The 144,179-nt window shown below is 43.3% G+C and overlaps 2 protein-coding genes across 2 annotated transcripts; both read left to right on the forward strand.

Moving 5' to 3' along the window:
* The first annotated feature begins 2,840 nt into the window (after positions 1 to 2,840).
* ankfn1b (ankyrin repeat and fibronectin type III domain containing 1b) lies at positions 2,841 to 117,099 on the forward strand. The gene is made up of 21 exons (XM_030078393.1): positions 2,841 to 2,953; positions 59,507 to 59,547; positions 80,833 to 80,955; positions 96,660 to 96,879; positions 97,276 to 97,483; positions 100,895 to 101,092; positions 102,047 to 102,160; positions 102,458 to 102,555; positions 104,493 to 104,583; positions 107,682 to 107,789; positions 110,277 to 110,376; positions 110,622 to 110,754; positions 111,221 to 111,340; positions 111,751 to 111,966; positions 113,408 to 113,574; positions 113,707 to 113,857; positions 114,509 to 114,677; positions 114,908 to 115,074; positions 115,850 to 116,057; positions 116,667 to 116,949; positions 117,066 to 117,099. The coding sequence occupies exons 4-21, from the start codon at positions 96,676 to 96,678 to the stop codon at positions 117,097 to 117,099; spliced, it is 2,769 nt and encodes a 922-aa protein (XP_029934253.1). The 5' UTR covers positions 2,841 to 2,953; positions 59,507 to 59,547; positions 80,833 to 80,955; positions 96,660 to 96,675.
* Positions 117,100 to 140,288: 23,189 nt separating this feature from the next.
* nog2 (noggin 2) lies at positions 140,289 to 141,529 on the forward strand. Its single transcript, XM_030078027.1, has one exon. It carries the CDS (start codon positions 140,440 to 140,442, stop codon positions 141,073 to 141,075), a length of 636 nt encoding a protein of 211 aa, XP_029933887.1. The 5' UTR covers positions 140,289 to 140,439; the 3' UTR covers positions 141,076 to 141,529.
* Positions 141,530 to 144,179: the final 2,650 nt, after the last annotated feature.

A 144,179-nucleotide genomic window follows, 5' to 3' on the forward strand; every position in this document is an offset into this window, starting at 1 on the left:
TTTTGTTTTCAGTGCTTAGAGTTTGTCTAAACTAAAGCCCGTCCTGTCTAATGGAAGCCAAATCCCATGGGTAAATTACTCTTTTTGTTTGGATTCAATTAATATGAAACACTTAATTGGGAGTCTCACATGATAAACTGCCATTTCCAAAACAGTACGCAGTGTGGCAAATCAAAGAAAAGAGGTGGAAGAAAGAAACATCAAAGAAGAATGCAGAATGAACCTATTTCTCTGCCCTATTTCTAAACCTTTTTCTCTACAACTCTATCTCTCTATGATGCACTATGAGAATTTTCTCCCCGATGAACCCACTTTGGTGGAAGAGCATCAAATCAGCGCCAACCCCCAGCACTCTATTCCAGTCATTTTTTACTGTCACTACTTCCATTGATCACTGACAAGACTGTGATTGGCTTGTGGAGTCCAAGTGCTTCCATTTTAAGCTCTCTCTCTCTCTCTCTCTCTCTCTCTCCCTCTGTCTCTGTCTCTCTCTCTCGCTCTGTCTCTCTCCCTTTCTCTCACTCTTTCTGTTTTCTCCCTTCCCCCGCTGCCGCTCTGTTGCCAATATCAAATTGAGAGAGACTCTGGTCTTGCGCTGCCCCTTGTTGCCTAGCAACCGCTGTCATCGACCATGGTGTCGACGTGCTTCCCTCTCTACAGTAGTATTTTTTATTTAAATTCAAGTTGTTTAATATCCCAGCTACGCGCCATTCAAGGTTTTATGCATCATCCTGTTTCAGTGACAGGTATGCCTTAGAACTGGCACTGGAGGTTGCTCTCCAGTCACTTCCTTGCAGTGGTATTTATCTGAGGCTGGAAGTCGGCTGTGTTTTGGCTTCCATTCAGACAGTGTAACTGATGCAGTAATAACACACACTCTGGCGATCATTCACAAGTACCTATAAAAGCACTCACTGAAAGCATATGTCTAAGGTCCTGCAGTTGAAGTCCTTTGATAAAATGTGTCATCACAAAGGAATTCTAAGAATGAATACAGATGTGTCTTAAGCTAGACAGTATCTTAAAAATGTGTATGATAAAAACAACACAAAACAAAGTTAGAAGCGTGCACTCAGTAGAGAGCAGATCTTCAACAGGAGCATCTCCCGTTTTCCAGCCTATAGGATACCCTATGTGCTGAGCAAAACTCAGCACATAGGGCTCAGCATTGTGTTCCCAAACGCTTTTCAAATTCCAAATTACTGTATGATTCCAGAATAATACAATATTGTACAGAAAATATACTGTAAAACTCCCCAAACCTCTCGAATTTTGCTGTTTCTTGTTCTCTCTGTATGTTTCACTGTATTACATACAGAATGGTGGTCACGAGCTTGTGTCTCATGAGCCATTTCTGGCTCTTTGCCAGAAGTCATATGGCTTTCACCGGAAACACACACTCACATACACAGATACACCACTCAGCAAAAGCCGTTTTACATTTTTTTACAATCATGAAGAATCAGGCTATTTAACTTATTTTACTCCCATTTCATTGGCAGATTACATCTAACTCTGACAGTTTTTACAGTGTTTTTGTCTTACATGTGTCTGCTCTGTGTTCTGTTGTGTCCCTTGTCAGCAGTGTGCCCCTAAAAACACAATGCACATCAGGGATTGTTTCGCCTGCAATCTGAATGCACGCTGCCACAGTAGGATAAAAAAAAAATAAATAAATACTAGACTGATCAGCCCAGCAGCATGCTAAGAGAGAGAGAGCAGGAAAGAACAGTGGTGGTCAGGTGAGCTGGACAGTGAATGAAGAGAGGGAACAGAAGTAGTTAGAACAAATGTTTTTGAACGTTTTGAATCACCACAACCACGAGAGAAAATTAAATAAAACATTTTAGGCCGATAGACCCAGTAGTTTGCAAGATGAGCTGTAGACAGACAGACACATGAAACCAAACACATTATCTCCTCCAGGCTGTTGCCTGGTAGAGATAACAATTAAAGAGACTAGCTGGTGTGGGAGTGGGAGTTAGGGGAGTGTGGAGTAGACAGTCACATCTTCTTCGCATATTCCACACTGAAAATCTTGACATTGTTTCTAAGCCTGTATTCTTTTGATGGTTTGACACACTGTTACATATCAAACCCACCATCATTTTGCACTGGGTCCTTTTGCTATCTTGGACTTGAATGTCAATGGCAACTTAGCCAGAATGCATCAGGTTCAGTGAGTAACTGAATGACCAAAAGACGCTGTCAGTCAGGCCATGGATGTTGACAAGATGTCTGATGAACAGCAGATTCAGGGCAGTGGAATTTGTCTGCGATTAGTGCGGCAAGCTACACCCTGACAGCACATATCCATCTGTGGTGTGTGACTGAAAGCCCAGCCATCGTGTCAGAGCTGGAGAAAACCTGTCTGTTTCTGTCTGCCTCTGGAAATTTGTTCCTTCCCTTTCATGTTACAGGAGCTGTCATTTTGATACATTATATGAAACCATAACCAAGTCATTACAAAGGCGGGCAGGGAATAATGTTTGGCTGTAAAATATGTGGCTTTAAAATGGAGCTTAAGAAATATGGAAGTGATAAGTGGATGATAATCTACAATTTGTGGACTGTATGAGGTTGCAAGAATTGTCTGTAATGTACATCACCTGCATGGTCTTGCTTCTGTCCTCATATATTTTCATACCTTTCTCTGTTGCTGCACCCTGCTGCCACCCTTTCTTTTTCTGTCCTTCCCTTCCATCCTCCTCCAGGTGAGCTGTGGCGTTTGGAAGATGACACGGAGGGCGAAGAAGAGCCCGGGCGTGGCGGGTGCGCCGAGGTCCGACCTCGCTCCCAGTCGCCTTTTTCCCACTTCCGGGCACGAGCCGCTTACCTCCGCAAGAGCCTCTCAGTGGATGACCATCTGGGCCTGGGCTCGGACTATGGCTCAGGGATAGCGGCCGAAAGCAAGGCAAGCCGGGGCAGCAAGGGCAAGCTGAAGAGGAAGTTTGTAAGTTTGATCTCACATCTCCTGTTTTCTTCTGCTAGGAAAAGAGAAACAAATAGAAAGTTGTTGTTTTTATAATCAAAGTCTACTTTCACACTGGTCAGCTGAATATTTCCTTTTGTTCTGTTCATTGTACAATTCAAACACTTTGGAGGAGCTGGAAGGTCACAGCCAGTTTTGTTTCACTTCTTTTTTCACGTTGCCTGCAACAAAAATTAGTCAATGACTGAGTTCCAGCACATAATTAAAAAACTGCCTCTGTGCTTCATTCACTATGTTTTTCTCAGTTAGATCAATGTAGTGGCCAAAGTGTGAGCCCTGCCGCCTCAGCCTTTCAGACTCTTGTTTCATTCATTTTCACAGTCAGAGTGTGTGTATCTGCACATATTCTATTTCTCTTCTCTAGTATTGACTTACTGCAGTGGCTTCCAGACAAGTTCTTTTTCAAGTGACACACATACACATACACACACACGCGCTCACACACACCCATGCAGACACGTGTACAGAGACTCTCATGTTCTATGCACTCAAATGCACAGTCTTACCGTTGGGCCTGGCATCGACAAAAGAGCTGCCTTGATTGAAGTTGAGCACTCAGAGGGCGCTACATATGGCCATTTAGTTAAAACCTGGCTCAAGTCTTCTTCCACACTGTGAGCATGTGCCAGTGATGCAGGCTGTCAAAGCAGCTCTCAAATCTAGGCAGCATGACTCTCACAACCTGCTCTAATGCTCTCTGTCGCTCTCTCTCTTGCTCTTTTTTCTGTTTCACATAACCCCCCCCCACACACACACTCTTTCAATCTCTGTTATCACCCATTCTCTATCTTTAAGCTATTTTTAATTTGGATTGGATTTAATCCGCTCTGTTTAAGCTCAGCGCCCACTATCTGACCCAGTGCGGTGACATTTACATGTAAAACCCCACTTGTCCTCCTGAATGAGTCTGACCCTCCTTAATCACTCCCAAGATATCAACATTGTGTTTAATAACTGCTCTGCCTTGTGCTGCAGTCACATGCCTTTTAAAGGAACCCTTGCCCGGAAAATACAAAATAAGATATTTTCTCATTTACCCCAAGTACAAACTATCCATATAAGTAGTGCCTGTGTGATTTGGTGAAGTGTTCAGTCTACTGTGATCTTCCTTGTGTCCTGACACCTCAGTGCAGTGGCTATATGGATATTGTTTTGTGGAGCTAAGACCATCAAAAATGAACATGTAAAAAAACTCAAGAGACCCTGATAGCCGGCATAATCCACTGTCCTTGGGGGTGACAAGTTTTGAGGCAGCAAAAAAACAAAAAACTGCGTCTGCCCACCCCAAAGAGCTTTTGCTTTTGAATTTATCACAAGTCTATTTTTGAAGGTTTAAGTCCCAAAAATGTGTACCTACTCATCCAAGGTGAATCATATATGTGGCTAGTGGCTATGTTTCCTATTACACCTTCACACTTCATCTCATTGTTGAAGTGATGCCTTGTGTGTCTGCTGCTCAAGTGTCTTTGAATTGAAATTGTGCTCATCAACTTTAAAACCCCGAGCACTCAATTCTCATTTGTGCCCTGGCACATGTACAGTTAGATTTATTCATGAATTTGGCTAAGTGTATGTTTCATGGGACGTGGGGGAGCTGTGAGGAAGAGTCGGGCAGAGGGCTTAGCCTGTGTTCATTAAAGATTGAAGGCCTCTGTATTGTGCCCTGGTCAGTGGATCAGGTAAGACGAGACCTCATTACCAGCCCAAGCTTTGTAATTGGTTCTCCAGTGTCTCAGGTGCAACGCAACACCAGCATAGGTAGGGGATATTCTTGGGGGGACCTTGTGGTGTCTATGTGTTTATACAGGGGTGTATGGTTCCTCTCAATAGCACACCATATTCTGATATGTGGATTTCTCCCAGTTTTTCTGGATGTCTAAAATCACCAAAAGGAGATTTTTCACTGATGACCTTTCTGCTCGCTAAGACCAGTGGGGAAATTATTTTTGCTCAGAGCATTTTGAGATCCTATCATCAGTCCCTGGCAGAAGGGCGAACCTCCTGGACTTCAAAGGGGATATTGTCAGAGCTCCAAAGGACTTTTCACGTTTCAGCGAGTTGCCTGTGACACGTCTTGCGGGCCTGTTAAATAGACTTGGCTGTTTGCAGTTGGAGCTCTTTGTGGGTGCGATCAAAGAACAAAGTCAAACCTGGTGATCTATTACTGATCTGAGGAACAGGAAACAAGCTAATCAGACAAACTTTTTATCACGGTTCACACAGTTTCACAAGCTTCAAAAGTCAACTGCGTCCGTTGACGTAATGGGGACAGCATTGGACCTGATGGCCTGCCGCCTGTGTTATGGGGTGAGATCTCTGGCATTCTTGGTTCTTGATGATAAATGCATCAGCAGTGGTGTGAAATGTTAAATATTTATGCATCATTCTACTGCTTAAGTATCTCAGTATAGCATCAAATGCAAGGTTTGTACTTGGGGGTCCATATTTGTTTTATGTCTGTAGGTATGTAAACTTTTATGTATTTCTCTGAAACTCATCAAAACTCCCTTTCCTGCAGTACATTCTTTCTCTTTTTCCTTACTTCCTCCAAAAAGCCAGTCATTGTTATGGATGCAAACACAATAAATCTAGAGGGGCATATTGTTCCTCATCACTTTAACATTCTTTGGTGCACCTCTTCAAAATGCCAACAGCAGTGACGACAACAGCAGCAGCTTGGTGCACTGGCTCACACAAACAGCAGTTCTGCTGCAATGTCTATGCATCAAGGCTTTTTACTCTGGAGAGACATAAGGCAGGCAGTGACACAGCAGATCAGCGATACCTCAATGTTAGGGCAATGATGCAGCTCCATGCTGTTTTGCACTGAGGAACTGTGTGTGTTTGTGTGGCTACATGTCTGTTGTTAGTGTGTGGGTAAGTGGATTTATGTGTGAGCGAGAGGAAGTGATCTAAGTGGAGAAAGAGCAGAGGGAGAGAGAGAATTATGTGTGTAGGTGTTTGTGTCGATGTGTATGTGAGTGAATGAGAGAGAACGGGAGAGGGTAAGGGTGAGAGGAGTGCGAGAGCATGTGAGACCTTTTTTCTAACTGCCAAACTGTGCATTACGGTGAAGGGTAATGATCTTAAAGTATCATTGTACCTCCAGCAAGCTTTCCCTGCACAGTATCACACTCCAAGTGCTGCATATCTTTCAAGTTAAAGTTCACACCTTTCAACTTCAATGACAAACAGCCCAGTCATGTCGTTTTTCTTTTACATCTTGAGTTACAATATGTAGCAAACATTCCCTGTATGTTCACAACAGCTAGAGACTTCACTCTGCTTTTCAACCTCTCCTTACACAGGGAAGCTTGCCTGAGTGGCCTTGCTCTTTTTCAACAACATCTGTCTGTTACAGTTACACTGAAACAAAGTTCCCCAGCTCAAGGGCAGTTAAGCAGCAGCAGCTTCATTTTCTCTGTTCATCCTGTAATTTTTAAACCCATGACAGTGCAGAGTGCAGCCAAAACAGCAAAACAAAACATTTCATTCTGCAAAGATGCATCAATTTCCCATCTTGGTTATGCAACTGCTGTTGCTAGCTGATAACATATGCGAATGAATGTAATCAGTGATGATTCCTCTAACCTTTTCCCCCACTAGCAGATGAAAAGATGCCTAAATAGACAGTTTGTGCTGTGACTGTCTGCCTTTGTGTGTGTGCTTAAACACAAACACTCAGTATTATTTAGCACAGCCATATTAGCTAGGAACTCCCCTTTTTTCCAATCCACAGACTCAAAAAGACGCAGGAAATATGCCACAGGCAACTCAGTCCATGCTGACCTAATAGTTTTACTTCATTTCTTCTTACTGCATTCTTGCTGCAAACAGCCAGTTCCACTTCAACCTCCAGTAAAGGTGATCAGTTGTGTTAGGCCTGATCTAAAGCCACTGTCACGTTCCTGGAACCATCCTGAGATGATGGCACATTATCCTGCTGGAAGCCCTCATCTGAAAAACACTAGCCTGTAGCCATGAATCGATGCAACTTTTCAGCAATTTTAGAGCCAAAAAATCCCAGGGAGGGCAGCCTGATGATGATGATGATGATACCTGTGTGGCTGACCCAAACAATAAAACCGCTCTCAAAGTCAATTGAATCATATCTTTCCCATTCAAATGTTTTGCAAAAAGTAATTGTATCTTTCATCCCAGTCTGCATGTGTTTTACTTACGCTTTATTTTTGCGAGACTCATTGTCTAGGAGAGTGAGCTGTTTTCCTCAGAGGTGGAACTAATAAAGTGTATTTGTGAGGAACATAGGGAAAATTAGTTTACTTTAGTGGACATCAGTGTGTGCGTGGTTGGGATTTTTTTTATGCACCACCATATGTAAATGTGTGTGAGTGTGTGATTACACTCATAGCGTAACAGCATCAGGCTAAGGGGCTGACTAACCATGTAATCAAAGGACATACCGTATCATTTCGATTGATTGAACGGCTGTAACTACATAATGCTTTGTTCGTGCCTGTAGTCTGCCATGCTCTGACTCAAGCTTCCTTATTAAATGATACAAGGGAGTTCATTTTCATTGTTAATTCATAAGCCAGGGGGATGTAGATTGTTGTTACTCATAGTTTCCTGGTTCAGTGATGACTGATGACTAAGATCAACCGGAAACGCCGCATGATACAATTCAAACAGACCACATACGTACACACACACACACACTGTGCAACTCGTGTTGCATTGGCAGGAAATCACAGTGGTGCCCCTCTTGTCCAATGAGGTGATTGATATTCATTGTCAAGGTCAAACGGCTCCTGGGCTGGCTGTGATTGTCTAAAAACATACATCCGTGTTTTCTACGGTAAACCCCCCTCTATGTTTGGAATCATTTGCGTGGTCAGGCAAGAATCGTGTGTGCTCGTGCATAATCATTCACAAACACGGATCGAGCCAAAGAACATCTTGATCACGCGCTGAGTCCAGATGTTGGAAATGTTGTTGGCTAATTTTTAATACAGAGCTTAGCGGGACTAACATGCAGTTAGTTCTGAGGGCTGTCGTCCATCCTGACGTGCTTGTAAATCAGCACTTCTCTTCCAGGGTCTGCTTATTCTTGGTGTAGTGTTGTAGTTTCATGATCCTCTCAAACAGAGAACATGAGGGAGGGACCGGGAGGGAGGGATTATTGATACATTTCCAGCAACAGAACCACTGCTATCAGCAAAACATCCCTTTAGATTCTGAAAAGCATGGAATCCACCCAGCCTGACCATCTGTTTGCAAAATACCGTAAGTGAGTCTCAGACGCAAGAATGGCAAGTCTGTAATTGCGTCCCCATGGAGAACGATCTTCCTAAGATGTGTTGGGAGACAAAACGAGCAACAGAGAAGCATCTTTACAGTTTGAGAGGAGCTGTGCTGCTTCACGTCACACGTGATCAGTTAATTAAGAGACACAGCTGTTCACTTTCTGATTTTATTCCACCATCTATGTGCTATAGAATATAGCGCTCTTATGAATGATGCATCAGTCTCACAGTTAATATCTAGGCTTCCCATTTATTCTCTTTGGCCAAGTCACCATCTGATGCATCATTACAATTGGCACATACATTTTCAGGATCTTAAAGGATAGGTTTGGTATTTTTCAGCTCAGGCCGTATTAATAAGAAATGAAGACTCACAAGCAGAGGAACCTCCGAATTTTCCTCCATTGGGAATTTCAAAGAAAAGACCATCCATTTTTTCTAAGTTGATGCCAGGGACACGATGTTGTCACGGGCCAGAAATTTACAAGACAGAAATTCTGAGTTGTGAGTTGAAGTGACGTCAGCATCAGTTAGCAGCAGAAATGTGAGGATGTACGCATGGAAATGTGTTATCTTAAATTTGAAATAAAACATGTCAGGAAGCGCTGTTTGCCATAATTTTTTGTGGTGGACAGTCTCAAGATAATTTCAGTTTCAGGCTGAGGACAATGCCCTGTTGGGCCGCGTAGGGAGAAACAGAGAGAAAAAGAGTCCGTTGATTGTGAGGAGCATAATTCTCATTGTTGTGCCATCTTATTGGACTTGATTAGCTAATTACCAATAATAATACGACCCAACAATCGTTCTTGTATTTCACCATCATGATATATATCAAGTTGCTGTTAAAATGAAGGTTAACGGCAATAAAGGTTAAAGGTTCTTTACCTCCCATCTTTACTTTAAATTTAAGCAACACTTGTCATAAACTACCATCCTAACCCAGCCATTATATTCAACTTAATCAATCTACTTTTTATTGCCTGAGGTAGTAAAATCTTAATGCTACTCTTTCTTCTACTACTGCTACTACTACTACTAATAATGATGATAAAACTAATAATATTCATGAAAATAATAATAAAATGAATATCTCTTCAGATAAATATCCCTGAAGAGTGTGTATTTGGTTTGGCACCGTGACATTGGTGGATAACGGAAGGGTAGTAGAGTGGAGGACTTTGGTGTGCATTGTGTTATGTTTTCATGCTGCAGAGCCACTTAATTCTCTGATTACAGTCATTAGAGGGTGAAGTGGTTGTCAGCAGCGACATATCAACATGATAATACCATTCAGAGCCACGGGAGAGAGTGGCGGCAGCAGGGGGCGAAGGTGAGGGAACGTTACTTGAAAGGCAAAATTTCCTATTGACCATTGGCATGAAATCACACACACACACACACACACACACACTTGCATATGAACATCACCTGAAAGGCCACAGATGACAGATCACGAGTGGCACATTGGCAGCAGCCTGAGAGCCCCGTCGCTTCCCAGCTTCCAGTGGCCTCAATTGAAACAGGATATAAGAGTGCAGCCTCCAGGTCTTAGCAGCATTAGCGCAGTAATTACGGGGGTAATTAGCTTGATGATGTGGCCCACGTGGAGCAAGGGGACCACAGGGTGATGGGAACCGCTCTGAGCTGTTTTCCTTCCTGCGCTGGCACCCTCACTTTGGTTTTGTCCTCCCTCTCCCTCTTTCTCTCTCTTTTCATCTGTTTTTCCGCCTCACTCATTCCGTCTGCCCACGTGTCTGCCTAACTGTCAGAATATACAATATGTCTGTCTTGTTGATTTACAGTATATTTCTTTCTTCCTTTCTCAGCAGAATGAGAAGTGGAGCTAGGGGTTTTTGTCAGTCAGGCGTTTTGTAATTTATTGGCTAATAACTCGCAATTTACTTGATGGACTTAACAGACTATATACTGTATGTGCCAGGGTACTTTAGCAAAGTGTGACTTGACTAATTGGTGTGTATCCCGAGTGATTTCCTTGTTGCCACAGTGATAATTTGATTTCCTCCGTTAGGCCAGCTGAATTACATTTGATCTCGAAAGGAAATTCTTCTCTAAGACAGAATTTATACGTGGTATTGCTATGAGTTTCATTTAACAATAATCAAGATTTACCACCATAAATGTTAGATGACTCAGTTGTTGTCCTTGCTTGAGCTTTTACATCCAATTTAACGTCATATTGGGATATAAACCATGAAATTTGCTCATGTTCCCATACAAACACTACACATTTGGACTCCCAGTCGCTGTTGATGGAGCAGTTCCAGGACTTTTGTTTTGGTGATACAATCAAATGCTCATTCCCTTGCTTTTTGCTTTGAGGAAGACTGAATCATGTTCACAAATCCAGACTCAGCTGGCCAAGATCAGCAGATGAGCTCTGGTTTAGTGTGGATTTTGTAATTTACATTTACATTTACATTTAGCTGAAACTCTTATCCTCTGCAACTTAGATCGAGTGCAGCAGGCGAATAAGCTCAAATCCCTTAATCGCTACCATCACTAACTACCAGCTGTAAGGACTGTGAGGATCATCAGAACCAAAGTACCCTGTAAATATATGGAGCATATACTGATAGAAAAATTCCTGGTGAGCAAACAGGAGCCAGATATAATATTTAGTTTGTGTTCTGTGTGTGTACTGTATCAACATACTCTTTCCACTACATCTCCTCCTTGTGCCACAACTCTGCATTGTCGGTATTTCTCTGCCAAGACCATGTTGTCAAAGCGAGATCTAACCAAGATTATGTGACCTCAAAATGTAACCATGACAGAGCACTCAGTCAAGATCCAGTGAGCAGGGTGCAATGTGTTCTTTTCTCCATCATACTGCTGTTAAATATAACAAGCAAAATGTGTCATTAGTGTTTATCTTAATTGTTGTCTCACCTTTAGTTTTATAGAACTACCCTTTAAGCTGTTTTGTGATGAATAGCCACTCTTTGATACTCAACCTTTCATCATATCCCAGAATGCATTTTAACAACCACTGGACCATGAGCTTGAGCTTGGTCCAGTCAGCTGGATGTGAAGGTGGAGAGAGCAATAGCATTAAAGTCGAAACACAATATCTTATGACTTGTTGTATTATGGGCTATGTAGACTAATTGATATGTCTGCGATGGATTTTCCCAGTTTGGTCATTAAACACCACTGGAAATTGATATATCTAGAAAGAATGCTCTTGCTCTCAGGGAGTGACACCAAAATCTTACCTCATTGTTTAAAGTTAAAGTATTTAATGTTTTAACTGTTTGAACTCCATTTTCCATTAAATTTCCCCTTCAAAGTTAGAAAAAAAGAAAAGTTCATACACATGTTCTGTATTTACAAATTTGCATCAAATAGAGAATATCTACATGTCTTGTACATCATTTTATACACATTTCCCTGTAATTCAGCAGGAGGTATTTGGTGCATTTGGTAACCTTGGGAATTTAAAATAAAGGTCTGTGGTTTTGAACAGAGCTTGCTTTTTTTTTTTTTTTTTTTTGATAAATGTTTTAGGGCGGATTTGTCCTCTAAGGTAATAGTCAGTTCTCACCACAATTCTCTTCTCAATAACAGTTATCCAAGGCTAGTATGAAGATTGCAAAAACCCACCAAGTTAATCTTTAGATGGCAGATTGCTCGTCTCAGAAGCTCTCTCAGTCGTTAAGAAACCTAGTAGCTTTGGAGAGCTTTATATGAATAATGAACACAGCTGTCATATCGATGTAGCGGCTTACACATCAGCACCATTCCCGCCGCTCTTCTTCCTGGGGCTCGATAATATGCACTGAGTGTGATCTGTCATTTACTTCTGCCTTTTAATGCCAAACTCCCATCGAGATGGTATCAGGATCAGCAGCCGGTTAGCACAGCATCCAGCCGGCATCAGGCAGGGAGGAACAGCGAGAGAGAGAGAGGGAGCGAGAGAGAGAGAGAGAGAGAGAGAGAGAGAGAGAGAGAGAGAGAGAGAGAGAGAGAGAGAGAGGCAACGACAAATAGCGTTACAGTAGGGATGGGATAATATGAAAAATGAAAGTCATGATTGACCAAAATGATCATGTTTCCAGTAGTATTGTTCAACAGTATTGATAAAGTGTGCTGAAATGCTCTGTAATTTCCAATATACATTAAAAGCATCTATGTTTTGTATGTTTTGTACTGAAAATCACAACTTGCTGTGTAAAGCAAACATTTCCTTGGGGACTATTTTTGATGGAGAGACCGTCTCACTCTGCCCAATGTCAAATCATCAAAACACAAGAATACTGCTGCTTTTAGGAAAACGGCGATAGAATGCTGGTGCGAAGAAAGTTTGAAGTCTCTCAAAGCTCATTTTCATGTCGTTGTGGAATTAATGGAAATCAATGGTTGAATAAAAGGTTTGAAAAATTATATCTAGAACCCAACTGCTTGCTTTGAGAATAGTTGAGCAGACTAAACATGCAAAGTCAAATAGCCAGCCCTGTGAACTGTTTGCATTATAATGATGACCCAACCATGACCTTTTAAAACATGTGCTTATCAGAAGTGTTTACCATAATTAAAACTTGAGATGGTATAGCTAAACATTTTATATTTTATCATCATTTATAGTAAAATTAGTAATGGTTCCATCCCCAGTAGACAGAAAGAGAAACAGAATTAGTGGTAGATATTTGAGCTTGATTGTAAACAGGCACTGAATAAATCTTTTCACACACTGTTCCTGTGCTCTGTATACAAGGCCCTGTCTTGTGTTACCATATTTTGTGAATGTCTCTGTGCCAGTTATCATGTGATTCTGACTCTTACAGATCCATCAAAAACAGAAGAGACTTGACCAGCTTGAGCTCACTGTCCCCACATTTACACTATTAACTTGATTTGGTCTAAGATAATTTTACAAAAGGAAACATGTATTTTTGAGGTGCTACAAGACTGACAATGGAGTTCTGTTGAATCTTTGTAGGATCACTTGTGATAGAATTGAACTAAATCAAACCAACCTTCATTCACATGGCACATTGTGTTCAGTTGAAGGCGATGCAGTGTACATTACAGTTAAACAAAACAGAACATTAAAGAGAATAAATGTGATTGTATTTCAGCATAGCATAGAAAGCTGTTTTGTGTTTGTGTCGTCGTTGTTGCCAGTGAAAAGGATGATTGCACTGTTGACTGCTTCTTAGTTGGTTTCTGCTGCCTTTGCTTGCCAGCTCTGTTATTTTGTTATTTCTAATACTGGCCACATGGTGGCAACATAATGCCACACAATAGAAGTCCTGTCCCATAGTCCCCTCATCATGCTCATCTCTGTGTGCTCTGTGTGTGTGCGAGTTTGTGTGTGTGTGTGAGTTTGTGTGTGTGGCTGAGCTGTTACCTGGGTGGTGTTAGAGGTTTTTTCTCTGGTGACTCATTCATCCTGAGATGACTAACACACAGACACCACAGTGGACAGTCTTAACTGCCATAGGAGCCAAGGTTTGGCTGTGGAAAGCCTCCTACCATTCATTCTCTATGAAGCCTTTTAATGGAATGTACAGCGGCGGGCGGAAAACAGTGCAGAGACGTCTGAGCCTCAGCTAGTTTGTGAAAATAAAACCATGTTTATTCATTTTTGTCGGTATTCCTGCGCTATCCCCCCACATTTTGTCAGTCTGTCACCCTATAATAAAGACAAAATGCTGTCAAAATGATTAAAACTTAAAACAGTCACACAAAATCAGTACCACTAATATGGGCTTCCTGTAAAGTTTCTGTGGGTGTGAGCTGATTCAACATAACCACATCCATTTTATCATCAGTGGCCAGTTTAACTTTAATTATATTTAATTAGGACAGTGAAGTCAGTGGTGAAACTTTGCTGTACGGTAGTTCAGAATTAGATTTATGCTCAGAAATATGCACAGCTCGGATGCGTTTGGATTGGAAAGCAGTGTCTTTTTCTGGTTAGGTTTTTGTACACACTTAATCACACATACACAAAACACCCACAAACACACATGTACTTTTCATCACAATTCGCTGCCCTCCTCCCCATCCTCTTCTGCCTCTGGGTCTCTGCAGGACGGCAGCACCAGTTTGATGGATGTGTGGGGACTTGGGCCAAAGAGGAGAACCACAATCTGGTTATTTTAGGTAAAAAAGAGAGGGAGAAAAATACTACTCATTTGTATGTGCTCATTCAGTCAAACTTCTCTCAAACACACACGCTGATGCACGCACGCACATGCACGCTCGCACAGAGCGGACCAAGAATGGCATGGGAATGTTTTCTGCAGCCACTTTGGTTGCCGATGGTAACCAGTGAAACGGTGTTCATTAACTATGTAGATTCAGACTTGCTCTGCTCCTCTGTCCCTCTCTCTTGCTCTCTATCTGACTCTCTCTCTTTTTTCCTCCCTCCCTTTGCTTCTTTCTCCACTTTTCACTTTTTCTTCTCCCTGCCGTCCGAGACGGGGTTTTGGTTTTATTGACACGAGAGCTCTTGGAGAGGATTATTGTGGCGGAATCAGTAGTTCGCTAATGAGGATGTATAATAATGCCCTCACCTCACCTCTCCCCTCCTCTCCTCCCCTCCCCCTGCCTCCCCTCTCGCTATCGCTCCTTGGCCTTGCTCATGTTTTCTCATAAAGTACATCTTTTGGCGAACTATTTTTTGCTTGTTTTGAGTTCTGTTTCTTTGTGTGGTTTGGTTTGGAGCTTCTATGAATTGTGTTTTGGAATTGCAAAAGGTCAGAAGGTAAAGGAATGTTAACTCGAAGCTGGATGGAAGCTTGCAAGTACAAAAAAGTGCCCACTCTTCTGTTCTGTTCTGTTCTGTTCTCTCTTCCCTTTCCTCCTTTTTTATATCATTAGTACATCTTTTACTTTCTCGTCTCTCCTCATCTCTCCTCTTTCAGTGTTTCAAATGGGAAAGCAGAGTCCATTGCCACAGGAGAAGCTCAGGGTAACAGAATTAGATGTTTTAATTAGCTTTGAATTTGCCCGTTCTTTATGCCTCCTGTTTTTTAAATTCTCTCTGCCTCCTATCGATCTCTCACTATCAGTCTCTCTTTGTCATTGGCACTCGCTTTCTCTTTCACTGTGTTTCCCTCCCTGGTCTGTCATTGCTTTTAAAAGCAAACTATTTCATTTTTTCTTGCTTACAAAGATTATCATTTTCATTTTATTTTACGATCTGCCCCCCCCACCCTCCGTTCCTCTGTACTTCTACTCTTTCTCCCCTCTTCCTTCTTTCCGCGAAGTGTTTATTTGCTTTTGTGCCCACTGTGTTTTTGAAGTAAGCCAGCACAAAACAAACACTATCGATTCCTCCTACTCTCCTCCTTCACCCCCTCCCACACAACCTCCCTTCCTCCTTCCCTTACAACATTGTCTCACCTCTGTTACCCCCCCCCCCCACACACACACACATCACCTCTCCCTCACTTCCTCTGTTCTTCCACCCTTTCCCCTTCTCTGTCTTATCCTTTCTATAACCTCTCCATCATCTTCCACTTCATCCTCCTTCCCTCACCTTCACCAGCCTCCTTAATCCGTCTGCTATCGCTGCACCTCTGGGATCCACCCAGCTGTCAAACACATCCCAATCCAACCGAGGCTAACCATGACTGGGACTGAGCCGGGGTCTTGACCAGTTCTCAGGGTCTTGAGGCCTCAGGCACAGAAGGAGGGCCAAAAGCATTTCTTTTCCACCGCCAAACCTTCTGTCTCCTCTCCTCCCTTTTCTCGAGCCTCCCTCCCTCCCCTCCACTCTCCCCCCACTCCTCCCACCCTCCTCCAGACTCTGTGTCTGCGCTGACACCGCCTTTAATAAGGGGGAGCGGGGTGCACTGTTTATTTGTGTGGTGCGAGGTTAAAAACTTCCCCCTTAATTGACATTCCGGTAACACTTTCCAATAATGGGGCGAGCAATTTCCTTGAAATTGATGTGTGTCCACCGCAAGGAATAACACCGCTTCTAGCTTTCACTCACCCGTGGATGACCTGCACTCACGCCACGTCTTTGTCTGCGCGCATGTGTGTCTATGTGCGTGTGTGCCTGAGTGTGCGCGTATGTGTCAGTGTGAGAAATTGCATGAGTGGGTGTTTCTTTTATAATAACAGGGTGTTTATATGTGTGTGCGTGTAAGTAGGCAAACATGCATGCACACTCATACTGTGTCAGTGCCCACAATATGTGTTTTTTGTGTCTTAATATAGCTTTATGTGTATTTATGCTCTGTATTTATGCACAATTATATAAGTGCATGTCTCATTCAGTTCATGGACACGTGTATGAATATGTACAGTACGTCCCATCTAATAAATTAACATATACCAGAGAAATGTTGTCATATATATGTTACACATATACTCACATATGGACCAAACGGGCTATACATAGCCCCCTCTGGATATGATGAGGAGCTTAGGAGGTAAAGCAGTTGCCGGGGTAATTGCAAAGTTCTTGGTTCGATCCCCTGCTCCTCCAGAGAGCGTGTTGAAGTGTCCTTGAGCAAGACGCTGAACCTCTAACCACTCCTGATGGGCAGCTTGGCACCTTGCATGGTACCCTTCGCCATCAGTGTGTGAATGTGTGTTTGAATGGGTGAATGTGAGGCAAACATTGTAAAACACTTTTAGTGCTTGGTAGACTAGAAAAGGAACTATAGAAATGCAGTCCATTCCATTTTACCACACATATGTGTAGCCCATTACATGTGTGCATAGAAAAAAACAATACAAAGGGGAGGATGCATGTATTTGCAACATATGTTGGACATATATATCCATGTATGAAAATGTGACACATCTCTTATTTGGAAATTTAACACAAATTTAACATGTGTCTGTGCTTGCTTGTTTGCCCGTGCTTGTGTCAGTGTGCCGCTATATGGTCTTTGCAAAGCGTAATTATTGTTTGTATTCCCTGCGTTTTTGGACATAAATAAATGATTCAAATATTTTTGTTTTTGTGTTGTCCTGCTCTGCGCTGAGTGACAGTTGCATCGTGTCAAAATGCTAAAGCAAATCCACAATGGAAAGCCTATTTTGCCCTTCGCTCTGTCTGTGTGTATCTGTGAGAAAGTATGCAAACATAAACATCTCTCTCTGCTGCAGACTGCATCCTTGGCCTGAACGGTGACCACTGGATAGGGCTTGTGGTGTAGTGACGGTTGGCGTTAAATATGTGTGTGTGTGTGTGAGAGGAAGAGAGAGAGAGAGAGAGACAGAGGGAGAGAGAATGCGTGTTAAGTGTGAGTGTCAGTGTGGCTGTGCATGCTTATGAATGTGTGTGTATGTGAAGTTAATTCTGTGTGTGTGTGTGTGTGTGTGTGTGTGTGTGTGTGTGTGTGTGTGTGTGTGTGGGGCTGCAGGCAGACGCTAGCTGGTTCCTGGCCTTGTCATTCTGTCTCCCACTCGGCCTCTGATGTGGTTTGGGACTATGGCTTTCACTGTGGTGGGGGATAGCCACCGCACACACACTCACACTGTTCTCACATGTCTGTGGAAACACACACCACGCGCTGGTATGCACTGACACACATAGAAAATGCATGCGCACGTACTCTACTGTACAAAGGCATGCGCGCGCACACACACACATGCACAAAGCTGAACCATTGACTATATAGCAGCACAACAGTGGCTTGCCAAAGTGACTAAATGGGCAATGAAGCACGCTCGTCGACTCTTTATCGCTCACAGACACACACGTGCGCACACACACTCACACTCATACACACACATACACACAGCCTTAGACGCCATCCATGGTGCTGGTGGGCTCCCACAATAAGCGGTTAGTTAAATAATATCAAAGACAGATGTTGGCCCTCGTTCCAACATACTGTGTGTGTGAGTGTGTTTGTGTGTGTGTGTGTGTGTGTGTGTGTGTGAGAGAGAGAGAGAGAGAGAGAGAGGGAACTGGAAAGATAATAGTGTGATACACATACCCTTGAGTATGCTGATTGTGTAACTTTGGATATTTTTATTTACACTATTGGAAGACTTTTTGCAAGAAAAATATGTTAAAACATAATTTATTCTTAAACACTATAGATAGTATAGTCTTGTTTTATAATAACTGGTTTAATTTTCATACAGCCTGACAGAAATAGTAGAAGACTTGACAGATTATACTTACAGTGATTTCCTTTACAATGTACAGAACAGAGTAGTGCCACAAGCTACAAATACATACAAATTCCCAATGAATAAGTTAATTCATAGATATTAAATTTGACGTAATTCATTCAGAAGTATTGAAATTCAAGCTGTACCCACAATTAAGTAAACAATAAAAAAAATCCTATACTCTAGATACTACCTGTGCTGTTGCCTTCGTGAAGTTTGACATTCATTCTTCATCCTTGCTTGTAAAATGCTAACACTTTTGACAATATCAATATTGAATGACGAATGACCAAATGACCAAATGAGTATTTCTGTTCAAAGTTGATATGTATGACAGGTTTGGTTTTGTTAATACTTTTCTGTTTACACTCATGTTTATGCATCATACATGCTTCACTTTATCCAGAAAGCATTTCGATCAGGAGAGACTAATTTGCTTGAATAACGGGAGACTTTGCTGAAGTAAATGAAACATTTATTAGTCAAGGAGAGATTCTGGGGAACCCTCTGGAGGCTTTACACTGGTGGTGCTGGGGAGGCAGAGGCAGCTGGAGCTGAAATGACAGCACAAACCAAAAATTAATGATGCATATACAACAAGTCACAAGTAGGTGAGTGGAAAAGCAGAGATTCTCTGGTTGATGGACACTGACAGGGAGATGAGCTCAAGGTAACAGAAGGGAGTGTTGTAGAAGGTGATAGAAGTAGAAAATTATGAATGAACCCAAGAAATAGGAAAGAGAGACAATTCTAAAGGGATCCATTTTTCCTGTGAAAAAATGGGGCAGCTTTTGGTAGGCTTACGTGGTAAAAGAAAAAGGAATGAGTGTGTCCTTGAAGTTGATGCAGGTAGTCTCCCTGACGGAATTTAGTGAAACTACAGTTCAACATTAGCAGAAAGCCTAAAAATAGGTTAGGATGATGTGTGTTGCCATCATGGCAGGGACTGACTGCATCTCTTTTGTATAACCTTCTCTGGCAATGATTATCATTAATGCTTAACACATCTGCACTACATTCAATTCATGAATTTGAAATAAATACATTTCTTCTTTGTTGCCTAGGGCAGGGAACATGCAAACCATGTATATTTAAAACACTGTATTTAAATCAGTTAGACCCCACATTTAGTTACGTGTAATTAACAGGACGTTACATTCTTTATTACATACATATAGGCTGCACTAAGGTTTACAGGAAAAAGTTATCAACCACATTCGTACACACACACATGCACACATACTCTGTCTTTCTCCCTCTTTTTATTTTTTTTTCTCGAACACACACACACACACACACAACAAATATACACACATTACCACACATAGTATATACAACATATGTCTACACGTTGCCAGTCAGCCTTTTGTCCCAGCTCAATGCAGACTCTCTAACTTAGTGCCCCCTGGTGGTTTCATGATGTATGACACACATTAGGCAGCACCAGTGTATGTTTACACTATAATCTCCAATAAACATTCCTCTAATGAGATGCCAGAGCCCAAATCCGTGACCAGTGAAATATGGTGTGTATCATGAAGAAGGACAGGAGAGGAGGAGGAGGAGGGGGAGGAGGAGGAGGAGGAGGGACGGAGGTATGGCAGAAAAGACTGGGCCTGTTTGATTTGACAGGCCTGTATACAAACAAACAGCACATTGAGTCTCTGCCAGCATTCCCCACTTCTTTTTACTATCCATCCATCCATCCCTAACTCCATCCATCCATCCAGCTATCCCTGCTTGCGTCGCACCATCAGCCCAAATATTGGGCCTTACACTCCCTTAAGGGCCGTGTCTGTCTGCGTTTGTGTGTATGTGACTGTTTTTCTGTCTGCCTCTCCTCATACTCCGTTTTGTTTAATGACATGTTTATGATAGATTGCAGATATGTCAGTGTGCTAAGAGTTAAAGTCGCTATGCTGCGCTCTTTAAGGTGGCTCAGCTCTGTCGGGCCTGACCTATTTAAGGTGGACTCTGGCTATTCACTGGCACCTCTCTTCACTCGATGTGACATCTGTGTCATTTTCTTGTCTCGGCATATTAGCAGCAAACTTTCTATTTCTAAAATCTGCTGGTTGTGAAGCGAAAACCCAAATCATTCGTTGAAGGGGCAACTTTCTTAGTCTTAGTTGGATTCTTCAGTTAACCCTTCACCTCAGATTCATATGGTGATTCTTGCCTATAAATATTTTAAAATTTCTCTTAAAGGGCTGCTGAAGGGGCCCGCCGTGCCTTATTTTCTGCACGTCTGTCTCTTTAAGGTGGTGTTTGTTTATGCCGAGGCTCAGCTCAGTGAGACCTGTACAGGCCCAGTGCTGGGCTCCTTTCATAGGGGCTCCATTTTGTTCTTAATAAAATGGCACTCAGTGGCCGGGGGACTGGCAGGCACCCAGCTCCCTGGGAAACCAAAGAATGCCGGCCTTCATTTAGCGACAAACAGCTACTGCCTGAGGAGGCTAGTGCTCCATTCCGCTCCTCAGTACTACTGCTGCTGAGGCCTGTGTGTGCGTGTATGTGAGTGAGTGAGTGAGTGTGTGTGTGTGTGTGTGTGTGTGTGTGTGTGTGTGTGTGTGTGTGTCACTCTGGAATGGGGCCACGGTTGAGGGAGTCAGGTATGGCGGCTCCTTACATAGCTCGCTTCTTGTTGACGTTTGCCTGCACTATTCTGTCTTTTCAACTCGCTGTGTCTCTGTCTGTCTCGCTGCCTTGGCTGCATACTCGAAAACATGAAGCACCACTCTCTCTCTCTCTCTCTCTCTCTCTCTCTCTCTCCCCCTCTCTGTGTCTGTCTCCATCATTTGGTGTGAATGGTGGGAACAGAGCAGCCATTAAGATGCATATTTAGAAGGGCTTACCCCTCCTCCTCCTCCCATCTCCCATACACTCTCATAACACACACATACACACACCTACTGTAAGTCACTAAGAGAGCCTGTCACCAGGGACACACGCATCATTACACACTCACACACACACACGCGCGCGCACACACATTCACACTGAGGAAGGCTTGTTGGAGAGCTCCTTGTTATTGGCTGTCTGTGCTCAGGCCTTTTGCCTATATACTTTGCCTTCCACTTCACCTCTCCATCTCTCTGTCTTTTAGTGATAGAGCAGCATGGGACTCCTTATTCCCCTTTATTGCAACAGTATCTGTGTTGACACGATGAGGGGAGCCCCAGGAGCCGGAGGGATTTGATCCCATGCCAGCAAGGATACTTGCAGCGGCAGTGTTTTAAACACGACACCGTCTACTCTGAAAGTTAAATGATGTGACAAAACAATGTGTTTTAGTGATCAGATTTTAGGCTTGATAACCCTGCTACCTAAGCCCCTTTATTAGCGACACAAGATTGAGCAGATACAGGACAAAGATCAATGTGCTGCCGAAACAGTAACTGTACACTGAGAAAGTGATACAGACTGACTACGAAAGAGAAGGTCTGAGAGAGAAAAAAGGACAGACTAGAGCACAGTGATGAGTACATTTAACAGATCTAGAGTGGACAGGAGCATAGAGTAACTTCACTTTTAGGATTAGAGAAAATGATCAGTTTGCTGATATATGAGGCAATATTTGCCTTTTTTGAATATTTGAATCAGGTATAAAATTGAGAGTAAGGGATTTTGATATTACACTTTGAATATTGTTTATTGCATGTTTTATGTCTTCAATTTGAAATAACCTATTCTCTAGCTCTTTTTGTTAAGATTTTTGACATTCATAGTATCTTATCTTTTAGTTTGCATTTGCACGATTCTCTTTGTTCATTTCATTAAAAAGAGATTTACTCTAGTAAGTCCAGTAAAACTCTAGTTTTCCTTTTTTTGCATATAGAAATTTTCAAATATGAAGGTACTGAATCTCGCCACATTATAAAATCGGCAGCTTCAGCTTAAAAAAAAAAAAAAAAAAAAAAAAAAAAAACTTGTCGGTCAAATCCTAGTTGCTTTGCATGTTTCCATATCAAATTCCTGTACAGAGCGACAAAGGAGAGAGAAAGCGTGAGAGAACAAAGGGTTCTAAGGAGGAGCCTGTCATGTAAGGATACAGAAAAGAAAGAGGGGAATATCGGTGAAAGGAAGAGAATAGAGGGGGGAATGACAAATGGGAACCCAAAGGGAAAGAGGGAGACGACAGGAAGGAAATGATGAGAGGGAACAGAAGATGAGGCCGAAGAGGAGAATGGTGAGGACGAGGGAGGGAGGAGAGACGAGTGCTGTTTTGTCTGTCATCTCCCCCTAATGCGACACATATGAGCGGCCATCGGAAACAATGAGTCACCGCAGAGTGGGACTGTCGCCACTATTGGGCCCAAGCAGGCTCTCAGCGCAGGATGGCTGTGCTGGTGCTCGTCACTTTGTCACTGACACTTTTCACTGTTTGCCCCCCTCTCTTCAGCGTGGCCCGGCGGGATGAGCGCCACTGCCCCGTGTTTGGTAAGATAAGTCAGCGCAGGGCTGTCGGTTTTGAAAGTGTGTGTCTCATGTGTGCATGTGGACATCCTTTCGCGCATTAAACACCCAGACACACACAGGTATGTACACCTGTCAAAAGCAAAACGTGTGTAAACATTTGCTGAGAGGGTGTGAATGTTGGGCTTAAAAGAGATTCAATTCAGTTTATGATTTATTTGTCAGCAATTTGACTTAGGAACTCTTTTTTTTTTCTATTTTGAATGATTCAATGCCGCTTGAGTTTGAAAATTCAAGTTGTGATTCATTTGATTCAAATTTTATACCTAGAAACATGCAAAAATGGCGACCATCGTTTTAAATTTGAAATGTGAAAAAAATGAGACAACAGAATTAAAATTACTTAAAAGTTCAATGCCACATCAGATCTTTTTTTTTAACCCTTGAGCTGTTTATTTGACACGGTCCACTAGAAATTTAAATAAATTTATTTACGTTTGAACAAAGCTTGATCAGACTTTATGAGTGATGCATCGATTTAATGAATGAAGTGGTACACTCCTAATATACAGTATATGCATATGCACTCATGCATATTTACAAGTGCATATACATACACAAGCACATTGAACTCTGTGGGTATTGTCACTGGGCAGGCTGCCCCATTCTTTGGCATTGCCACAGGAGACATACCAATGACATGACATCACCACATGGGACTGATGGGAGCTTGCCAGCAGTGTGTGTTTGTGTGTGTGTGTGCGTGTGTGTGCGTGTGTGAAGGAGGTGTGGAAAGGTGAAGCATGCTGCACTGACAGCCACTGATGTATAGGGTGGCAGGTGGGGGAAAGAGAGAGAGAGAGAAGATGCTTACAAATCCATTGTCTGTTCCTGTCTTCCTCTTCTTCAGCTGCTCTACTCTCATTATGCAGCACTTCAAAACAAAGCCTCTCACTCTTTTTTCTCGCTCTCGCACAGTCATTCTCTTTCAACTCTTCTCTCCTTGTCACCAAGAATGCGAGTGTTTCCATCCCTCGGACCGACTGACTGATTGACAGTGAAAGCCGTGTTTGTTGCTTTTTCATTTAAAGCTGACAAGCGTTGTTCCAGCAGCATAAAATAATCGCTCACTTTTAACCCTGTGTGCCAGCTTGTTAGCCGCGGCGAGCTGTCAGTGCGGTGATTGATTGGCAGGATTGGCAGCCAGTTCTGGGGGGAGGTAAAGCAATCAAGAGGCCAGTTGTAGTGCGCTGGCGGTGGCCTTTTCTGTGGGGCCAATTAGAGGGGAGATTTCCCAACAGATTGCTTTAGCTCTGTCTGTGTCTGGGGCTGCGCTTTGGTTTGATCCCAGGAAATTAGCCTGAAACAATAGGGCTAGGCCTACCATGATAGCCCTCCACTCTCCTCTCCAATCTGTCAATTCTCTCCCTCTGTCTTTCTCTCTCTCTCATTCTTTCTCGCTCACTCTTCATTGCTTACTTTCTTGCTCTCTTGCTTTCCTTTTTTAGCTTCTCCTGCACTGTATTCCATTTATCAGCTTCTCTCTCTCTCTCTATTTCCTTTCGTCACTCTCCACTCTCACTTCTCCTTTCCTCTCGTTCTCTATATCCCTTCTTTCACATCTTGCTTTTGCTCAGCATTTGCTTCATTGGGGTTGGTAGTTGAACTGTAAAGAACAGAGGAATAGGATAAAAAGATAGAGTTGAGAGGAATGTTTTTTAGTGAAGGTCACAGGGCTAAGGCCAGCTTTTGTCACCGTTAATTACGCTGAAGTGTAGCGCATGAGTGCACTGCTATGCACTCACAGTCTAAACTAACAGAGCAATACCTTTAGAGGATTAGCAAGCATAGAGATGTTTTTAGTTCAAAGTCATACTTTCAGATTTTCGGTGAGATCCGGGGTATTGAGATCCAAGATTGTGGAAGGTAAAAAAAATGCATAAGTTGGTACGTGTCCTTAACCACCCTTCATGTAGAACCTTCAAAATTCTTCACCCTCCTTCGACTCTCACCGCCTTCTTCCACCAAACTTCTTTATCACTCTTCTTTCTATCTCTCTACATGGAACAGTACATAATGGCAAGATATGTATATGTATATGCATGTGAGATATGACATCTCTGATCTGTTATGGAATCAAATGCAAAATACCAACTTAATTCAGATTTATGCTCAAGTTTCATAATTTCCTGCCAAAGCAGCAAGACACACTGCCTAAATCAATCCATCACAGACAAGGTTTTATCATAATTTCTATTACTGTGACAATATTGTGAGTCAGAAGCCAGTATTGTGTATTGTAGAAAATTGTAAACTAATTAATCTTATTGCATCCATATGTCTCTCCTCTCTCTGACTTGCATCTCATCCCTTTCCCGTTACCCGACTGTAGCACTGCCCGTCTCCCTTTTTCCATCTCAAACGCAGTCACAGGTCTGCGACAGTCTCATTTGTGCTCACGTTCACATTCACATTCATGTCTCCACAAAGCAGACATGCTGTGAGAGAAAGACGGACAAAAAGTGACAGACAGAACAACAAAACAGATATTCACCACTGGAGGGACAGACAGACAAACAGCACCATGGTGAAACCTCAGGCATTGTCTCCATTTGACATAAATTGCCTAAAAGACTTTGGGGGGTTGCTAGGCTATAGCTCATTCGGACTGGCAACTTGCAGGTCGAGAGGCCAGAGAGATGAGTGCGGTGAACAAGAGAGTAAAAGACAAGAAGGAGAGAGGGAGGAGAGTGGAAGAGAGAGGAAGAGGTTAGGATATCAAGGCCAGGCGAGAAGGAGAAGAGCAGGAGGATGAGGGAGGGATATGAAGAGGATAAAGAGGAGTAGAGAATGGGATTAAGGCTGTGAAATGAAAGAGGGGACTGAGGGTATCAGGGTGGTCTGAGGGAAAGAGTGAACGCTAAATGTGGAGAAAAACCATAAAACAGCAAGTTTGATGAGTTTTTATACTTTCATAAGTGGTTCTTTTCTTCTTGTGTCCTTCGCGTTGCTTTTGTGGGACACCAGACTCAATATTTCTTGTAATTTAATTTTTTTTTTTTTTTTTTTTTTTTTTTAGTATTTTGTAAAAATCACTTACTGGCGCCACTTGTATCTCAGTGTGCCTATGCAGCTCTGCAGAGGAAGGCTCAAAATTTCCTTTATATATGTCCCTTTTTCCCATTTTGCGGAGTGACGTGAGGGTGCCCAGTTTGGACATCTTATAGAGTACCTGTATATCTCAGCACGACTGAAAAAGTGCAGAAAGTAGTCGTGACTGAGCCCTCTTCTTCTAATGAATAGAAACCGTAAATCAAACCTTAGAAAGACAAGTCAACATTGAGCATGACGTCCCTGACGAATGGTGGAAGTCGCTCGGGAATCACATGTGACGGATGGACGACAGACCAACGGATGAAGGAACGGACAAAGAGGAAGGACTACAGGGAAGAAGAGAGAGAATAAATATGTGAAAGAAGGGTTAATATCTGCGGGCTTGGCCATGGACGGGAGACCCATGAGAACGGCATGACAACACTAGCAGTTGGTGATTACGACTTGAGCTGTTTTCGCCAGATAGACATTCCTTACCTTTTAAATTGTTATTATTGTGATACAATTTTATTGCAAAACCCTGAATATTCGCAGCCTTTAGACCTTCTCTAATATCCAATAAAGCAAATTATAGCCCACTATTCTGTTTGTTAATGCCTGCATCCAGGCGTGGTGAGGAGATGTTACTTAGTTTTGGAGGTTTGTGAGCCAAAAACGTTGAGAAACACTCATCTAGACGACTGATTGGCTGGTAAACTTAGTTCCCCCGATGACTCTGTGAGGTGTTGAATTCCTCCGCTTTATTGGAGAATTCAGCTGGATGCCAAGCCTTTAAAGCGGCACTAATGACCTAACACACACATGAACATATGCTAACTAACACACACACGCATTCAGACACCTGTACTCGCTTATGCATGTGCACATTTTCCACTGTCTCTTTTCTGTAAACACACAACCATGCGCCTACTCATTATATTTCCCTCACCCCAGTGCATAAACTACCCACTCAGACTCCCTTCCTCATCAAAGGAGTGCCTACATATAAACACACTAAGCACACTCACGCACGCACACTTACTCACTCTCTCTCACACATCCACCCAACAGACACACTACCCCTTTTACCCTACATGTATCCGCTGTTCTGTCTGTTACACTCCGCCTATCACAATCCTCTGCCCCCCTTACAAGTGTAAAACTCTCTCCCACTTTCCCCTTTTATGATCTTTGCCGTGGGCCTTATAGAAAAACAGCAGATACATGCATCCATTAGGGCTTTCCAGTCACTCAACAACAGTTTTGTGATATAGGAGAACAGGCAACGGGACACGCTTGTCCCTCAGTTGCATGCCTAGGGGAACACTGGTTCCTTCGTGACAGACATCTATTCTCTAATGTCTCCCAAGAGAGGATCCCTACCTCCGCGGTCCCTGAGATGGGAGATGAGAGGCTGAGGTGGCCCTGCCCATTCGAAACATTTGTGCAGTGATTACAATCATGCTGGGTTCATATATCTGCCTATAGGTGTGTGTGCCTGCATGTGCACATGTGTATACAGTGTGTATGTCCCTATCCATGATTTGCAGTCACTGTTGTGTTATTGCCACCATTATTGACTCCCAAAAAAACAACTTTTCTCACAGATGAAGTACATTTTGATAGTTAACCCACTCCAAAATGAATGAGCTTTTTTTGTACCCCTGAACGGTTTTGGACACAACAGATACAACATTAAAGGGCAAATCAGAGACAGATTTTACCAGTATCAGAGAGGTCAGCGACTCAAGTTGACATCCTTAAACCTCCATCATGTGATATTGCAGAACCTACTGGCAATGCTGAAACTAATGTGCACGCTTTGGAGACTTTTTAATCATATAAACCTATATTCTTGCAGGCCAAGCATGCTGCTGTTTTCAGCCCTTTTATCCTCTTCTCCAAACGTGTTGCCAAATTCTGTGCTGGACTCACGTTCCTCCCGCTGCTTCCACTGCTGTTTAAAAGAAATGTTGCCCCCTCCTATTCTTGAAAATTGACAAAAGCTTAATCCATGAAGCATAAGAGTGAGCACCACAACAAAGGCAAGAGATGGCACTACACCAAAAAGACCATGTTTACAGACCCAGAGAACACATGATAAGGAAGGGAGGAATGTATGACAAAACAGACTCATAAACTACAAGACTTATCCATCACTTCTTTCAGTGGTTAGTTTAGCGTATCTGTTATTCTGCAGATTCAGAGCTTAGGGGCATTTTCACATCTATATTCAATTCAATGTGGTTTGAAGCAGTGGAATAGTTTATTTTTTATTGCATTGATAATTTGGTTCGGTTTCATTTCACAAGGCAGGGGTGGGGGGGTCAGGAAAGGAGAGAGAGGAGTGAATTTTCCAATATATTTACATCCAAATGTGTTGCTTTCAATACCATCTACTGGTCAGACTACAGTACACATCGTACACATTTAAGTATTTTCCTTATACATTGGTCAGCCTAAAGGTCAGCATTTACAATCAGAGTGGCATATCTCAAAATCTATTCAATGCATCATCATGTTACCACATTCATGTTGCCTAGAGGATGACACCTGAAGATTTTGTTGATCTCACGACCTTCTAGCACCACCGGAAGTCCCAGTGGGGCACCTGCACTCCAAATAATGTGCTTGTAAAAATGCCTTTCTTTCTTTTTCTTCCAAAGTCAGGTGACAGGTCACTTGTTGTGTATTATAGTTTTGATGGAATGCTGCTTGGCAGTCAGTGTGGCAGCAGAAACAAAACATATCACTGACAGGTAGTATCACTGGCTGTCAGATGGATTCCTTACTTCACCTGACTCTCAAATTCTGAAAAACAGATGTGTTTCCTATCCACCATGGATTTTTTTATGTATTACAATGGTCTTTGAAGGTGTTTCCATGGTCACGTCATTCATCTTACCCAGCAGCACATTTAAGACTACATAAATTATGTGATAAATTCTAAAGGCGGAGTTTAAAAGGGTTCATGTGACAGTAGTGAGGGAGGAGAGATTGTGGAGAATCTTAAGTACGCAGCTCCACAGCTCCACAGCTCCACAGCTCCACAGCGCCACAGGGCAACACAAAACACCACAATGAGATTTCTCTGAGCAATTTAATCACAATACAAGAGGACACAACACCAATCTAAGGGAGCAGATCTGCAGCTGAAAGAAGATTCCCTGGCCCCGGCGCTCTAATTGGTTGGCTGACTGCAGAAAGACAACACTGTCTCTTTAATGTGGGAGGTCAAAGGTCACTGTATTGCATTTGTAAGGTCAGCGGTTGAGGTCGCGCTGCGCTCTGGGCCTTCCTGCTGCAGACAGCTGGGTCATGCCACCTACATAGAGCCCAATTATCCCTGCCAGCTAATAACTACTCAGTCCGTTCCATCAAACACACACACACACACACATACACACACACATACAGACATTGATTTACGCAAGCTTGAGCATACACACACAAATTCTGTTTCATTCAGTGAATGTTTTTTTTGTGCTCATGTCTCTCTCTTGAACAGGCACACACACGCATACCAGCAAGTGGCAAATTGACAAGACAGCCAGTGTTCCCAAGCGGAAAAAACAGCCAACAAAACAAACCAATTCAATTCAATTCAGAACAATTCGAATCGCCACAATAGATTTCATCACAATTCTTGACACCCCACCACAAGACAGAACAAAGCACCACAAGAAGATTTCACAGACCAATTTCCCTGCAAAACAACAGGAAACACCAAATTGTGATTTGCTGACAATAACCAGTGTCAGTCTTGTCACAAAGTCTGTTTTCATCAACAAAGGGCTATGACTAGAAAATATTCTGTCCCATAACAGAGATAGTACAGCAGACATTTCCCTACATTTTTACATTGTTCTGCTCATTCTATTATTTAGTGGTAATCCTGTTAAGCATTCTTCTCTCAGTATCTGTACTTGGATGAGTTTTCAGTTTCTGACTATTTTTAGCTGTAAGAGTATGGTCATGTTTTTTTTTTTTTTGTTTGTTTTTTACTGATATTTACACTTATGAATTTTAATGTAACATCAGTCAAGTCCTGACAGCAAACTTACAAAATATGAAAAACATAACAGTAGGGAAACATTAACAGTAAATGTCACAAAATGTACTCTCGCCTGCTCTAAGGTTGAGCTCTAACGTCCATTTCCAGCACAAGACTACCAAAAGGCCAATACTATGAATACATTTAAAAAAAAAAAATAAAAAAAAATCAGCTGTCATTCACATCTGATGCAATAGAGTCTGCAGCAACACATCCACTTTTGATGTAAGGTACACCATATCATAAAAAACACACCATGCTTTCAATGGGATAATACCATGCCTTCATGGCAGGCCTATGAACACATGTGCAGAAATACACCCATGGATAAGGCAGTGTATTATGTTGACTGTCCATTCTGGATTTTATGGAGCATTCCAATGAGGTTAGCTGCTCTATAGATCAAATGATCAAATCCACAACCTGGCCAGGACTCTAAGCTACGCTTTCCCTGTATATGTGCATTTATGTGGCAGAGATTGGCGTGTGACCTTCGCACTGTAGTGACCAAGGACACAAATACTGTTCTCCTGATTCTTGTTGCTAGCCGTCAATGTGGTCTTATTTTTCATAGACTTAGTTTGGATGCCCTTAACGCTGTCTCCTTTTTCTGTTTTTTAGAAAGTCTATACCTTTTCTGATTTATAAATCCTGCTATCACCCATCACACATATCAGCCCCTAGCCCAGCTACCTTTCCTGCCATCCACACATGTGCTGGAAACATAAAAAAAACACAACAACAAAAACCGGAATGCAAGAGCGACAGAGCAGGCCAGAGAGGGGAGATATTTTGAGGTGTATCCTGGCTGTCTGGCCCTGGCTAATGCCCTCTTCAGTGAGGTGGAATGGCACATAAGCTCCCATTAATACAGGAATGAGTTGAATTTAGCCCTGTCTGCCTGCATGGCTGGCCTGGCCAGCCCCCCTGGCTTTCCATGAAGTGTGGGGCACAACACTTACTGAAAAGCTCTGCGCCGCACTCCGGCACGCCACACCCTCCTGACACCCCCAGCGCTCTCCTTTGTTCTCTAACTATAGCCACAGCGGTGCCAAGGCCCCCCGACTTAAATATTCCACTATAAAACAAGTGATAATGAACATGAAAAGCACCCAGCGCTGGTAGTCGACTGAGCTGCTAAGCACACGCAGCCGTGTGCACACACACATACGCAATCAGTACATGTATGTGCACACACAGATACATTAAAGGTACGCTCACACGCACACACAACACAGGTGCACTCAACTACACAAGCACACAAATGTGCACACATATGCTCACAGACAACTCCCCCCTCCCTTCCCGCATATACACATATGTTGAATCAAAAAAAGAAAGTGTGGAGAGAGGGGATGAGAGGTGTAGAGACCTGGGAGTGGAAAATGATTGATCCGTTTTAAGGGTCCTATAAATCCACCAGCTGATGTGGGTATAAATGGGGGCACGCATGTCTTTCCTACCTGGCAACCCGGCTTACCATCACAACAGGGATATTTATACTACCCAGCCTTCCGTAAGACCTTGACAAACCCTTCACATGTTAGGAATGGCCGGCGGGAATTAACATACACCGGTGTTTTCTAAATTCTCATAGCCACACTCATGTTCAGAGCTTTTAGTGCTTTGTTAGTTGATGGTAAAGCATTCGTATGCATGTGTATGTTTAGGTTGTGTTTGTAGAATGAATGCGCTGATTCTTGGAAGTGATCTTGCACGTCGGGATTACTTTGTGTGTGTGTGTGTGTGTGTGTGCGCGCATGCAAGTGTACATCTTGCATATTTGTATGACTGTGTGTGTGTGTGTGTGTGTGTGTGTGTGTGTGTGTGGGTGTGGGTATTGATGAGTGGCAAGGGCTTTTACAGTACACTGTATGTAACTGACTGTGGAGCGTCTGTGCAGAGGGAGTCTCCATGTAAAGGATGCCTGTCTCCGGAGCTGCCCGGAGTGGCCAGGCAGCCAGGCACCTTTGACCAGGACGAGGCCCCCTCAGGCCTTCACGTACACACACACACACACACACACATACATACACACACACATATATACACACCCCTCTGCAGGCCCCCCACTCTCCCTGGGGTAAGATGGGCCCACCAAGGCCCCTCCTGGAGCTGTTCCCCCAGCAGCTCTGCATCTCCACCTCTTACCAACTGCTCCGCACAGACATGGCCAAAAGCCAGGGGACGCCACTGTCGGAGGGGGGTGGGGGGGTGGGGGTGCTGATGTGTGTGTGAGTGTGTGCGCTTGTGTGCATAAGTGTGCACGTGCCTGCATACGTGTGTGTATGTGTGTGCGAGAGTGCGTGCGTGCGCGCGCGTGTGTGTGTGTGTGTGTGTGTGTGTGTGTGTACGTGCAGAAGGGGGGTCTATCCCCAGACACAAGTTGCTCAGTTTTTTGGAAAGACTCCGGCCCACCCAAGAGGAAAGAGTAGGAGGAGGAGATGGTTGGGGGCGGAGGGGGGCCGAGGCCTTGGGGGAACAAAGCCTTATTTCAAACTTGCCGAAAAACAGGGGTCTTTATGCTGTGATGCTGGGGCCCCCTCCTATGTAGGGAGATGTTATCGCAAAGATGCAATATCCACCTCACCGTAGGGCCAGGGGGCGGCTGCATAGGCCTCCAGTGTTACACTAAGTACCCTGGGGCACTGACCTCACTAATGAAGTCTCCCTTGGCTGCCGCTACTCACTACTGTACCCTCCTTTGTCTTTCACACGGGGATCTCTCCCTCTCTATTTGTCTGTCTGCCTTTCTGTCAGTCTGACTGGCTGGCTTGTAGCAGCAGCTGTGTGTGTGTGACCGTTGGTCATATTTTGTCTACTCTGAGAGTTTGTTTATGTAGCTTATTGTTTGTATGTTTTGTCCTCATATGGTGATGTTTGTTTGTTTTTGTCTGCCGCCTTGATTTCCTGCACGATCTGGGTCTTTCAATCCGCATGGCTGTCTCCACAGTTTGCTTTGAAGTGTCTCCCTGATTTATTGTCCACCTGTGTCTTATAGTGCTCTTGACTTTGAAGCTTTCACTTATCTAACCGTCGAAGCTTCTTCTTTTAAGCTCACTATGAATTTGCTGTGACTTTTATATGTGGCCTTGAGTTGCATTTAAAGACATTACACCAAGCTCTACAGGGAATCCACAAGTGGGAAAAGGGAAATTTGATTTTGCGAGATGGGGAATGGGAGAAAAGCACAATTAAAGTGGACGCCCCACATTCCTGTGTGGAGCCAGTGGCCTGGGGATAGGATTTGCTCAGTTTTCCTGACAGCTTGGAAATCCCACCACTCCGTGGCTTGATCCGCGTCTCAGCTTGCGTCTTCCCTCCCAACCCAAAATTTAAAGGGGGAAAATTATATTCATTTAGGGGAGAGACAGAAGAGTGCTGTGAGGAATTTGGGTACGTTTTAGAAAATATGTGTGGAGTTTTAGGCTCTGTGATCAGTTGACAACTTGATTTTCAGTTGATAACAGCGTTACTATCTGTGAATCTGTCATGCAAAATCTGCCAACACACTCCAGCTATTGATAAAGCTCCAACAAGTCAGAGAAAACTTCTCAGTGTTAATTATCCGAGCTCTCTCTAAACACAGTGCCATGTAGAATTAGCATCTTGTGACACTGCCAATCTGTCACTGCTTTCTTAAACCACCAATCAGTGCAGGGGTGTGGCACCCCATCTTTGAGGCTCTGAATACACAGAGCAGGTCTCGCTACAATTCCACAATGCCCATCCCCTAGGGGGGCAATGTGGAAAGTTTGCTTTAGCACCCGCTGGGTCAGAAGATGAAAGAGCTTTGGGATGGACATCGGTCTATGGTTGGGGGACAGGAGGGGAGCACAGAGGGGGGCAGCGGGCTTATATCTCTTTATCCCGTCTGGCGTGCTGTGGCTGGGCCCGACGCACATCAGCTGTCCAACTCTTCCCCGGCTGCCAGTCGCCGCGCGGCCCAAAGCTGGCCTGTCTGCTGACGGATTACCTGGACAAGCGAGTGTACCCTTCATCCCCATTCCCTCTGAATATACAGATCCACCCTGCCCCTCCTCCCTGAAAGCCCTCACCTGAGCCCCCTTGCATGGCCCAGGGGTGCAGTTATAAAAAGATGAAGGGGTTCAGGGCCTCTCCAGGGTGGGGCTGAACTAGGGCAGGGGTAGTGATTTGTGGGGGGCTGCTGTGGCAGTTGCGGTGGTGTCTATGGGGGCTAGCCGGGATTAGCTGGCGGCTGGCAGTTATTGATTCAATTTGAGATGCTTTTTTATCTGCGAGCCGCCTAAGGCCAGCGCACATGCTAGCTTCCTCCACGGACCCTAATCCCTACTGGTTATAAAAGGAATATGCCTTTGGTGGCGGAGGAGATGCTCTGAATGCCTGCGCTGCAGCAGAGGAGGCATCTGTCATGTGTGTGTTTGGTTGAGCCGGCATTGGGATCAGGGGGGGCTCGGCGTGTTGGCTGCAGGTTTTAACTGGTGCTGAGAGCTAGAGTAGAGGAGAGTTTGGAGAGGAATGAGCCGGCCCACTGTTGGTATGCACTCACGGTTTGCACTGCTTGTGTGTATTTGTGTCCAGCATTAACACACTGCCATGTATGTGTACTGTAGTCCTACACACATATCATAGTTTGCATGTGTGGACCTCCTTGAGCCACATTTTTACTTCACCTTGACAAATTTGGTTAATAATTTGTCATTAACGTGGAAAGTGAACTAGGGATTTCAGCAACTGCATACACCGGAATGTGTAATTCCACAAAAATGTCAATCTTGTACATGTGAGGGGCTTACACTGATTACAAAAGCGCAACTGGACCTCATTAACTATATTTTGATCTACTATGAAAGAGGAGAGAACGACGGAAAAGAAAGAAAATGTGTGACAGGCACTAGAAGAGAGTGAGAGGCAGAGACCAGAGGTTAATAAGAGGACCGACAGAGGCTGATGGATGATGAAAGAGTGATTCAGCCCTTTTTCTCCTCCCCTCCCTCTCTCATGTTTATTCTGAGATTGTCATTTGTCATTGGTGGAGAGCCTCTCTCTCTTTCTCACCCGCTGTAGCCGGCTCCAAATCATGCACAGACAGATGGAGGGGCCAGCAGCTCAAATAGAGAGTGGATGGGGGAAAACCAAGGCCAGCATCCCACGTTTGATGTCTCTCCCCTGGGCCTCATCCGCCCTGTCGCCCCCCTGGTTGGTGCTGACAGATGGAACTTTGAGACACCAATCCATCGGGAACAGTGAAACAGGAATACGGGACAGGAGGAGGGACAAGTGTGAAAGATGAATGGCTTGATGAATTGAAGGCTATATATGAATCAGTGGGAATGTGGGTAGAAACTCACAAGTTGCAGCCTTCCATAATGCATGAGGCATGACTCAAATCTACTCAGCATTGTGTTAATAACTCTCACTTGCAGTGCAATCGATCAAGAAAGTTATCCTGGTCTTCAAGTACCACAGCCCTGTTGGTTTTCATTCTACCCAGCTAATCACAGACTGATTTAACCTGGAGTGTAAGGTGAAAAACCAGCAGGACTGGAATAATGAAGAGCCAGTATTGAGAATCTTGCCTCACTGTCAGTTGCAGACCCATTCAGCTATGCATTTGAATTGGGTTCATGTGCAACATACAATACATGTAACCTGTGGTAATTCAGTAGTTGGAAGCTGCAGTGCTGTATATCACTGTGTTGTCAATTGTTTTGTTGCTGTGAGCTGATATTGCCACAGATGACCACTAGAGGCTGACAAACTGCCATGACCAGCCACAGCCTGCCACTGACTGCAGTGCTGGTGTAGTGGCATACACACTCACACACACACACACACACACACACACACACACTGTCAAAAGCAATATAATATCACAGCATGAACACGTGTATACATGCTACACTGAGAGAATGCGATCACTTACTTAAAGCAGAATGCAATGTGGAAAACCTGAGATTTTTCATTTCCTCTGTGAAACAATCTTAGAGCTGTTTAGTGGCATGGTCTGTGTGTGGTTGACTCCTCTCGTCACAGCACGTCTCAAAGTTCAAATAAAAAGAACTTGGAGATCTAGCGAGGGAACAGTATTCCTATTCGCTTTGTTTGGAAGACAATGCACTTTTGGTTTAGCGAAAGTATCCTAGCAGTAATTTTTGGAAGTGATGTTTTTTCAATCTATCTTACTAGAACTAGTCTGCTCAGCATGATGAACAGGAATCCCTGGGTACATTAAAAAAGAGGATAACATGAGGTGATTGCAGTCACTAAAATCCTTTCAAATATAGTGGAGCAGAAAACAGCATCAAGAACAAGGACAGAGCTGATTGGAGAATGCTTATCTTGGAGTGGAGAGAAGGTAATGGAATTAACATTAGCTTCTGAACAGGAGTGACCTTTACTGAGATCCACCAGGGGCTGATTTCAGGAGCTGGATGGCTGAACTCCTTGTTGACTGTAGAGTTTACAGAAAATCTGAGGTGAAATAACATCTGCCCACTGAACCAGCTCCTTGGAGATACTGCATGCACCCACTGGGCATGCACATCATGGACTTTGCTTGCTATCCGATTTGGACCACCCTGTCAGTCCATTACTTGTGATATCTGCATTTCTCCTGGCCCGGTTTTGACAAAACTTCGGGGAATTATGGATTTTGACACTGGGGTCCAGGATTGTGAATATCCCCACTCAAACCTTAACCACTAACCACAGTGTATGCATGATCCAAACTGGGTAGGGATCCAAACTGGGAAGCCACAACGCGTATGCACACCTTGTGAGTGCATTTAATACCCCCTCCACTTCCTGCCCTCCCTAATTTCACTACTTTTATGTACAACTTAAGTGCAACTTAAAAGTCAGAACAGTTGCGTACAGTGGAAAGCATAGGCAGGACCAGCAGAACAGCAATCAAACTAGTTGCCAGAGGGAAAGTCCTTTCAGTTGTCTCCTTCCATTCATGGCCGTGCTGCCACAGAATTGCCAGCATCATGCCAGTATGAATGGATAATTGTGTTGTGTTTTCCTCTTGCCCAGTGTGGAATCTGAGAAGCCGGATGCCAGTCCAGGGGACAGTGGCACTGCCAACTAGCAAAGGGCCCTCACCTACTACCCTGCCCGTGAGCCAAGCAGGAGACTTGGGTCTTAGTGGCCAGGGGAACTGGGGACAGCTGCCTGGACAGCAGTTCAATTCCCCTATTCTGCCTTCCACCTGTTGTGTTCAAGAAGTTTGCATCTGGCTGCCTCAGTGGCCTAGCTGTGAAATATACAGGACTCAAAAGTAAAACTACCAGCATACCACTTACCTTGGGTGAAAAAAGCCTTAATGAATGAGTGTGTATGCTGAGTGTACCTGTGGATGTACCTGCTTTTTAACTTATGTTTGTGCAACCAAGTACTTTTTTGTTGTTGTTGGCACTTATTTCTAGCTAGAAAAGAGTTTTGCATGTATCTCAACATACACACTCATGTATTGTTTTTCTCCCACGATTGGGTTCTGTCTGTTTGTCCATCCATCTGTCTGTCCATTACTCCATTGCTCCATTAATCCATTACTTGTGTTTTCTGTGTTTCTGCTGGCCTGGTTTTGACACTGATTTTGAATATAAATCAGACTGGCCCACCACAGCGACACTGCCAGGTCAACAGGACACTAAGCCTCATGCTCACTGTTTCGGACATTGTTTTGTATTGTATGAGCCCTTGAGGAATGATGTGTAATGCCTCAGGCAAATAAACAAACCAAAAAAAAAGTTACATTCAGGGCGACTTGCACCAATCATGGGGGATGCCATGGTCATTGTTGTTTTGTTGCCAGGGTAGATGTGTTGCTTGTTCTAGTAGTGATTAAAAATAGGTATGTCAGGCAAAAATGCTATTTGATAATCACAGGGAATTATTCAACAATTTTGTGACAGTTCAAAAAGTCAAAAATGGTGACCCATAGCTACTAGTGATTCCTTTATGCCAAATTCTTCAGCTGACACACCCAAGTCACTCATGAGTTTTACCATGGCTAAAGGTGTTTTTATCAAAATGACTGTCTAGTATACTGCATAGTGAATAATAATAATACTAATGAGATGCTTTATTTATTTATTTATTTATTTGTTTATTTGTTTGTGCCCTCATCCCCCTCCTCGGGGAGCTCAGAGTGCAAGTTCAGCTACAAAACAGCACTGTAGGTATTCAGTGTGTTGCTTCAGCAGTACATGTACCTGCCATCTTCTCACTCACTACCCTGCTGTTCAAACTCCACTCACCAGCAGCTACATGGCTTTGAATCCTGGGGCATGGCATGCTCTTGCTTTGTACTGTTTCCTGCCTATACTCATCAACAGCGAGATATTAAAAACGGGTTAGGCTGTCACCTCTCTTGAAAAATGCCCTCATTTGTCTGCCTGCATCTTTCACATTATGCCAACTGGACCATTACATCATGCAGTCATGGGACATTGTGACAGGCTATGATTAATGAATTTGTCCATTCTGTGGCACAGCATGGAGGACGATAAGGGCAAACTGCAAGCTGTGTGTACTCAGACACCCACCTGCCATCATTTCCTTTCAGACTCTTTTTCAGAGCAATCATTTTCAGCCCCCCAAAACACCCCCACCCATTCTTTAAACATGCTAACATAAGCCACATGCATAATTCTCTTAAGCATCAATCTGAAAAAAATACCTGATCTGGACATGGGACTTACATAGGTTACATAGGTAGATACATACATAGGTTCTCACAGATTCCTGTCCAAAAGATGTATTGTTATTTTAGACAATCACTGAAGCAGTTCTTAGAAATGTTTTTTTAAAGCTCCATTTGGTCGTCATGTTCATGGCGAAATGTACATATTTGGTTATTGTGGCTATCAGTAGGCTATAAAACGGCGTGAAATAGAAAACCTGGCAGCATCAGTAGCGAGTGCTCCTAAAATCCTTGCATAGATTATATGTATATATAGTTTTTATCGATGGGAGTGTATAGATTTTTTACAGGATTTCGAAGGAATGTATATCCCGCTCTTACAGGAGGATTTTGCCCTTTTGTCCCATGTGGTGGAGACCAGGATGCCTGGCTGCTATGCTCATGTTGGGGCGAAGGGGAGGTCAAGTTTGGCTTCCCTGGCGTTTGCCGCCTAGAGCTCACTTAGCCCCCCTGTCATATATATTTGCGCGCCGTTTGGTTCTGATTGCTGCTGCAAGCCCTGTGGAATGCGGAGCAGTTATGCACAGTTGTCATTGCAGACCCGTTCCAGAAGCGGCACTCAATGTAGACATGTAGGGAGAGACTTTTAAGGCCCACTATCTGCTATCTGTGTGTGTGTGTGTGTGTGTCTGTGTGTGTATGCAGTGTCAGCGTGCCTGTCACTTGGAAGAAGCTCGTGTCACTGAGTGCGAGTGTGCTGTATACTGGCTAATTTCTTAGAGCAGTTTGTTTGTGTGCCATATGTCTCCCTTTCTGTTACATTCTATCCTGTCTCAATCCCTTGCTGTCTATTTCTCAGTCTCTCTCGCCTTTCCTGTCTTTCACCCTTCATGCTCTGTTCCTTCCTCTTTCTCTCGCTCTCTCATTGTTGTTCCAGGCCTGTTTAAACCCAGGGCCCGCTTTCCAAACTCAGCCAGCCCGTTGTCTAGCCCATAAACATTCCTCGTCTTGGAAGTCATCGACCAAAGATGGAGAAATGGGAAGCGCTTCCATCCCAGACGACAGCAAATCCTCCCATCCATTATGTCTCATGTTTTCGTATTATTTTTACTTAAGCTTGGAGAATCCTATTATGTGCACAGTCTGGAGGTTCTGTGACATGCATAAACATCAACACCAAGTGCTCACACACACACACACACACACACACAGAACCCCCAGCATTAACCCATAAAATATCAGTACAGCATACACCTATTCTGACAGAAAGGGTCAGTACTACAAGGAGCCTGTGTATGGTTGGATGATAAATTGACCTTATATTTACATGGTGATTTGAAACTAGATCTGGTCTGGGATTTTGGATTTTGTGATATTGTGATATGACATAAATGCTGTCTTTTCCTGGTTTAAAGGTTATATAGACTTCTCTAGCCATTCCATTAATTGCCTCTTCCTGCCTTGGCACCACACCCACATTACTAATGATACTGTATCAAAAATCTTATGAAAGCAACAATAGCCATCTCTTCAACACCATCAGAATATTGATAGTGAGGTACTCGGCCAAAGATATCACAATATTTGATTTTGTCCATATCACCCAGGATTGAACAGAACATAGGGAGATACTGCAAAAAACACTGCTGTGGACTTCTCTATTGTTTTTTTGTTTTGTTTTTTTTATTCTTTAACCAGACAAGTCTTTTAAGTTCAAACTGGAACAAAGCTGGCTGGACAGAAATCAGCTTGGCAGTAACAAATGCATAAGTGGAGTGCAGATACTGCATACTCCTACCCCCTCCAATCCTTCACACACCTTCTCACTGTCACCTCAAGACAGACTCTTTATGGAGAAAATGGTCATTGGATCCCTGCCCTACCTCTTTACTTCCAGCCTTATCCAGGTACCACCACCCCACAAACACACCCCTTCACCTCTGCTTTTACGCCTCTCTGCTCGCCCCCCAAACCGAGCCATTAAGTGGTACCCTGATGATGATGCAAGAACAGTCTTGGACACCTCTCTTGCTCCTCTTCTCCGCCCCCTTTCCTCGCCTCACTCGCTCTTCCCTCAGCAGCCCCCGCACCCTCCCACACTCCTCAAACCCCACCCCCAGAGCGGACATGGCACCCACCAAGCCAGGGACCAGGCTGGGGATTCTGAGGTGGCGCCCAGACCCGGATTATTTACGAGAGCTGTAGAGCTGCGGAGACTGTGGTATTTCTTCTTTCAAATGCCTGGGATGGGAATGCATGTTATGGGGAATATGGAATCTCCGAGGCCCCTCACTCTCTTTTGCTCCCTCTCTTCCTCTGTGTGTGTGTATGTGCCTCTCTCTTTCTTTCTCATGCTTTCACTCTCTCACTCTCTGACTCTTGCTCTGCTCCTCTCGATTTTGGCTCTCTGGCTCTTAAGCTCTTATGGAGTTGGAGCTTTCTCTCATTGACAGTCTCAGTGGAGCACTCACATGTTTGTAAGGAAAAAAATACACTTATTTGTCCATTGCCTAGATGCAGCTACATTCTCCAATAGAAAGTAAGAATACCCCACACTTCAGGGTTTGATTCATCACTAGATTGTCCTTAACTATAAATAAAACCTCTTCAGCCCCATTAGTCCCATCGGTGGGTTTGTCATCATCAATGTATACTTCACAGCCAAGCTTTGTTCAGACACACATAATTTTATTTAAAATTTTTGAGACCTCAAGGTTTCCAAAGATACTGAATATGTCCTGCTGGATTACAGGGAAATGTGTATGAAATGATTCACAAGACATCTGGATATTTTCTATTTGATGGAATGCTGCAACCATAAACAATGGCATCTTGGTTTTGAATATTTCAGTCAGTATCAGTCAGCTTTGGAACATGCAGATACAGCATATGTTGGTGCTATATGTGGCATTGCCATACAATTTGGAAAAAAACATTATAACTTTGAAGCTATTCAAGGAGAAATTTAAGGAAAAATTAGAGTTCACCGGGGTTAATTTGATGATGGATGCATTCTTACTGAAATAACAATCCAGCCAAGAGGCTGTCACTCAGGTTGACCTTCTTAGGCCACTGATATCACATCTCCAACTTTTTGTGACAAAGCAAAACGTCCTGGAGACTCTGTGACTGCAATTAGGTAAGACCCTGGAGCCTGTCTGCTTGAATGCTCCTGCAGGGTCTGGGCTGAGCTGGCTGGTGTGGTATGGGAGTGGGGTGCAGATAGCGGTAATCACGTGGATGCCTAGGAAAGAGGTATCTGACATTGATGCCATGTTCCACATGCCCAGAATAGCCAGCCGTTCACGGATATCTCAGGACACACAAACACTGTAAATTAGAGGCCTCGGGGTGGCAAAGAAGTTCGTGAAGGGAGCTAGAGGGGGAACGCCAGGGTGAGAGGGTTGTTGGGAAATGGGGGTGAGGGTGGGGGTTGTTTCTGGGGAATGGGAGGCAGTGTGGAGTCAGCAGGGGTCAGATTCTCTGTCTTGGATATCAGCATCCGGACACTGATGCCAAAACAGCACAAACTGGAGAAACGATTAGATGAGAGAGAGCGAAATAGAGAAAGAGAGAGACAGAGAGAGGCCCCTGGTGTGGATCACAGTGCTTTACAGCTACTGTAGCCCCCCCGGAGAAATGAGGAGATGGCCAAAGGGGAGAGGAGGGGGTTGGAGAATGAGACAGCAGAGAGGAAGGAGAAAGGCTTGGCGTCAGTTGGGGGTTTGGGGAGGGGTATGTTATGACATGGAAAACCCAGACTGTCGGTCACGCTGGTCTGTGTGGGTCTTTAAGCACTAGGAAGGCCTCAGAGTCCAGCCTGGCTGCCTCCTACCTGGCGTTGGTTGGAACCAGGATACAAGGAGTCAACCTGTCACTGACTCCTGCTTGTAAACAAACCAAATACCGTGGGAAAGAGGAGGTGTGAAGCAGAGGATGCTGCTGTTTCCATGCCCTGTCTCTCTTTCCGTCTCTCTCTCTCTCTCTCTCATCAACCCCCAAGTTTTTCCTCTTGTGTCAGCGAGAAATCAAATACCGCCCCCCTTCCTTTAATGATGTCCTGAACTCCTGATCTTTCTCAAATCCATGTGCCATTTTATTTGTTTGCCACGTGAACCTTTGAGGCATGCCAGAGGCTGGAGCTCAATTCTTCATGCCTGATAGAGACATTGACTTGAACAGCTCATTAGTAGATCGTAAGGATCATCCAAAGCTCCAGCTCCTGGCTGCCATTCCTAATGATACATGTTGTGAATATTAACACTTGCGGTAATTGCTATAGTTCAGCATTTCACCCTCTGTGCCATAGTTTTAGTTGTTTTCTTCACTGGTTGAGATAAATATAGATGTCTGTCCTCAGTCCAGCATGTTTGAGTTTGAGAGTTCCAGCTAGTTTACTCTTTCAATAATAAACCACTGTACAAGAATAGGCAATATTGCGGGTCTCTATGGCAACCACAGGCTTTGCACATGAGAAGTCAGAGAACATGCCCATCAGCAGCTAGGGAGGCAGGCAAGCAGGCAGACATTTTTAACCTTGACATTTTTGGAGAGATACCATTACAAGTTAGTCCAAGACTTCCCATCGCCAACCCAGCCGTGAAACCTGCTCCCGATGTTCTTTCCAGTTTTGGATACATCTTTTTTCCCCCTCCTCCTCATCCTACTCTCCCTGACAGGTCTCACAAACACAGCCTGTCATTTTTAATAAATGCTCAAAACCATGCACTGGTTTTTGTCCTGGAGGATCTAGAAATGACTAAGCGATGGCTGGTTGCTGGGACTCTGTGGAGAGGCCCTAGGGTGAGGGAATGGAGCTGGAAGGGAGAGCTGGCCCCCGAGACGCCTGTAAGCCGTCGGGATACACACTGGCCTGGCCACAAAAATGAGCCTCTGGCCTGTTTTGGCCAACCCTCTGGCTCTATACAAATACACTCTCACTGACACACACACCAGTGGAAAAGTGGGACTATAGGTGGCTGCGGAACATGGAGAGAAGAACGATGGGCGGATTTGGGAATGAAGGGTGGTAGCAATGGGTTGGGGTGCTGTACATTCATTCATATTTCTCCCCCTCCTTGTACAAGCTGGCCAAACCAAATTGGGTGAATCGGTGTTCCTTATAAACAAGCTGCAAACACATAATGGCGCCTCCAACTCTAGAGAGAGTCAGAGAGAGAGAGAGAGAGAGAGAGAAATGGGTATGATTAGTACCAATTTCATTCTAAATGAGAGGAAAAGAGAGAGAGTCAGACAGAGACGGAAAGCATGCCAACCCCCAGACTTACATAGTGGCGAGGGGAGCACAGCCAGCGGCATCAGAGGAGATTGCGGAAATTGTAGAAACAAAATAAAACAAAACAAGTCGAAAGAAAACAGGCCTGTGTTTGAAAGAGTGGAGTGCTCTGGGCTGATCTCAGCAGGCTTGCAAAAAAACCCATAAATCCTCCCTCGGGACTTCGAATGATGCTGTCTCTCATCTGTTAGCTGTGGTTGAGAACATCGTGTCAATGCCGGCGGCTCTTCCCTTCACTGACAGACACTGTTCATCTCAGATCATCAGCACTGTCTTGCAGAAACCTAAAACATCCAGGAATTCTCATTTGAAGCCCATTTTCCCATTGCTCATGGTTTATATTAGCTTTACAATACAATATGCACTGAATGTACAAAATATTATTTATTCATTATAGAGTTCCCCTGTTAAATCTGTTATGTTATTATTATGTGCTAAGAGTTTACTTAGGCCCCAAAGAGAACTCACATTGTAGTCCACTTCACATAGCACTATTTCATTCCGACACTGTATTTATACCTGTTTTCTATAATGTAATATTTTCTATAAACATTTTGAACATTGAGTCGTACCTTGTGCTTTGAGAAGTCTTCTTGACCCAGCACAAAGCCGTTGGTGGCTTGCAGAGATTCATACACCCCTCTTGCCATCTTATTTTCGTCCTCAAGCAATACCATGATTGCACACAAACGCAACAGGCTCCCCTTAGTACTAATGTATTCAGATTACAGGCAATTACAGCTTATTACTGTTCTGGGGGGGAAGCGGGGCTCATTTGCAGTATTTGTTCAGTGAATGTCTAAGAGCGGGAAGGGGAGGGAGGCTTGTGCTTCCTGCTGTGCGAGCCGTGATGCTGTAGGAGCACCGTAGCGTAGCACAAATATTAACGACTCATTTCCCCCTCACCTGGAAGACAAAAGTGGAGCTAATCCAGATACATAGCAGTGCTAATAGCCCAAATAAATCTTGTGAGCTCACTTTGTGGTTTATTGTCTTTTGGAAGAGCAGATATGGAAAATCAATCCATGGTCTGGTACTCAAGAATGGAGCATAATTTTCAAATGTTTGAACTTCTTTTAAATGTGGCAACAACTGTCTCTTTGTTGCTGCAGAGTATATACTCCCAATTAAACATCTAAGTTATTGTCTGGATGGTAATGGCTTGCAGGATGGTTCGGGTCTTGACATATCAACAAACCCTAAACCGTTAACTTTTGTGTCACATTCCTTTGGCACGACTTGCATTCCAGCATGTCTCCAGACAACCCATTTTCGGAGGTGCTTTCGCTGCAATTATAGACACACACGCTCATAAAGACCACTTTTTCCTTCACCCTTTTATTTTTGTTTCATTTTTTTCTTAGTGCCGCTGATTCTGTAACTAATCATAGAGCTGGGTGTCTTTGTAGTGGTGAGCGGTGGGGCTAACGGAGATTGAAGTATAAGGTCTGGTAACCTTGTTAAGTAGGTTTGGTGTTTGATCTGGGGCTATTTGCACCAGAAGTGCCACACTCCCTGTAGACATGAAGATATCTGAAACCTCTGCTCCAAGCAAGTAACTGATTAATCAAATGTATGAATTTCTAGATGGACCTGCTTTGTTGCTGTTCAATGCCTAGCTTTACCAAAACATATCAAAGTCAAGATCACGCTGGTCCCATTAGTAGCTTTTGGAAAATGGGACACCAAGAGTTTCTGAGACAAACTGATGAGAAGTTATATCAGGACCAATTTGAGCAAGGGTCAGTCAAGAGGCCTTGATGCTTTCGTGGAACAATTTCAAGGTGGTTGAATGTGATTGCTGCAGGCTGTGATTGAACCCATTCAAATTCCAACAGGATGGGCCAGCTAGCTTCCCCCTTTTACCTCTGCTTTGCTTCAGGGCTGCTAACTTGGCTGACTTACGAAAAAACTCCCAAATGGCAGTTAGTCACTGGCTAAGAAACTGCACTGTCAAACTTAGCATCCTACCAGTGAAAACTTTGGCCATGCCAAATGTGAAGCCATGAAAGGGTTGCTGTGTAGCGCAATTCCTTCCCTCTGGACTCTCCATTTCTGTTGCTGTGTATTGCAGCCCCGTAGAGGTATATTTAGGTGTACGGTTTGGGACAGGAAGAGGGGAAGCTCTGAGGTTATTTGATTGCTTCATTATGGTCATATATATGGCCATATATTTATGTATACTTTGTTATGTATGTCATTACATGTGCACCAGTGAGTGTTTGTTTGTTTGTGTGTATGTGCGTGTGTGTGTGTGACTGAGTAAAGAGAGCTCAGTGTTTGGACCACCCTGCGAGCTGGGCTGAGTGACAGCGTGGGCCTCAAGACTCTTGCAGAGCACACACACAGACACAGACACACACACATATATACAAACACGTACATACACACACAGACACACACACACACACATGCGTCAGCGAGCTCATTTTTCAACATGTTGTTTTCTACTCTATTAATGTCTCATGACCAAATACATATCATACTCCAAAGCAAACAGCGTCATATTAAAATGGAATAAATCACTTTGGGATCAGGAGAGAACACACATTCTGTGGTGCAGCGCTGTACCACCCAGTAGTATCACAGGAAATATAGTCATATACCAGCTGCTTCCAATCCTTACACCCATATCACTTCCTTCTCATCCACTGATCCGAGAAGACTTGGATAGGTCAACCGTTAGGGAGATGCTTTAGTGATCGTATTCTCACTGCAGTCTTGATGAAAAAAGTCAACGCAGCGATGACATAAAGCTAAATTGAAACGAATGTTTGCTAGTTGTCAAACTGTTTCAACTGTAATTTCCCATTAGTCACCAGTCTTTTCTGTAAATTACGACCATTGCCTTTTAATAAATAGAGGCACGAGTCCAGCTATCCGCCAGAATGAAGTGCTATCCTCACTAATAGTGTGTGCTTAGGCCTCTATTCAGAGAAACCCAAGCTCCGGCTGTGATGATGTCATTCCTATCACAGGCTTATTATTCTTATTACCATATCGCGTCTCATTCTGTGCTCCTGTTAAGACACATCTGTAGCTCAGTCTTCCACTCTCAGGGAGAACACACACACACACAAACACACAAACACACTCAATTGTAAGTCTTTATTGTTAGATGATGTGTATAAATCAGTTGATGTTTTATGGAACCTTTGAGCCGCCACATCCTGTTATCAAACATGCAGCAAAAGAGAACACTCACTCATGCACACACACACACACACACACACACACACACACACACACACACACACAGCCTCAAGCAGCTACTTCCTTGGTACCCACCATAGCCCACCTCTAACTCCAGGCAAATGAATCCTAACCTCAGAATGTCTTTCCTGCCAAAGCCTTGTTCTGTGGTTGTCTGGACAGAAAAAGACGTTTGGAAATCGTGATACACTTTTTGGAACTGTCGATAGACACTGGATCCATGACCATGTGATGTGGTAGTACAACGAGTTCTCAAACTTTTTCTCCATTGAAGTACTGTAGTAGTTTATCTCTAGGGCACCTTGTATCTCCGTCTTTATCTGCAAGTTAACACGAAAAAGAGACTCATATTTAGAGTTTTGAGATTTTTTTTCCAATGAGAAGATGTATGCAGCCATACATCTTCTCATTGGTTCAGGTGATTCAAAAATCATCAACAGTCCCTCTCTTACATGATGATTTGGGTTGTTAGTGCAGGGCTGTGCTGTTGATGAGCCTCAGCAGTGCACTGGAAACTCATGATTATAATTTAACAGTCAAGACATTATATTGCAATTGGAAAGATGGGACACACCTAAGAATAAGGCTTCTCCTTGTCTTCGATAGATCAGGCATGAATCATGAAGCCTTAGCTGGCAGAGCATAGACTCTGTTTGTGCCTCTGTGTGTGTGTGTGTGTGTGTGTGTTGGGTTAGGATTATCTTAGTTATTTATACTAGTGTTAAGATGAAACTGGAAAAAGCCAAACTTATCTAAATATTGTCTAAATTGTCTAAATGTGCTGATTTCCAGAATGTTTAGACTTAGATCAAGGGCTGTACCTCTGGATCTTCAAAATTTTAACTGAGCTAACACAATACATTATATAAGTTACTAAAAATAGATGACAGTTTTGCAAAAAGTAGCACAGCAAGGAAATGTTACAGTTCCTGCTTTGATCCTGCCATAAGTCAATTAGCTGGGCTAAGTGCACATTGGTCATACATTTCATTTTAAACACTCTTACCATGTCACTTACACAGCTACCCTAAGATTTAAAAAATACACAAAACTGAATCTGTTGTATACTCATGATGCAAGAAGAATATATGGCTAGGTGAATACATATCAATAATGATCACCGTGTAATATATTTCAGTGTTCTTGAGATCAAATTTGCATTGGTAGTGCATAATGGGACCACATTTCTGGATGTCCATGCGACTTTTCTCTCCTGCTTCCTCGTCTGAGCAAAGATTCTGTTGATCAAATCAGACACAAAAGTTTTCGGGCAATTTTAATGTCATGCTGAAGAAGTTTGTTTGTGACTAGAAGATCATTTGTTAAGATTCATTTATTTATGGTTTATTTGATAAGGACCAATACAGTGCGCACAGACAAACTGAAAACAGCTATCCAGTGCAAATATCACAGTGTTTGTAGCAGAAGCTAATTTGCAACACCTGTCCCTTGAAGGGCTTTTGTAAAACGAAGAGATTCAGTGAGTTCCAGCGAGTTTCAGGACTTTGTCACTTTCACAGAAAAAGCTGTCTGAGGAAAAGATGTTTTGCAGATCCTGAAGTGGTTGAGAAATATCTGTAGTGGGAAAGTAAATAAGTAATGCGCTCCCATCCCTCAGCTATACCCATCAAGGCACCCTAAAACAAGGCACTTAACCCCAGCTATTTAAAAAAAAAAAAAAAAAAAAAAAAAAAAAAAAAACCTCTGGATTGAATATGTTGATACATTTTTAACATCAAAAGGTCTGAGTTATGAGAGTGATAGTTGGGCTGTGTAAAGTGAGGTAGAGCAGGCAGCTATCTGCCATAGCAGAGAGGGAAGGAGGGGGAGAAGCTGGCTGGTTGGCTGGCTGACTGACTAGGGACATCAAAGAGGAGGCAACCAACGCTGAGCTGAGCTCTCCAATGATTAAAAGCAGGGGCCACAGTAACGTCTGGACGGGCCATTTAAAACTAATGAGGGAAAATGAATAGAGCCATAGCCACTGGCATGTGGAGAGGGTGTGTGTGTGTGTGTGTGTGTGTGTGTGTGTGTGTGTTTGTGTGTCAGCCTGACTGTCTATCTTAAAGGACCAAAGAATGTATGTGTTTGTGTGTAAATCTCAGTGTTGTAGTTCATCACATGCGTCATTGCATAATGTTCAGTTCCTAGTGAGGACTCCCATTAGATGCTAATTGAGCACAGAAACTGTAGTTCCAGTAAAATGTTCTAGATCTATTTATCTCAGAGTAGAGCTGTGACAAAGGATTTTCATTAAAATTTGACACAAAACAGGGACAGGCAAAATCAGCCTCCTTATTGGATGTGTCACTGCAGTTCTATTCTTAACCCCAGAATATGTCAGTACGCTCATGTGCACGCATAATTATCGTCGTCACGTTGCATCCATCAGTTGACTCACTCTGTGTGTACTGTATGTGTGTGGCGTGTGTTGGGGGGCACATAGGCAGGAGCCTTTTGTTTTTTTATGAATGAGTTATGTTACTGTGGATCGTCTGTCATTTTCTGATGCCAGAAATAAGACAAGTCTAATGTGACACACACAAACAGAAACACGCTCACACAGTTAGTGGAAGCGAAGTGCTGACACAGGCACTTTAGTTTACAGAAAACTTGTGGAGCCGAGGACAGTGTGCCATGTGCACTGACTCACCAAATGAGGAGGTCTGCCTAAATTGTATTCTATATGTAAAGCGTGTTCGTCAGTACTTAGTGACATCACTCCTGGGTGGATGGCAGGTGGTATTAGGCATCATAATTACTCACATTTATATTTCAGGCTTTAAGCTGACACTCTAATCAAGAGCAGCATAGAGTGAGTGCAAAAGTCGAATAATATTCAGTTCTTAGATCACTGAATTTCCAAGGAGTGCAAAGATCAGGGCTTTTAGTGTCCTTACAAACAGTAATCATGCAAGAGCGAAGTGCTTGGAACTATCTTACTTATTACCATAACCAGCGTGACTGCAGCAGGATTTATGTTACTACTTCCTTTTACTCCTTTTGTTATTTTTTTTTACATTATTTTTCCTCAAATTCTTCTTTGGAATTATTATTATTATTATTTCTCCACTTCTTTGACTTCTCGCTTTGATTTCTTCCTTTTTTGTTGTTCTTCTGTTAATTCTCTGATAAGTTTTTCTTTCTCTTTGTTGCCTCTGTCTTCTTTTCAGCTGTCTCCCTCATTGTCTTCTTCATCTCTGCTGTCACTGCAATCGTCATCAGTTTCATGTTCAAAGCACAGCCAAAGCAAAGGCAAAAGCTGCAGAAGTCCAAGCCATCTTAACGGATTCCAGGCCCCTTTTCACAATGCAACTTTTTTATTATTACAAGTTGCATTTAGCGTCAGAGTTGAGTTATTTCTCAATCCGCTGCTCTTCCAAGATCTAATGGGCAATTATCTGTGGAGGAGAAGTTAATGGGTGTCCCATTTCACAGAGTCCCCAGTTATTTATGTCAATGAGCGCCATTGTGTGGAAACGTGGCAGACCCGCGCTAACCGCTCGACTTGTTTAGATTTTCTCTATGGAATCCCACACCCATTGTAAGCCAGTACTAACCGCAAGACCAGTGTGTGTGTGTGTGTGTGTGTGTGTGTGTGTGTGTGTGTGTCTGTGTCTGTGTGTTTTATGTGAGTGCACAAAGATCAGTGTAAAATGTACAAGGCCAATTTGTGCGTATGTGTCTGTGTGTTTATGTGAGTGCGCACAGACCAGTGTAAAATGTACATAAACGCAGAGACATGTGAAAGTATACACTGACGAATGCACGCACACACACGCACTCAGACATCGGCCACCCCGCTACACACAAGCCCGTATAAACAGACATCCCGCCTCCCACACACACCACACACACACTCGCCACAGACACTTACACAAACAGAGCCGAAGACCTACCACCACATACTCAGACACCCCCCACCCCGCACACACGCGCACACACACATGCGTGCACACGCACGTAGCTAGCAACTCACAACCACATACGCAGGCTCCCACCACACGCACACACATGCACACACAGAGCCAGAGACCCACCACCAACATCAACACCCACAGGCAAGGGCTTGGTGACATCATGGCTTGGATGACAGCACGTCTTCTAGCCCCATTAGTGTGATTGTAGGTGGCTCCGCCGCAGTGATTTATGGGTAAATATCCATAGTCCCTCTCTGCTGTGTTGATTTATGGGCTATGTTTGGGTCCCTTTGGTCCCTAGACCACAAGACTTGGGAGGAGGAATCCTATACAAATAATGACATTGTAAAACTTGAGACTAAGAAACAGAGAGAAAGAGAAGACCCGCCCTATCAGCCTGTCATCACCCAGTGGTGTTGAAGATCTGTTGATTGGCATATTTTGATTGGTAAGTGCATCCAGGAGCCGGGAAACCAAAAGGCACAACAAAAAAAAAAAATGTTTCATCTTTCTCTCAGTCTTCCTTTCAAACCTGTGTGCCTACTGGTCACCTGTGTATCTGTCTGACTCATCAGTCTTCCTGTCAGTCTGGGCTGTCAGCCTGTCTGTCCATCTGTTTTTCTACCAATGTGTCTGTCTGTCAGGCCCCCCATCTATTTATTTCCCTCCCTCTCACTATCCCCATCTGCCTTTCTCTGCCTCAGAAGTCTCTGTTCTTTAAGAGCCCTATTAACTCTCACTGTCTGACACCACAGTGGAAAAGGGATTAACACTGAACAGAAAGACAGAGAGAAAGAAAGAAGCTAAATCTTGAGTTACTACTTCAGTTACCATCCAGTCACTGCTTAGTGTCTCTCTTTGGCAAAATAGGGCACCTCTTCCTCATCCATGTGCACACATGCAGACAAGCACATACACACAAATATTTATGTATGTGTATATATAGACATATGTTTTTGCATTACAAAGGTGTAGTGAGTCTTTTACAGGGGAGTGTGGAGAGCTAATCAGCACTGTGGGAAGATAGAGCAGCTAAAAAGATGATGTGCCGCTTTTTATTCAACCAAAACACACTGTAAAGATGCTGTGTGTCGTCTGACACACCTTCATACTTAAGCTCTGTCTCTTTTCATCCCTAGGTCCTTCGATTTCTCTCTTTTTCTTGCCTTCTTTCTCCCCCTCTTTTTCCCTCTGCCATATGCGTAGGAGGCCCCTGGTTGACTGCTATGGGCTGTTGTTTATAATTGGCTTTTGCTGTGTTACCATAGCATGCAGCGTGATGCCCATGTATCTCTGTCCAGTCGAATCTGGCTATAGATCAAGCAGTGTAATTTCACTGACCGTGTTGATGAAAGAACCAATTGAAAGGTGAGCAGATAGCTGTAAATGCCATGAAAGTCACACTTTGGCTAATTTAGTGGCCATTAATTGCTAGTTGGACACAGTGGCGGAAAAGCTGTCTCTCAGAGCTGTTTCATGTTTTCGTCCTTGTGTAAAAAGTTGGAAGAGCCAAAGCTGTGTTTCATATTTTAACAAGGAATATCCTTTTACTTAAACTTGGAGACTGACTTGCATGCTTTTCTTGCTTCACTGTATCAACAGCATGATATTTATATTGCACGTTAAGAGAAAATGGATTTGTTTTGTTTTTTTTGTATTTATTTTTAATGCTTTTCAACTTTCTCTTGAATTGCTTTAGAGAATATCCACATGCTATAAATCCAAAACACACTGCAAATATTTCTGTGGCACAGCAAAATGTAACAAGCAAGTGACTCTTTGAAAAGTCTTTGTTTACTGCATCAAACAGTTGCAATAAAAAAAAAAAAACAAAACAGCTTTGATACTTCACCTCCAGCAGAATCAACTGTAGGAGTATATTGCAAATAATCTGAACCACGTGTGAAAAAAGTGGCTGGTAAACATTTGCCTGGAGAAATATGTATCTGCGTATTCTCTTCTTAGAGTCATCTGAAAACTCACATTTTTTTCTTTATGATTCATTGTTTAATTTTCCCATCAAAGTAGGTGGATGACATTTGTCCATGTGAATGTTTTTTTCTGCACCTTGTAGATTCCCCAATGTAGATGTCCCCATTCTCTGAATTGTGAAGCACTGTTCTTTTTGTTGTGAGCACCTGTATGATGAGAAATGTTCTACAGAAATAATTATTTAGAGACATGGTGCTGCATAGTGTGTTTCCTGGAGCCAGCCGTCACAGTCACCTCCCAGGAGCCTGCTACATTGAAAGGCCACCAAGAACCCATTGAGAGCCCTTCAAGGAATCTGCTAAATGTGTGTTTGTGTGTGCGTGTGTGAATATATGAGAATGAGTGGGTGTATGTGGCTCTGTATGCGTTGGTGTGTGGGATATAATTAGCACACCTCCTCCTGACTGACAGGTGTTGAGACAACCTGCTGCGACACCTCAGCAGTTCATGCTGGGTGCTAGGGGGGCACTTGCGGACATCTCAGGGCCACACTTACCACTGATTGGCTGACAGGGGACATCGCCATGGTGAAGCCAGTGGGGACATTTCCCTGGTACTCTCAAACTCCCCAGCAAGCTCAGTGGGTTGGGTTATATAATCATCTCCTCTAGTCCTGACCCTTGAAACTGGCAGGTAGATTTTACTCTTGATACTGATATTAGGAATTGAGGATGCTGCGGGTGGATGGAGAAATGGCTGGACATAGTAGGAAAGGAAGGATTTCAAGGGAAGTGATGACAATACTGCATGTTTCCTTTCAAAGAAATGCCACTATGTTTTTGACATTTCCATCTGCTATAAGTGCACTGTACTGTACAGTACACACTCACTGTACAATGAGGTGGCAGGGATTTGTTTGTGCCTATAGGCAGACACTGACAATGCACGCTGAGTCATAGTAAACCATGCTAACACCACACGCTCACACACATGCTGCAACTCACCCCCAACACACCTACAGAGTCACACTTAAACGTGCCTAAAGGCCACCAGTCACTAAGCACAATGCAGGTTTACTTCCTAAGCTGATTGTTATTGACTTCCACCGGAGCCAAATATCTGCAGGAGGTTAAGAGGAAATGTGATTTGCTAACTGGTCAAGGCCGGTGTTCTCAATATGTGAAATATGAGGAAAAAGTACTCTGATTCAGGAGTGATTCACTCCATTTGTTCTGGATGGTTTTGCTGCCCATGCTGCAGTGTTGTCACAGTAAAAGATACTGTAAGGAAAGGGTTATTTTACAAGATAGATACAAGAAACAAACTGATAGTGATTTGGCTGCTCCCCTGCCTGAAGCAAGAAGTTAAACTGCAAAGCGGTGATTGAGATGCCCGTGGTCAATGCCAGTTATGAAGAAAAGGGCCTTAAATCAGAATAATTTGCACAGAAAGTTTTGAATTGTAAAAAAAAAAAATCATTCTGACCATTCTGACCACTCTTAAAACTTACAGTATAGGATTACATTCAAAGTACATCTGATGGTTTTCAGATTACAGAGCACAAAGTGGCAGGACAAGGCAATCCTTTGTACTGATGCGAGCTATTATGACTGCTTTTAGGGGGTTATTGCAACATGTCCACATAGCTAATTAGCTCTGTTTATTTGCATTTTACCCTGGATCTATGCTGTGCCTCGCAATATAATTGGAGAACAACTTCTGAAGTCTCCATTTATTTATTTTTTTATTTTTTTATTTAAATGAACAGAAAGCCTTAAGATTAGCCAAAACAGAAGAAATTCAAGTCAGAGGATGCACAGGCAGCCAAAGTGACAGGCGTTTGAGAAATTAGACATTTGAAAGACCCTTAGACAGCATTTAGGGAAATGGTTCTTCTACAGGTAGCTCCACTTTCATAGAGATTTCTGTTTGGCGTTCTTGGAAATGACAAATCTCCCAATTCCAGCTCCGAGCAAAAGTGAAAGCAAGGAGGTGCACCTGCCATGGTCGCTCCCCTCTCCTCCAGCCTCCTTCCATCCTCCTATCTGTGCAACTTGTTTCTTCTTTCTTTCCTGTAAACCCTCCCCACCTTCCACCCTCCCACCCTGATAACTCTCTTCAGGCTACTGTGGCTATAATGAGGATTTCTACCCCCCACCCCTCCCCCACCTTCTTCTTCTTCTTCTTCTTCTTCTTCTTCTTCTCCCCCTCTCCCTCTCTCTCTCTCTCTGTCTCCCTCTCTCTCCCTCTCTCTCTCTCTCTCTCTCTTTCGCTCTCTCTCTCCCCCCCTTACTCTCCCTCTCTCATTCTCTGTCCTCCCGTTCTCACTGTGTGCAGAGTTGGAGAAGCTTATCGCCTAGCAACCACAATTAAAGTACAACAAGTCGGTGGCAGTGGCAGCCACCATCGGAGAAAACCTTCCTGTGACCAGCGGCTCTGGACAGAGAGAAAGAGACAAAAAAGGAGGAAAATAGAGAGAGTTAGAAAGAGAAGTAGAGGAAACAGAGCTAAAGAGTTGGACAGGTGAACAGTAATTAGTGCCGCCGGTGGAACGCAACAGTGAGGAGTCTTGGGGCTTTGGAAACAAGAGAGAAGAGGGAAAAGGGGGAGTGGAGTAGCGTTCTTTGACTGGGTTCACTGGGTTGGACTCGACAGGTATGTGTGTGTGCTACACTTTGTGGAAGCTAAGTGGAGGTATGCGGGAATTATGATGGTGTTTCTGTGTGTGTCTGACTGTGTGTACTGGTGTGTGAATATGTGAATTTAAATAACTGTGTGTATGAATCTTCACAGTATTTGAATGACCACGGATTTTTAGACGTTTGGCAAGGAGACAGTGTGAAATGGCACAGTGAATTTGTCGCTGTGAAAACATGCCAAGTTTTTTTTAGCAGCTGCTGCAAAGGTAAATACATTCAGACACATTCAAATGCAAGTTCAAACTTGTGGGTAACGATTGGGAAAATAATGAATGGTTGCCAATTGATTGATTGATGAATTGAACTTAGAGTTCACTGAATTATTTGCCTGCCCTGTTGTTATCATTAGAGGTATACAGTGTCCTCCTCATTAATCATAAACTGTCACCCTTTCCTGATTTTTTTTTTTTTTTTTTTTTTTTTTTAGTTGTTCAAATCACCATGCAACATCCGCATCACACATCCATATTAATGACTACTTATAATGCTGAAGATGTTTTCCTAATGGCTCCTTTTCACACTCACTGGACAGCAAATACATTTATCTTTCGCTTGGACTGTAAAACCAGTGTTATACTCTTATTAACATAAACCACTGAGGTGTGGAGAACAGGCCTATTTTTTCATGTGTCATGTCTCCTGCTGCTGTCCCCCAGTAACTGCTCTTTTCCATGCTTTCACCATATTGTAATTAAATTTAGGGGCAAAACACAGGTGCTTGAGACTGAGTGGTGGTTTGGAAGTGAAAGAAAGTGCGTGTGCAGGGAAGGGTTTCAGAAATCAAATCTTCACAGTGGAGATATGATGACTTTGTCCTCAGCCCTCAGAGGAGTAGTGGAAATTGTACAGTGCTGCATAACTGATGACTTGAATGTTGTTCATTGCGTGTTCAAGCACATCTGTCAGAAATGCTTTCTATGGCTAGAGCTGGACAGGGAGTGAAAGATGAGTGAATGGCAATATGCATGGACACAGTGCATCAGGTTCCTGAGGGAGCCATGACTGAAGAGGTTTGCATTAGCTGTTGATAGTGCTTTTCTGTCATCATTTGATGTGTTTCTGTCTGAAACAGGAGTGTTCAGAAAATCACAAGTACTTTGCACATAACCTTGAGCTGTTACAGATGCTGAAAACCTCAAAATGAATCAATACCTGGCACCAGGATGCAATCATGGTGCCTGATAAGAAAAGGAAGGAAAACACAGTAGGGTTTTCAGGGGTAAAAGCCAAAAAAAACACTCCTGTATCATGTTGCCACAATGTTGTGTGTGAAGTTGCAGGTTTTATACGATAAGAGGGGCGGGTTTGTTAAAAAATCTGTGACAGTATTACTGGCTGGGATTTTTCTGTTCATCTGTTGAACATACGTCATGAAGTAATCACTAAAATTATGCCATTTTCCAGAGATTCCAAATGTTAAATAGCCATTTTTCATTTTATTTTGATTTCAAATCGTTTGACATTATTTGTCCTTTCATTGATGTCTCCAGGTATCTTGTATCTCAAGGTACCTCACGAGTACGTATTGATACATTGACTGCAATGATATTTTTATTCCATCTAGGAAAATCATGTTATGTTGAGCTTGGCACCAAACCACATCACTGAAACTGTTTTGACTTATCTTAAAAAGTGGACTTTTTGACATACAGGGATTCTAACCTGTAGAAATCAGCCATGTCCTCATCAGTCTGAGACCATTTATTCACACACTGGTGCGGACATTACCTCAACATAAAAGGTATTTTGAAAATAGTGTCCCTTTACCCCCCATGGATTTATCTTTCAGTTGAAGGACACCCAACTGTCCTCATCCTTGCTGGCAGAGTGGCACTAACTGGGTCCACTGTGGGGGAGCTAGGAGGTGAAAGGTCAACCGCTCTCTGTGGCACATCCTGTCCCCACCAGGAGGATGAAACACTCCGGCACTCAAAGACGCACAAATGAATATACCTAAAGAGAAGTCACTCGCTGGTCGAAATGTCACTGCACTGCAGACATAAAAGCATGTGCACACAGATCTACCACCACCAGATTTCTATCTGATGTTCAGCTTGTGACTCAAAGGGAGAGAATGGCCTTCCCCTGCTTCTCCTTAAAGCATATCCTCAAAGTGTTTCTCATACGCTTTCACTGGAAGTCCAGGGACAGGGCTGACACACAACTCGGTATCCCCCCACAACTAAAGGCCGCACTCTTCCCTCAAACTTCCATTTGAGACAAGAGCTTTCATTGTGGAGATGCTGGGTTGGAACATGTCAGATTCACTCTCTTTGCGATACCACAATTATCTAATAGGATATAATCATCCTGTTGTTCCAAGAAGTAAGCAATTACTCCTGGCATTAAAAGCGTATTGCAAATAAGACAACCACTCTTTACTTATTTTATCCAACTTTCAAGCCAAGTTTCTACATACACACTCACTCCATACAATAGAAAAGGGAATAGTTACATCAGATCTTCTGCACAGCAAGAGCTATGGGCTATATTGGTTTACAAATAGATAATGATGTCAAATGATTGACAGCGTTAACTTGACCTGCTCACTACGGGGTTCATTATAAGAGCCTGAATTTGTCTTTGAAAATGCAAATGCAAAATGCCAACAGAGTTACTTTCTAAAAATGACTCCAGCCCAAGGCCAGTCACTGGTGTGTGCTTGTGTTTTCCTGTATGTGTGTATGCGTGTATGGTTTTGTCTGTCTCAGCATGTGTCCGCTCTAAATGCTACACTCCTGTGGAAGATGTGGACAGCAGGGGATACGGTGTGTGTCTGTATGCGTTTGTGTGTGTTTTGCATGTGTGCATACTAAGCTGACTATGCTGGAGGGGGGCATGCAAGCATCTCCCGCTGAACAGAGACAACAGGAAATATTATTTTTGCACTTTGAATTTTTAAACTTGGTTAATTTAATCATCGAAATCAGGATGAGGGAATTGGCTCTTTCAACTTCCCCTCTCCCCCTGTTTCTCTTGCAAACACACACACACACACACACACATCAAAGTTTGATGTGTCTGATGTATGTGTGGACAGCGTATCCAGTGGATCAGCATTTGTACTTGTAGCCAGGGAGCTAATTATTTTTAATTGGGGACAAGGTCGTTACCCGTGTAACTGGCTCCTTTACAGGGGGGCATTGATCATCTGATTGGTGCTGCCTTGAAGGTAAATGTCCAGAGGGAGGCTGTAGGGTTGAGACATACATCAATTGTAAGGTCACCTTGATCCCAATAAACTAAACTCAGTTAAAGAAAAAAGGAAGATTTGTTTGTTTGCTTGTGTGTGAGTGTGTGTGTGCGCGCGCGTTTGTGTGTGTAGATCGTTTTCATAGTTAACGTACCTTGCTGTTGCTTTGATTGAATGCAAGACTTTTTGTGCAGACCGTTATCTAAATCTTTGATGTGTTACACTTGAAGAAACCACATTCACTTGATTTAAATGATCTTTGTGGCGTACATGCTGAGAAATCTTAGTGCCATGACACTATTTGCTGACAGTGATACACACTTTCATCTAAGATTAATATGTGTTTTATGCTTTTCTGTTTTGTTTTTTTTTCTTTTGTTAATGTTGGCCTTTGTTAAATTAGAGAAAGAGGAATAACATTTAACAAAGGCCCCAGGCCAGATTCAAGCCCACAGTGTCACACTTTCATGAGAGGCATCTCAGCCAGCTGAGCCACCAGGATACCCAAGCCAATAGGAGTTAAACAAACAACAAAGTGCATTGCTGTATGCACATACTCTCGCATCAACCCAATGATTTTCTAACCATGCAGAGTAATGCACAGGAGAGCAGTGGAGAACTGGGACACAGTGTATCTGAGTCTTAGATGGTCATTGTAATGTCTTTGTCTTTTCTCTTATTTATAGAGCCTGGGCTCTGCAGACCGGAAGGAAAGTCACCACAAGAAGTAAGTCAATCTATTGATCCCTTCAGCCAGCCATGCCTGCAGCTATCCATCTTTCTCACCCACCATTCCTCCATCCCTCCATTGACGTGTTTCTCTATTTTCCTGTTGTACAGACAACTATTTGACTTGTGTTTCTAAAGGTGACACTTTGACGTTGAACCATAAATCAGCCTTAATTGAAGTTGTATCACTCTCTGCAGCATTTGTGGAGGGCTTACGCTGTCAAGTACTTTTAAAAGGCAACGTCCAGTTGGAGCAAGAAAACAGCAAAAGAAACCAACCAGCTCTCAAACCAGATCTCAAATTCAGTTCATTCAGATTTGTGCACCTTGTCTCTTTGGTCCATGATTGATGATCATGGTGACAGCTGCCTGTCTGTGTAGGGACAGATTTTAGTGAACACAATAACCCAAGGGGAATACATAACAGGATCCCCCTATGATCTGATTAGATCTGGAGCAAATTTGTATATTAATGAAGAAACACTGATTTTCTTGAATCCAACTTAAAACTTTAAAGTGCAGAGTTCATATTCATTCCACCAAAGTCCATGGGCAGTTAAATATTTGCTAATACATGCATTAATTTGCTTAATTAATGAGCTGATTAACATAATTGGCCTGTTTAATATTTCATGGAGATTACGGTGACACATTAGGCAGCTCAAGTGCCTCATTGTTTTTCATGGTGAACCCAATTTTCTGAGGAATTTGACTTGATTCATCTGTTTTTGGACACTAGAGAGTTTTAAGGGAGGTGTGTGTGCATGTGTGTGCGTGAGTGTGTTTTTCAAAGCATGCTAATTCTGTCTGAGCCTGGCCCAAAATCCATGCTAATCTACATGCCAATTATGCATGCAGTGATATGCCCCTGGTCAACCCAATTTTTCAGTGTGCCACTGTTTTGATCGACAAATCCGTTTTAGTAAACTGCCCAGGAGTTTCCAATCTTTTTGCACCCTTTGCCCCCTGTCTGTGTACGCATGCGCATACATGTTTGAAAGTGTGTGTGTCAGTAAATGAAAGTGCCTCTTTCAAATGGCCCAGTGGTATATTGACAGTAATATTGTGAGACTTGTGTCTCTCAGTGTGTGAATCTCAACATCTCTACATCTTTTTTTATGTAACAAAGCTTGTTAATGTGACACTCAAATATTGTGCCATATTAATTGAACTGTACAACACTTAAGAGAACAAAAGAAGGGAGAGACAGAGATGATGAGATAATTTTGTGTCATGTCCTGTGTAATGAGATATTTTGTCCTGTGCCGCCTGCTGATGTACAGTTTTGTTCTGTCTTGTCCTATAATTTTACAGGACGGGACAGTGAATGATTTGACTCTTACTGGTGATCACATGGAGTCTGAAAGTCATGTCAAAAGATGTTGTATTACTTGAAAGAGGTGATTTTTTTGCCAGTGGGATGGAACAGTCCCATTTGTTTCCAGTGCTTGTTTCAGGATTTCTTTCTGGGAACAAGTACAAGTTGAAACAAGACAGGATAAGGCCGATCAGCCCATTAACATCAAGCAAATTGATTCAAGAGAATTCTGGAGGCAAATTTTGCATTGGAAACTGCATTTGAGATTGTGTCCTCCCACTTTTCTCACAAGATTTGAACACTGAATACGAGACAAAATCACATGTTGAGATGATGTTCCATCTTAACTTGTATCAGTTGTAAATAAACTTACAAACTATAATCACACAGTAAACATTGACATAATTATTCAACATTTCTGTTTATTGTAGGTAATATAGGTTTCAGATACTTTATGTTAGATTAATTGTTTGCCTTATGAATAAACCAGACACAACATGATCTAACTCCTACAGGAAAATAGACACCATTCAGAATAGTGCAGAATTAGATGCTCATTTAGAGCCGATCTAAATACCTTTTCAAAACAAGTTTATTTTCTCTGACCAAAACATGTGCTGTAGCTGTGTCTTTGAATTGAAACTTCACTGTAAGCAGCCTCGCTCTGCTTTCTTCTGTCTTTACTACTTCCAGTCTGTCTTGAACAGCCAGGAACTCATGAAGCCCCTGGTTGTTTATCTTTGTCAGAGCAGTCTGAGGTGTGTATCCCCCAGTAAAAGACAGCTTTCAGCATCGGCGCTGTGCAGTTGAATTGAGTGTCAGCAGCGCCCGCATGGTTTCGTAGCAACAGGCTTCTCTTGCTTAACCAAACATGGAGGTTTGCGTTTGTGTGAGACACACACACACACACACACACACACACACAGAGAGAGAGAGAGAGAGAGAGAGAGAGAGAGAGAGAGAGAGAGAGAGAGAGAAAGATCAGTCTTTAGACTGAATTTGAAGCAAGGCAAGTTTATTTGTATAGCACATTTCAGCGACAAGGCAATTCAAAGTGCTTTACACAGAGCATAAAGGCATTAAAACAATATAAAACCAACACAAGAAAACATACATAAAAACAATTAATAAAAAGAAGCTAAAAGGAGAAAGGCATTAAAACAATATAAAAGCAACACAAGAAAACATGGATAAAAACAATTAATAAAAAGAAGCTAAAAAGAGAATAAGATAGAACAGGAAGTTAAAAGTTACAGTGCAGTGTAAAATATTAAACCTTAATGTGGTTTAATGGAAGGCAGCGGCAAACAGAAAAGTCTTCAGCTATGATTTAAAAGAACTGAGAGTCGCAGCAGATCTACAGCTTCCACAAGCAACATCTAAAAGGTTGATTTTACTTGTTTGTCTGGAACAATTAAGATGAAATGAAAGAAAATAATTTGACCAGTATGTAGACAACATGTTGCATTTCTCTATTTTTAGCCAGCATTTTCAGTGTTGACTGAAAGCTCTATAAAATTGTCATATTTGGGCATTCAACATTGTACAGATCAGCTGCCTTAAACAAACCAAAAACAAACCAAACTTTTGTTTATATAGAGAGTATATAAATAAAACATTAAAAACAAGAAGAAGAAGAAGAAGAAGAAGAAGAAGGATAAGAAAGACAAAATACAACATCAAATTGATATTTCAGCATAGGACCTTCCCTCTATACCTACACAGACTGTAATGCAGCATAGAGCGACCCGTTATACCTACAGTCCTCTTGTAGTGCAATACAGAGCCGGCTCTATATTATTATTATATCATTGCTATTATTATACTCACAGTGCAGCATAGAAACCATGTTCTACACCTATACTGATTACTAGTCTGTCTTAACATTCCTGCATTTGAATACACTTAAAAAAAAATTATAAAAACAACTCCCAATTAATAAACATAAATTGATAAAATTAAATAAGTGAATGCAATGAAGAACTGACTGAGTCACTGTGGAAAAGCTAAGCTGAAGAGAATAGCCTGCAGCTTTAGCCTGAACCTGTCAGCAGATTTTGATGCCCTCAGGCTGCTCCAGGGGTGAGGAGCGCAGACACGAAAAGCTGCCTCAACCTCGGTCTCAGGGAACGGCTGGGACTGAAGGAACAGAAGCATCTAAATGGACATAGCGTGTCCGAAATGTAAGCTGGTGCTAGACCATTAAAGTGTTTCAAAAACCAGGAGCAATATAAGAGACTTTACCTCCAGTGTAAAATCAAACTTTACGCAATTGTCAGTGGATCATCATTAAAGAGCTAACAGCCACTTAAAGCTGCAAAGGCCAAACTCTGTGTGAGGTTTGGAGCTGATCTCTATATGGCCCATAAGTCACTAGGAGCCAGTGTTACATTTGGCAGCTCATTGTGACTTTGGCCTTAGTCTTATAGCTAAAATCCATATTTGTTTTAGTCACATTTTAGATATCTGACTTATTATTTGTTTTAGTCTAGTTTTAGTCTGTGAAATCTGTAGAAGCTTTAGTCCAATTTTAGTCAACGAACTTTATAGAAGTTCATGTCTCATTTTAGTCAAATGCATTTTTTGAGATTTTTAAAATGAAATCAACAAAGTAACTTTTCATCTAGCATGCACAGATGATTTTAGCTGCACTTCAGCCTGCATTTAATGATCCGGTGTGAAGAGTAGGGGAATAGGACCCTGCACTGAATGTTGCTTAACTCTAAATCAAGAAACAAAATATTCTTTATTTATCCATTGTTGCGATATTTATTTAGTTGCTTCAAGTGTAACATTGGAAAATGCAAATACAGTGATTTTAATACTGACAGATCACAACAACACAGCTTGTCGAACAGCAGCACATGGTTTGTCTTCTGTTGCTATTGTGCTTTGTGTTTTATTTTCTGCAGCATCACAGGTAAAGTCTATTCTTTTTTCCGACCAAGCCAGTGAGCTTAATTGGAGTGTGGCTTGAATCACAGTGAACTCTGTGTACCTGTGTGGTTGTCGCTGGAGATCTGGGTTGGGAGCACCGCCGTCATTCAATCAATTCAACCAGTGACAGGGATACACACTGAACTGCAACCAATGACAGAGCGGCACAATGCAAGGTTATATTCTGAGAGATGCACAAAAGGGGGGATTTTTTGAATGTCTGAGAGTCAACTAATAACATTTTCATCCTGCCCCGTCCCCTCAAAAACCAAACATATATATGACATACATATATAAACATATATATGTCATAGTTGTTATTATCTATGATCTGTTTTTAGCTTGTCCCGTCTCATCTTTGTCATAGAAAAAAAGGTTGTTCATGAACATTTTTCGTCTTTGTCTTTGTTGACGCAATTAACACTGCCAGTAGTGAGATGTGGGCTGAAACGTAGATTTAGTGTAGTCTTTTTCTATGACCCGCCATGTGCCAGGTATGGTGGTCCAACAGGCAGCCTCTGTGCCAGAATGGAAGACAGCTGTTGCCAGGAGATAAGGAGATGAATTCAAGGCCTGGCAAAGCTGTCATGTGAGGTCATGTGACACGAGTCGGCGGAATGACAGGAAACAGAAGGAGTGTTCGACATCTTCCCTGACACGTTCATCAACTCCCATATGAACATGTGAAAATGCATAATTACACACATGCAGTAAACGTTTAGAGTGTTTGCACGTATGAGCGCACACACACACGTACAGAAACACTGGAGGCACACATGTACACACGCACACACGTGCACTTACATCTTTCACATCTCTCCCATCTGGAAGCTGTTATTAACCTGGAGGACCGTTGACCACAGACACGCGTTTCATCAATAGCAAATGCGTGTGTGCATGTATCTGTGTTCTTTAATACCCCGTCCGAATTAGCTCATCCTCCACCAAGGTAACAATCATATCCTCTCATCTGTGTCTTTCTCCCTCTGTGTGTCTTTCTTTCTCACTCATGCTGGCTGCTGACAGTACAGGAAGGAAGGAAGGATGGGAAGCGGGGGGATACTTTGTTGCTTTTTTTGTTTCAGGGCGGTGGAGTGAGGGATTTAGGTGCGGATGTCAGGGAAGAGAGACCTTGATTGGGCTAATTTATTCACGGGAGCAGGCCATGTAATCATTCACAGATGGGAGTAAGGTGTGTGTGTGTGTGTGTGTGTGTGTGTGTGTGTGTGTTCCTGTGTGTGTGCAAGAGAGAGAGACAGAGATGGAACAAATTTTACGTGAAGGATAGGGTATATTTGTGACTGATTTTTTTTGCTTTGAAAGAGAAGACATGTTATTTAGTGTAAGCTGACAGTGTCAATGATAAGACACAAGGAGAATGTGACATCACTCGTCCGAGTTTTATCATTATTAGTCTGTGTTTTTGAAAGCCAGTGTCTATATTTTTGCACTGAGGGTGTTAACAGTTGATGTTTCTTGCTGATATTGGCATATGATTTAATATGGCTTGTAAAAAAAGTGTTTCTGGTATTCTTCATTGCACACACAGTCTCAAGCTGATCAACTATTGTGTCTGGTGGTGTGTTGATGGTGGAAAAAAACTGGACGAGAGGCAAGTAAAAGGGAAAAAAAACTGATATGAAGAGGGAAGACAACAGAAAAAAGGGGGAAAAAACAAGCACACCCTCTTTACCGAACTGTATTTGTGGCTCCCTACTTAATAATAATCATAATTACAAAACTTTATTTCTGTCGCACCTTTCATACAGAAGTGTAGCTCAAAGTGCTTTACAATAAAGTAAACAAACAGGAATACTGTCTGATAAAACCAAGCAATCAAATAAATAAACAATAAAAGAGGCAACACATAGCAAGAAGAGGTATGCCAAGAACAATAAAATATGTAACAGATAGGAATAAAACAAAGGGAGACATGATACTTAAAACACAAACATATGTAAAAGATGAAACAAAGGAAGAGGGACAGTTGAAAGCAATAATGAATGAATAAATTTTCAACTGTCATTTAAAAATGTTCACAGAGCTTGCAAATCTTACAGCCTTGGGAAGGGAGTTCCATAATTTTGGCACAGTTGAAAAAGGCTTAGCTGCTGATTGTCTTATTTGTGTGATAGTTTTTATTTTAAAAAACAGCAACAGAGCATCTAAAAAGCTGTGAAGGATTATAAAACAGTGAAGAATTAGTAATGCAGGCCATAAAGGAACTTTAAAGGCAATCCTAACAGATACTGGGATCCAGTGCAGGGTAGCTAAAACTGGGATGAAATGCTCTCTTGTTTTTGTTCTAGTTAAAAGTCTGGCTGCAGAGTTCTGAATTAATTATAGGTTATCAGTAGATGGTTTTGGAAGACCAGAAGAAGAAGAAGAGCATTACAGTAGCCTCATATACAGGTTTTAGGCATCTTGCTGGGAAAGAAGCAGCTGTATCTATGCAGTATTTCTTAGAGCCCCTATGAAATGTGACTCTTATTTCCTTGATCTTATGTATGTCCTGTTGAAAAAGGAAGTTTGGACGGACATGGTGCAGGGGAGACTCATTCACAAGTGCAAACCAACAGGATATCAATTTGGGAAAGAAACACAGTTTTATTTGACGTGATAGGTGGATGAGAGAGCATTTTGAAAGATTTATAAAGGTTTTATTGGTGAGGTTTTAGATTACACCCACTAGTGCAGGATGATGTCACTATTGAAGATACTCTGTTTTAAAGGAAGTAGAAATCATGTGAGGTCATTTCTTGGGGACTTTAAATGACAGAAGGCTGCTTTGGTCACCTTTAGTATTTGGAATTGAGAATTTCAGTATAAGTCGAGGACAAAGTGTAGGCTTGTGACCTCTGATTCAACCTGTAAGGCCAAATTGCCACATTTGGAGAGAACTAGCATTCTTGATTGATGGACCAAAAAATAAAATTTCTGTTTTCTCCCCAATTAATTTAAGCCTGCATTAACTTGTTTACTGTACCTAATCCAGATAAATGGCAGGGGGAATGGTCATCAGCTGGGTCTAAGGAAATATAAAGCTTTGTGTCATCAGCATATCTGAGGACATTAACCTTATATCGCCCAAAGGAAGCATGTGTAACAAAAAAACAAAACAAAACAAAAAAAACAGAGGATCAAGTAGGGCTGTGCAATATGACAACATATATATCATGCAGCAGTAGAAAAATGTCTATCGTTCCATGTTATGCTCTATCTATTTTGTTGTGTCACAAATCAACTCGTTATGGTAATTTATAAGGTAGTTTATTTTCTGTAATTTGGATTATGCTTAGCATTACTCTTGGCTGAATGCGTGAGCATATGCAACATAAACTAACTGTATAACATACTTCCTAACGTAGCTTAAGTTAAATCCTACATGAAAGTGTTGCCATAGCTACAACGTCTACACTGGTGTAAGTCTCGCTAATGAAGCTCAGATAAAAATGGGAGAACTTTTGGTTGCATTCACTGAGGCAAAAAGTTCACTCCAAAGCAATGTTTTGATTTATTTTTCACCTTGAATTTAGTGACACCCTGCAGTCTGTAAAATTTGGGAATGATTCGACAACATCAGAGCAGAACCTCCTCAATTCCAGCCTACTGATGACGTGAAAACCGGCATCATGTTGTCTTCATTCAGTGGCAAACAAACAAAACACACACCTACAGCACAGCTATGGAGGAATTTTGACAGAAAGTAAGTGGTGTCGGTAATTGACTGAAGAAGTGTCGTTCCATATGGCACATCCACATGGAATGAAAATTGTGGCAGCAGTGGAGAGCATGTACAGATAGACCGATAGACGCCTTCCATTATTACACTTCTATTTTACATAGTCATACTTTATGTTTTGTTCAATGCTTAACAAATAAAAGAAGAAAAATAGTAAAATATGATTAAGTACCTTTTATTTGTCGAAGTATATAATTCAAAATGTAATAAGAAATAGGCCTTTCGATGTGGTGATTTTATATATATTATTTATTCATGTAACAAAAAATGTACTATATTGTGACATATTTCATTATCACGATATAAAATGACCTATATCAAGAAAAGTGGAAATTTGGTTAAAAACAACTTTGTCCAGTATCTTACCTGAAAATGGGAGATACGATGTAGGCCTGTAGTGAAGACATCTGTATCTATATTTCTTTTTTTTTTTTTTTTTCAACAGGGGTTTAATGGCTGCAGTTCTGAGGGATTCTGGAAAACATCCAGTTTCAAGAGACATGTTAATGATCTTTCAGACAAAATGAAGCATATACTTAAAATAACTTTTAAAAAATATAGTGGGGACTAGGTCAAGACAGCACCTGAAATATTTACTTTCATTCACAAGGTTATATAGTTTCTGATTAAAACTAGGGGAGCGCCCCGGTGGCTCACCGTGAAGAGCACGTAAAACGTAATCTAAAGGCTAAGCTGCAGCGGTCTGGGTTCGACTCTGGTCCAGACCCTTGGCTGCATGTCATCCCCTGTCTGCCCAGTCTGTCTTATCTCTCTCTACTGTGACTGTCTGCTAAAGCAGAAATGCCCAAAAAATAATCTTAAAAAAAAAAAAAAAAACACAATATTACTTGTTCCTTGTAAATGTTATGATGTACTCCTTCACCTCTTTGATCAGCAGCCTTAATATTTTCTAAGGAAAATACAACAAATACAGCTCATCACTTAATACACACACAAAAAGATGTGCTGCTTATGCAACAACATGCCAGAGTATATGTTGTCTTCTGATTATAAAACAATTTAGCTAGCAACAGCTACAGTATGTGTGATTCACCTTGTGACAACTGGTAATTATGTCCCAGTTAATGTGGGTGGAAAACACAAGTGACAGGAACATGAGGCCCTGACAGTTCTTCAGTGTGTATCTGGAACATAATAATCTTACATTACCTCTGCACTTTAGATCTTTGATGAATTTAATCATATGAGGATATAGACTGGAAAGTAGCTGTTGTAGTAGAGCCTCACAGAGTTATGTGGAGTCTTATTAAGAGACATATGTGTTTGTGTCTTTTTACACATGGAAACTGTATGGGTTAGTGCATCCATTTTCATAGTCATCATAGTTTGACTATACCCACAGTTGTTATCCTCTCAGATATCAACAAAAATCTTCTCAGTGGACAAAATTCTTTCAAATGGAATCTGTGGTTTATTGTGCATCTATTTTGAGGGGGAAAAAAGTTTGAAAAAGTTTGCAAACCCCTTCATTATTGGACTAAAACATGAAATTGAGCTCAGGCAGGCTGGCATTCAGAAAACCTGACCAAAAACTAAGGCTGGATCTTTCTGATGTTGTACTGTAACATGTATTGTTTATTGCAGGAGCCAATCTGAAAGGGTCATTTGGCCATGCAGCACATTGTACCCCATAGCAAGAACAGTGACAGGAGTTTGATTCACACCAGTGCAAGACAAGTGTGAACTGCAATTTCCACTCTTATTAACTGAGAAATGTACAAATTTACAGGATTTACCGTGGAAAATGTCTAGAGCTGTGCTGTGAAAGATGACAGTTGAATAATCTATCATAGACCAACTCAGCTGATGGTCATTTTTCCTTTGACAGTAATGTAATTAATTAAATTTTAAAAAATAAAGATGTAAGTCAGAAGAGCTTCATTCAACCAGACATACATGTGTGCTTCCTCATTTTTCCACCAAAACCTGCATGTTAATTCAGATTGGCCCAGCAATTACAATGTTTATGCAGCTGTCTTAATGGATTTTAGATTTTTAATGCTCAACAATTACAGTTGATTGTGACAGATTACGATTGCTTTGATTACTATTAACATGGTCTATCAACTTTAAAACCTGTGCCAATGCATTTGCTGATTGCCATAACATTTTTGAAATAAAAGAAAAACTGAATACATAAAACAAGAAATCATCAAATCATCTTGTTACAAGTACATTGGTACATTTACTAACTCTATGGTGCAGTAAGTGTGCACATTTACTGGGAAATCCACACATTTACAATTCCCTACATTTACATAAACTTATGTATTGGCATGAATTACCGTATCACAGCAGCAGATGCAAGCCAATCAAAACTCAGGGATGTTCACTATTTCTGTGGTTTCTGTATTTCTGCATATTAAAAGGATTGTTGGTTCGATTCATTAAATATATTGTCTGGAAACAGCTCTTGCGCTGTCATTTTAATGTTGGCTGAGGTTGACAGAGAGACAGACAGAGAGAAGGACAAACAGAGAGACAGACAAACAGAGAAGGAAGCCCTCACCTCCAGAGAGAGACCCTACCCTCTCACTCTCTCATCACCCAGGGGAGAGCCCAAGGCACATTCAAGTAGAAAGCTAATAAGGGTTTTGGGTTCCCATTGCCTGACCGACGTGAAACACTCTCCCTCATTTTTCCAGGCTGTTTCTTTTAAACTATTTTTTTTATTTTTCCAGGGTTCTAAAATCCCAGTATAAATACATATTGAGGAATATTTACAATAGCGGTGATGGTGGTGGGATAGGGAGCTAACTCAGCGAGCCGGAGGAGACTGCTGCTGGCGCATTATCTGAGTGTGGGACTATTTGTGCAGTTGATCCAGTGTGTGTGTGTGTGTGTGTGTGTGTGTGTGTGTGTGTGTGTGTGTGTGTGTGTGTGTGCGTGCGTGTGTGTGTGCGCATGTGAAAAGTATTTGTGTTTGTGTGTGTTTGTACAGTTTATCCAGTGTGTGTTTCACAACAAGAACAGCATATGTGTGTGAATGCTTGCAGCATTCATTCCCCTCGTGTGTGTGTGTGTGCGTGTATGTGTGTGTGTGTGTGTGTGTGTGTGTGTGTGTGTGTGTGTGTGTGTGCCCCCACGCTTATTTGATGTGGCTTGGCTGCAGTGATGTTGGGTTGTTTGAGAACTTCCCAAGAGCAGGCTGCCAGGCCAAAGAACTGAGCAGGCAGAGACAGCCATTGTTTTGGTAAGGCACCCGGGCCATAATTTTGTGTGTGTGTGTGTGTGTGTGTGTGTGTGTGTGTGTGTGTGTGTGTGTGTGAGTGTGAGTGTGAGTGTGAGTGTGAGTGTGTGTGTGTGTGTGTGTGTGTGTGTGTGTGTGTGTGTGTGTGTGTGTGTGTGTGAGAGAGAGAGAGAGAGAGAGAGAGAGAGAGAGAGAGTGAGTTTAATTTTGTGTACTTGAACACTGGGATTCTGTGAAGCATGGCCTTTTCCATTTTGGCTCTTCAGATGCAAACGCATACATGTGCACACCAATACACACAATCACACACAATCACACACACACACACACACACACACACACACACACACACACACACATAAAAACACTCCGTATTCACAACCACATTAGTTAAGGGAGTTTTCAGGGGGAAAAAAAATCTTTCTGACAAGTTGCACAACAAGTTGAATCCCTCACCAAACATCTCTCTCCCATTTTAAACCACACATCACAACGGGCTCCGCTTTCCCAAAAACATCTCAACACTAAAAGATCCTCACAGTCTGCTGGCTTGTAACAGAACAAATATGATTTCAGCATTAAACTCCTTTTTTGGAAAAACAGGCCGGCTCAGAATCTTAGCTGCAATCGCCGCTTTTAAGGTCACTCCTTGACATTTTAGTCTGTTATTTTGCCTCACCGAGCCACTTGTCACATCATGTGGAAAAAGGTCGCCGCCGCGGTGTGCTTCACTTGAACGAAAAATGACTTTGTTAGCATTGCTAACGTTCCTGAAAAGCAGTCATCGTGGTAGGTGGTTGAAGGTTCCACAAACAAGAGATCTACAAGAGATCTGGGTGGGGGGAAAAAACCCAACATGGCGGACTTTCAAGTGGTCCATGTGTGGAAGTGTTAGGTGGTCCAAACTGCTGCTGCAAGGAAAGGACAGAAGAGAGGAGACATAGAACAAAAAGGAGGTGGGAGAGCCCCTTCTACTGGGTGATAATAGATAGGTTTGGCATTTTAGTAAAAATGTGTGACAAAATACTATCATTAATGAAGTACTGTGGTGCTACATAGATGCCCTAGTCTTCAAATCATATCATATCTCCAGATGTAAGAAAACGTCTTTTTGACGCAGACCTCAACAACAATGTTTTTTTTTTTTTTTCAATGAAAATTATGAAGCAAAATTAGGATTCCCTATCAAATTTTGAATTGTACTGCAATCGTAATATCTGTCAATGCATACTTTTAAGTGTTATCCAGAAAATACACTCATACTCACACTTTATGTCCTCGTAAGTATAGAAGTGCAAGAACACACACACATACAACTCTCTCTCTCTCTCTCCCCCTCTCTCTCATTCTCTCTCTCTCTCTCCCTCTCCCTTCGAGGTTCCCCTCTCCTTTCCAGCATAAATAATCCCCCCAGTCTGCTGGCTCAACCCTGATTGGAATCTCGACGCCGTGTTCAATTGTGGGTTGACGGGGAAAAGCGGGGTGCCCTGTGTGTGTGCGTGTGTGTGTGCATGTCTATGTTTAAATCTGTGTTAAAGCCATAAACAGCATACCAGAGGGGCGTCCACCTCTGTCAGGCCCAGCCCTGAAAAACCTCAGGCAGGCGTACAGACCCACAGGCATGGACCCACATAACCTGTACAGACACATGCACTTAGATGATAATACACTTACTCTAATTGCAAGGATATGCAAACATTCAAACTGGCATGCGTACACACTTTCATGTTCACTCTCTTTGCATCCATCCATGCGTCCATCCGTGGCCAGTCAGCCAGTGAGCCATTAACCCACCCAGGCAGACAGGAGCGCTGGGATAGTGAGCTCACAGAGACAGGGGGAAGGATTCAGGCTCCACAAGGTTTTAGGAGCTTTTCTGTGTCCTAGAGGAAGCCAACTGGAGTCTTATGTGGTGTGTTATGAGGAGATTCTTTGGAGAATTATTAGCGTTTAAGATGTGATGCGATGCAATATGATTTTATTTTTCTGTCGATGTCATGCCTCCGCAGATACGCATGTAGGCTTACAAGACATTATTTTCCGAAAAATCAAAAGGAATAAATAATCCAAAAAGTAGACCGTCATTTATGTCGGCAGCAAAACAGCAGCTGAAAACAAAAACCCACAAACAAAACAACCAAATAATATATTCAAAGAAAGGCTGCGTTTGCCCTCTCATACAGTAATTACATGCCGTAGATATAAAGCTGGCTGCTTTGAATATGTCATTAATAACCAAAGTAGTTTCTTACCATCCTCACTCCAAAAAGGTTCAGCGTTTTGTTTTTGCATTGCACTAAATAAGGGGTTCTTCAAATCATCATGCAAAGTGCAGTAGAGCGTAAAATGACCTTTTTGGGCATAATTGAGGTCACATAAAGTACAGAGCCTCCACTGTAGTATATCTGCTTCTTCAATAGCCAGTGGTAGGATGCAAACCTGCAACTGGTTGATGTGATACAATATTACATCATACCCTACACCTACAAATCAATATGCTGTTGTGATGAAATCCCATTCATTGCATCTAATGATACAAGAGCATCCAGCATTGATGACTGGATTTGACATAATATGATATGCAGTGCTATTAAATACAATGCACAAATTTTGTCATATGTTATGATATATGGTTTGAAAAAAAGTGTAGCAGTGCAACTTGTTCCTGTTGAAGGCCTGCTGATGAAGACTGTGGTATACAATTGATTTGACTACTGCTGACTAACAGCTAACCTGAAGTCTGCTTAATGACAATGCAAAGTAACATAACGTGACGTGATGACTGTCAGGCACTGTTAGGTAGACGTACAGTTTCTGCTGTTGGGAGCGGTGACAAGGACTTATAGATTTGACAAAATGAATTAATCTCCAAAGACGGTGCGATACAGTGTAACTGTATTATTTTTTCCTTACATGCGGTCCATTTATAAAGCAGTGAGTCATGACCCCAGCTCATTGAGGAAAGATTACCCAGGAAGTAATTGGCTATGTCTACTGTATGTCCAAGTCTTCCGAGAGAAGCAACTGGAGAGAGATGTTTACTGGTCCTTGCTAGACGTGACGGCAACATAAGCACATAAACACGTAAGCATATATGAGCGGTCTCAATGTAAGCAAACAGAAAAGAATGTCAGCGATATATGTACACAACAATAAAATAAAGTAGCAATCCATAAAACCTACAGTATCCCAATACCAACAGAGAGAACGACAAAGGTAAAAACAGTCTATATAAAATCACAATACTTGTGCGCACAAAACAAAAAGTCTTGTGGCAATCCATAAAACTTACAGTCTGTGACAATATATAACCCCTGAAAAAGTACTTCACATCTCGACTCTCATTCTAAAACTACTTGCATTATTTATAAACCTTATATCAAGAAGCAAAGTGTTCCATTCTCGTGCTCCTGAATATCTAAAGAACCTTTTACTGTTTGGTAATGCTTGCTTTCCCCCACTTTTCTTTGCAGGACTGTATAAGCTACAGTCTTCTGTTTAGTTTAATAGTTTGCTGGCCTCGGTGCGCTTGTCAGCCCAACTCAAGACTAATTTGAGTGTAGATCCATCATCTATCTATCTCACTCGGCTGAGTCAGCCTTATGTCGCACATCAAACGCAGAGGGGGACACAGAGGGAACGGTGTCAAACACAACACCGCAGGGAGCCAGCAAGAGTGAAAAAAGACATCGAAACCCTCCCTCTTTTTTGTCCCTCTGCCGAATTCTATATGCGCCAACTCCATGGAAAACGGGAGTGAGGGAGCAAAATAATGAAAGGGAGCTATTTGAACGGAGAGATGAAACGATGTGTGACTCAGAGATGTGCAAACGTAGGGATAAAGGGAAGGGAGCAGAGATGGAAATATTTCTATTTATCATAGTGGGCTGATGGGCAGCGTAAGAGAAGATGTTCGTGGGGTGAAAATAGAGTCCCTTCCTTTGGCATTTGGCTGGTGTGACACATGATTAGATCATCAGCGCTCGAAGCTGAGGCAGTTATTGTTAAGATTTATTAGTAAAGGCAATGAGCTGGCTGTCAAAAATCTGCTCGCTCCGTAGTGTGTGGGTGCTAGAAAAAACGTCCTTGCCGCCTGAGCGACTGAGCTGTTTTTAATGATGCCTTGTCTGATTTTGATGCGTTATTGCACACCAATTTATGGAAGTAATGAATAAAACAAACGGATTAAAAATGGAATGCATTAAAGGAACAATTTTTTAACCTTTTTTTTTTTTTTTTTTTTTGTCAAATTTATTAAGGGACAGGTGTGATTCTTAGAGCATAGATCCCATCATTGGGAATTATGGATGCATCAGGTATCACATGCAAAGGACTACAATGGCTGTTACTCCATCAGCACCAATTAAACTTTACACTTCAAACAATTCAAATAATGCAATTCAATCACCAATGAGGGCAAAGCTTGTTAGCTTGAAGAAATATCAATATATTTTATTGGTAGGACCTCAGTCCAAGTGAAATAAAAGAGGCTTCTACTGCTTAGGGAGACGTACACACAGACATGGGTTTGGATGGAGATGGCGAGTGGAAAACAAGGCTTTCTTTGAGCAGATTTTAATTAGCAATGTTCATAGCTTGGCTGCGCTCTTTTATGATTGGACCACTGAAAGCCTTTTTGTTTGCCTAATGAAACACTTTGAGGGGTACGTTCCTGGATTGAACTGTGTGTATGTTTGTGTGAGTGTGTTGGGGGTGGAGTGTATGTGTGTGTGTATGTGTGCATGCATGTGTGTTTGCACCCATGTGTGTATGCTTAAGCACACACACCATTTCCATATGCATGCATCTGTTATATGTGTGTGTGTGTCCACATACTTGTGTGAGTTTTTTGATATATTGGAGCTGCATTGGCAGACATAAGAAGACATAGCAGGAGACAGAGATCAAACAAATCCCAGTGGCTCATTTTCCCCTGCTCCCAAAATTGTTTTCTTAGGTAGGCAGCCATTGCCCATAACTGCTGATACAGGGTCAGATATTTGTCTATCCTGCTGATGGTTTACTGCAGATGAGTCTGTTATGTAGTAATCTGAACCAAGATCTGTGGTAAAGGGCAACCCAGGCTCAGACAGACCACATAGATTGTGTAATACTTAGCGTTCTGTTGGTTTCAATGGCATCTCTTCATAAACACATCTCCCACAGAAACTTCTGGAATATGATCAGAGAATTTACACAGGGCACTCCTTTTATATATTATGTCCTCTCTATCTCCTCTTGTTGTTAAAATGCCTATATATAATATATCATTCAGTAAGATAGGAACAAGAATAGTTGCGCATCATGAAGTGCAGAAAATTACAGTGTTCAAAGTTGGAGAACTGTTAGTGATTCAGTATTCACAGCAGTATGACAGCAGTACACATATATAACACACATTCTTTGTGTAGCATCTTTTAAAGAGATAGATAATACTATCTTAGTTGCTTTTAAAATCCCTTTTTTTGGACAGATATAGTACTTTTATAGCTTTCATAAAACGACTTAAACAAAGTCCTTTACAATCAGAATAAATCAAAACATTATCATCTTAATTAACAACATACTTATGCTATTATGCCCTGTGTCATGTTCTAACAATATAGTTTGACTGTATCATGTCACAATGTATGGGTATGTGTTATTTGTCTTTTTGTTAAAGTGCAGTGATATCATGTATTCTATTATACAATATCATATGATGTTGTATCACATTATTTTGGTAATATTTTATCAGGTCTAATACTTATAGCACATGCCCTTCCTCCACGGTCTTTCAGTGGGGGTTGCTAATATTTATTTAGCATTTACTAATCATTAATCATAGTGATGAATGTAGGTCTAATCTATACTGTAAATATGCCTCTACCTCTTTAGTACACAGTTAAATGTTGTCTTTGAGCTGCAGTGGTTTTGCCAGAATTCCACACCATCTTAACTCCGGTCTTAAATATCAGTGGGTTACTGAGGTTATGAACAAGGTCAAAGTGCACAGTCGATAGCTTTGTGTACCGAGAACAGGAACAATCAGCTCTTTAGCGGAGCTTGTTCTGCACATGAATACCCCTGAACACTTACAGTAATTGCTGCCATGGCAACAGAACAGAGAGAGAAAGTGACATTAGGTGAGTTGTTTGCAAGAAGGCGATCCATTGCAGTGACAGCTCGAGCTTGTGCACGTACTGCGTGAAGTGTGCATGTGAGCGTAGGTCAACATTTTCTCCGTATCACTGCGCCTAGACGTTCAGTGCTGACAAAAGCAGCCTTGTGCTGCAGGATTGGGGAAAGTTACTAATGCTGGTAAGTTGGTAATCTAAGTCACACTGGAGTGTGGCGTGTGTGTGTATGTGTGTGTGTGTGTGTGTGTGTGTGTGCATAGTAGAAGGACACATCAGGAGCACACTTTCATCAGATATTCTGTCTTGTAGTCACTTGCGAAGAGAAGCCCAGGACTTTAAGTGAGAGAGAAAGAAAGAGAGAGAGAAACATGTGGGTAGTGGAGTTAAAAAGCATCGAAAAAACATCATAATAAAACCTCTGACGATTAGATTAATCTTCCCTACATCTGACAGTTTTAACTGATCAAAAGTCATCAGCTTCCCTACTGTCTTGGACCCTTTGGCTTCAAGGGCAGATCACTTTGCAACCCGGGGGCCCATTTTTCTTGGTTCATCTCTTCACTAGCTTCAGTTTCACAATGAAACACAATTAAACAACTGATTTCTTTAACACTGGTAATGTGAGAGCGAAAACATCAGTCTGATGAGAGGATAACTAATTGACTGGGCTATCCTGGTGCACACAGGCCTCCAAGGGGATTGCATCATCACAGTGAGCCTGCTGTGATGATGTTATCGGTGACAGCTGCATGGGGCGGAGCCAGGGACAAGGCTCTCAGAGAGCCAAAAGCCAGCCAGTTGCCAGCAGATCCCCTCCGCTGAGACCCACCTGCTTCACACGTCCAGTTTTCCTCTAAACCCTACAAAGGGATTCCCTGATTCCTCAGCTATGTCCATTGGCCCCATGTCTTTGAAGCTGTGATCCTACGTGTTTTGAAGCCATTGAAGTCATTATCCTATTGTGTACTGTGTCATCTGTTTGATCCAAATGTGCATTTGAAGTTTTACTGGGAACCATTGCTATAACTGTTGCCCACAGGCTTAACGTTATAGTGCTGCACAAACCAAGCCAATTGTGAATCACCAATGGCAGCCCAAACCCTATCGTAACTGCTGTTGCAGCCTATTTATGAATGGGAATTTCTCAAACCACTCTGGAGTTCTTTGGTTAACATTGAGGGAAGTCAACACTGATGGCTGACGGTAGCTGGCGAGCGCCGGGCAGTGGCACTAATTAAATTAAAAGCCCTTGAAGAGGGAGAAGCCCAACCTAGCTTAATCTACCATCAATTAGGGGTTGCTCTGCCATCTGACCAAAATCCCACACCCCACTTGTGTGATTCATACAGGAAAATATGCCTCTTTGTCTTCGAGGTCAACCAGCTCTTTGGAGAAGCTGGCGGAGGGTCAGAAAACAGTAGTTGAGGGTGTAGAAGCGGGAAAAAGTGGGGTGGGGTGGGGATTGGTTGTTCTACTAGATAAGCCATAGCATGAGGTCATGGGCAACGAGAACTCATGCGTTCTCAGCTCAGCTTATGCTCAGCCTGTATATAGTGAAGCAGCTGGTTCTAGGAGGACTCTGCTACAGAAAGTGAGGGAAGAGTTTCATTTCAAAAAGTATATAAATTTCAGAAAGAAAATATTGCTACACAGACATAAAGATATTTTACAAAAATTTGAAAGACATAGATAATTCTGTCCTCATAAACATTTATTGCAAGCAAAGTTAATATGGTATAAGTTAAAATGATAAGCCCATGATGTGCTTCACTCCCATAGCAGCAATCATTTTGCTAATTTATATTTAATATTGAAATAGAATCATTTCTCTTCATTTCCTCCTCTTCGTTTCTTCCATTGGTGTGCAGTGCTGATTTATGGTGCCTGTCAGGGATTTGGATTTAGCTCTGCCTGTTTTGCGAGAGGGATGAGATGAAGTTGGGCAATAAGGCAATAATTATAGGACTTTTTTTTTTTTTTTTTTACATCAGTTAAAAGATGAACATGAGTGCATGTTCCAATCAAGGTAGAATGCACAGCCTCAAGACGCTGGCATGGTATTGTAACTTTAAAAAGGGTTTCACTTTCATTTCCAAGATCACAGCAGTCTTTTTTCGCCCCAGTGCAAACGTTTACAAGTTAAGTCCATGACGTAATTAGGGTCTTGATCCAATTTCATCTTCTCGTGTAATCATTCCCTCAGATCTGATCAGTCCCTCATGGAAATATTGCACTTGACAGGACATTCTCAAACCTTCTGCCCTCTGAGGTAAAGCAGTCTCCTGGACCAGAACTTATGAATTACTCATTCAATGTCCTGTCAGATCTCTGCATCACGATACCATGAAAAGGAAAAAAAAAAAAAAAAGAGAGCAAGTGACATTATGCCAGTTTGGCAGCTGAATTAGGCAGAGTTGGATGCATCACCACACTGTCATTCATCCATGTCACTATACAGTAATCAATGGAACTCCATGAACTGTTGTGAATGATTACATCAATGCTGTTTTATCAAAACCTTATGTGAACTTTGATAGCTGTAGCATCTCACATAAACCAGTAATGATGGTGGCAAGAGACAAGCTTTGTGTTTGAGTGGCGGGGTGTGCCCCAGCAATGTGCGCTGTCCTCAGTCCATCCACCCCTGCAGTTTATCTCCAACAGAGCTCACCATGGAGACTAAAACGCTTTTTGGCTCGAGTTGAGAGGGGATCTATGTATGTGCATGAGTATGTATGAGTCATCATTAGGGATGTTTGATCATTTCATAATGAAATGGAAACAGCATGTGTGTGAGATTAGGTGAGGAAGGAATGCCGCACAATGCCTGGGCATCCTTTTTATATAATCCTCAATCCTTTCAAAACAGCCACCATGGCAAAATTGGTTGAATGTCTTATGATTTTTGCCTTTTACAGGTTGAGCTTTTTCATGGTAGTCTTCTCTCTTTTGTGTGTTCAATGGATAATAACTTCAATTGGGAATCAAACAGTTAGACCCCTGTGTCAACTTAATTTGCTTGAAGAAATCCAATGATTTACATTCAGTGTAGGTATATTTATGTTAACATTTTTAACTGTCTTTTTAATATTTACATCATATATTCTACTGCTGAGCTTATGCAATGTCCCTCTGTGAGCTCGGCTCTTTGATAGAAAACACTATTACATTTTGATTGGTCCCCACTGTTACCGCAGCAATATTGCAATGCTGAATCTCATCAAATGTGTCTGGTCTGGAATGGAAGAAATATTACATTTCCTGTTTTTAATTTTGAACGAAAGGTTGAGCTGGGACATTGGCAGCCCTGTAGAGAAGATTAAAATGTGTGTGACTTCACATTTTTTCTGTGGAGAGATTTGGAGAAAATTAGGCAGGAAGTATGCGGCTTTCCCTGAATGTATGCTAATGGGTCCTATGGGAACTGCAACATTGTTACACTGTTTATCAAGTTCATTGGTTGCATAGCCACTGAGATTCCTGTACAACTGACTTGTTAAAGGAGTGTTGAAGGAGTCTTTTTTATATGACATTTCTGGTCTTGAAAGTCACATTTTGGTTGAGCATTTTGACTTTTTGCCAAAATTTCTATAAGGCTTCATGGACAGTAACCACTTCTCTTAGAGTCCGTACACACCACCACCATTTACATTTGTCTTCAAAAATCTTTGAGACCTAAAGTTCAGTGTTTTCTTACCGGTAATTATCAGTACTGAGAGCTGGGGAAAAGTCTAAATGTCAGTGGTGATGGTGCACTGCCAGGGCAACCAGTGCTGGATGTTAACTGTTTCTGAACTCAAATCCGTTGTATATTAAAGATGAAAATAGAAAGTAGGATGTTGTTTGCTGTAGATATTTTAGTTCAACAGCTCCGTCAAACAAATGTCCTTTGAATTCTCAGCATACACCAGCTAAGAGTTTTATTTTGATTCATTCTTTTCTGCTCTTTCTCCCAGGTCAGAGTCAGGCATCTCCAAATTCACTCATCGTCTCTCACTGAAAGAGCGTCCAGCCAAAGCAGAGAAGGCTTCCCTGGACAGACCTGCATCCTATAGGAGACGATCTCTAAGTCTGGACTGGTAAGACCAAAGAGCAAGAAAAGACAGCTGCTATGGTTCTCTTTAGACTAAGTCCCAATCTTTCATGAGCTCTACAACTCAAAGGTTGTGATCAGCTATAAGGCCTTTGCTACTTCCTCTCATAAATGTGCTCATGAAATACAGCAGACAAAGACAGGAAGCTGTTTCAACAGTGAGATACTTTTCCTCCCATCCACACATTTTCCTAGTATTGCATTCTCAGACTGTGAGGGTTATATGATAATACAATACAGGACTTCATAAACCGGTATCAGAAGAGGGAATTGGGATGGAAGGATGCATAATGTAACTCTTATAATTGATGTTCAAAAAGTAACACAACGCGAGAGCAAAACTATGTGGGAGCCGTCCTACAATGTGTTTGTCTGCAAAGTCAGTGCTGAGGTTGATGTGGAATTGGGGCTGGTCGATGGGGCGGAGAGCGGGGGGATCGGTGCCGGGGTCCTGCTCTGTCTCTGCGTCTGGGTTTCGTTGTAGAGCGCCAAGCAGCTCCAGTGGCGCCGGCTCATCTTGCTCTTGTAAAGCTCCAGTCCTCAGGCAGCCGATGAAAGGAGTTTGAAAGCCTTCCATCACAAGGCTGCCTTCCCGTCCCCACCCATGGGAAACCTTCCCACTCTCCTCTCTCCTCACCCGGCCTCTCTGCCTCCACTCATTTATCTACCCATCCATCCTGCTGTCTGTCCATCTGGCTTCCCCCCCTGAGCTTCCTGCTATGCGCTCTTGGCTCTTCCCTTATACCTCTTCTCTCACCATTGGGAAAATAGCCTGGGGCTTAAGCGGATCTTACACTTCCTTTGCACTTCATTTTTTCAAGTAAAAAATGTCCGAACAGTCACAGGTCTAAACAGTTTCCAGATTTGTAATTGTTGTGCGGAGAATATGGCACAGGTATCTACGCCATGTAGTTTCTCTGCTGTGTGTAGAGTCACAGGTGTAGGATTCACTGAGGTCCATGGTACGCCCTGCTGTGAGGTCTTATAAGGTCTTTTGTCGGCCTTATGAGGCCTGCTGTGTGGTCTCGGTCCGGGGCTGTGATGTGTGGTCCACCAGCAGAGGTGCGGCGTAAAGTGTATGAGCGCCAACGTGCAGTGTGAGGTCCTTTTCTTTAACAGCTCTGTGCTTTTCTCCCATGTTGCTAGAGAAGGGACCCTGGCCTTTAAAGTTCAGACCTCGATTGATGTGGTCTGGTTTTAATGAAACACAGTGGGTAGATTGGACATGCTCATTTACGAGAGGGATGGGGAGGGGGGCGTCGACTACAGCTGGATTCTGACTTTCTCCAGGCGAGCCACTGTTACAGGAGAGCGACTGGCCTTTTGTGACATAATAAACTGGGGACCCCAGGAGGAAAGATTCAAGGTTGAGGGTTGAGTCATGCTACTGGGAGGTGAAACAGGGTCAGTCCGGCTCCTGACGAGACCAGCGCAGCCCCTCTGGAATGCACAGTCATCACCCCAGTCAGAAAGAAAACACGTGTGCTACTAGCATCTATTGAAAACATCCCACTAGCCAGTTGCATATTTGGAATTGTTTGACATTTATAGCACTTCCTGGAGTCTCTCAAAGCAATGTGTTGTTACTCTTCTAGTCACTATTTATGTGAATTTTTCAGAAGTAATTATCATGGAACTATATTTTTCTAAGTACCGCATTCTCTTCAAATCTACTGAAATTTTTTGGACCGCTTTTTGTTAAATATTGTTAAAGTGCCTTGCTATTTCTTTGATGTTGTGATTACACATGTGGGCTTTCTGCCTCGCGTCAGTCCACTCTGCATCCAAAAAATCCAGGATCCAAGGTGAGAGGTCCTTTTGCAAACTCTGCAATCCAGTCTCAAACATTTTTCACATGTTTAACCATAGGGCTAATGCGAGACAACCATTATATGAAATAGCAAGCGGAGCCTACCAGCCTGCTGCAGTAAAGCCGCCTCAGGTGGCTCAGTGCTTTACCGTCTATTTAGTGGACCATTGCCGTTTATGTCTATTCCAGTCAGGTACCCAAACAAACTGCGACTATTAAGGGAATTCTGAGCCAAAGCAGCCCGTATACAAGGTTGAAATAGGATCTGTTTTGTAGCTTTATCAAAGTCTGAGAGCTGGCAGGGCCTTGGGAAAACGTGATAATAAAAGATAATGGCAGTGTTATTGTTATTGGTAATCATAGTAAATGGGCTCTAGGGGTGAAGGTGGGGAAAGGAGTGGAAGGAGGATGGCAAGGGAGGTTTTCAGGGAGCACTAGTGCAAAGCAGAGTAAAGGAGAAATACCTTTCAATATTGCTGACTATCTGCAACATCTTGAAGCATTTTTTGAGAAACCATCATTTTTGAGAGCTTAGCCACTGCAGCAATGTCCTTGGGTGAATGGTAGCCCTGAGTATAAGTTTTGCAAATAAACTGAAATGTACTTATAGATCTCTGAAGCTATTCCTGAATCTTGACCTGTGTGATTGTAAGGCAGTATCTTGCATGTTGGGAACATCAGCGTAATACAGTATATACGTCTCTACTTGACCCAACATACAGTAGGTCTGTTTCCCAATTAAGTACATATTTGCTGCCTGGTTTCCCTTGCATGATGTGGAGACAGGAGACATCCAGCAGAGTCTTAGCGTCAACACTGGGGCTATAAAGGGATACTGGTTGTGTTCCAGTGTCGGCCCAGTTAATAAGACTTTATTTCCATATCCTCTCATGGGGACAGAGAGAGGCAGTTCCAGGCCTTTGCCAAAACCCCTGAGTACAATGGAGAGGCAGCCATGAATGTCGGCCAAGCCATTTTTATTTCCCATAACAGTTCCCCCGCAGTATACCGGAGAGGAAACTCTATACGTAAGTGCTTAGACATCAACGTGTAACGCTGTGTTCAGCGCTCAAACCAAATTCACTCGCAAATGAAACTTGAATTTGAAAGAGTGGATTTGGCACACGACTAATATATATATAGATATATGTGTGTGTGTGTGTGTGTGTGTGTGTGTGTGTGACTGTGTGTGGCTGTGCGGTATGCATTTGAGGGTTTAATGCCCCACCGTCCCCACAGGCCCCTTTGCTCTGCCCGGTGCCACTCTGTCTTCAAGGATGACTCGGAGCTGACAGCCCTCCGAGGATGACGTCTTAACTTGGATGTCAAGAGTGAAACTAGTCTCCCCTTCTCGTACGCTATATATGTTCACGTACACACACACACACACACACACACACACACGCACTAGCAGACACTAGGCCGCACACAGTCTGAATTTCTCTCCAATTTTCACATTCATGCACATACATGAGCAAACACACATTGCAATAGTTAGCATTTTGTTAAGGTGGGGTGTATATGGAGGGGGGTATGGAGGTTACCAAGTGTTAATCCCCATGAATTTTTCACAAAGAGAATAAAAAAGAGATAGAGAGCAGCTCAGTCTTTTTTTTTTTTTTTTTTTAATCCTAAAAGTCTCAGTGGAAAAAGCAGGGCAATGCTCAAGGGGCTCGGGTGTAAAGCGGTTTTGGATGGAGCGCCACTCGCCTCATTTGGTTCTAATTTGTTTTAATATTCCCCACTCTTTCTTTTTCTTTCTCTCCTTCTCCTTCTTTCCTTTCTTCTGCGGAGGAGAGATGTCAGTTCAAACGAGAAGGACAAATGAGGAGGTTATGGAAGCCTGTAATGTTTCTCTTTAGATACTCTGTTGTGAAGATATTGTTTAAGATCACTGCGAAAACAGAATGGATCCGTGCCTTGGCTTTAACATCTGACACTTAATGCACATTCTGCTGCATAGCTGGGTGAAAAGGGCGAGTTTATTTAATGCATATTGAAGGCCCCAGTCCACAGAGCTCTGTGCACACACATTGTGAATTAATGATGCCTTATATAAGACTCTATGTAAAGCCTAAGTCTGTTGTAAAATCACCATAAAATACAGTGTTGAGTTTAAAAACAATGTATTTTCACAGTTTCATGGTGGTTACTGAAAATCCATTTCATCTGTCCATTGTCTCTCTATATTTCATTGCCTTGCTATTTTTTCACATCAAAAAACGGCTCTACATGGGCTTTACATAGCTTTAAACTGACAGCAAGTATCAGTTTCAGAGCAGAGTCAATTTTTAATGCCATCAGGGAAAAAAAACTGTGCAGAGGAATTTATGCCATTTTTAATGACACTGCTGCACCAAATTATAGTGTTTTGCATTGTATTTTATGACACGGGACACCTTTCCCTCAGAACAAAACTGTTTATTTGTGCTGTTTCAGGTGTCCCATTTAGGTTTGAGCTCCAACTGCTTTTTGGCCTGCAGTATTAATTTGTTGAGGCTGAGTTGTTGGCGAGATGAGAGACTATAGATTCCAGTCCACAGGAGGGAGCAGAATTTCTGCTTACCTCTCTGCTTTTGGATAGGCTCAGGGCTATTCTTTCACACACACACACATGCACACACACAGACACACACATGCACAAACACAGACCCACATGCACAAACACATGCATAAACACAAATATACATACACAGACTCAGACACACATGCACCCACACACATGCACGCCAACATATGCAAATAATGCATTCAGACACGTGCACACACAAATACACATACATTCACAAACACACACACACACACACACACACACTTGGTATGTCCTAGACTGTGGATGCTGTGGCTGCAGTAGGGGAGATTTATGAGGCTGGCTCCCTCTTGTCCTGTGTGTCTCCGACTCTATACTCTGGTTTCCACTCCAAACCTCAACTCAGCACACAGACACAGAGAGAGACAGGGGGCGGGGAGGGAGGGAGGGAGGGAGGCAGACTGAAAGAGAGAAAGGAGGAGGGGAGAGGGAGGGGAAAAAAAGAGAGAATGTCAGAGAGGACTGAAATAGGTGAGAGAAGGAGGGGGGGAGGAGAAGGGGAGCAGAGGAGGAGAGAGTGAGAGTGATACTGAAAGGCAGATGAAAAGACAGATTGCAAAGATGATGGAGGGAGACAGCGGGAAAGAGTGACGAAGAGCTCTGAAAAGTGGACTGTGGAGAGTTGGAAGGAGAGAGGGTGAGGGGAGGAATAGAAGTTACAAAATAAAGAGTGAGTGAGAAAATGAGCCAGTTGAAGTGTGTGTGTGTGTGTGTGTGTGTGTGTGTGAAGGCCATTGACTCAGAGGGTTAGCACCGCGCCATAATGCCTATAAGGTGATAAGAGCCAACTAAGGGTGGGGAACCATGAATTCTATTAACACCAAGACACACACACACACACACAGAAACACATGCATTCAACTACTATAACACCACCACTCGTGTGTGTGTGTGTGTGTATGTGTGTGTGTGCATGTGCATGGAAGGGGGGGTTGTATTTGGGGTCAGAGGCGGAAAGAAAATCAGCCGGCGACCCCAGAGGCTTGTGGTTTGAAACCAGTCTGGGAAAATGGTTAACAGATTGGAATATCCAACAAAGCCCAGGTAGCACAGTCCACACTCACATCAGTGTACTGTACAGTGGAACAGAAGCAATTTGAGAGCCAGAAAAGTATTGTGTGTGTGTGTGTGTATGTGTGTGTGTATATTTATTCATGTAGTTAACTGATATTTAACCAGAAAGTCACTTGAGATTCAGAATCTCTTTTGCGAGGGAGACCTGGCCAAGACAGAAAAATGTAGTAAATACAGAAAAAATACAAATAAGACAACATACAAGTGAGCACAACATAACAATCAGACACATGATAAGAACAATGAAATGGTGAGTTAAAAGACAAAGGCCACAAACCAAGGCCACCAAAAAGGACCTCTTATCTATCTCAGTGCGGGCCCTTGGGATTGATCGTTGTAAAAAATAAAATCATAAGATCTTAGGCTGCAGTTACTGTGTTTTCTCCTTGATGTAAGAACACAAATATATTGGCATTTTACCCAGAACCTCTTCATAAATAAGTAGATTCTAGTGAGTGAGCTGTTTATAGACAAGTGTAGGCAGTTCACCTTAGCGTACAATATGCAGTGATGAGCACAGGCTTCACAGTTTGTGACAAATCTCAGCACACTGTGATAAACAGAATCAAGACAATGCAGACAGCAGGTTGGCGTATTCATGTGGTGGAGGCCTTTTATTATTATAAGGACAAAGATGTATCAGCAACGAAGCTAAAAAAAAAAACAACAAAAAAAAACAAACACTGTTTATTTCTCAACTGAAAACCTGAGTTTCTTCTTCTTCTTCTTTCATCTTCATCTGTAGTACTTGTTTCTGTGAAGCCACATGCATACCCACATAATAATATATCACACACACACACACATTTTGAAAGAGGATGTATGACACTGCAGACTTACTCCCACACTTTACACTGTGAAACCATTCATCTATCATTTAGGTTAAGTGTGTGCGTGTGTGTGTGTGTGTTTGCATACATAGACGTGCATGTTATATGTCATGCTGAGGACTTTTACCACAGACAGAGGAGTACCATCCTCTCTCTCTCTCTCTCTCTCTCTCTCTCTCCATCCCTCTCCCAGATAAACAGCCGTGAGACTTTAAACATGGCGCCCGGCCGGCGTGTGACTGAGAGAATGGGCCAACTGGTGGCTTCAGTGGCCAGGGGTCGCCTCTCCCCCCTCCAGTCCCCCTGGCTGGGTGGGTGGCATATGGCGGACCAGGCAGGGACCCCTTTGGCGTGACACACACACACACACACACACATACAGAGAGAAACACACACACTTAAAAGAAAGAGACGCACGCATATATGCACACACTGAGAGACGCACACAGAAGGCCTGGAGCCACCCAGGCTGGGCCCACGATCGCCGTGGGAGACATGGTGTCACCAAGCCCCTGAAAGACAGGGGGGTTGTGTGTGTGTGTGTGTGTGTGTGAGAGAGAGAGAGATCCCACCTTAGAAGCCCCCCCCCTCCCTCCTGAGAACGGCAGCCACCGCCCACCACATCCCCATGGTGACTCCGCTGTTGTCTCTGCTCATCAAAATTAGAGAGATTTACCTCTGTGCGGACACACACACCCACACAGACACACACACACACACGCAGAGCCAACAGGTGGCAGGCCTTGCTCGACACAGCAGGCCCACTTCAAAGGTTAAACATACAGCAGACCGCACACTCTTTTTCTGCCGTTCTCCCAAGGGAGAGAGCGAGAGTGAAATCAGAAAGAGACAAGATAAAAAGATAGAGAGAAAGATAATGAGACAGAGACAGTGTGAGAGAGAGAGAAAACGCACGGGGCAAGGGAAAGGGGGACTTATGACATTCGTGAGAGTGCACACATGGGTAAATGTCTGCATGATATACACTCAGTGTTCACTATTATTTCCAAGTCCTACAATGCAAAAGCAGCTCCCTCCTAAAGGCAGTCACACACTGTATACATAAAGCACAAGTAAAAGGCATGCACACCGGGTCAGTAGGTTCAGTTACTGTTTGACTAAACATAAGAACAGGCAGGGCACGTGATTTAAGAGACAGAATTGAAGGTGCAGAAAGGCATCTAAGAACACACAACTCATCAGACCTTGAAGCAATCGGGCAGCAGCAGCAGAAGATCATGCCATGTTTCCACTCCTGTCAGCTGGTAACAAGAAGATGAACGTGATAACCGTAACTTATCAGCCGAGGAGTGGAAAAGTGTTGTGTGTGTCCAAAAAGTGTGCCAAATTCACCTGGACCGGTGAATTTGGCACAAACAGCGTGAACCCATGGAGGGTCACAGCATGGGGAATGTTTTCTTGACACCTTTTATCAGTTTTACACTTTCAGAGATAATCTACCGGTCTCTCGAGATGATTCCGGGAACATCAACTTTAGCTTTAGCCCCCTGATCTCAGCCAGACATTTGGGATCTGGCGGAATTATTTGTAGTGTACAAGTCCCACTGAAGAAATCAGTGAACACACACTGACACCAGCACGCCCTGCAGAAAAACACCATTTCAGTAACATGACTCCTCACTGAAATGCATTGAAATACAGATGCAGGTGAGCATATGGATGCAAGTATTTATGTTATTAGAGATTGAGCAACATGGACTTTTCAGGGCAGAAAACGATGTTTACCGATAGCCAGAATCTTCTAAACGGAACATCAGTGTTAAAAAATGACACAAAAGTGCATTATAATGCATATTAATGTTAATATGTTTAAAGGTGCACTGTTGCTGAGGGTTTGATAGTTAGTTCCTTTCGCCTCAGCTGACAAAAATGTGGAATAAACATAATTTATCAGTGAGCTGGTCTGCTGAGGATCAAATTACCAGGTTACTCAGTGTTTTTTGAGTCTAAAGGGTCCTTCCTCCAGTCAGTCCTCTGCAGCTGTGCACAGTGCACGTTTAATAAAATATCTTCTCAAATGTGCAGCATTTGATTTAAAATCAGTGGGTATCAAGGAAGTAGAGCTGTCTCGTAAAGGAGGATTTTGCTCTTTATTGGCCAGCATGTCATCCCAAACAACCGATACGACGGGGAAACATTAATTTTAGAGCCAGTAGTCAAATCCAACCACGATCGCTGCCAGCCGGTGTAACACTAATACACACATACACACCTGATGCATCTGCCAACATGACACCATTCATAGCAGCTTCACCCTAATCTGATCAAGCTGAGCATTTTGATGGCAACATGCTCATCTGTGCCTATTGGCCACTGCATCAGCAAATCTCTATGCATTACTCTGTGAGTGTGTGTGTGTGTGTGTGTGTGTGTGTGTGTGTGTGTCTGCATTTGTTGTGTTGCCATGCCAACCTATTGTGCGTGGGTACTGTGTGAGTGAGTGTGTGTGTGTGTGTGTGTGTGTGTGTGTGTGTGTGTGTGTGTATGTTTGAGTGAGGGGCTGTGGGTCAGAGGGTTAGCGTGGCTCCGTGTTGCCTATAAGCTGATAAGAGCCAACCAGAGTGGGGGGGTCTCTCTCTCTCTCTCTCTCCCTCTCTCTCTCCCTCTCTCTCTCCCTCTCTCTCTCTTTCTCTCTCTCTCCCTCTCTCTCTTGCTGTGCGTCCAGCAGCCTGCCTGCCTCCAGTCTGTCTGGTGCCAAGACTCAGATTTCAGAATTTCCTTCTACAAGCCACATTTAGAGCAGCCAGCGTACTTGTGTGAGTGTGTGCGTGTGTGTGAGTGTGTGCGTGTATGTTTTTGCAACTTTCTCCTCTCACTGTCTGCCTCTCTGACCCCCCCCCACCCCCTTTTTAGTCAGCACTGTCCTTCTGCTACCTCTCCTTACTGACTTTCTCTCTGTCTCTCTTTATCTCTCTCTATCTACCTATGTCCAGCGAGGTTTGCTGTTTTTGGGATTGGCCTCCCTTCCTATGCAGACAGCCTCTGTGATACCTGTCCACTGTTATGGATGATCATGTGTGCCTGTGTGTAATAAACATAATTAGACACACACACAAACATGCAGCAGAGATTTATGTGCTCTCGTGGCGGCAGACTACAGCCCTGGTGAGGAGTTGGGAAATGGGGAGGGAGGAGGTGGTGGTGGCTGGGGGGAGGTGTGTGTGTGTGTGTGTGTGTGTGTGGTGGTGGTGGTGGTGGTGGGGGTGCTGTCAGCACATAGCTGACCTAGGAGACCCTACGACACGCTGGGATGGGGCGGGGTGGACCGGGAAGAGGAGAAGGAGGGAGATGGAGAGAGGGACAGAAAGGGAGAAAAACAGAGAGGCGGAGATGGGAGGAAAGGAAAAAGAAGAGGGAGAGTAACAAACTTGAGCCCTGTTGTCATAAAATGGCTCTTGGGATGAAAATGTTTCCATGCAAGCCCACAAACCTGCACTCAAAACTTTCTGAGACAGCTGTCAGGGTTTATCGGTGCTCAGATCCAAGCGGCAGCGTGTGTTCTGTTCACTTATTGCGTCAACATCGTCGGATTGTTTGTTCCTCAATATCAGAAGACCTTTCTTTGTAAGGCTGTAGCTAATTTGGGCAGCAATCCTGCTATGGCATCTGCTGTAATGCCCTTCTCTGGTGCCCACATACTCGTGCATGCAGGCACACACACACACACACACACATACTCACAAATGTACAAAGGTACACCGCTTTGCAGCAAGTGTTTTTGTGTTTGTGCAGTGAGTATGTTATCAGTTACAGCAAAGTCTTCGGAAAAACCTCCACCTCCTCCTTCTAACTCTACGTGTGTGTGTGTGTGTGTGTGTCTGTGAGGAAGAGAGTGAACGAGTGATAAAGGAGTTATGGAAAAAGATAAAGAGAGGTGGACGGTGTGAGAATTTTGGTGAAGAGAAAAGAAAATCAGGCTGAATTTTTTGATGCATCAACAATGTGCTGGAATTGTCACACAGAGATCTCTCTCTCTCTCTCTCTATCTCTCTCCATCTCTCTCTCTCACACACACACACACACACACACACATGCGCACACACACACACACACACACACACACACACAAACACACACACGATTTTTATGTCATGAAGTTCCTTATAGCTGCAGATTACTAATATGGCAATCAAGATGGTCAGATTTAATCTTAGTGATAAAGCAAGTATGAATAAAATCTTTTTAATGGATGTGTGAATGATGTGTGTGTGTGTGTGTGTGTGTGTGTGTGTGTGTGTGTGTGTGTGTGTGTGTGTGTGTGTGTGTGTCTTTGCTGTTAACACCAAGCAGGATGGGTTCATGCCATTTATGCCAAATTCTGACTCTACTGTCTGCATTATAATGACTTATTATTATGGAAACCCAATGGGCCAAAAACCTCTTTGCGTAGCATATATATGCATAACTTATATTTTGAAATGCCACTATTCTTACAGTGATTATGACAAAGTTTGACAAATGTCATGGCAATTTATATCCAAAAAGTCAAAAGTCAACTTCACTTTACATCATAATCATCATCTACGCCATAACTCTGCATTTTCTCTTCACTTCCTCTCCCTGGAGAGGAAGCGGCTTGGCTTTAGTATTACATGGTACAAGCTCTACGCGGTGTAGCACCGGGCCACCCCCCATCATATTTAACACGTTCCAAAATATGCATAAGCGCTTACCTACATGCAGTGTGATCATCTCTGCATGAAGTAATGCAAACATAAAGAACATCTTTGGCTGAAGTGCTTACAGACATGATGACAATGGCACAAGTGCTGCTTCAATGCATATTTTTGTACCATGTTAAGATGTAGTACGGCTGTGTTGACAGGTATTTTGCAAAACAGCTTTTGACCCATTGGTCTTCCATTCTGGTCTTCCGGTCTTCCATTTTATTTACCTATGAAGCCTGCCTGTTAATTTGAACAAGCCTTGCCATTTTTCTCTGACCTCTAGGACGTCAGTGACTGCATGTTTTTTGTTTATTCCCAGTAGAGTCTAGACACCGTTGTACACCAAAATCCCACAAGGTTGTCCATTTTCTGAGATGCTGGAACCAAAGATCATACTACATTCACTTAAATCATTGGTCTTTCCTCTTCCAACATTTCTCATTCCAGCATTTTCCAACAGTAACTCTCAACCCTGTCTGCATGCTTCATGCTTTATTTATATGTGACTCACTGTCTGGAGGAGCCAGCTGTTTGCGTAAACAGGGAGGTATACCTAATAAAGTGGATACTGAGTGTGTATGTGTGTGTGTGTTTCTTGGGGGTGTTGATGGCTTGTCATGCTGGTGCACCCCCACAGTAGCAGCCTGGGTGTATTTGATGTGGGCTTGGTGAAGGGCCAAGCATGGAGCCTGGCCTTTGGTAGAGACTCCAGTTCTCAGCACAGCTACTTCCTGCCTCCTTAACCTGGTAAAACTGCAGGAAACAGTATGACCTGGGATCTGTGTGTTATTAAGTTATTATGCCTCTTGATTGTCCAATTAGAATCATCTTTATCCTTGTTATTATCGTTGGAGCAGAGCAGTGGAAGCCTCAAATTTAAGGAAGCAGACACTATCAGTGCTCAGACTGGCTGAGTAAGTTGAACTCTTACTTTCCTCAACATCTACTGGTAAGGATTTTATGTATTAATTAATTAATTAATTAAGTAACTTATTTATTTATTCTATAAGCATGAAGTCCTTTGAGATCACTTCTTCAAGAGAGACCTGCCCAGTATGGCAGCGGTTAACAATCAAAAACATACAAACATATTTCACAAACATCACATGGCGCAAAAAGAATAAAAATTTGGGACATGAACAAATACAATGCAGACAACTTTGAAGGACATGGCATACTTACTTGACAATATGGTTTGATGATGATTCAATACAATCATGGTAGGGTGTAATAAATATAAGTCCACTGACAAAAAGGTATGACTGTATTTATGCTTTTTTCTGAGCCATAAATAAACAACAACGTTGCTGTTACATGGTGCTATGTGATAAAATTTTATGAAGGGCTCTGTAATTGTGATAGGCAAGCTGTCTCATTTGTGATTACTCCTTAGCACAACAGGATTCTTCCTAATATTGTGATGAATTTATACATAATGTCAGAGGCAATGTGTGTATTAATGTGTAGTGTGCGTGAGAAGCAAGTGTGCTCTGACAACCTTCCTTGATTTATAGAAAAAAAAAATGACTAGGTTACACTAGCCATGCTTACATAAACATTATCATTACTGACCACATACTTACAGTACATGAAAAATATCTAACGTCCACAATGATTAGTGCGATCAATATTGTCATCTTCAACCTCATACCTTTTATTGGTATAAAGTGTACAGTACAGATAAACGTATACTGCGCTGGTGATATGCTATGCTGACATGCCACCGCAAACTGTATTGATTTCTCCTCATCACACTTTCTATTTCTGAGACATCTCATCTATTAGTGTGTGTATTTTCTTTTAATCCCTATCTCTTTTTTTTCCCTTTCCCACTTACCTGTCAATATGCCCCCCTTCCCTCTCTCTCTGGGGGCAGCATCCATTTATATTTCAAAGCACGTACACATGCACACATACTCACACCACACACTCCCCAATGTCGTCAGAAAGTGATGGGGCACCATCCCGCCGACAGAAAAAAGTCGTCTGTTCCATCTCAGGCAAACAACAATAAGCCAGGGGCCTGGATTCCGATGGGCTTTCTCTTTGAAATGGGATACCAGCACACGCATTACAAATATATCTCTTGTTTTATCTTCCGGGCCAGGCCCCATGGAAAAATTATTCTAAATACCTGCCACGCTTTATCTGGAACCCTGAAATAGGTTAGACCCAGCCGGGAACACGAGGATGGCTAAAATAAGGCCTCTATTACGGGCAAGAGTGGGGATGGACGGGACGGAACGGGAAGGGATGGGGATCGGGGGTATTTTAGTGTATCGCCCCTGTGAAAAAGGGCTTGTTGCGGGGGCTTGGAGCAGCTTTTATTTCGACGATGTGGCCCGCTTGTCAGCTGTTGTACAAACTGTATGTGATGGGGGAGGGTTTGTGTGTGCGTGTGTGTGTGTGTGTATGGGTGTGCGCGGACGCGTATGCATGATCATGTGTCCGCTTGCACGTCCATGGCGGAGCAAGAGTATAAATAACATTTTTCCTACAGATGTTCTCACCTTGACAAATCGGTTCTTGGCCTGTGTGATATTTCTTGGCATATGGCATTGTGGCCCAACCTGGCTCAACCTTCAATCACTTTCCTCAACCTCTTGCCCAGGTTCAGCCACATTAAGGATAACATTTACATTTTGGGTTTAGCTGCTGCTGTTATCCAGAGCCACTTACAACTATTGAGCAGGTAAAGGTTCAGAGTATTCCTCATGGACTTCAGCAGGATACAGGGCTATAGACACACACATTGACTTTGCAGGGACTAAGCCTGTGACCTTCTAATAACTGCAAAGTCTTTTGTAATGTTTGGGTAGGCCAGCAACAAAGGATGTAAATGCAATCAAATTACTTCAGTGATTATAACATTAACATCTTGATCACACAGGCCTTTTTCGGTATACTTGAACTCTTTCTGACAAATATCACCCAAACCACATTCATGGTGTGTCACCTTTATCTAACCCATACATAGCCACATTAGTTTGGACTGAAAATACATGAAAATTTGAGCATAGATTCTTTGAACTGCAGCTTACAGTAGTTGACCTACTGTTCCCTATTTTCTCAAGAAAACCGTTTTTTCTTTTCAAATATATAAGCGTGCAGCCTTCAAGTAGAAAAGTTGAGATGCATGAGAGTAATTGCATCAGTTTCAGAGTTAATCACTGATGTATGATTGTACCACATTTGAGCAATGTTGAGCAATGATTGAGAGTTGAATCAAAGGAGAGAAGGGATGAAGAGAGAAGGTGGGGAAGATGGGAGGAAAGAAGAGGAGGTAAAGGGAGACAGGAAAGGAGGAAAAAGCCAAGAGAAAAGGGAAAAAGTAGAGGCGTGCATGAAATGAGAGCTTGGGAAGGGAGGGCAGCATAAGAAGTTAGAAGAACAAGGGTGAGGGGAAAGGAGAGGAAGCTGTTGAAAGCGGGTCCTTGAGGAATTCTTTTATCTCTCTGCCTCTCTTTGGTTGGACCAGCCACGGAGTCTGTCACCGTCGCCTGTAGAGTCCCGCTGACATTTCCTTCAACAGCTGAGTGTGTGTGAACACCACTGACCAGACTCCCCTTGGAACCACACTGCCATCTGCATAGTTCCCGTGGCAGGATGGAGAGGGCAGCATAGTGGCCATACCATGGATGCCAAGATACCAGTGGCGAGAGGCGTTGATCTTGTAGAACCTCATGAGAAAGAGACGACGTGAGAGGGCAGCACTGGCAGATAGGCTAGCAGACGAGCTTTGCCAGTGCAGGGTGACTCATATGACACCCATCACTGAGAACTGACAATGCCATTGTAGAGCCCATCTGGCAGGTGTAATTCAACATGCAATAGATCAGTGGTCTCAACCAGAGGGTCAAGAAAGACCAAGGGATCACAATACATTTTTGGTCGGGGGGACACAAGTCTATGATATGTCATTCCATCATGTAATTTTTCTCTAATTAGATTTTTTGTTGTGAAATAATGAATTATTTTCAGCTTCTCAGCCTAACGTGATAATCAAAAGAAATCATTCTTTGGTGAAAATGATCATCACTTTGCATTTGCATTCCTGTGATTAAGGCCAAGTAGGCATTGCGTAGTTTTAAGGTGTCTTAAGCCAATGTGGTTATGACCACTGTTCCACAGGTATATTAGCATCAGGCAAGAAATACAACTGAACAGTGAATATGTTGATCTGATGTGTAGTTATGATATGAATGCTTTGGGACTGTAAGAGCTTGGCAGTCGTAACAAGACTGCTACAATGGCTCCTATAAATTTCAGCTGGTGTTTCTAGAGCTGTAATCAAAACATGTTTGCCGAATAGCTCTTACTAAGTAGAAACTGCTCTGCCGAGGTCTTAATGGGTTTTCCCACTTCCTGCATGGATGGATTGAAATTGAAATGCAGCCCAAAATAGATTTTGACCACAAGCAAGAGGTAACAGCATCAGTTAACCAAGCAGTTAGCCATCTTTCCCTCTTGGCTTTCTTTCTTTCTCTTTCCACCACCATAAAGCAAAAACAACTGTTGCTGGTATTACGGGATGTTAGTTTTCAAGCATTTCACTTTTATTTTACCTTGCAGGTCAAACTTACATTTAGACAAAATGTAAACAGTGTCTTATTGGACACAAGGATCAAGCTTCAAAGGGGCAGGTGTCATATTTTTCATATGATCCAGCAAAACCATGGTCACTCATCTCTCCTCCAGGGCTGACTCTGCCAAGATGACCCAACCCATGAGGGGGGACCAGGCCCACCAACCGGCCCCAACCCGCAAGTCGGCCAGCCTCTCCTCTCCCAGTGCTGCACGACGTCTCTATCGTAATTTGTCCGGAAAGTTCCGCGTGGGCACAAATCCACCTGCCCTGGAGGACAGTGTGGTGTCAGGAAGGGGAGGGGACAAGGAGCGTCTGCGCAAGACCACCATGGTAAGCCAAAAAGGGAGAATAGAGGGAGACACTGAGACGGTGAGACAAGGAAAAACTAATAAGCTTAAGAGACTTGTGGTCTGAAAGTAGTCTGGGAAACCTTTTTTATAGACTTGGATACCCAAAGAACCTCAGGTAGTAAGATCACCCACACCCACATTCACCCATTGGAGATGGAGAGAAAAAGCAAAGAGAGAGAGAGAAAAAGAGTGTGTGTGGTGGGGAAGGAGGCGCATTCAAGTGCGTAATGTCTGAGAATAATACACTAGTGAGGACAGTGCCAAACATGTACTGATGCAAGCTGAACTGTCCCATGCTATCACAGCAACATAACCCAAGGCCTCCCATTCAGATGTTTTCCCCTTTAACTCCCACTAAACTGTCTGTCTCTCACAGTTCCAGAGTAATGAAGCTCTGTTTGAGGCAGTGGAGCACCAGGAGTTGGATCTGGTACAGATGCTTCTGTCTCAGTACAGCTTGGAGGAGCTGGACCTCAACACGCCCAACAGTGAGGGCCTCCTGCCCCTAGACATCGCCATCATGACCAACAACGTGCCCATGGCCAAGCTCCTGCTGCGAGCTGGCGCCAAGGAGAGCCCCCACTGTGAGTAAAGGAACAAACTGTGCCCACAGCTAACTGGGCAGTCACAGGGGGGCAGGCACAATTGGGAGATTCAAGGTGTCGTTTGGATGTTTAGTAGAGTAAAATAAGACATACGCATCAGCTTTGGGAGTGGTATCAAAACAGAGCTGAAACAAAATGCTGTTTGAAATGGATTCATTCATTTCTCTGTGCCTGGTTGGTGCAGAAGTGCTCCAGAAGTGGCAACTAGCCGCAGTGAACCTATGTAAATCAAAGCAAATTTTCAAAGTCATCAATTTCATTTCAGCCAGTAATTATTATACCAGTAATCTGGTATAACAATGGCCACCATGTCATGGTAAAAACTGACTGTGAGGCATCTGATTAATTGACCCTAATGTCATTCTCACGTGTCACCTCTTCATAACTCTCTATTAAGATTTTATTTCACAGATTTCACGCTTTAGCATAGCTCAAATGAAAACCTGATACTTAAAGTATTGTTTGGGCATCGAGAGTCACCCTAGGCAAATCAACAATGGTCGTTGTGGAAACCAAAGCTGATGTCACAGCAAACCTCAGCTGCTACCAAAGTGACCGCAGGTGTTGTCCAAAGCATGTGCTCACAAGCAAAACATAACATGGGCATCCTGTCACGCACAGCAATAATACGTTCACCCACTCACCATCAGCAAAATACACACATCTCTGTCTGTTGTTGTCTGGCAATGAAAACATATTAAAAGGGATGAAGGGTGGTAATCATGATGCAATATTAGTCATCTTCATAAGCAGTTTTCACTGTCTGTGATCTGCTGAGCCTCCGCTCCCTTCTTCTGTTAATGATTAGAACTCGCCAGTAAGGCTCCTAGGCTGTTTGTGTTTGCATGTGTGCACACATACACATACACATACACACACATACACACACACGCATACACACTCACACAGACACACATACATACACACTTTCCAGGGCTGAGCCAGACGTCTTATAAAGGTATCACTAAATTGAAAACACTTGATGGAAAGTGGTGTTTACTGAAGTTTGCTCTTTGATTGCTCTCTCTCTCTTAAGAACCCAAATAACTCATGAGTGTGAGAGAGTCATGCGTGTGTGCTCGTGTGTACGAGACACACAGAGAAAGAGAGAGAAAGAAAGGGAGTGAACGAGGAGCTCATGAGGAAAGTAAAGGCTCTCCTCCCTTTTTTATAAGCACATGCTAATCAAACTCCATCTGAGGAGAATTGAGATCAAAGACGCTGCAGACTTCTCCCTGTGCTTTGAAAGGATTGATTCTGATTATCATTGATTCTGCCATGCTATTCTTCACACAATCTGCGGTTACCAGAGAGACAAGCACATAGACAGGCCGACAGTCTCCTCGGACAAGATTTTTTGAAGGCAACTTCGTACTCGCACCAGAAATTCTTTCAGAGCTTTCAATGGGACAAAGCGACTTAAAGGTGCTTTTGGGGAATCCCAGCCTTGATCAGAAGGAAATCCAAGTAAGACGAAGTTCAAACAAATCCAAGTAATGTTCACACGTATCTGGACTAGTTTCTAGGCTTTGTAGGGTTAGATGTTCCAAACTCAAAATGGACTTTAACCAATTATTTACACCCATCTGTGAGTTGGAGTTTAGGTCTTGAAATTAATGTTTCGGGACATTCCTCCACACCCACAAGCACACGGCCAAATTTTACCATACTTCTGAGGATTGTCGCTCATATGTCTAAACGTAACCCTGACACTAACCTTAAACTGCCGTCCTAACCCTAAGTCCCAAGTATTCACACTCGTGACTCAAGAGAACAATGAAAACGGAGGCCCCTGAGAGACACTTTGATTCAAAGAGAAGCTTGCAGCCACTAAGGAGACACCGAGAGAGCCGCAGAATTAAACACCCAGACGGACATTTTGACACGGAGCTTTAAACTTACTGTCAACAGTGGAATCTAACGCTCAACAGTGGAATCTACAATGAACAAACACAGACCCCACAGACTAAACATAGACACACACCAGTCCTAAACACTCGCTCCAAGTATGACCAGCCACCAAAGAAGAACTACAGTATGCTACTGTCCTTTGTGGCCTTAAAATTTTTACGTTATGTTCTAGAGCAATGAGCATTCATTGGCGATTGCAGGGATTGAAGCTTTGATGTTTGTGTTACTGGGGTATATCTCAAACCACCCACCAGTAACCACTAGGCCACAATTTTAATAATTCACCCATCTACTTTACAGATGTTCAATTAATTGATGGGACCTCCATTTCTCCCATTGTTTGAGTAAGCACAAACTTGGCCCCTCTCCTCAATAGACCTGTTTTGACTCAGGTTTTCAAACTTCTCTCAAATGTAAACTTTATGTGAGGAAAATATTTCATCCATTAAAGCATCAGTCACTTTGAGAAAGAATTTCTTCTGATTTGGAAAGCTGAGCAGATTTTTGTGTTGCATATGGTATAAACATGTTGGTAATACAAATTATTCCACAAGTTTTGCAGGAAAATCATTTTACAACACCAGTGTGATTTACGCCTATGTATGTTCCCACCATTTCGGGTTCCCTTATAACCACATATGACGAATACTCCTCCCTCTCTCACCCCTCTCACTTTCATTGCCCCATTTTCTCTGTCATTTTCTAGGTGATGTCATCCCTAAAGAGGGACTGCTCATTTAAATGAAGTTTATTGAGGAATCTGCCTCAGCTCTTTGACAAACAAAGACATTAAAGAGAGTGGCCTGCTAAAACCAACTCACGGAATCACAGGCAAAGCGTTCCTCGCAATATCATGAGTATAGGCACATGCACTGTTGAAGCACTTGGCAACAAAAAAGAAAAACACACTTTTTAAAAGATTTTATTTACTCCTCCAGTTGGCCTGGAAATAATTTTGTGATGAAAAATCTTATTTTTGTTCCTCAAGTCTAACCAAAAAACCCAGCAACGTTTTTTAAAGGATTTCTGCTAATTGCAACCATCGTCAATTCACGTTCACTGGATTACGCCTTTAAACTTCTCGATCTTTGTTGGAAAAAACAGCTTATTCCGACTTATTATCCACCCTTACTTGGCATTGATCTACATCTACCAGTGGCCCTCGCTTGTTTTTGTGTGCATAGAAAAAAAATTATACAACCATTTGAACAAGGGCCTTATGGTCATGAAAATGACTCCAACTACAAATGGACATGAAAACTTTCAATTTAGTGAGTAAAAAAAAATAAATAAATAAAACACCAAAATTGCAGTTGTTGATTATCTGAAGCAGCTTTGATTCATGTGGTTTATTTTCTACCGAGAAACATAGCATCACAATGGTATTGCATTTTCTCATGATATTTATTTGTGCTCTGCTTCTTATGTATTAGCTTTGGTCTTCCTCTCTTTCACTCTCTCTCCTTTGTGTGTTCCCAGTTATCAGTCTGGAGGGCCGGGCCGTGCATTTAGCCACCTTGGTGCAGGAGGCTGAGCAGCGGGTGTCGGAGCTTCAGGCCCAGGTTCGAAGCGAAGGTCCTGGTGAGCGGGAGGGACCAGACAGGGAGAGACAGCTCAAGGCCTGGGAGTGGAGGCACCGGCTCTTCCGGCGCATGCAAACAGGCTTTGAGCATGCCAGTAAGAACTCAGCAGATAACTTGGATGACTCTGATGATTGTTGTTATTGATCTTGTTTTTTGAGAAGCTGGCGATCACGTGCTGAGCAGTGCTTTTGTGCTGTTTGCTGCCCAGATCATTCTAGGTCTTTGGTTTTCATTTTTCTGCCCTTTTTCTCTGTTGGCATTCTGTCTGGGCTGTGCTAATGGCTTCCACACCGGGACGCCTAGCACACAACTGTGTGTGTGTGTGTGTGTGTGCGCCTGTCTACATCATACACATACTTAGCGTTTCTGAATGTGTGACTACGGGCAGTTTTAGAATGTGTGTGTGTGTATGTGTGTGTGTGTGTGTGTGTGCATAATGTGCCTGTGTTCCCTCTTTAACTTTTTTATAGACATTTCATGACACGCTTGGTGGCAGGGTAGACAGACCCCCCCCCTCAACTCCTCCCTTCCACCAAAATCAGTCTGCACTTTGATGCAAAAAAGGTCTTTTCCCTCATTGTTATTCCACATACTCATGTAATTTTATGGATAGGTTGTCTTACTGGCTTTCTCCAGACTTTCAGATTAATTGTGAATATGAATGAGACTTACACACCACATATCAATGCGTAGTTATAGCAGCTATAACAATCATTGACATCCCCGACCTCCTCTGAGAAACTATTCAGAGACAAAAGTGTGATGGTTTACTGCAGGTGTGACACTTTTAATTTTGCAAAGTAAGAATTGGCCGAATATCACAAGGGTTTCCTTTTGCCACTCCTGAAAATTTTGATGAGCAGTGCATTATGGGATGGTCCACAGAGACTGGCAGATAACAGTTCAAGAAACTCAGTTCAGTGGTTTTATATTCTCAGTCCATTAATTAATTTGCTTCTGTGTACCTATTTGCCCTTCTATATGCTTCCCATCCACTTATTTGTCCTCATATATTTGACCATCTCTGTCTGTCTGTCTGTCCACTCAGACCCTCCAGATGCTCCCAGCACAGTCCGCCTGTCTGTGAGCAGCAGCACCAGTCTCAGGGTGGACTTCCAGGAGCCTCTCAGTGTCAACTCTGCTGTGGTCACCAAATACAAAGGTCAGCCCAGCCTGCTTCATGCAGAACCAGCCACTTGTATGCACTTGGAACTTACAGAGATCTCGTCCTAAATGAGATGTTGAGTATTGGAAAAATATCTTGCTGTTTTGAATAACATTTTCTGAAATCATTAAAAAGCAGCATTTTATGATTTTTTTTTTTTTTTTTTTTTGAGAATTAAATCACTTTTTTTTTTTTTTTAATGTTGAACTGATATGCAGCAAGTTACTGATGTGTGCAAAAATGTCTGTGTGTGTGTGTGTGTGTGTGTGTGTGTGTGTGTGTGTGTGTGTGCAGTGGGCTGGAGCTATGTTCCCTCCTTCAGTCCTTTGCTGGGTGAGATGGTGGTGGAGGACACCACTCTGCTGCAGTGTAACATCACCGGACTCAACTCTGTAAGTACAGCAGGAATTTCAGTCACCATGTGGACTGTTCAGTCGACAGTATTAGCTATTGTCTGCAAAAGTCAGACACCAAAGAACTTAAACTGTAATGTGTGATGTCATCAAGAGGAAAGACAGGGAGCTGCTCCTGTGACAATGATTTGAAGACAGACTTTTTGGATAGAACATTTTTTCACACAAATGAGATTTGTTCATTTTTATGTTTTAATGTTATGAATTAGACAGTGTTCCCTATCGTGTAGGCACTGTTTACCATTTACTGTTCATGGAGCAGCTTCAGGATTTTTCTCACTCACTTCTTTTCTTATAAATTTGAGTTTAAGAGGAAATTTTCCTTTTCAGTGTAAACTTCATTAACACATGCCTTTGTATTTGGCATTTTTTTTTTATGTAAAAATACACTTGTCTCATCAGCCTGCAGTCCCACAAAGTGGAGCTGCAAAAGAGAAGTGTCCCACCTCCTCTAATTGAGACCTGCATTTTGCCCTATTTGTCCAAATGAAATTCTGTTGTCAGATATGGACACTATTCTGCACACAGGAAGCGACAAATTGAAAGTGAAGAGCAAACGATAACTTGCCTCCTACATGGCAGTTAGCAAGTGCTCTGTCCAAAAGAAGCTGGGCTTAAACACTTACCTCTCACTGCGATGAGGAGCTGCTGACATGTGAAGTTGTGTTGTGCAGCTTCAGCCAAAGAACCTACGCTTCTGCAAGTGCAGGCATTGCTAGCATTGGCAGCCCCAGTGGACAAGGGGGAAGTGAACCACAAACACAAGCAGTGTTAGTCTCCTGTGCTATCCAGTGAATTAGACTGGACAAATACTTACAGTACCACAATAGTTAGCATGCTACACTAAAATTCTTACCACAATAATAACTTCTTTGATGCATTTCATGTGATACGTTATGTATTCACTGACACTTTAATTTAAAGAAACAACACCATTGCTCCTCATACAAATGACATGTATACAACACATCACATCGTCTTCACATAAACCCAGTCCAATTTCCTCTGGTTCCACCTCAGTCTCTAGGCAGTACCAGATAAAAAGCATACAACTGCTTTAAACAGTAGTTTATGGGTGAGAAAGCAACACAAAAAACCACCAAACTCTAGTTCCTCCACAGCTGCTGGTGTTGACCGATAAAAAAATTTAGAAGGCCATTCTCCCACATGAAGGCCCCTAATATTATTTACACATGTGCTTGAGGCGCTTGCTTAGACGACATTTGAAGGCATTTCCCAAGTGACTCTTCTTTATGCCATACATCAGGCGCCTCACACACAACTTCTAGTCACCATCAATCCCAAGTGATGGGGGTGGAAGACTTATTGCCCTGCTTGAAACACAATTGGAAAACACAGTTTATTGGTATTTAAAGTCTTGGCTCCTATGCATCATTTCATACAAAGCAACAGTTGCAAAACACTCCCCGAAATGTTAGAAAGAGCAGCTTGGTAGCCTGGCCCCTGATTTATGTTTGCCATTTTTAAGCGGGCATGTAGACAAACGGACGCTGCACTAGTTGTTTGTTATTGTGTGAGAGAACCCCCCCGCTTCCCTCCCTCGGACCCCCGCTGCCAGCCAAAGCTCACCCCGTCACATGACAGGGGTCAAGGCGAGGTCAGGAAGTGTCGGCGGCCACGTTTGATTGATCTGGCTGAGAAAGGAGAGACAGAGGCCTGCTGTCTGCACACTGGGCACGGAGACAGACAGAGCCTCCAGAGGACAGCTAAACCCCCTCCCCAAATACAAACTCACACACGCACACACAAATACCCACACTGAACTGCAGAGAGACAGGGACCAAGAAAGAGACAATTAAGGGCGCACAAACCAAGACACATGCAGTACTACTGTGCTCGTATCTGTGTGCGTGTCCAAATGTTACCTTAACTGTCATGTGTCCCGTCCTTTCCAGGGCACCTATTATTACGTCCAGGTGTCAGCCTACAACATGAAGGGATGGGGGCCTCCACTAGCCTCCACCCCAGCCTGCGCTTCACCCTCTAGTAAGTGTGTGTGCTTCATTATCAGTGTGTGTATGCTTTGTGAGTTTTGTGTATGCTCTGCATGAATGATAAAAGCCCCCAACTTTCTTAGAGCTTTCCCAGACGTAATGGGGCTCGGACATGGTCTCATTTCATATCCGCTCAATGGATTTTCCGTGGGTGATGTTATTCCAACGTCATTCCAACGTTGCCTTGACATCATTGTTGGGGAGGGGGGGATGACAGCTGGACCGTCCTCAGCCAGCAGGCTGGGTGGGGTATGGGACCCCTGCTGTGGACGTCAGTGTGTGTAACTATAGCCTTGGGATGGTGTTTGGGGCTGGCTGGCAGAAGGAGCCGGCCTGGGTTCAGCCAAGAAGTTAACCGTCAAGTCATCTGCAGCAACAGCTGAGCTGTTGACTGGCCACAGCAACTCTGATCCTCTTTCTCCTCTGTCTCTCTCTTGTTAGCTCTTGTTAGCTCTTGTTTCTCTCTGGCTTCCTCTCTCTGTTCATCTATCTATCTATCTATCTATTAGAAATTACTACATTTCATATATGGACATGCACATGGGATAATAAAGATATGCTACATATATATCAACGTATTGGAGGGGGTAACATATATGAGAGTATGCCTGGCATAGGGGCATATATACACACACACACACATATATGTATATATATATATATATATATATACACACACACACATATATATGTTTACAGTATGTACTGTATCGGCATTGATGAATTACAGAAATTATTGAATTATTCGGGTGTGTGACTGGATAGAGAAGCAGATGTGCAAAACCTCCAAGTGCGTCAACATCTGTTGACTTTCCGAGGTTTCCCAATATATGGCAAAGGACAGTGTGTGAAGGGGAACGACTCTTGCATGACTTTTTAATATAGTTTTTAGGTGTTTCGGTCAAAAAACGTTTTTCAGGTAAAAGTTTTCATTTATAGGATTTAGTAAATTGGGTTGATTTAAGGGATGAATTTTAGGATTGATGCCAGTCTGCCGTTTATGTGCAACATATAATGCCGGCACAGAGTTGGTACACACCTACTGTAGGAGACTGAACATAGGTGCTGTGATTGTGGGTGTATTGGCACACTCATGGGACATCTGGGGAGCACATGAACATGTTTGTCCTCATCAGCACACCATGTTTTTCAGCAAGTGTGTGTTTGTGTGTGCATTTGGGCATGTGTATGTCTTCATTTCAAGAGACTGGGCTTTCCCTCCCTCTTTTTTCAACTCTCCCTCCCTCCCTCCCTCTTCCCTCTCTCCGAGCTAATTTCGATGTTGCGTGTTTGTGTTTTCCATTTGGGCCTACCACTGGAAATATTTGCATGTCTGTGCTGCAGCGCACGGCGCGGGCCCCAACAGTGGGGGCCTTATACCGGGCCGCGGACGCCCATTAAAGGGCCCGCTTGTCCTGTCGGGACAGGCACCTTTCCGGGAATAGAGCTCACCGTGTTTCGGCCCCTTGCGCCCCCCGGGGGGCTCCGGGAGAGGGGGTTGGGATGAGGGAGGAGGGGGTGGAAGTAGAAGAGGGGGGTGACCAAGACGTCCCTGTTGGCTTATCACTGACACATCGTCCAGTGAGCGAGCAGGGACGCTAGCACAGAAAACAGGAGCTGAAGTCCATGCGGGGTGCTCATGATTGTTGTCTGTCATCAAGAGAGCTTTTTTTGTGTGTGTGTGAGTGTGTGTGTGTGATCACGGAGAGAGTAAAAGAGTGGGAGATAAAGGTCGTGTTTATACAGACTCTGCATCAGGAGGCGTGGCGAGATGCGTGGTGTGTTACGCTCCTTTGCCTCTCAGTTGCTGGGCATTGGTATTTGTGTGTGTATGTGTGTGTGTATTTGTGTTTGTGTGTGTGCGTGCCTGTGTGCGTCTAAATCTCACTATGTGCCAGCCAGCCAGTAGTGGTGGTGCTCAGTGGGTCTGTCTGTCAGCCAACCACAGCTTTCTCACACTGGGGTGGGTGCTGTTCCCTATAGTATACACTAGACCTGTTTGAGCCGCAGGCTGCCTCACACACCTCACACTGCTAATAATGGGGGCCTGCAGCAGATGGAGGCAGGGGGTGATTTGAGGGGTGACATCCACCTTGATAACACCCCGTTACCTCTCTTGTTTCACATGTGTTTCATACATTTCCATGCGCATAAACAGTCCAGGCAAACTTTGTGAACAAGAGGGACATAGCAACTGCTCCAAGCAACTTAAAGCCAAGAGATGAAAGACATGATATGACTCCACCAAGATGTAAAACTGCTATGTATATAAAGAGTACATAGAGTAGTACTCCCATTTAACTATGCTCACTTTCTGGGAATAAGTAACAACATGCCTATAAGCTTGCTTATCTTACTTGACAAAGTAGTTTCCTGTATAGCTAATACACCGACTGCACTATCCAGGAATCACAGTGTGGTCAGAAATATGGGGAAGAGGTTGTCTTTCATTTATCCATATATGTTCAACATACATGATGATTCACTATGATTCTAAGTGAACCTGAAGTGATGCTTTGTATGCTGTTTGTGGACATAACTGGGATATATGATTTCAGAGCACTTGATTGTCCAGTTATGTCTTTAAGCTGGCTGACTGCCGCTTGTTGCAGAGATAGGCAACTGCGGCTTACCGATGAACTTAGATATAGTACATGAAGTGGTAAATAGAAATGTAAAATTACTGATTTTTACTTTTCACCTTTAGCCAAAATCAGCAAGTACAAGGGGCATGTTTAAATTCAAATGTATGATTACACTGTTATAATATCCTAAATTATAACAATAATAATAATAATATAATATTGTGCATGCAATCTGTTTCTTTAACTGTGGTGGAAACCAAACTATTAGAACAGTTAAAAGCTATCACTGTCTGGTCGTGTGCTACTAACTCACATATTAAGTATTGCAAGCATTTTTTTGTTTTTTTTAGATTTAGACTGCTGACCCTGCATCAGTTCTGCTTCGCCACCAATAATGAATATAGTTGAAGAGATCTGATAGAGGTCCTACATAATCACTATTAAATCTTGATAAACATGGAGCATTGCATGGTTAACGTTTCTGCTATTTCCTCCCCGTCTGCAGGTTGGAGGGAGATTGATGGTCGGGCTCCACGTCAGACAGGCCAGAAGGAGGCGCTAGACCAGCTACTGGGACAGATAAAAGAAGCTCACCGCCACTGCGTCTGCCATGGTATCAACAGCTTTATGATTTTGTAAAAAAAAATCTTGCAGCATTTGATGGACACTTTCACCTAAAGCACTGTACAGTAACATAGCTGTATGAATTATTAGCATTGCTGACGCCAGTTGAAATTAAACCTCTAAACTTTGTTAGTGTTAGAGCAATTAGGTACTCGCTGAGGTAACTGGACCACATTTTATCCCCTACAGAATATTTTCTGACCCACCATTGCAATGTTTTAATTATATAATTAAGTGTAGCAGTTTCCTCTGAACAGTAATGGTTTTGAGTTGTTTGATGACCACAAATACACTTGACAACACTCAAGTATCACTGCTTTATATGTATGTATCAATCAATTGGTTTTGCCTGGAAATCTAGTTATATAGTTAACCTTAGATTAAATTATTTTTTCTTGACCAAATGAATTTTCAGCCACTTTTTAGTTACATGTTTAAAAAATATTCTTGTCCTTTCTGTAGACAAACGTGAACAAGAATGATAGACAGTTTCGCCTGCAGGTGTAACGCGTCAACCATCACTGTGTTTCGTCTCGCCTTGACAGACGCTTTACAAACCGAGACGCGACAAGCACTTCGGGGGCCGTACGCCCTAAAACGGCATGGCACCTTGAAAATAATCCCCTCCCGTGTGTCTCGACGACCCTCCAGCCTCCCCCCATGCCTCTTTCCATGACTCAGCCCTTCCTCTGCCGTACACTTCTCTCTCAGATCAGCTTCACTCACACTCATGCTGTTCATATCCCCAAACACTGCTGGTTGTACGCCAGTCCCATAAGTGTCAAAACCTGTTCACGTTGACTCTTTTACACGGTGGCAAACTGGGCTCTACAATACTGAGCCCGTTATTGGCCCTTTCTCTCTGCTCATGCACATACACAAACACGCTTGTTCACTCACTATTGTCCAGTGTGCCTAGACCGTCAATGTTGGCAGTATAATAGCCGACACTGAGTGGCTCTTGGTTCTCCAGCCGGCGACTGACTGAGCTGGGAGTTCAGGCACGGTAGCTGAGGTGGCGTGTCGCGAGGTCATGTTTGTTGTTCCTGTAAGAGACGAATCCTGGACTGGAGTCGGGAGAGAGGGTATAAATTAACACTGACTGACTACTAACCCCCCTCGCCCCCCTTCCCAACTCCCCACAGGCTGCCAGTTGTCCTTTCCACCATCCATATACATTCAGACACAGACAGACAGACAGGCACACACAGTTACACATCTATGCAAATGTATGGACGCGTACAAATATTCAAGTACACGCTCTCTCTCTCTCTCAGTCGCTCACATATCCATGTAAGCACCCCCATCACAGCCCAGCGTATAGCCCAAGCCGCCCGCTCCCCCTTGTCCAAACACTATTAATTAAACTGTGAAAGAGGCCTTGACTAACACAAGCACCCCAGCAGTCGGCCCTACTTGTCTGTCTTACTCAGTGTCAAACAGGGACTGAGGCCAGCAGAGCCGCTGCTGAACAGACTCCTGAGTGGAGAGTGAGATTTGGGGAGGTGAGGAGGGTCGAGGGGTGCTGTTTTTTCTTGTTACTCCACCTCAGTTCGTCTCATGAAGAGAAAATTAGCTCTTTTCGGGTCCTGAATGGGGGGATTTATTGACTTTAAGTGGCCTGAGGCTGGAGCGAGATCACCTGGGAGGGGAGTCGGTGGTGGGGAGGGAATCTGTGGAGGGTTGGGGACTCGGGGTTTCTAATGAGTTGGGAGGTGCGTTATCTCACCAACAGGCACACACACACACACAAACACACACATGTACACACACACACCTCCCTCTCCCGCCTCCGAACCCCTTCCAGGCCCACTAAAAATAAACATGTCCCCACAGAGTTAACTGACCTCCCTGTCAGTGAGCGGCAAAGGGTTAAGGCACACACACTCATACACACACAAATCACTACACCTCCTTGGCTCCAGTCGTATGGCTTTAGCTCAAGACGTGCCATGCTCCAGCAACTCTAGTATGTGCAGGTAAACACAGACGCACACACACATATACACTGACACACATGCATTTAGTGCCCCTCGGGGACTGGAGAGCTAGTGGTTCCCTTAAGGCCCATAGTCTGCAGTTGGCAGCTAGCATGACTGTCAACTGGTGCCGCGCCAATGGAGCACATGAAATGTCCGAAAACATTCCACTCCGACCATGTTGTTGGACTTGTCAGGTTTGTTACCATTTAAGTAACTGCCTGTCATTGACAGAGATGTTTCTAGACTTTGTCAGGGCGGAGGTGTTTATTGGTATTCCCATGCGAAGTGAGGCAGAAAGGACAAAAAAGTTGATTCTTTTTCATCCCACACTTTGAGAACAGCCAGTCAGAGCTGCGCCACAATTTCTGCTGGGCTTTTGAAAAGCTTTCAGAATATTAAAACAAAAGAAATGTTGGAACTCAGCTATCCACAGAGTTATCTTAATTGCTTTGGAATTAATTAAATTTCCCCTCCTGTCCCCGTCTTGTCCACAGAACAGTGCAAAGTCCCGCCACATGGCAGGAAGCACTCGGTGTCCAAAAGTCTGCGCCACCTCTTCCAACCCACCAGCAAATTTGTCAAGAGCTTGAAAAGGTAAACACTCTTTCTGACCTGTTTCCTTCCATGAAGCATGATGAAGAAAGAAACAGGCATCCATCTTCCTAGGGTATTGCAAATTTTGCAATATTTACAATACAAATTCTGTACAATGAAGCAGAAATTGTTACATTTTGTAAATAGTGGATATCATATTTGGAAATGAATGTCATTCAGCATTGAAGGTAATGATTTTTTTGTGTATTTAACACTTTTTTATTTGTCTGTTTGTCACCCACCAGAGGCCTCTATCTGACATCCATATTCTACAGAGATGACAACGTGTTAGTGACGCCAGAGGACCAGATCCCCATTGTGGAGGTTGAGGACTCTTACCCCAGCTCCCTGATGCAGGACTTCCTCTGGTTCACCAAGGTAGAAGCATGGATGTATGAATGGATGGATAAAAGAAAGAAAGAAAGAAAGAAAGAAAGAAAGAAAGAAAGAAAGAAAGAAAAGCTTCTATGAGTTTCCGTCATGGTCATTGTTGACTTAAACTGTTGAATATCTTTGTTGATCCCTTGCATGACTGTACAGCAACTGATGATAACTGATTTGCCCATTTGCAGGGCCACTTTATCACATTTTAAGAAGTTATTACATTATCCAGCTGTTAGTTGATCAGCTGCTTCACCCAGGTTAACAGATCATGGGTCCATGTTATGCCTCTGGCTTGACTTGAAAGAACTGAGATGGATGTGTCCTCTCAGACTTGGTGATGAAGGGCTTTGTCAGTATAATAAAGTTGAACTTGGGTGGAGATTTGATAGAGTGTAATACATTTCCAGTTAAATGTTTTTAGCTTTTGAAATCATATGTGTGTATCCTGTTCCCTCCCCAGGTATCCTACTTATGGGAGGAAATCCCCTGGCTTCAGCAGTGTCTCAACCCCTCCCAGTCCTCCTGTTCTTGCACCCTGCAGACACGTCTCAAGATGCTGCAGGCTGTCTCCCATCTACAGGTAGGACTGCACTCAGTATCACATGCTGTTAGGCCTCCAGTTTTATTATTGAAATGAGTTATCGCTGAGTCATTTTGATCTTTGTGGTTATGGTCAAAATATCACATGTAGAGTAATGCTACTGCATCCTCTTTTTTAGAGCCACTGAATGAGTTTCAGATATTTATTCCATAATGAGTATACATACCTTTGAAACTAAACATATTGCTCACTCCAGTGTATTTGCTCTGATGGAATATTACAGATAAAATTAATAATATAAATTGGGTGTGAAGAATTTAATTGTGTGTGGTAGACTTTAATGCACTAAGTATCACCTGAGAGAAACACTGCTGCGCACAGGATGTCAATAACTTGTAGAAAATGAACTACTAATGGAGCTACAACTGCTATCTGGCATCTTTCCCCAGGGCATGTTGGGAACCCAGGACCTTGGTCAGGTGTATTTTGAGCCAATCAAAGACAAGCACGGCAACGCCTTGCTGGTGCTCCTAAAAGACATGAGCGCCTGTCCCAACCTGGACGGGGTGCGCTGGACGCAGCTCTGCAAGCTCCAGCTCCAGCGCAAGTCCATCTCATCCCCTGAAGAGCCCACCGCCTTGGACATGCTTCTCATCACCCTCCACGTGAGCATGATGGGAATACGTGGGCAGTGGCTTGAAGTTAGCCTGTTCAGTTTTGGAAAATGGGTTATTATTTTGCTGTTGTTTTGGAGACAGATTGCTTCCATTGGAGCGAGGAATGGTGGAAGGTTTTGTCAGCAGTGGTTGTGGTTTGTGTCAGGCCCATTCTTTGCATTTTTTTGTTACCCAGAAATTTAATAAGATGTAACAGTTTAGTGTAAGGCACTTTCCAAAAAACAAAATACCCAAAAGCAGCAGAAAACATTCATTTGTTGGAATAGATGCAATCTAAAAAAAACACAAACAAACTCATTTGCAGCAAACATATTAACATGAGGCTCCGTTGCTGAAACAATAGGACTCTAAATTGAAATGTGCTTTCAATTATGCTGCTGCTGACAACACTGTGCAGACGCTCTTGATTTCGACACAGGCTAATCATCATAGCTCTCGTCTTCCACATCACCTTCTATCTGAAAACTCAATATTCAGTTGACTTACAGCAAATTTATTTTGGATACCAGATTAGTGCAGATCCATGAAGAAGAGGGGAAAAATGCACACCTGAATTGGGAAGGAGCTGGCTGGCTGGTTAGATAATAAGAGGGAAGAGAGAAAAGCCACACACTCAGCTCTGATACAAAAGTTTTTTTTTATTTATTTTTTTTTTTAGATGGCATCAATGTTTTGGCACATACTGCTGTCAGTATCCAACTACATCCACATCAGCCCAATGTGAAGATTAAGCATCTTATCTCGGGATCACTCCACTTTGAACGCCAATCATTTAGACTGTGGCAGTGACAAAGTGGATATGAATATTTCAGCATGGTGACGTTAAAGATGATAATCTACCTAATTGACAGTCTTCTTTTTGTGTGTTTTTGAGCTAATGTTGTTTAGCTTTGCAGTTTTATGCAGGAGGTCCACTGTCTAAAACCAAACCACAAGTCAATTTTCTTTGTGTAGCCTGGTAAACCTGATACCCGTTGTTGCAATGTTGTTTTGTCTCCAATGTAAGTTGGTTTGTTCTTGTGGTTTAGAGACAATGATAGAGGCACCCTTTGACAAACCCACAGTTCACGGAAATATTTATTTTGCGGCCAGTTATGAACAAATTGTATGATGCAATACATAGAAATGTGCTGAAGGGCTATTCTGGTGTGTTGACTTCCACTTTAAACATGCTGGAGGATGGAACAACTGAGTCTCTCTAGTAATAAAAGCAATACAAGCAGCAAAACACATGAAAATACCAGCATATAAATGAGTGTGCAGATGCTTACATCAGTACTAAGACTTACACAGCCATAATCATCATCAGAGTCACTGCTGCCACTTTGACAGTAACTTATCCATCATCACCAGTTAACAGTACCAGCAGCTTCCCTGTCTCCTCCAATCTCTATACTATAACACCTCTCTTTCTGTCTGCCGGTCCCAGGAGAAGCTGGCGTACCACCGGCGGAGCAAGAAGGTGCTGTCCCCCGGCTTGTACCTAGGCTACCTGAAGCTGTGTACCTCTGTGGAGCAGATCAGAGCCCTTGTGCCCCAAAAACTCCCCAACGTCCTCTGTCACACCAAGATCCGGGACAACAGCAACGTGTCCAGGTGGGGAACACTGTCTAGTTAATCTGGAATTGATTGGAATTGATAGTTGGTGTGTGTATATTTCCATGTATGGCTCTATGAAAGGAGATGTCGCCCTTTTTTACATACCTGTGTGTGTGTTTGTGTGTCTAGGGAGGAGTGGCAGTGGCTGCAGGCCCTCAGCTCTCTCGAGGAGTCTTTGGAAATGGACCAAGACGTACAGAGTGCTCCACATCGCCTCCTACAGGACCTCCGCAGCGCCGCCAAAGATCTGATTGCCCACATCAATGTCCCTTGCAATCAGGTCAGAGCAAGGCCGGGGTCAAAGTGGAGCAGTTTAAACTTTATCAGTAATTGTAATCAGTTTTTGTAGTGAGGTTCTCAGCCCGACAGCCCGACAGTTATTTTGTAAAAGTGCATACCAGTTGCACTTTGTTTAGTGTGAACTGTCTAATCTTGACCAGTAGAATATCCTCAGAAAATGTAAACACCATCCGTTTTCCACAGGCAGACTGAAGCAGTTTTAGTGAAACCACTAATTCTGCATGGTCTCTGCAAAAGAACGACCATGGTTTGGATTCCCAAAAGCATCATAAGTCCATTTGGCTTGAAGCAGAACAAATATGGCTGTAGCACTAAGATACTTTTACGCTAGACCTGCTCCACAAAAGAGCTGGACAGTTCATGATATGCAATAACTCTTGATTAGTTCAAACCATGCTGTTGTTATATTCCATACTACTCATTCACTCTTGGAGTTTGAGCCTCTGGTTGTACTTTCAAGACACTAAAATCACTCCGTGGCATAAGAGTCATTGTGGTTATCAGGGAAAAGCTCTTGATGGTATTAACCTTGCACAGAAACACTGCATGATTTAGATTTTATTGAGCAGGATACTACTATTTCATCTTACATAGTCTCATTGAGATCTCTTGTCTGTGTGTGTGTGTCCAGGCCCAAGACTTCCGTATCTACAGCCAGGAAGTGTTGGAGTTTGGGGAGAAAGTGTCCTTCCTGTTGCTGTTGCCACCCTCAGATGAAGTGTGCACAGCACCCGGCCAGAATAACCCCTACTCCCCCCGCTCTGGCTTTCTCACCCTGCCCCTGCAGATCTTTGAGCTGGGTCAGTTTACAGAATATCAGGCACAACTGTGTTCATACACACACAGTCTGCATTATAAAATATAAACTTACATCATAACATCTATGATTCTATGTTTACCTAAATCTATAAATGGCACAACTTTGTTTTGCTGTGTAGTGAAGTTCTACAGTTTTTTTTTAATCTGCTAAAGCACCGACACTGCAGATTACTCCAGCTTGTTGTGACTTGATTCTTTCTCTCTGCTCCAGTCCACTTCCATGCCTACTGCCCCAGCTTCATCGGCCAGTACTGCAGGGTGTCGGCCCTGCTGGAGCTCGAGTCCCTCATGTCCCAGCAGGCACTGAGAGAGGCCTTCTCTGAGGCCGAGCTCCTCGCCGCCAAGAAGAAACACCAGCAGGTCCAGGAACACATGCAGGTATGGAGAGCAAAGACGAATAAACAGAACAATACAGTGAATAAAGCTCAAACAGCAACAGCAACGTTCAGCTGCAACTTCTAGGTAGCACATTGGGATTCTATGGGATTTAAAACTAATATCAGTGTTCCCAGTGCAAAAAGGTCTTCCCTTGGCATATTTTGCATTCAAGCAGAATTTGAAGGGTGAAGGGCGTTTGAACCCTGACTTAAAGATGCTGGACAGACTAATTATAATACAGTTACACACACAGCCTTTAATGCCACAGGAATGCATTAAATGAATAAATAAAGTAAACAAAGCAAAATAAATAAAGACTACTGGTTGGAAGAGAAGGTCGCACTTCAACAAAATGATTGTCAGTGGAGTGCTACATCCAAAATCCAATATTCAAAAAGTGTGAAAAGGTAGCACATCCCAAATTGTCAAGTCAAGAGGGACAAAACGCTTACATTTCACCTGCGTACTGGCTCACATCACATTAGAAAAAGTACTTACATGTTTCTGCATAGAGCCTTCATCAGACAGATGAAGGCACAGAGCACAAAGCTCCCTTTTCACACTTTATAAATAAAGAATACTAAGATGGTGTTGGTTATAGCCAAAATATTAGGGTGTAGCCCACTGATTACTTTTATATCAGATTCATGTAACAACACATAACAACAACTTCTTTGCATGAATATGGATCCAAATGACTTCAGTAAAGGATTTTCCCCCTGTTTAGTAGTGCATTGAGATAAACAACGTTGTGTCTGTATCCACTGTGCAACAGCAAATGGAGGAGGTGTGGCGTGAGGCAAGGTGGATCATGGATGCCCTGCAGTATGCCCGCTACAAGCAGCCGACGGGGGGCATCTCCCTGGCATGGATCATTGACTTCTCCAAGGATGTGATGCCAGACAAGCCTCCCTCCACCTCCTCCCAGCCAGACTTCATGCCGTCACCTCTCCCTTCACCCGAACCCTGCCGCAAGCACTCAGGTCAGACAAGCATCACCGCACATAGAGCAGAGACATGTCTGCTTCTAGGGTTATGTGAAACATTAAGGAGACAGTATTTCATAATTTGCAGAATTTAGGAATGATTACAAAAGAACGCATGCCAGTAAGCACATAGGTGCTATGGGAGTGGATCCTGACATTACATTTTTATAAAATATACAGAGCACCATCAGCCCCGTTCATACATGCTCAGTTCAAGTGACTTATATATGTATATATGTATTCAGATATCATTTAGAAATATTGCTTTTATACTTGGTAGTCAAATGCACTTGCAGTTGTGAATTAATAGTTTGTAAACTCGCATGCACAAACATCATGTGACATCATACCTCCGTGTCACATGATGTTACGTTATACTGTGCACAGAGTTTTGGTTGTCAGATCCGTCTTGGACAGATGGATGCTTTTATACTTGTATAACATCTGCCTTAAATGTGTTTCAAATCACCACTGGAGGTGTTTTCAACGATCAGATTCAACACAGACATTTTTTATGGATAAATCCATGTAGTCCAGGTGGTCATGATGCATGAAACGACCAGCTGTACACGGGGTAATTGTGGTTTTTTTTATACCATCCTGTAGATTTCGCTGGCCTGTCAGATGAGGAGGGTTCCTCAGAGGTGTTCCTCACCACCGATAGTGACTATGACTCCAGCCGTGCCCAGAGCCCCCGTGAGCTGGACCTGCTGCCCCCTTCACCCCTCTCATCTTCTGGGCCCCTGGAGCCTCGCAGCTTCTTGCACAGTGACGGGAGCGGTTCAGGAGGCGGGATGTGTATTGGGGGAGGTGGGAGTGGAGCACTAAGGGACTCCACACCAGACGTCCTCCAGGCTTCAGAGCCGCAGCTCGGCAGGAAGAATGAGAGGTGTGGAGGAGGTGGAGGAGTTGGGTGTGGAGGGGAAAGGCGGCGGGTGGCTCCAGAGCTGTTTGACAGTGACTTCATCCTGCCCAGCAGGCAGATTGAGCTGCTTCGCATCACAGAGAAGAGGCAGGCTTTCTGTGTGAGAACCAGTAGTCTGGAGTTCCCGTCCACCACCTCAGCCCACCACCAGCCTTGTTTCTACCCCACCACCTCCCCCTCCACCTCGCCACAGCGGCGCTGGCACAGGCCCTCCTCAGTGGACCGCTGCTGCTCAGCCGAGCAGTGCCCACCACACCCTCCACCAACACGCACCTTATCAGAGGACAGCGGCACTCAGAGGCTCTCCTCCCCCTCACCTGGTGCCCACAGGAAAGGCTGGCATGCCACACTCAGAGTGTACCCACAGTACCGCACAGGCCTGCCAAAAGAGACCAGTGTTAAGGTATAGAGGAGGAAAACATTCTGACATTTCAAAGTTAATCAGCTTAAAACTGTTTTGACAAGCTGGCAGCCACGTTGATTATAAAGTAAAATGAAAACAGGTCCAAGGCACTCAAGTGGGGAATAAAGTCTTTATTTAAGCTTCAGTGTTGAGACTGTCAAATTAAACACAAAATGATCAAGACAATTATAGCCAAAAGACATGCGGTGTTTGTAATATTCTAATATAAAACTAACTAGTCTTAATCACTTGAAGAAACTGTGATCCTTTACCCAGACAGCATGAACGGCTACAAAACATAGCCAAGTAGCAACTCTTTGAAATCCTCTTTAATTTTGATTATAAATGTTTGTCTAGGTATGTAAACTGTGACAGAAGCTGACACGTTACTTCTGCTCCTCTCTCTCAGCTACGTGTAACTCCAGGCACATCAGCACGGGAGATGGTCCAGCTGGTGGTGCAGGAGATGAACACCGTGTCACGGCGCCTGCTTGGTAGCAGCAGCAGCAACGATGGAGTTGGCGGCGAACAGGAGCAGTGTGTTTACTACAGTCCCGAGCAGCTGGAGCACTTTGGCCTTGTGTTGGTGGTGGAGGACAGAGAGAAGTGGCTTCAGGATGACTTCTGTCCCCTGGAGCTGCAGAACCCCTGGCTGAGAGGCAAACTGTGCGTCCGCATCAAGGAGTATTCCCCACTGGCGCTCAAATACAGCCGGGCCACCACAGTTTGACATTTCCGGGTGTGAGACAAGGGAAAAATTGGGAATTCATGCCTTGTGCAGATTCTGGTGCAGGTAAATGTTATTTAACTGGACCTTTCACCTGGGTAACAGGTGAGACATTTGGACAAGCTTGGGCAGTACCTTCCACAGACTGACATTAACTCTGAAGTCTTTTTCCTGTAATTGTGGTGTTGCCGTCCACTATTGCAGCTACGAAATGTCACATTTTCTGTTGTGTATTGTTTTCTGAAGTGCTGCTTTTAGAATCTCTGTTTCCATGAAGACTGTTCTCCCATACATCAAGGACCTTTTTTACAAACATCTGAGGACCTCATATGGACACCAAATGAACAATAACAACGTGGAACAAAGAGAAAACAGTTTTTTGGGCCATCAGACATCGTTGTGCAAAAGGGATGTGACATCGAGGAAGATTAATGGTGCGTCACATCAGCTTCTGCCGTGATTGGCGCCAGCACATTGGGCAGCGCACTTTGCCAAAACGACATGGGCAGCATCATCACCTCCCCAGCCACACGCGGACAAGGCTTTTCCTATGAACTCTCTCATTGTGTCATTCCCAAAGAGCTGTCGGCTGCAGCCGCCCGGCCCCATGTTCCCAGGATGTGGGCTCTGGACCAGGCCCAGAGGGCAGGAAGGAAGGGGGAAGTACAGAGGGGGGCTGGCGTCTCCACTTGGGGACGCAATCGGCCCGACGATTTGGCCCATCAGCCTGTCACTCAACCGCTCTTGGCCACTGTACCGTCTGGTAGTGAGAGAGCCAGCAGCCCAGGGAGAGAGCGCGAGATAGAGTGAGAGAGAGGAGGGTGGAGGCTGCGTCTTTTTGAACCTGGCACTGACTCTCTGGTGCTCTTTTTCTCCCTTCTGCAGGAACAAATCCTCTGTATAGTAGAGACTTCAGTCATAGTGTAGCTAACTAATACAAGCGTCTCATCCAGTGAAGTAACACAAAACAAAACCAGCTAATTTGGATTTGAAAACGACAGGAAAAAAAAAAAAAAAAAAAAAAAACAAGCAATACTTGACTCATTGTGTTTCTCTAATTGACTGGGAAAGCATGTAAATCTTCCAGAATTCTGCTGAATATGTCTCAAGTTCTGTAGTCATGCTGTGCTAAATGTTAACCAGTTCAGTGTTTTCTTTGTGTTCCGTTAATGACAGTGGTTTTCCCGGTTGCATCAGAAAACGGTGCCTGTCAGCTAGGGTGTTCCAGTGTTACAGGGGTGGCTCAGGTTGCTAAGAGGCCTAGCATTTGTAAGCAATGCACATGTAGTATATGACAAATTGTCTCCTAACAATTTTCTAATAACTATAATAACTTAATATATAGAAGGACTAAAAATCAGCATGTGACAAACAATTTATTTTCAGCCCCAGTGGCTATGCTTAAAACCCAATATCTCTCTGTATTTTTTAATGGACTACAGGAACTCATACCACTCAAACCAGACTCCATAAAAAACTATAACTACCCCGTGAGATGAGTTTGAGAACTCAATTAACTTTGGGTTTCTCTGTCCACACTGCAGTGCACAGAGCTGAAATTAACTTCTACCATGCAACTGGAAGAAGACGGTCCATGCATTACTTGGGTGACATGGAGCGCGGCATCTCATGGTCACAGTGACTGCAGGCTTTTTTGTATTCAAATTTTTGTATCAACTTTCTCTCAGCATAGGCTATCGCAAAATACACATCCTGCACGGAAGAATACAGCCAGGCCGGTGCGGTGACATCATGGCGTCATAATATCCTGCAGCATTTGAAGATGGAAGAAACTCAATGCCTGCTTCACACTGTGGGCACCTTCACTAATGTAGCAGCAGCACGGCCCAGAGGAACAGAGTTTGTTAGGGGAAGTCAGTGGATGTGTTAATGGATTGTAAGCCTGCAGTTACTGTAGCATTCAAGGTTATATGGAACCCACAGAGTGACGTAGAACCTCCTTAAAGAGTTAGCAGGGTCGTCGCAAACATGATAAGAGTGTTTACAGAGTTTAGTTTCCTTAAATCCTCAAAAAAAAAGTGTTTACATGTAACTACTGTATAAAAGAGTCTTGCGAGCAACTGATGTTATAAGCTGTAATTGGTTTTGCTGATGGTTTGATCTCTTGTGTTTAGCGCTTAGATGTCTTCTTTATTCACATTGTTAAAAGCGGTTTTTACAAGGGCCAACTGCAAAAACAACACAACTTCAAACTGAACCATGTAAATAGGCAAACAGGACCAACGGTGTGAATGTACTGTATCTGCTCTAAATGTGAAATTAAGTAAAAGTGGAGCCGTTGTCACTGCAGAGGTCAAAAGTCAGTGAGGTTACAGACACTGACTCTGTGTCAGTGCTGGGCTGCAGTGGTGGGGATTATACAAACTCCCTCTGCAGGCGAGAAGAGAGGTAGAGCCCTGTCTTTACAAGGAGCCGTTGGCATATCCATCAGGCGAAGTCATGAAGGAGACATCACGTCATTTTTTTAAAATCTATTTTTATTGAACAATAAATGAATATTACAAAATAAAAGCCTTGGTTGTTTATGTGGCTTTCTTCTCTTCTTACGGATCACCACACACGGCTGCAGGAAGTTGCTAACTTTCCTGCTTGCTCCACTTCAAAATAACGGGCCGTTTTTAATTGATACTGGCTTTCTTTAATACTTCCTGTTTCAAACATATTACACTTAGGAAACATTCAGTGTGATCTGTGTTGTACATTGTTAGTTCAAAAGCTGAAATCCCTAGTAGATTCAATGATATTTTTTGGCACACCTCACCAACCATAAGAAGCATAACACAGTTATATTTCAAGTGTGGGCAGACCAGATTTTCTTTGGAGCTTATTCTTTTAGGTTGGAGTTTCAGCCACATGCACGGTACACCCCCGAAAGCCATTCACTCGGCTGATATGAATGAGAATAAATGACAAATAGAGGTCACTTGTTCCTACAGATGCTGTATTGCAATGACCTCATCAGCGTTTGCTGCCCAGTTGATGAAAACTGAATGGTGGGCAGCTGCATAGAGAATTTAAGTGTATAAGCAACAGGCATGTCTGCATGAAGCCCTCAGCCTGCAATCACCAGGGATGAACAATGATGTTACTATTGCCTATTCTGAGGCAGTCTTTTACTGTCACTTTTGTTACAGCGAAGAAATTGATTTTAGGCTTGGACTTAGGAAAATACTAAGCATAATGTCATCTCTTCCTAGTTTCAGAGTGATGTGCCTTACTTCAGCTTTAAGTTCACAATAGAGTACTGTAAAGATGAAAAGTAAGCATACCTATCACTTAAAACGCAGAACTTGATACCTCCATTTTTCACTGGAGACTGATAGAAATACAGCTTTCCACACTCCGAGCTGTCACCCTTTACAAACACCAGCATTCCACATGGAAAATTTGTGAGGCTAAAATAAAGATGCAATTGAGAGGCGAATTATAGTACTTCTGCCATGCCAGTGAAATAAGAACTTGCTGATAGACCACAAACGGTTTCACAGCAAATATGATATCAGCGCAATTTGGAAAATGTGATATACTATTTCAAAATGTCTGATACTAAAACAATTTATAGTATTTTTTATGGGACAGAACAGGCTCAAGTGCTTGGTTGACAAAATTATAACTCTCCTCCAGACTGGATCATCTATATTTAGAGATATTAATTCAGAGATTTTGCAGATATTAAAGTAGGGGTAATATATTATCCACATCTCCAGAGTGTCAGCTTTTTGGGGCCCAAGAGAGATAGCCTTGTTTTTCAAGCTCGATAGTTTATTCAGTGGGGTTTGAATGGGTTTCAAAGGCTAAAGAGGCCAGAGTTTTCTCAACCCACAGGGAAGACATGTAATCCTTCATTTGACGTGAAAACTGGGTCTCCCAGTAGTCCGTTAAGTGTCAAATGTATTGCACAACTAAATGTAAAGACAATATTTGCACATCACAAAATCATTAAAATGTAATATGAGCTATTCCTTCGCTGGACAACACCAAGTAAGATATCATGGTTGTGACTGAGAGAATTAAATCCAGTCCAAGAGAGGAGGGAACCAATTTTAGATAAGACAATCATATTGGATATAGAGGGCATTTACTATATGAATAATATCAATAGTACAATACAGTGGGTGAGCAGAGGTACAGCAGCACTCCCCTGGCAGGTGTGCTGGTACTGTATCATCTCATTTAATCAGACAGAATAATGTATACAACAAAGCTGTGAACAGTAACGTACACAGGCAGTTCCGAATAGCAGCAAAAATGACTGTTTGAAAAACGAGGTTACAACCTAGAAATGATGTCATGTGAGCTCAGTAAAGTGCACACAGCACGCTCACATTTGCCAGTCTGGCCAATCAGGACAGCTGAGGTCAAATATCGAACATTTGCGGGTCCAACTGTCTGTCGTGGGTCTGCTTTCTCGCTGCTGTACAGAAGATGATTGACTCACTTCCTGTGTGGGTGGAGATGAAGTTACACCAGGGTTCATATCCAACGGCAGAATTTCATTTGGGCAAACAGGGAAAGTCTATGAGGTTTTAATTAGATGAGATGGTGAGGGGATGTTTTTTTTTTTTTTTTCTGTCGCAGCCCCACATGGATTGTGTTTTAGACCAGGAAGAATGCAGGATTTGTGAATAAAAATCTTGCCTAGTGCAACTTTAAACTTTTTCTTGTTCACCTGAATTTATTCGTTTGAAATAAGAAGCCTAAAAAAAATAATATTCTAATGCTTTTTTTTTTTTTTAATTGAATGCTAAAAATTAACACTTGATTGTAAATTGAATGATCATATGATTTCAATCAACACTTTCTGTTATAAAAAAAAAAAAAGAAGTGTGCATTAGACTGATATTGGTGAACTAAATCCAATGGGCTCTGTGTGCATGAATAGCATCCTTTCCAAGTATAAATAAGACTTTTTCCTGCACAGTTCTGTGTTATTGTATCACACAGTATGTAACATGTTCAGTTGAATCACAGTTCTTGAGCTGATTTCTGCCTGGCCAGCTTGCTTTCGGCAGGCTCATATCACAGCGCTCCCTTGCTAACACAGTGTGTTTTTTCAGCCCTTGAGCAAATAAAACGCTGCATGCTTCCCTGTCAACAGATCCTACAAACACTAATGTGCAGATGGACACACACAAACACACACGCACGCACACACTGGCGCACACAGTGGCACACACATGGGAGTCTTAATATATAGATGTGCAAATGTACATATATACCACCTAGAAGATTTACACTTTCGTACTATGGCCAAACAAAAACACACACACGCACACTTTCCCAACCAGCAAATCATGCACAAATCATGCCATGATGCATCTTTGCCAACACACTACGCCTTTAAGAGAAGCCCTTTACCGTTTATTGACAGTAACTTAAGAATTGTACTGGAATTCTGACACCTCCTAATTTTAAACCTTCAGACTCGGGGTGGACCCGTGCTAAATTTAACCCCTGGCATATCTCTAAATACTTATAAAGAAAACATTCCAAAAAGGCCATGAATAGTGGTGATTCACGCTCATAAAAGAGATTCAGAGTGGAGCGGGGTGTGCAGTCATCCATGACTCATCAAAAAAACAGCCACCGAGCCATGACAAAGAGAAATCTGTATCTGGGTGAATCATTTGATAGGTGATTTCGTCAGCACTTCCACTGGCAGTGAGGCAGGAGTCAGAGGCTGTTAAGCTCTATACTGGAAGTGGAAGAATCCAAACTGCTATTTGCATGCGTACTGTACACCAGTGCATGTGCATGACTGCGGTTGTGTGTGCCAACCGGTCAGCCTGCAAAACAGCAATTCTTGCATCTTGAAAGTGAGCAGGCTTCAGCCACATATTCTCTTCCATCCCAGAATGCCCCACCTCCTTGCGCTTTGACTTGACCCCTTTTTGAGGTCTCTGAGGATTAGGAGCTGGAGGGTTGGAGCACACCTTGGCCATATAACCTTACACCCTCACACACACACACACACACACACACACACACACACACACTCAAACACACAGCCATCTTGCTCAGATACTGAATATTCATTAAACAAAATGGACATACATACTAATTGTGTGTAATATTTTCTGGATGCATGCCTGTGCATCAGTATCCAGCTGTGTATGCAAACACAAGTAAAAGCCCTTCTCAACTAATGAGCTGTAACCTCTTGATTTTCACTTAAATTTCCCCTTAAGAGCTTCAAAGTTTGAAAACACATTTTTTCCTCCATATTGTTTCTTCACTGAAGCTACATCACACTTATACTGAGTACAATTTTCAAACCCGAGATGCCAGTGTTTTATGGCTGCACAATGACATCAAAAACAGAATATCCAGATGTCTAGTGCATCATTTTATACACGTTTCCCTCTAATTCAACAGGACATATGTGGTATCTCTGGAAACCTCGAGATCTTCACTAGATTTTAAAATAAAGTTCAGTCAGTTTGAACAAAGCTTGGCAACACAGCATTCATTTGTAATGACAAAACCACCAATGGGACCAGCAGAGTTGAAGAGGCTTCAACACACTCTAAACACATCTCTCATATTCTTGGAATATCATTTCTTAGAAGTTTGCCCTATGTAGACAGAAAAACCATGCAGGCTGTCACATATGTCTGCTTTGACAGCTCGCTACTGTCGCCACAGTGACAGTATCCCTCTTTCCTCTCATTCCATTCCATTTCTGCACCGACTGATCACCTGTTTCGTCCCCTCATGCAGCCCCACCCTACCTCCCACTGGCTGATCTCAGCCCTGTGCTCACTAGCGGATTAGCAGCGGCATATATCTGTGTGTGTGCAGGCATGTGTGCATTTCTCTGTGTGTGTGTGCAGCGGGTGGGGAAAGCAAGGCCTGCCTCACTACTAAGTCTGCATCACCCATTTCTCTCTCTCTCTCTCTCTCTCTCTCTCTCACTCTCTCTCTCTCTCTCTCTCTCTCTCTCTCTCTCTCTCTCTCTCTCTCTCTCTCTCTCTCTCTCTCTCTCACTCCCTCCCTCCCCAGGGCCCATAAACCTTTAAAGCACCTATAAAACACTTGGCGAGGCCTTTTTGAAGTTTTTATGAAGATCTGGCTTTATTGTTCCCAAGAGATGAGCCCCGCTCCGCTGGCGCCTTGGAGCTTTCTGGAAGTGCCAGTGAATTCAGGAGGGGCGTGGGGTAGCAGAGGAGGGAGTCCCAGAGAAAGGGGGGCTGAGAATGGGGGTGGGCACCGAAAAGCCTGTTTTTATGCCCCCTGTGCATGTGTGTAGTGTATATGTGCATGTACATGCGTGCATGTGTGTGTGTCATTGCAGAAGGGCACGCAGATAAACAGTAGTTGCAGTTGTAACAGTAACAGAGACAACTTAATCTTCTGCAGAGAACTTTCCTCTTCTGAGGCTGATGGGCTGTAGTCATCCATGGCTGCACGTGTTAATTTAGATTCTTTTCCAGTGCTGCAAATCCCGTCACAATCAAAACTGTTAAGAAAGTTCCAGGGCAAGCACATGGATGCCGATATGCGCATATGTGCACGCATCCAAGCAGGCATGTGTGACGGCATGTGTGTGTCTGTGGGCCTGTGTATGTATGCACGTGCAGACGGTGGGGCTGCGTGCTTGTTGTTTGAAGTGGGAGCTCTGTTGTTCACATGGAGCTAAATGAATGGAGCCGGACCCCCCTCCATCTGTCTGATCCAGCGGCACCGGTCTTCCCTCCCAAATCCCAGCTCCGACGCCTGACGCACCGGCCCCCTCAAAGGAACAGTTGGCAAACGGACGGCCCATTAAACAGGCAAGGCCGGCAAGCCCTCACCTCCAAGCAACACTTGTTGTAAGAGCAGAGGAGAGAGAGAGAGAGAGAGAGAGGGAGGGAGAGGGAGCATGTGAGAGAGAAAGTGGGAGAGGAGATTAAAGCAAGTGAGAATTAAAGCAAAAATGTAAGTGTGAGGTGGTACATGAGTATCTGTGCATTTGTGAGTGTGTGCATGTGCCCTAAGTGCCAAACCTCAAGGGCTTCATCACACACATCCACTGAGAAAAGTGTGTGTGTGTGTGTGTGTATGTGTGTGTGTGTGTGTGTATGTTAGGAGGGGCAGTCACGACTCAGTGGCCATGACATTAGCCTACGCTGGTGGCTTTGACCATGCCTTTGCACTCCACAACCCTCACCACCTCTCTTTCACACGTCCACACACACACACACACACACACACACACACACACACACACACACACACACACACTCGCACACTCACACAAATGTGCTTTCTGACCCACTACTCACTCTAGTGACAGGAAAATATCTTCTTTTCATAAATGACCTTCCTTATCTGTCCTTCACTTTGAAATCCAATTTGACTGCTCACTAAAGTAGAAGCCCATAATTAAATCCGATTGCACCTGTGTTTTTCATCTTCAGTCTGGCTGATAATATTATGGAATATGGTTCTGTGTATCTGCACTGCAAAAAACTTCAATCTTAATAAGTCAGTTCATTTCATATTGAGTTACAATCTTGTTTATCTTTAAAGGGCGTAAAAAATCTGATGAGATAATTGCACTTGTCTCCAGTGTTTCCAGTTTCCAGTCCTTATTCTGCCTTGTTTCAAGTGAAACTGCACTGGAAACCTGTGTGATTATCTCATCCTATGCTGGCAGATTTTTTTCACTAGTTTGAAGAAAAAGTAGATTTTAAAACTGAATATGAGATTAAATGACTTGTTAAGATGCAGATTTTTTGCACTGTGATCATAATAGTTCTGGGACAACACAGTATCTAACTGCTTCTCCTGGTGCTTACTCTTCCAGACAGCAAAGAATGAAGGTGTCAGCCGTTCGTCATCGTCTGCTAAGTTATGAACTGTTCTTATTTGTTTGAATGTGCAGTGAAACACAGCTCTGCCGGCACTTTCATGTTCCAAATTTCTCTCACCCGCCCTGTTTCTGAATGCTGGGGGAAACAACCACGTGGCTCTTTGCTGGTTGCTGAGAACAAGAGCTCTGGTTGGTCCAATGAGAGTTGGTGTCAATTACAATGACAAACAACAACAACTGCAAAGAAAAAGAAGAGCCTCTGAGGAGCAGGCAAGGAGATGAGGACAGGAAGGGGCAGGAAAGGACCAAGCAAGGGCATTCTTTGTTTCACATTCAGTTTCAGTATCCTGCGTCTGGCAAACAACCTGAAAGCAATTTATTTTCTTTCTCCAGACATTGAGGATCAAATCCATGTTAGTCATTGACATGAAAGGGTCTTAAAATGAAGGGAGGGAGGGAAGAGAAAAACACCAGCTTGGCATGTGTGTGGAGAAATGCGCGGGTGTGTGGTAGTGTGCACGAGTGTGAGTGTGTGTATGTGTGGACAAGCTGAGCTTGGAGGATTTGGGCACCTCAGAATAAAAGAGCAAGCTAATAAAGGGAGGGACAGTGTGGAGATACAAAGAGGAGACAGGCTGATCGCTTGAGACAGATGGAGGGATCCAGAAAACAAGAGGAAAGAACAATAAAGGACCTGATCCACTGCAAAAAAAAAAAAAAAAAAAATCTCCATCCTAAGAAGTCATTTAGTCTAATGTTCAGTCTTAATATTTAGTTTTTCTTAAAACAAGTGAAAATAACTGCCAGTGGGATGAAATAACTCCACTTGTTTTCAGAATTTTCTTGGTCCTCGTGGGCTGATCTACCTCATTTGCCTTGTTTCAACATATTTATTCTTCTACCTTTTCCACACAAAAAGTAGACAAAAAAAATTTAATTGCATTGAATTATTCATAGAAAAACTCCTGAAACAAGTAAAACTGCACTGGAAACAAGAGGGATTATCTGATTATCTCACCTCGCTGACAGACGTTTATCACAGAAAACTAAAAAAGCTAAAGAAAAAAAACTATTAAAAAAATTAACATGAATATGTGAGTAAATAACCTCTTAAGATGTAGATTTTCTTGCAGTGTGCATTATACTGCTGAATGCTGCTTCTGTGTGTGGCTGGAGAAGGCTTCACTTGTACCTTGCACACACACACACACGCACAAACACACACGCACATACATATGAACCCCAGCTCCAGCCCCTTTTGTGCAAAGGATGATGTCATGCCTTCTGAAAACACATGGGGGGCAAGGGGGAGGGGGGCGGGTGTTAAGGGGGGGATTCCTTTGGTCCTTTCAAGTTTGCAGGGGGAGAGTTGGGCCACGGCAGGGCAGACAGCACTGGGGCAGGGGGCTCAGCGCTGCCCCCCTCTCCTACCCATCCCACCCCAGCAAGCAGTCACATTAGGCACGCTCCGGCCACGCCATCAAAGGCCTGGCTCACTGCGTGCACACACACATACACACACACACACACACACTCCTGCACCTACACCCAGAAAATGTAGAGGCATGCATGCACACAGTTGCTTCCCAACTGCATGTCGGGAAACACGGGCGCACACACACACACACACTCGGACAGCAAACGCACGTGGGCGCGCGCTCGCATGGGGGTCAGCGTCGAACGAGCATGTTCGCGCTCGGCTGAAACAAACGCGTGCCTAAAAATAACACGAGACACATGCAAACACACACACAAAGACACACACACACACACACACATGCACATACCAACAGATCAAACATGCACACACACACAAACACACACACACACACACTTCAATCATGCCCCCCCGGCTGTGTTATTGTTTTGAAAATATGATTGCGGTGACGGATGGGGTGGGGAGTGGAGAGGGCTCTGGCAGGGACGAGTGGCAGGGCCCCTCTATTGTCCCGGGCCAGTGTGAGTCTGTGTCCATAGCTATAGAAACCGGGGCCACACTGGGAAGGCATGCTTTCATCTCCGCCACAGGCTCACCGCTGGCAATAAGGGGTCAAATAAATCCCCCTGGATGCAAGGCCGAGGGGGTGGTGGGGTGCGGGTTTAGGAGAGGGCTTGGGGGGTGGCATGCACACACACACACACACACACACACACACACACACACACACGCACGCACGCAAACACACACACTCAGAGCATGTTTACCTGCCTACCTTACCGCTATCCCTTGATCTCACTCTGAATATGTCTGTATAGATAGATAGATAGATAGATAGATAGATAGATAGATAGATAGATAGATAGACATCCAACCATTCCTAACAAATGTTCAGAATCAAAAATCGTCAAACACATGGGTGTCACCTTACTTCATGAGCGAGATGTGATTTAGATCTTTTTTTTTTTATCAAATGTGAGACGCAGCAGATATCAGTTCAACATTGATGGAACAGAATTCAAAGTAAAACTTCTGCTCTGCAATGATGAAATATGATTTCATTTTTTGTACATTTTTCTTACCCTTGTCTCTGTTTTCTGTTTCTGTTCCTTTAGCCTGTCTGAAGCCCTGAGCCTTACCGTTTCGCCAGAACAGAGCCGGTCTCAGAACTGCGATGTTTCCAGTAAACGTGGCCCGGGCAGCGAGCACAGGTAACACGAGATCACAATGTTGATCATCAGGATTCACAATGTCTTGAGACATTCCAGACCCGCTGATAGCACACACACTTAAACACACACTGTACACACAAACGCAAACATGCAAGATTGTACAGACACACCCTTTTACACACACACACACACACACACACACACACACAGTCCTTTAGACAGCCATACTGATCACTGCTTCAAACATGGAAACGGGACTGAATGCCATGTGTTTTGAACTGCGGGACACACACCGACCAGAACGTCTGATGAAGCTGCCGTCCTCCCTCTTCAATCCAGTCTTCTTCTGTGGTGTTTATATCACACATGTCCATCTCGGCTTCATTCTCAACAGCCCAGAGTGCTGCCCTGCTGAGGCCTAAAACCCTTAAGGATTAATGCTTAGTGCTGTGTGTGTGTGTGTGTGTGTGTGCGCGCGCACCTGTAGCTGAGCATGGAGATGTAAGAGCTGCACAGACCAAGGGAGAGACAGACAGACTCGAAGGGCGGTGAGGTAAACAACGTCTGGAGCCAGCAGGATCACTAGTCACTCGATTACACAGACACACACACACACACACACACACACACACACATACATACAGACACACACAAATAAAAATGACTTTCAGCAATAATCTTTATGCCAGTCATATTACATTTACATTTTAAGGCATTAATTTAAAATGAATGAGCGAGCAGTGGCTGAGTGTGTAGCTCAGGCATTCCTTGACAGCACACTGTTGACAGGAACTGTAGTGGTGACTTTTCCAATTATAGGATGCCCTTCTTAATAAATAGCCCACGCTGCTACCCTAGTCATAGAAAAAGTCTATAGGTATTTTAACGGCAGCATCAAGGCTTGGTGGCGAGCCCCGTCCTAGCATGAAGATCCCAGTATCGATTCCCTTTCTGTGTGACATTTGCATGTTCTTTGCATGTTTGCTGTTAAGAAATAAACTGTGTAAAGATAAACTGAACAATCACCCAAGTTAGAAATTCGGGTACAATTTCAGTTCAAGTGATGTCAGAGTGCACAAAAATGGTGGAAAACAAATTGTATTTTGTTGAGAACTGAATCAGTGCAAGAGTGTTTGTTTACTACTTACGCAATTCTGCCAGATACGGAGGAAGGAGGAAAATGCAGATTTTCTTCTTGTTCTTTTGGCATCCGTTGTTATCAAGCTGGCGCCATGAACAGAATGTTGCTGCAGGTTGTAAATGTACACGTTAGAAATCCACTGTCCGGAGGTGACATGGACACGGCATCAGTTTCTACCCACAAAACCACACGAGTCAGGTGGACTGCCTTAAATTGAAACCTAAACTGAGGTAAGAATGTGAATGATCATCTGTTTGTGTTATAGCCCTGTGCACAGCGTCTCTTTTGCCCCGGTGCATGCTGGGATAGACTCCAGCCCACTGCAACCCTAAAAATTATTAAGGTAGAACAAGCATTTCACAGTTTAAACAATGCAAACCTAAATGAGCTCCAAATGATTATGGTTTGGTATAGGTTCATGTTGAAACATCTTTAGAAATGATTTTGAACTGAAATTAAAGATATTTACAGATTCATTTTACAAAGCAGAGTGGATAGCAGCTATAGATGACTATTGACATAGTCTCAGGTTTTATTTTGGTGCTATATTTATACAGGTTTTCAACACTGACACTGGCCATCATATCAACATCAATAAAACACTGAAATGCTAACAGGGAGTGAATGAACATGCACACTTTAAATTAAAAAAAAAAAAAAATACAGATCCAAGAGCAATATATTCAGACGGAAGGCACTGATTCACAAGATATGTTAGACGCAAAAAAACACAAACGCACACTCGGCGTGAGTCCTGTTAGCACCTGTGTGTGAGCGGCGCGGTGGGGTTTCTGGTGGAGCCAGAGCCAGTCAGGGAGTCACCAGGCCTGAGAGAGGAGAGGAGAGAGGGAAGGTCAGCACCACTGCATGCCACAGACAGACTGACGATACTTCAACTGGGCTCCACGCCGGGGACCTGGCTGTAATTACACCACACACACACACACACACACACTCACACACACACATACCCGTATACATGCACGCACGCACACTGTGACCAGACAGCCTGAGAAAAGGTGCTTGGCTTCTAAATTCTCCCTCTTCCTCTATCCGCTCTTAGAGTCCTGTTGCCATTTTGAAACCTACCACACAACACATTTACCATTTACCTTTACCTTCACCTTTGAGACTAATGCGTTAAAGAAAACAGTAATGTATAGAGCAGTGGTTCTCGACGGATGAGTCAGAGTCCAAATATGGACTGTGGATCAATTTTGAGTGGACTGTCGACATGGGGAAAGAAAAAGAATGTTTTGAAATGTAATGGATATCTAGCACTGTCTCTGTAATGCATTTGTATCATGTTTGGAAGAGGTAACCAAAAAAATCATCGATGGGCTCTATAGCAAAACAATAAATCCACAATAACACAAACCACCTCAGATTTAAGGAGAGTCCAGTGCACGTAAAGTCTATATGTCTCACATATCAATGGTGAAATTCAGTATGCTACCACACAAAAGTCCATTTCTCAACTTCCTTTGTGAAAGGACACTTGTAGTCCGAGGAGGAGCTCCCCGCCAGCCAAATCCAAGGTTAAATAAGGTCAACAAGGTTACTGGCACAAACCACAATTGTGATTCTGTTTGACTGACATCAGCCCAGATCTCGGGTATCAATAGCTCCTTGTTGATCTACTTGGCCAGGCAATTTGCCGTCTCTCTCTCTCTCCCTCTCTCTCTCTCCCACTCACTCTCTCCATAGGCCCTCTGACTTGCGAAAGTTATTGGAGTGTAAATGCATTTAACAGCCTCTGTCTGCTGGTCTCCGCATGGCTGTGTCTGTGTCCTTGGCTGTCCTGTGTGCCTTTCCTATGGATAGTGCTATCTGCCGGTTCCTGTGTCTACTTTCTGGCTGATGGTCCATCAATTTGAGTCATTCGAGAATGACTGTTTACCTTTTAGGTCAGAGAACAGTTATAAACCAATGTCTCAGCACTGATTAGCTGAATATAATAATCCAATCAAGCCAGTTCAGTGAACTGGATTATACCGGAGGGCAAGGGAGGGGATGGGGATGCTTTCTGAGCCTTGACCGTTTCACCACTCCACACTATAAAGGCAAACGGTGTGAGACAGAGGTAAAGAAATTTTCATCTATTTTCTAGAAAGTAATTGATACATGGGTTTCACTGTGCAATTACAATTCTTTGGCTTTATAGGATAAGGTTTCTCCTTACTGTTGGTCATTAGGCTGAAACTGCTGCTGTCAATTAAGAATAGCTTCTTAATTGCAATGGCAGGTGGGTGGGAATGGGCGTTCCCAGTCCCCACTGGGTTCTCAGTTGGGGAAACCGGCCTAATCCTTGATTGAGACATAAGCAATTTGAGCTTGAAGACTATGGGAGTAAGAGCCATTATTGTGGTCTGCTGTCCCTCAACCACAGTCCATTTCTATCTCTCAAAACTGTGTCTGAATCATTCTCCTTCCCTTTGCCCATGTATCCCCCCCCAACCCAATTCCGTCTCCCTATGGCGACAAAGCAAGGCAGACGCTCCTATTTACTCATGGCTCCAGGGGCTTGTGGCTCCCGATTAGCAAACTAGTGTGAGTCAACAGTTGGTACATCCTTTAGACAAACTATCGCTCTCAACACACACACATACCGTTGTCAGACCTCTGTCCTTTTCCGTCCAGTTCCCAAGAAGGCAGGCACCCCCCAGACGGCAGTGCGCGCTCGCACTTTGGCGAGACATTTCCCAAAGCCTTCCCAGCCCTTCTGGCATCTCGGCAGGCTGTCACCTTCTTACCCTCCTGCGTGTTCGACAAACATACCAGAGGGCCAAAGGGCAGTGAGGGCCAATGCTGCCTGTTTGTCGACATGTTTGATCGGAGACTTGAGGGCTTGAGATGGGGTAGGAATAACCTGTTAAGGTTGGGAAGACTGTCCTACGGTCTCCACGATGTCCGTGCACCCTGCATTGAATGCCTAGACATATTCTATCCAAGTCATAGCACTTTTTAAAAAGGTATTAACGGTGTGCCAGGCTGAAAAAGAGCCATTTCGTTCATGAATGCCTCACTCACCAATACACGACACGACAAGACACGACTCAGGCCGTACCAGAATGCCCTCTCTTTGGTTTATTACAGTGCCAGTCTATGAAAGTATATCTTGGCCCTAGACTCAACAGAACACACATGCTGAGGAGAGCGCCAAGCAAGGGAACATCTGTTGTGGTCAGTGGCTGTGGGCAAACTGTTTCATTCCGACAAGATGGCCTGCGGCAACACAATGGCTTAGTGGTTGGGAGAATGACCGAATTGCTAGTACTCGTGGTCAGGGTTTACCTACATAGGACAGAGCCTCTGAAAGACATGTGGTCAGGTTTTACATCAACGTACTCTTTACATAGTGATATGTGTAGCAACATTGTACTCACATGATTATGCTTTAAAACTTCAATATTTTTAAGTGCTACTGTGCAGTTTACTGTGGCCTGGCCCTTTTGAATCGAAATCAAGTGTACAGTAACTTAATTCAAAACTGTAAGCAAGCAGTGTGACTGATACAAAAGTGTTTCTCTATCAAGCTCTGGCAGAAGTGGTTTCATTGGTCAAAACTTAGAGGGCAAGATTATAGGAAATAACAATATTTCTAAATATTCTACTGTCCAGAAGACTCATGATAGTTAAAATACAGGACTTAACTGTCCAGGTCACTTTTGATATATGTTTCATTATTTCAACGTTAATATCTCCGCCATGGCACCTATTCAAACGCCATTTGACGCCTTGAACTGGCCAAGTCTGTCCAGAGGAATGTGGAACAGTGGAACAGTGGTCAGCATGGCTGTCTGAAGGACTTTGTGTGTGTATGTGTGTGTGTGTGTATGTGTGTGTGTGAAGCAGCACAGGCCTGCAGGTCTTAACATCGCTGGCAGCTTTTTTCCCTCCCTCTCTCTCTCTCTCTCTCCTCTCTTTCTTTCTCCCTCTCTCTTCCTCTCTTGGCTGCGGTGCCACCGTGGAGAAGGCAACAGCGACCCTATTGTGAACGGTGGGAATTGGGCAACGGGCCAATGATGTCATCCTGCCATAGGGAAGACCAGGGGGAACGCCCTCCTGGCGTTCGGAATGCGCTATTTTTTCCTGTTGTTTTCCGGAAGGCGGTGATCAATTTAATTCCACCCTCATCACTCCCTGCTCCAAGGGGCAAAGGAGGGAGGGAGGGCAGCAGGAGGAGGAGGGAGGAGGAGAGAATAGAAAGACGATGGGGCACTCTCTCGCCCTTCCTGAACGGGCTGGGGCACGCACCAAATAAAATGAAGAGAGAGGAAAATAAGAGGAACAAGGGATGGGCCCAGGCTGTTGAGATTCTTTTTTTATTTTAATTTTGTAAGATGTGAATAAGGGTAATCACCCTGGAATGCTGTGAGGTCACGCCAACCTCCCCAATTAAAAGTTGCCGGGGTTCATTACAGAAGAATGGTGGCGATTCATGAAGAAAGAGGGGGAATGGTTTACGGAAAGTAACCCCCTTTCTCTCCAAACAACCCCACGGGCCCAAAACATTGATTCTGAGTGTAGAGGAACCTATACTCAGTGCTGTAGTTGCAGGTCTATTTAACCAAGTGGTCTACTAGGTAACTAGATTACCAGAAAGCACTGAAAAGGTTTAAACAGCACTTGAGTATCAACATGTGCTGAAAACAACTGGTTCAGTTTTCTAATTTAGGTCTACATGCTTGTGTCTTTCCATATGCCTATAGTACATATCAGAAATGCTCAAATATTGTATAAAACTCTAAATGGGTGACAGAACATGCATATAAATGTCTAAACACTAAAGTGTACGACTGTTTGTCAGTGCCACAGTAATGTTTCCACTCCAGCTTTGCATGAGTGCAGCATTCCCTGAGAGAGTCCCTGAACGAGCCAGTTCAAAGCGGGCCCAGCCGTCACATCACAAAGCCACTGAGCCATCCACGATACGATCACCATTAATCACAGCTTGTAATCGAGCGCAGCGTTTTCTCCATCACGACTGGAATGCCATAGTATGAACATGGGATTCAGGCCCACGTTCAGATTAACTTCAGATTGCACATCGACAGGGAACGGCGTTCTTTCAATAACAAGGACAGGCCATACACTCAGTGAAATTTCTTTTTTTTTTTTTTCTTCTCCTTGTCATCAGGGGAAAGGGGAAAATATCACTTTGATGCTGTTTACTGGCTATTTTGCAAAAATAACTTTATGATGAATTTTAGGGAAGAGAAAAAAAAGTAGAGGAGGGGGCTTCAAAAGTAGCGTTAACGGGAGACAGATTTTTGACATGCTTCCCGAGCCATCTGCTTTGGGTTAAGGCTAGGAGACAGAGTAGAATATGGGAAGAGAGAAAAGGGGGAGAAAGACTGGAGAGGAAGGTGAGGGTAGGAGGGAGGAGGGGGGAACACAATATTGATAGAGAACAGTGGAGAGATGTATGCATTGCAGGCCTTGCTGTTTTGAGTTGCGGTGTGTAGAGGTAACTGTGTTTGCAAGGAAAGGCGGGAAGTCTTGCCAATTTATCAATACAATGCATACAAAGCTCGTCATATTATTATATTTGACTGGGCTATTTTACTTTGTGCTGCTCCGAACCAAGCAGTTGTGGTTATAGGGGCAAGGTTCTGGGTCATATTGAGTTAAAAGTTGCTCTCGGATGTTTCTGCAATGTTAACACTTCCAAAAAAAATGTTTAGGCTCTAGTTGGTTCTGAAACCTGTCAGCATGCCAAGGATCCAGTGGAGAGGGTTCTGCTAGAGACGCCACAACACAAAACTAATTAGGAGACATGCTCCAGGCATATCTGTTGATTTGAAGGGGAGGGGGCTTGAGGATTTCAATGGGACACTATCTCTGCCTCTGAGGACTATTTCAAAACAGCCACAATGTCTTGCCAAATTCTTTTGCTATCCTTATCATGTCAAACAAACTCATCTCATGGGACATAAGTAAGATAGGAAGTGTAAAAACTGAGTACAAAATGTTGATTTTGTTAGTGCAACTACCCCTGGTGATGGTCTTTGTGTTAGCTGAGTAGAATCTGTCTCCATCCACCCCCCTGTGCCATTCTACCAGCCCCCAGTGGGCACAGTCAGCCAGTCTGGCCGGGCCTGCCCCTGCCTGTGCCTCTGCACTGGATAAACCCCTGACTGGACCTTGGGTAGCAGCCTTTGTATGAAGCCGTGGGGGTGTTGGTGTGTGTGTGTTGCATTCACAGCCACAGGAGAAGGGGTGAAGGGGGTCCTATCTGTGCCTAGGGGCCGCCCCCCAACGCACTCTCGCCATGCGCCCTATTGAGACCTAAGGGAGCGTGAAGAATCACTGCAAAACCAAAGAGCTAAGTCCCCTTGTTATACAAGGCCAATTTTCGGCACCGGCCCCACCCCTCTCCCCCTTGGTGTGTCCCACCCCTATCCCAACACCCCCATCTCCCCCATGTCAGAGCTTGACAGGCTTCGTTAAAGCGAGCTGGGGTCCTTTTATTGCATTATTTAATTAGCCATTCCACAGCAAACTGCCATCCGGCACCACCGCCGCCACCATCGTCGCCACATCCCCCACCCTCTTTGCTTTTCTGGAACCTTCACCTCCACCTCCATGACCACTACATCCTCTCCCTTCACCTCCACCCCCACCCACTTACTCAACATCACCACCGTCACCACCACCACCACCACCACCACCCATCCCCACTGTGCTCACCGGTCCCCTCCATTCTCCTCTCCCAGTCTTTATCTCCAGCAATTAGCCAGGGTGTGGGGGTGTGGTGGGGTTCGGTGCTGGGCTGCCCCCCAGCATTAGTGCCATCAGGCTGGGAGAAAGGTAAGTGCCCTCTCCCTGCATGGGGCTCTCTCTCCCTCTGTCAAGCACCCCAGGACCTCGGGATGAGAGAATGGAAAAGGCCAGCTCTACAGTAGCCAGCTCAGCCTCACTGTCCCCACTGCCCACCGTGCCCCGTCTTCGCTGCTGTTCTAATCATTAGCCAGATTATGACACTGTGTGTGTATGGTGGGGGGTGTGGGGTGGGCTGGGGGGGAGTTGCAGGCATGGTCAGCAGGGATCTACTGGTGCAAAAGAGTGTTGGCCAGTCTTTCCCAGTTTAATGCAGCTAATGAGCTTGATTAATGAGGTCTTTTCATGAAGGCAGGCTGCTAACGTTAGATCAGTTCTCTGTATGTGACAAAAGTTCTTCCATCCTGCAGCAGGAAAACTGTTTATTTCTCATTTTATTATTTTTCTTTGAGGATGATTCAGGTCCATTGAATTTTAAGGGCAGACTGGGTTCTGAGCCTGGTGAGCAATTTCACTTGGGCTGCACCACGGCTATGAGTGCACATTCTTTCCCCATACACTCAAACATGAGCAGTCAAACAGTCAGGGAGAGTGGCTGGGGAGCCCCTGGCTGTATGGGCTGTCTTCACCATGCTGGATCGACGCCCCCTAGTGACCACTACAAAAGACAGGCACAGTGACAAGTAAAAATAACTAACAGGGACCAACCTGTCCAGATTTTGTAGGAAAATTGTAACAACATAGAGTGTATTGAAAATGTAGCATGACAAAAGGCAGGGATTAATTCTTGAGGATAAACTCCCATAAAACTATTTTTACCCAAATTTTTGTCTGATATACGTCCCCATAACATATATTCATCATTGCAATAAGCATCAAACTGATGTATATTATGTAGCTAAGGATATAGTCATTTTAGGTCATTTTAGTTTTGTATCATTCATACCACATTAATTCATACAGATTACACTGTCATATCGTTTTAAATGCGTTTTCTCTCACCTGTTCAGTTGGGCCATATCATATTTCAGCGGTATTATAAGATGACCAACTTTAATTGGTAAAGTTGAAGCAAAAGTAGAAAGTCCAGCCCAGCTTAATGACTGTTGTTAGTTAGCATGGGAAAGTTACCGTTTAGTTATCCATGGCCATTTATAGCCCTTAATTGCGCGCCTATTTCGTGACCCCTGAGTTCAGCGGGCCAATTCCTGTGTGCAGACCCAAATCCTAATGAACAAAGGTGGAATGTGATGCCCCTTTTCCGTGGACAAGCCACTAAACGTTTCCCATCCATTTCATGGGAAAGTACAAGCCATAGGAAACGCTTTAGCGCTTCACTTGAATATTGACAGCGTATTGAACCTATTAGTGCATGAGACAGAGAACTATCTCAGTGTATTCACAGGGAGATGCGGGAGGAATAAAAGCAAGGCAAAGCAACGAACAGTAATTCCTATTTCATAAAAATAATGTATGATATGAATAAAAAATATTCATGGTGGAAAATTAGAATATGGCTCGAGATAAAACGGGTTCTTTAGGACCCAGTTGATCCTTGTAATTGTGGCCGATATTTTCCACGTTGTGAAGGGAGGGGGTGGCCCGGGGGGGCTGTCAATCATAGTGAAAGTGGCCGTGGTGGGCAGGCCCCTCTGACACTTTGTACCGTCGGAGGGGGATATTTAACTTGGGATTGAGCACCGCTCGCAACAGACACACTCACACACAGTGTGCCTAAGCAAAGAAACGCTCCAGCGCCAAGTCTCTCAGACTCCTGAAGTAGGAGCGACTCAGTAGGAGCTTCTGTACCAGCTATCAAAGGAGTAGAAACGCTCCCCTAGGAATTGACGCTCACTCCAACCGGGCAAAAGGCTTCAGATTTGGGACTGTCTCGCCATGCAGCGACGGTGGAACCTGGAGCTTTTCTGAGAGGATTCAGCAATGTCACAGTGAAGGGGACTGCAAACCTCACAACTTTTACTGGCTTGGTGCAGTTTGCATTTTATATGCATTTAACGTGTAGTTTGTTGTAAACCACGTTTTTCATCATTTCTGTTTTTCCCACATGCACACGCCCTCGGGGAATGTTATAGTCTAAGATTTTTTTATGGAAAAAATTGCTCTTTGATTTGGAACGTCTTCTGGAAAGATAAATGGCTGTTATTTCATAGGGTCTGACTGCATCCCGTGGCGGTGCATTTTTTGAAGTCGAAGGACTAAGCTGCTAAAGTTTTGGACATTATCATAAGGTGCCCATATAGACTGGCTGGAATACTGCACGAGGATTGAATAGAGCTTTCCCCAGTCCATGGATTGTGCGCCCTGGGACCTTGTCAAACCTGAGAGCGTCAGGCCACGTTGAGAGAAGCCACGTTTATAAAAGCCGTGCGTAAAAATAACATTGGCCAAGGCAGCCCTCATTGCCGGCCCGTGACATTTAAAACTTGGTGAAGTACTCTTTTTGTGCGCCCTTCTCTCTCGGGGCGCTCCGGATCTATTCTGCCTCTTTAGAAAACACTTCATTCCATGCAGCTCTCTCCTCGGCCGCTGTCATCCAGTGTAGACAATTTGTCGTGGCTTCGAGTCCCCGGGGTAACCATGACAACCGCAAGAAACCCAAAGTGAATCTAAGGGAGCGGGGTGAGGCCGGAGAGAGCGTGAATAGAGTTTTCCCCATTTTGTTTCGTGCTGTTTTTGTTTAGACTAAACTCTCTTTTGCAAAGCAGAGGCACCCTTTTGCGCTGCAGGGTTGCATCAGCGGGCAAATTGCAAAGTTGAAGGAGCCCTAAAAAGCAAAGCACTCCGCTCCATGTCATTCAAACCCGACGTGGTCTATTAAAAGTATCGTCTTGCTGGTGGCTGTACTTCTACTATTTATGAAGCCCCGGGCTAGTCATTTCATAGAGCACAGTAGCCGGGGAAAGAACTGAATATCATTCACGCGAGAAGAGCCGGTGCGTAAAATAAGAGGAACTATGGGCTTCTCACAAACGCTACTCATTTACGTGCTGGTGTCCGTTCACCTTGGAGTTTCCCAGCATTACCTTCGCCTCCGTCCGTCGCCCAGTGAGCACCTCCCAGTACCCGACCTGAAGGAGGACCCCGACCCGGAGTACGACCCCCGGGAGCAGGACTTGGCCGAGAGGACTCTGCGGAAAAAGCTCGGCAGTAATTTCGACCCCAACTTCATGTCCATCAGCTCGCCCATGCAGGTGAACCTCTCCGTGCAAGACACCCAGGTGAAGCTGCAGGGGCCCATGCCCAACGAGATTAAAAAGCTGGACCTCACAGAGACCCCCTATGGGAAGCGGGTAAAAGTGGGCAAGAAAGCCCGCAGGAAATTTCTGCAGTGGCTGTGGACCTATACGCACTGCCCAGTGGTGTATACCTGGAAGGATTTGGGCGTGAGGTTCTGGCCACGGTACATCAAGGAGGGCAACTGTTTCAATGAGCGCTCTTGTTCCTTCCCAGAGGGGATGTTTTGCAAACCCGTCAAGTCAATCACCAAGACTTTCCTACGGTGGTATTGTCAAGGGTTTCTAAGACAGAAATATTGTACGTGGATACCGGTGCAATACCCAATCATCTCAGAGTGCAAGTGTTCGTGCTGATTTTCTCTATGGAAGTAGTGGGGGTCGAGGGGGGCGGGGGCGGACTGGAAATACGGTTTCTATTGCACTGTTAACTCTCTACAGAGGTGGGCACCATAGCGAATCTATTTTTTTATATAGCATTTTAAGTGAAATACCAACATTGTACATATTTAAGAAAAATGCAGCTATTTTTTCTAATTGAACCAGGACCATATTTTATTCTCAACCCTGAAACATTGTTTTTAGGGGGAACATAAGCACTTCATAAGGAAGAGCTTTTTCTTTTTTTTTTTTCTTTTTTTAAGAGACGTTGAAGATGGAATGCATACACTTCTCCAAGAGGTGAACTTTTTTTTTTCAACTGAACATTGATGCTGACTGTTACTTCACTGCAATGCTGCCTAGAGTTTTTGTATGATATTAATATCAATAATAATTAAATTGAAAAAAGTTGAGGATAAAGATATATATAAAGGCGTGAACTCAGCTTTTTTGGAATACATAGTATTGTAGAAATAAACAAATCTGTACGTTTTATTTATTATTTTAACGATTGTGAGTATAGAGCATAAGGAAAGAGAATAGCAGAGTATACCAGAAAAAAAATATGGGAGATGTCTACTTGAATATTTCTAAAAATAAAAAAATAAAAAAGTAAAACATATCAGTGTACATGTTATGGTTACACGTTTTAGCAATAAAGTCTATCTTTTCAACATGTATTAGTGTCAAGCCATGTTGCTTATAACGAGTGTCTATGTCCATGGCCCCAGGGGGCGTGTACACTGTAAAAAATGTCAATTTGAACAAGCATGTGTAGTCTCATGTAGTCTCACTCGGCATTAAAATCTTTTCCCCCCCTCATAATAAATGTTTAAAAATCTGCGAATGGGGTAAAATAATTTCACGTGTTTCCAATGCAATTTCACTTACTAAAAGTGCCAATCGCTCCAAATAAGGGATTATCAAGACATTTTTTATAGGGTCATGTACACCAGAAACAAACGAAATTAAATCACGTTTTATTACGACTCGATTCTGGACTGCATGCCATGTGGAGGTGGATATTTTTTGCAGTGTATGCGCTCTGTCTCCGGAGTGCAGTGGAGTTACTAAACTGCACAGTAAGTCCAAGCTGCAGTGACTCTGGGTGGACTGCCTGACGCTCCACGCCGTCACAGTGATTTTAGAAAGGGCTGATTTATTACGTTGTGTAATGCGCAACACATACCTCAAGCGCCTCCACAGAACTGGCATTCATTTGTTTGAGCCCGAGGAGAGGAGAGGCCACGCATATTCATCTCTCCTCCCTACGCACACGCTCATTTCTCGGCTCCAAGGTGTTAACATAATGGGTAAAATATGATTCAGACATTTCAAACAGTGTCAGATGATGAAATGGCGAGCGTATACGCTCAAGCCAGGGGCGTCTGGGGTCTGTGCTTCACTCTGGAAGCTCCGCACAAGTTCCACTGAGGTATTTGTACAGAGGTGGACTGGAGCAGACCGGCGCCTATTCAAGTCTGACCGCCCTGGAGAAAAAAAAAAAAAAAAAAAAAACAAAGCCTATAAAACAATGGTCAACTGTTTTTGACGTTAGCAGACTATTAATTGGAGAGCGGGGTACGCTGTCTGCAAGTTAAAGAGATATGGCCAATTAAGCGCACTGGAGACATGCTGGGAAATTAAGTCCTATGAAATCAAAGCGAGGAGTCATTTACTCTAAGTAGGGTTTTTATAGTGTTTATATTATTCTTTAAATACAATCAACGACTTAAACAGAGTCATGACTAAATGTCTCAAAGCTAAAAGCAGCTTGTGGAGTGTTTCCACTGAGCGCATCTTGTGTGCGTTAAAGTGATTTGTGTTTTTGCGGCCAGAGTTGGATTTGACACTTGCCGCCCGGTTATTGTGACAGATCCACTGAGGGGATTTGGTAAGGAGAGGAGGGGAGAGGCAGTATGCCAGCGGAGGAGGAGGAGGAGGAAGAGGAGAAAGGGGAGGAGGAGGGGGCTGCTTTCCTTACTGTCAGCTTCTTTCTTGATGATGTCTCGGGGTTTTTAGAAACTGCGTCTCTGACTCGACGGCGCCACTCAGCCGCCCCCTCTCGACTGCGCAGAATGAGGCACTTTGGGAAACAGTAACCCTTTCAGGCTCTGCCCGGAGAGTATTTTAGAAGCGTGTGAAAGGCAATACGCCGCCCTGGCTCCAGCCAGTTAGGTGCGCACCTTTTAGAAACAGACCCAGTCAGCCAGTTAGATCAGTAGTTTCTCAAACTGCGGTCCGCGGACCTTCAGGGGTCCTTGAGTTGACTCCAAGAGGTCCCCATCATTAGTTCAGTGTAACTCATAGTATCGATTCACTAGATATTATCAACCCAGGAGAATGTATGATGACTTAAAAAATAGTCTTCACACGTTTCTCTGTTATTTTCCCATTTACAGTGTCAGGCATTAAGTCAGTACTTATAATTTCCTCATAGGTTTCTGGGATAAAGGCGTATCAAATGGCGTTTACCTGCGTATTTTACTTGAACAGTTTGTGAAATCGTCTGGGGAAAGGGGTACATGATTCATAGTTTGTCATTTTGTATTCCCCTCTACCATGAAGTTTGGTGTAATTTGATATGATCTTGTACGTAGATTGTTTTCCAACGAAATTACTTCATATCCAAGTTCACGGTACATCCATTGGTCCATTAATTGCAAATTAGTTGTGGCTTAGAGATAGATCACATCAAACACAGAGTTAAAAATCTGGAGTCACGTGTCTGATTTCAGTTGTAAGTGCGTGATGTGTGGTTTGTTTCTCGCACCCACTGAGAGGCCACTAATGAATCCAATCTTTGGATTCACAAGGGTGACTGTATGTGACGCTCATTCCTGTCTGCAATCCATGGAAACTTGCCTTGTTGTCTCTATCATTACCGCAAACCACTCATAAAATATGCTATGCTTTCATTTATCTAAGTTCAGAAATTTCAGTTCAAGAGAAGTGAAGTCCTCGCAGCAACAAATAGCCCTTGATTGATATACTGGGGGAAAAAAAAAAAAAAAAAAATCTCCCCATCAACACTGTCACCATAGCACCACATGTGTACTGTCGACACATCAGTGAAGCGA

The sequence above is a fragment of the Myripristis murdjan genome, chromosome 19 (assembly GCF_902150065.1).
Source record: "Myripristis murdjan chromosome 19, fMyrMur1.1, whole genome shotgun sequence".
Lineage (NCBI taxonomy): Eukaryota > Metazoa > Chordata > Actinopteri > Holocentriformes > Holocentridae > Myripristis > Myripristis murdjan.

Coding starts and splice junctions, on each gene's coding strand:
- nog2 (XM_030078027.1), top strand. CDS start 140,440: ATGGGCTTCTCACAAACGCTACTCATTTACGTGCTGGTGTCCGTTCAC.
- ankfn1b (XM_030078393.1), top strand. CDS start 96,676: ATGACCCAACCCATGAGGGGGGACCAGGCCCACCAACCGGCCCCAACC. Junction 96,880..97,275: donor GTCTGCGCAAGACCACCATG/GTAAGCCAAAAA, acceptor TGTCTCTCACAG/TTCCAGAGTAATGAAGCTCT. Junction 111,341..111,750: donor AGGCTGTCTCCCATCTACAG/GTAGGACTGCAC, acceptor ATCTTTCCCCAG/GGCATGTTGGGAACCCAGGA.